This window comes from Syngnathus scovelli, chromosome 8, assembly GCF_024217435.2.
Source record: "Syngnathus scovelli strain Florida chromosome 8, RoL_Ssco_1.2, whole genome shotgun sequence".
In the NCBI taxonomy this organism is placed as follows: Eukaryota; Metazoa; Chordata; class Actinopteri; order Syngnathiformes; family Syngnathidae; genus Syngnathus; species Syngnathus scovelli.
In genome coordinates this window covers 10,931,061-11,075,239 of record NC_090854.1, presented here as the reverse complement: position 1 = coordinate 11,075,239, position 144,179 = coordinate 10,931,061, and the positions used below count along the sequence as shown (strand labels likewise).

Genomic DNA, 144,179 nt, shown 5'->3' with positions numbered 1-144,179 from the left:
ATTATGTGCACTGCCCTTACATGTCGGGGTGGGGGTGGAAAGAGCTACAGTTGAATGTTTTTTTTTTTTTTTTATGGTCACTTTATATAGCAGTTTTTCACCTTATAGCTGTTGGGTCTAAACATATCCTTTCCACCCTTGCATTTTCACAGACACCCCCCTGCTGGTTAGAAGCAGCAGTGATTCAGCTCTCGGCGCTCAGTCAACAGAGCTCGAATCCTCCCGCCACGAAGAGGCTTCTGTGATGGTAAGAAGTAGACCAAGCTTCTCCTCAAATCTAGACCCATCATTTGTGAGTCTATAGACAGAGTGAATCAGTTTGATGACTAAGGGTTGCTCTCAGATCTGCACGCGGATTTTGGAGGACCCGCATTATCTCAGACTATTAGATTTTGCACAATTATTATTTGTGATCATTTCACTTGTGAGTACTTGTTATGTTCGTGTCACAGCACGGTTGGACATAGCAAATCCCATGAGATGTCTTTTGAAAGCCTCTCCATGCCTGATTGGGCTCCTGAGTGGTGAGCCTCTTGAGATTTCTCACTGGACAAATATTCTTTTTTTTTTAACATTTAATCCCTGTAGAGAAAGTGTTCATGCGGTTCAAGTCGTTCTTAGAGGTGGTTCAAGTCTGATGTGACATATTTCTGACAACAAAGACAGTTATCTATATCTTTTTAAAATCGCAATTGTGTCACTTGAACCGTGTAAATCCAGCCAATGCTTTTTTCGGTTCCAACCCAAGTTGACGAACATGTAATCAAAGGACTTTAACCATCACGTCGTCATATCACGCCTCCATGTAATTCTAGACCAGAAAATAATCAGTGTCGTTCTTTCTCCAGAATTTTATGTGTGTGGTTAGCGAGAGGAAATAGATTTTTTGCCATCATAGAGGGTCATTCAGTGTGCCACGAAGCACAATAACCTTGATGACTGTGAAAGAGAGAGCTAAACGAGGGGAGGGCGCTCGGCTTGCACGTTGACTTGAATGGATTTTAGCTTATCCCTTCTTATAAAACAGCTCCAGCTCGGGGATGTCGGTGGACGGCCTGCATCAATTCTTGCTCTGCTGCCAAAGTCTCCCTGAGGAGAGATAAAAACATGTCTCCTTTCTGTTCTCTTGATTTGCAAGGCACGTTGTTTACATGTCGTATCCTTGCTCATGCTATTTTTTTTTATCCTGGCTATTGTCCGTCTGATCTAACAGGTTTAGATGGAGGTAATGGCCCTGTGTAATTGTTCAAAATTTCACTTGGCCTTTTGGTAAGAGCAGCGAGAGAAAGAAAATGTTTTTGCAATGAGTTTCTCTCTCTCTCTCTCTCTCTCTCTCTCTCTCTCTCTCTCTCTCTCTCTCTCTCTCTCTCTCTCTCTCTCTCTCTCTCTCTCTCTCTCTCTCTCTCTCTCTCTCTCTCTCTCTCTCTCTCTTCTATCTTGTTTTTCAAACTCTCTTTTTTATTTTTTTCTCGCTTAGTGTGTGGCACAGTGGCAGGCTAGTTACAATGCGTTAATCAGACTGAGACTATTTGCTCTTGCCTGGAATACTACTGGGGTTCGAAGGCTGTGCACTGCTTATTAAACGTCCATCACCTTGTTTAAAGTGTGTTTCTCTTTACATTTCTCTTTGTTTTTTCCTCCTTAATCTAGACAGTCAGTATGGCAATGAGAACTACATAAAAAGCTAGAAAAGGCCACCCACTGCAATATTTTGAAAAAAAAATAGTCATGTTAGTATCATCTGTCTTTTTAATGGACTTGTTTTGTGTTAGATTTAGAAGACAAAGTGCTTGCAACCCATTTCTCATGCACCATTTGGTTGGATTGCATTATTCATCCACCGTTGGTTCAAATATGTGAATAGCGACATCCTTTTTTTTTTCCCCCCCCATCTTAAATGCATACAAATTTTGTGCGTGGTATACCTCCAATGAATCATGCGGCACTTCTGTTCGTTGACATTTTACAAACTACTGTTTGGTTACATACTAAGTTATTGGCCCTCTGTAATTACCTCAGAGAGCCATTTCTCGATTAAATGAGACATACAATTATGCACTGATAGACTTTCCAATTAATACAGTGTTTTAATGGGCGCTAATATGATGAAGGTGTTGGGATAATGAATGTTACCTGCCACTCTGACAGTCATTAAGCTAATATGACGGCATTTGCATCTCGGCCGGGTTAATTGTTTTTCAACTCACCAAAGCCTGAGCATATGTAGTGGATGTGTAATCTGTCAATCACTGTCGGAGCTAGCATGTTCTCACCTCTTTTCATTGCTCATCTTTAGCCTCACCCTGATATCTGAAAAACCTATAGATGGGTAATATAACGATACTCAGGAGCATTCGTTATCCCCACGAAAACCATATTTGTAGCTTACTGAGTCGATCGTAAAACTTCTTTTCCTGTGTCTGTATGTTTCTGTTATACTGCCCCCTAGTGGCAAAGGAGCATACACTAAGCACAACATTGGAACCGATTACCTGACTTGAAATAGAATAAGCGGTGAAAAAATGGACGATGAAGAGACAAAATGAACAGTACTTGAGCAAACTTTCTTCATAACTATTTGTTAATGTATGTGCTTTGTATGATCTGTTTCCCCTCCATTTTTTTAAAGGTATGATTTTTCTCTCGTTTCTGTTCAGTGGACACTTTGTCACTACAGCGTGTTTGTGTGGTCTCTTGACAGGCAGCAAGTCCAGCTGTTGCGAGACCCCAAGTCAAATATGCTTTCAGTGACAGGTCAGTATGTGCACTGTGCCAGTCCTGCATGAGTGCGACTTCCACCTTCAAGTAAAATAACTTTATGACCACTTGCACCGTTATGATGCTCAGTAAAAAAAAGTCCACCTTTAAGAATCTCCCTGAAAATCAAAACCAAGTTTGACTTTAAACGAAAGCTCAAAGACATCAACATGGCCTTTTACTGTGTTATAAAAAGTGTGCCTATTTGTCAGTGTGCCATGTTTATGTTTTTATGTCCTACTTAGCCATCTTCATTTATCATCTAATATAGATCAAGGCCTTAAAAACAACAGTTAGTAGAAAGCCTTTCCATCATTAGCCCACTACAAAAGAGCAAAACAAGGTCACACACACACACACACACACACACGGCCAGATATTACCCATGGGAAGTATCCAGTATTCTCTCCTACAAACATTAAATTGGGTGGCTCTCATTAGTAATCCAGCATGTAAAGTTGCTTTGCAAGTATTAATAAAAACATCCTGTCCGTTCATCCATCCGTCCCTCCATCCTACCGAGGATGCTGTTAATTATTTAGCCATACTAAATATACATTTATAAATGTCTACGTGGTCATTTTCTTTATTCAGAAATTGCTGTGCTTATGTTCACTCTTACTTGCACTCAAACAAGACAAATCTCAGCATGAAGTAATGTAGAAGTGATTTAGTGGTTTTTGCGCGTGTCGGTGAAACGAGCCTTGAAATTGCAAAATATCAGAAACTATGGACCAGGACTACGGTTGTAAATATTAGAAGAGTAAAGGGTTCTTTAAATCAATGTTTATGTGTTTGTGTTTAAATCACTGATATGCTGCCAAAATGCTTGCTTGCATATTTGCGCATCACCTACTAGTAGTACACTAATAGCTTATCATAATTTAAATCACAGAACCAAGAAGAGAATGACATCACATTTGAATAAAAACGTCATTTTCACCTGGTGGATGAGATTTACTGCAAATTGTTTTTGGGAATGGCTTTGGTAGCGCCACATATTTCTGCCTGCGAGCTGTTTCTCGAAAAACAGGAGGTGAAGGTCTGGAGTGCCCTATAAAAACTGAATTTGAAGTGATTGCTCAGATTGGATATGTTATCACGTCCATTCATCATTCGAAAGAAACGGGCCGGCCTTTTGTAAACTATCTGGAGTTTGTGGATTCATCCAGGAGAATATTTGTGAGGTCAGAGTGATGGTTGATGGCTCACGAGATCCATTCAAGTTCAACCCAGAGCTGTTTGATGGGGTTGAGCTAAGCTAATCAGCTAGCTCGCTGTTTATTGAGGCATATAACAAAGTTTTGTCACCCGTGTTGACCTTTCAAGGGTCGTGTTCAATCAAGCCTTCAGCTATTATTTATTCGGGGATTTGCACCAAATCCTTTTCCACACAATGCATCTAAAAGTTGTCATCCTAAATAACCCAACAATTAGGCTGTCAAACATGCAAACGTGACAAAAGATGCATTGAAATGGCTCCGAACACCTGGGAATCCAGTGATACACCCATCACACAAGGTACAAAAATACAGCGTATTCATTCAAAATCTTTTTTTTTGTCTTTATTTTTGTATTTGCATACATTAACATTTTGCATAACATTAACATTTTTTTCCTCATTTGCATTCACTCCACTCCTGTATTGTGCGATGCACTTTGAAGGTCCGCTTGTGAAAATGTTGGAGTGCAAGAGGAGAATGATTCATTCAGTCCATTCGAAAACAGATGACAGGATGAAAATGCTTCGTTTTGTAATACGTTTCCTTTTGGCGTAATTTCTCCTCTGTGTGTCAGTCTTTCATATCAAGCATCAATGAAGTGGCAAGAGGGGAACACCTGCTCTTTTCATCTGTGTGTTTATATGTGTGCATGTGTGTGTGTGTGTGTGTGTGTGTGTGGAGGGGGGCTCTATTGTCCTTCTCCTTCCTCTCTCTTCTCATCCAATTTTTCCATCTTTTTCACAGTTCACGCCACTTGAGTTTTTTTTTGTGTCAAAAATCAAAAAGGAAATGTAAATGAATCCCAAGTACTTGATTCTGTGTTTTGGCGAGTGCCTAAGAAATCAGAGCAGAGTTGCAGGAAGGTTTTTTTTTTTTTCTTCTTCCCCTCGTTTATATTAATACTATTCATTAGCTTTAATTAATTCTGTGCTTCCTTCATTTCACTTTATCCAACTTACAGTGAGCACTCGCTTCAATTTTCCTTCCTCTGCTTTCTGTTTTTTTTGTCATTTTTGCGCTCATCGTTTTTATTCATTTTAGTGGCAATATAGTTCTCAATATGGGAAGGTTGGCAAGTTTAGTAAATTATTAGCTCTTTTGTTGCTAAATCTATCTATGTGGTAAACTATATTTAATCTTTATATTTTCGACTTTGTCATTTGGAGGTCTTCATCAACATGTAACTTGTAAGAGAAAAAAACACACATTAAGTTTTGCTTTGTGATTTTGTTTATGGTTTAAAATTGGTCACATTTTATTATGTCGTCGCTACGAAGGTTTCCATATATGCTGACTTAAAGATTAATTTTATTTCCCCTCCCTGGCCACATCCGTTTACTTCTCCACCTTCTACTTTCACCTTCACGTTCTTTAATGACGATCAGGCAGCACCGGCCTGATTTGTTTATACTGAATGTGGAGGAGAGACGAGATATAATGAGAACGCGTACCTTTCATGGCTTGCCCTTTGCCACCCGCCATGATCAACAATCGCCTCTCTGAAGTCTATCACCGTACATACCGCTTAGTTCGTTGGGTGCTTTCGCACGAGTGGACGGTGTTAAGAGAGAGCGAGACAAAAAAGAACAGATGGCATTGGAGACATAATTGAGGTTGTAGCTACACAGCACAAAACTAACTTGATACAAACTTCTTAAAACATACACAGAGGGTGTTGGGGGAAGGATTATTGGCTGCGCTCTCATAGATAAACTAATCAAACAAAAGACTTCAACGAGCACTCAAATTTAAACAGACACAGTACAAACTAGCTTCATATGTGAACAATCCAACTTCAAAACATTCTCACAGAAGACGAACAAGGAAGCGATAAGGAGAACCCAAATTGTTGGCTCACATCCACGCGCAATAAGTGGATGACTTTCAATAAAATAATCCCATTTTTTGAACACAAAGGGTTGTGTTCAGGGATTAATTTCACACATCATCCTCTAAAACAATGCCTCTATTTGTCAAAATGGTGTATCAGTCCAGCATAGATTTATTCATTCTTTCACGTTTGTATAAAAGAATTTTCTTCCTGCATATCACATTTCTAATGCTTCGATTTAAATTGAGAAGATGATTGTTAATATATATATATTTTCCATTTGTGTAGCCTAACCCGCACAGTGGAGATCCTGGGAGGGGACAGTCCTTTGGGAATCCACGTGGTTCCTTACTGCTCATCTCTCAGTGGACGGTGAGTTCGGTTCACACAAACCTAAATACCTCAGAAGAGCTTTTTTGAAGTACGTAAATGGCTCGACAATACACTTGTTACTCTGCTCCCAGGTCTCTCGGTTTGTATATCCGTGGAGTGGAGGAAGAAAGTCGCTCCAGTAAGGAAGGTTTGTTCCAGGAAGATGAGTGCATCGTCAAGATAAACAACACCAACCTCATGGACAAGACTTTTAGCCAGTGAGTTTCCTCCTACTTTTGTTTTTCAGGCCAAGGTAAAAAAAAAATAGCCATAACTTAATTGCTCGATAGACTTTCATGTTCCTAATGTCACCTCCTTCTTATCAGAGGGCTCATCTAACATGTAGCGACATCACAGAACAAAACAAAAGACGCTGCTGGCAGATGTCTGAGGAGTAATCCACGGAGAACACATTGTTTTTTTTTTCTGCTCATTCCGTTCAGAAGATTTGTTCAGGACTCATTTGAGACTTGATGTTTGTCAGTGTTTATTACACCGGCGAAGTAGCAGGCAAGCGGGCTAACATGGCGCCGTTTGGGGATGTAACCTAATTGTAGAACATTTACAAGACATACGCATGAATTTGCAAGAAATTATATGCTTTAATGATTACATTCCATTGATGTAAAAAGAAATTCATTTTATTTCTTTGAGATGCACCTGCATAATGTCTTTTTGCCCTTATTAATCTCTAATGATTGTGTGTGTTTTTAAGATTCTCTATTTTTGCCCTTTCCCAGAGCCCAAGAAATTTTCCGTCAAGCCATGCGCTCCCCGGTGGTGTCTTTGGAAGTACTTTCCTCATCCAACAGAGAGCGCTTTGAGAAGAGTCTGATAGGTCAACTGTTTAGCAGCAATGCCGGTCCTGACAGCAGTCCCCGAGTTCCCAAAACCAAAGAGCCGCCTCCGCCTGTCAAAGCCAAACCCGTGTTCAGGCCTCCTGAGAGCGCCATCGTGAGAGTGGCAGAAGATGCTGGCTCTCTGGAAGCCGCTGTGAGTCTCAAGCGCCCCCGCTCCAAGCTAAACTTATCATGTCCTCTGCAGGATTTGACTTTTTATTAAACTATTTAATACTGTCCTCTCTCCTGTTTGCGTAGAGATCCCAAGGTGGAAGCGAGAGCTCGCTTTCTGATAAAAGCCCTGCCCTGTCCAGTCTGATGGCCAGTAAGAAAGTAGGACGGAGATTAAGAATTGACCTTAAGAAAGGTAAGTCATGCCACACAACATAGATTTACTTTCATATTTGAGATCGTTTTCATCCATCAAGTCTCTATGCACTTTCAGGCCCCAAATATGATACAAACCAATGAAAAGGGAAATATAAATAACAGAGAGTGGCTTCTTCTGCCCCGCCACTGCATATTATAACCTTGGAATGTCTGTTGAGGACCCCTACTTGATTTCTTTTTTTTTTTAAATTGTCTATTTGTGACCAACCCTACCCTTGGTCTTTTCCCAAATCAAGACTTCCAAAAAGTACATTTTTGAGTATCTATAATATATGACTATAATGACAGCATCTCGCGTAGTATCTTAGAATGGGTAGCTGCTTTCTCTCTCACCCTTTTCCCCCCATTCCTAGCTCTCCTTTCTCTCTCCATCTTGACTTGTTCTCTTCAAGGTCTATTAAGTCTTTATTGATCTGTTCATTTCTGCTGATATGAATTCATAGCGGACCAAACTGCTGACTTGGCACTGCTAAAGAGACCGGACTAAATGAGGTCCATAAACTACACAACCAGTCTGTGTATTGGGCCCTGGCATTCATGTTTGAGTGCTTTCCCTACACATTGTGGGTGTGCGCGCACACGCATGCGCTTGCACGCATGCGAGCCTGCTTTTCACTGATTAGTATTTTAATCTTCCTCACTTCTCTTTCCAGAACATTCACTCTTCCACTGACTTACACCCCATTTCCGCTTTACTGTTCTATACTTCAACTCCCTCCCCATCGTGCCCCACACCTGAACTCTTTGCAGATACCAGGCAGTGTTTTAAAGGAATACACACACCGAGTTCTATCGTTTGTGCGGCACAAAGGGGCACAAAGCACAGTGTGGCGTTAGTTTGCTTCCAGCCAATGGCGAAGTGATTTTCGTACTCCCTAACACATGGAAAAGTTGGAGCAAGCTTGCTTAGTTACGTGCCCCAGACTGGCTAGCTGCTATTGTCATGTGAAGTTTACAGCGAAACAATGCATGTGTGTAATGCAGCTAAGTGAAAATTTTGTTAAGATACAAAATTCTTCAAGCATTCCTTCGTCAGCCCAAATTGAGTTCACAAATGCACGTATTAAACCGACGTGTGCAGTATGACAAAGGTAAAAAAAAAGACCCAGTCATGGAAGAGAAGACATTTCTGCAACTTGTGTTATTAGAGTTACAATTTTGTATAGATTTTTTTTGTATAGCATTTTCTGACAATAACAAATGTGTTCATGGGTTCAACAATGTCTTTTAGGTTCGGAGGGTCTTGGATTTACAGTGGTAACCAGAGATTCGTCAGTTCACGGGCCCGGTCCCATTCTTGTCAAAAACATTCTGCCACGTGGGGCGGCTGTCAAAGATGGACGCTTGCAATCAGGGGACCGCATATTAGAGGTAGGAATATTCATTGTTGTGCTGCCAGGTTATATAATATTTAATGGCTCCTTTGGCTGTAGGTGAACGGCGTGGACATAACAGGTGTCGGTCAGGAGGAACTGGTGTGCATGCTGCGAAGCACGCGGCACGGAGAGAGTGTGTGTCTTGTGGTTCTACGACAAGAGGACATGTTTCTGCCCCGCGAGATGGTAAGGTCCACTTAATGCTTTATTTGGAGACCGGATGACTTCCAATCAATCAATTTCATATCGTAATTTCAGTTATCCTCTTTCCATTGCTCGATACTTTGAGCCTTTTCTCAATGGCGGCATTGCTATAGGAATAATTTTTGATGGCATAAAAGTTGCCATGTGATTGTGTGGCACATAATGAGCACACTGTAAAGCCTCACGTTAAATTTGTTCCTTCATCACTGGTAATACCAATTAATAAAATGCACATTTGTTTATTCTCTTTCTGATTTTCAGTCTTGTCTTCTCTTCATATTCTTTTTCTTGGAAAATATTTTACCGTGACACCTGACATCAAATAAAGTACTTTTAATTTATATTTCGCTCGGGGATTCATTAAAATATTTGTGTGTTAACAGACAATACATACAAATTAAAACAATAATGAATCCTAGCATAGAATTGTTCAGCTTTGCTTCGTTGGCTCTGTGTTGTCCTGAGAGGGCAACGCCATTCAGTTAATGAGTCGACTTCAAAGCTAATTTTCACTTGTAAGAAAGTCATTAATTAATATTCCATTCACGCTTTATGTGACAGTTGGGAGATGACATTTTTTTTTTTTTTTTTTTGCACATTCAGAGAGTTTAAGTACCGTTACAGCCTTTTGCTCCTGGGGCATTGGGTGTTCAATTATTTCAGCAGCTCTTGTTTCTTCTGAGAAGGTATTTATTTGGCACTTGGCGCACTCAACTAATCTCGAGTTTAGTTTCTACAAATGAGAATGCAAATGTTATCTCGGAAAAATGGAATGCGGTTACTTGAATTGGCCAAAAAAAAAAAAAAAAAGACAAATCGATGAGGTTCCAGCTCCACGGCTCGGAATTGAAGAATGTGAAAAATGGATGGATTGACTCTCCATTACAGTTAATCGTGAGAACTGATTAATTATACGGTTGAACTGCAATTTCTCATAGAATAGCTTAGCTCAGCTTGAATATGTCAATAAAGTAGCAATGCGTGTGTGTGCGTGATTTGGACATGATTATTTAGTGACCGTGTACAATCTATACTGCAGACAAACAGGGCAAGGAATAGAGAATGTAACCATTATGCTTGACTAGATTGGTTGGGGCTCTGGCCAAGCAATGAGACTACCGGCACACAAAAATAGACCACGTCTGTATGTTTTGGAGCAATGTTCTAGTTTAAAGTTTGGAGGGACATTCTCAAAGTTGAGAGTTGTTGGTGATGAGGGAAAGAACTTTAGTTGTTTTTTTTTTTTAAGTTTAAGGTGTCACAAAATCAAATATATTTAGAATCAAATTCACTGTTCTAATTTTTTCACACACACACAAAGATTTTTTTTCTTCTACCTTTTCCGCCAAAAACCGGAAAGCGATAGAAACAGCAGTGTTTTTTTTTTCCCCAGGTAAAAGATTGCTCGATTCATTGCAAATAATCACATACCACAATGTTATGTGGGTTTTGAAAGAAAGATCTGTTAAAGTGCTCAAAAACGGCTGGAAACTAAAAAATACGAGAAACTCCGCTTTGTAAACATCCAGCAGTGAACGAGTTAATCGGGATTGCTATTTCATGGCAGGTTGGTTGTGTATGGGATATTGAGCCAGAAGAACCAAGATGAAATAATGGATCCATCTTGTCGATCTACCCCCCACTGCCAATGTTTCACTTCAGACCACCATCTGGTGTTGTTTGTTAACATCTGTGCTCAGTGTAGTACAAACACATTATTATAGTTCTACAGCAAAACACACTCTGGCACCAAGTCACCTCTAGCTAAGCATATAATCATGTTAATGAACAAAATGCACAGTCGGTACAGTAGAAACACACACATTGTATATCTAGTTACCAGTTCTGCATCACAATTAATACATTCGAAAAAAAAAAAAGAAGAATTCACCATTCAAGATGGCTACCAACTTTGAAAAAAAAATCACTAAGAGTGATCAGCGATATTGATTACACCAGATGGACCCTAAAGAATATCCTGTATGTATTAAAACAATATTGAGAAGCTCCTTCATTCTGCTCTCTCATACCGGACACCGTGTTTGTGTGTCACTTTTCACTGGTAATGTCGCCGTTGTGACCTCATGCCACTGTCCTTATACATTTCCCCATCTGTTATGCCCACAGAGACCTGGGCGTGCACACATACACACCAACACACTGACTCCAAGGCAGCTTTGTGTCTCTGTAGGATTTGCCATCCTCTCAAGGGAGGTCATCTGAGAATGTCTCTTCTCTTTGTTTTTTCATGCCTACCTGTTTTCTTTTTCGATTAGCATATTGATTGTAGACTGCATTGCAGAAATGTTGGCCAACATTAAATACACATTAGCTTCCACGAAATAAAATAAAAAGATATTCTAAGCATGAAGCGCCAAGCCAAAACAATACCGAATAGACATTACATATGCATCCTGTTTTATAATAATACATGTGAAATATCAAAAATAGTTACCGTAATTTCCGGACTATAAGCCACGACTTTTTCCCCAAATTTTGAACCCTGCGGCTTATAGTCCGGTGCGGCTTATAGTCCGGAAATTACGGTAACTCTTGTAAGAAAGCAAAGTGTGGGGAGTCTCTGCCCCCAGCAGCCTTTCGATATAGTATCCCTTCTTTGACGCTTGTTTCTTTAGGAAATAGGTGGCAATACCACAAAATAACACAAGTGCGAAAATAGAGCTGGTGCCGCAATAAAAATGTCCGTTGATAGTTTATTCAACTTTGTTCCGAATCTTCTAAAGTCTTTGTCTTTGCTGTCCGAGTTGAAGAGAAGCAGCGCAGCTTCCTCTGACATCTTATCACGGACTTGAGTGGGATAATGCGCTCTTGGGCTGAGCAGATCTGAACATCCATCCAAATGCTCCAGTGGGTGGGGATTAGATTTAAAAACATGTACAGCTAACACCAAGCACATGGACTAACACATGGAGCTCAACACACACAAAAGAAAAGCTAAGAAGACATGAGAATGTGATGCATCTCAAAGCACAACTAAAACGATAAATTATTTCATCTTCCTTTCTCGGACTATCTGCTGGTTTCCCCTTGAGGCAGAAAAACTTTTTGACTTCCCACCATTAAACTTCTCATTGGAGCCTTTACCCTTTGGCATTCAGGTAATCGTTGGAGAAGTGTGATGAGTGATTTGACAGCGAGGGCTTTAAGTTGAGTAGGCACAAATGGGAAAGTTATTTACCAAAGTCATGAGCCCGACACCTTGAAACTATTATCATCCAGGATTCATAATGTCTCAAGAAGATATGCAATAAGACCAGTGGCCATAAAATGATGTGGCTAAACTAAACTAAATAAATTGTACAATGCAAATTTCCTCTCGTACTACCCGTCTTTTTCCACATTTTCTCTCTGTATTTCCGCCTTTGCCTCATCTAAATGATTTGTGCGTGCGAGTCGGTCATGCTTAGTTTAATAAATCACAAGCACACCAATAGACAAGAGACCTGAGACCTGTTAATGGTACATAATCCAGTTGATCCGTCATCACGGTAAGCCATTTAAATGTTAAACGACCGGCATGGGGAGGTTCATTTGCAAACATCTTTTTCTATAATGAGATCCGTTTGATAGAGTACCTATAACAGCCCACAGAAAATCGCATCGGCATAAAGTACTTTTTCTTATTTGCGTTTTCCATTTGAGCCATCATACACAGTCATGATTAAACAACAATTGCCATGAGACATACTGTATATAACACCATCATGGATTCTATCTATATGGACTTATTGCAATAGTTGTATCATGCAATGAAAATATTATGCTGTATTATATTAATTTCATACACAAACCCGCTGATTAGTAGTTTTGCCTCTGTCTGTTTTTCTCTTAAAACCCACTGGAGAAGTCACTAGAGGTTATGCATTGTTCAACAAGAAGGTGGAATTAATCAGCTCGATAAACAATATATGATTTGAATACTTTTGTCAGATTCTATGAACATCTCACGGCCCATGGGAAGTCTCACCTGCTGCTGATATCTGTTGGTTTAAGTTCTGTATCCAAATCTGTCATTCTTCCAGAATTGTTTATTTCTGCAACATGATAAAGAATTGGGATTGTATCGTAATTAAGGATGTGGAAATAAAATACTGTAGTAGGAGTAACAGAAATGTTTTAGAGGTCTAAAAATGTTCCATTATCTGTCAGCAGTTCTTCCTGGTGTTTATCTTTTCTGTCTGGGCTTGTGTTGCCTCCTATCCTGTCTAGACACTGACTGTCAGTGTGATCAGGACACTGTGCAGGAAGGAACATTCTAGTAATCCCTGCACTGTATATCCATACAAAAAGAATATTACAATTTATTAGAGTTCATTCAACCTGAAATGTCTTGTAAATTTGACACGCTACAGAACAAATGGTGCTGACAAACCTCCCAAATTTGATTGATTAAAAGATATCGGCTAGCTTATAAAATAAGGTGTAAAAATTGTGAGTTATCTTTGTGGGCATGTCTGTTGAATGCCTGAAACCCAGCCCTGCTGAAAAATAAATACTACTTTCTTGAGCACCAGCACAATACTTTGTCTACTTTCTTAGGCCTTGATATCGCCACATATTTGAGCTGACACAATATATCCGGTTAACCCTTGCACATCATGGCGAGAGGCTACAACAGCTAGCTTGCAAGCTAACAGGCTAGCAGGGTTTCTCTCATTCGACGGGCAGGCAGCAAGATTGTTCGTGCCGTCACTTCACGGATTAGGAATTTAAATAATGACACTGAGCTGTTTTGTAAATTCAAGTATCTCGGAAAGATGCATTTACAGGGCATTGGCATAGCTAGCTAGCTAACTGCATGCTGTTGTGGTAGAAATAAGCTCTCGTCTCTTTATTTAGTGAGAGCTCCTACTTTGCTGATAAGAAGCATGTTAAATTTGCCGGTCTTATTCTCGGCTGCTTCATAGAAGATGCTCATGCCCCAGCTCTATTTCTAAGGCCGCCGCGTACACCCTGTAGCCCTGGAAACCGGTCCATCTAGCATCTTGTTGAACCTTTTAGCTGTCATCATGCATTCCATTTGCAATTGCTACATGGATCATGATGGATGCCTATTATGTCTGGGTTCACCTGAGGCAGAGGACTGACAGATTATCCCTGTACTGGTTGTAGCCGCAGGCGACTTGCAAATGGGAATGGTTCCGTTGCTTGGGAACATGTGCTTACTGTACAATGCTTTGATGATGAATGTTCTGCTCTGCTTTGCCGGGCTTTACAAAATGATTAGCATACGCGCTCAGTTGTAGCTTTAGGGGAACCTTGTTGATGAAAAGCAAACAGGAGACAGGGAGGAAAAGGCTTTTCCTGTAAGTGACAGGTTCATATTTGTTTAAGGGGGAAGTTGGCGTGGCTTAAAATCCTCAGTCCCCGATCAAAGCCACACCCCTCATTAACATAAGGAAATAACTTATCACTTAAATTTAAAAAAAAAAAAATTGTTAAAAAAAATAAGAAGGAAAAACTTATTTACGTTCATAACACTCCACCTTCTGTTCCCAATTGGTTGTTTTTCCTCGGGCGCGGTGACTTTTGCATGGCTTAAAATCCTCAGTCCCCGATCAAAGCCACACCCCTCATTAACATAAGGAAATAACTTATCACTTAAATTGAAAAAAAAAAAATGTTAAAAAAATAAGAAGAAAAAACTTAAAACTACATTTTACGTTCATGACACTCCACCTTCTGTTCCCAATTGGTTGTTTTTCCTCGGGCGCGGTGACTTTTACAAATTAAATTATTATTCGTTATTTTAATGGTAAATTGAAAAATGATTCAATTCGCCATTCCTTGTTTTCTCTTCTGCTTCAGAAAGATGAGGGGCCTCGCGACCATGGCTTAATTTTGGAGAATGGAAAGGAGCAGCTCATGTTCGAGGTGCCCCTCAATGACTCTGGCTCCGCAGGTTTGGGTGTCAGCCTCAAAGGAAACAAGTCGAGGGAGACAGGAGAGGACTTGGGAATTTTCATCAAATCTGTCATCCATGGAGGAGCTGCTTACAAGGTGAGCGACCTACAGTGGAAAAGGTCCCTCAAATTTCCAGTGACCCTAAATGAAAGCAGCATTACCTTTACTTTCCCATTGTAAAATGTGCTACTTGACCCAATTTTGAAGGGCATCCAATGAACATATTTGTGGTACAGGATGGACGTCTGCACGTCAATGATCAGCTGGTCGCCGTGAACGGAGAATCTCTGCTCGGACGCTCCAATCATGTGGCCATGGAGACACTCCGCCGCTCTATGTCGCATGAGGGAAATGTCAGAGGGACCATTCAGCTTGTGGTGATGAGAGCACTGAAGGTACGCAAACAGAGATGCAAGTCAACTTTGGCAATCTTTAATTCTAATATTTTTTTTTTCTCGAAGACTGTTTCCTGTACCCTTTCTTTGGCTCCCGTGGAATAAAGGAGACTTCTTTTTCACAGACTATTGACTTTGCCTCTTTCCACAGTGACTTTTCAGCGCTTTTAGCTCCATTTATACTTGACACGAGTCTCCCCGCTCTTTTTTTCTGCTCTTACCAGCTAACTGCAAAAGAGCATTTGCACCGGTTTTGTCCTTGCGCTTTTGTGAGTGCGTGCGTGTGACTTGGTGTTCATCTCTCAGCTGTATCTCTTTTCTCTATCAGTAAAAAAGGTTCTTTTCATCCTGGCTGCTATTCAGCAGATCCACTTTGCATCGCTCCGTAGAATCTATCAAGGGCCTTGTGCCACACTGAGCTTGACTCGAATGTAAATGGCTTTTTTTTTTTCATTTTGCATTGGCTGCTGGTAGTGGAACGGAAGTACAGATCATGGATGTTCAGTAAAAAAAAAAAAATCACCGCTTCAGACATTTCACTGTTTGTACTGTTGCTTGAAAATAAGAGTTCCTCAGCCCTTTAGTCACAGATATTATAAGAAATATGGGCTGCGCGTACTAAAAGCTATAAGACATTAGCATAACAATGTTCCAATCTGATTTGTGAGTGTAGATAAGAAACTGCGGAGATCCGCCTGTCGAAACAATAAAACGTATGAACCACTAAAATATAAAAAAACACAGCGGTGTCCACTCACGCGATGGATTTGTCGCTGAGCATGTGGCTTTCTTTTGCAAAATATTCTTCGCGCTGCCAGACAATATTGATGTGTTCAGGGAAGAAAAGCAATTTTTGGGAGTTTGTTTGAGGTCTTTCTTGAGAGACAGAAAACGCCACTCATGCATATGCATATATGTTAATTAATACACCGTTTCTGCTTACCAGACAAACTATGAATATATGCTAATTTAATTCCCAAAGAACTCTCATGAAAAAGACAGAAATATATTACAACATTGAAATGCCTGATTTGTTTTTCTCAGTATCTTAAAGAGGCCGAACTGTCTACGCAAGTGCAGTTATAACAGCTGTCATTGATATGACTTTCCCAACTTTTAGTACGCAGGCTCGTTATGATATTTTTCTTCTCGGAATAATGAACAATAGACTGTAAAATTGTTGTTGAGGTCACAATTCTGAATGTGTCATTTTTCAGGATCAACATGGTCTGTCATCCAGTCGCTCACTTGATAACTCCCCGATCCCGTCTCGGTTGATGAATCAAACCAACAGTCCCACAGGATTGGTTTACCCGACTAACTATCACGTCAACAGCGCACTCCACACATCTGATGGTGAGTAATCGTACAGTAAATTAAAAAAACAAATCACCAGTCCTTTCAACCCGCTTTGAATTATTGTAGCATTGCTTTATGTCCGACATTTCAATAAGAAAAGAAGAAGTAATGACAAGAGGAGGCTTTTATGGAAGCAATAGATTTTTCCATTCTTCTAATAGCATTGGCGTGACACGCGGGCTGTTTGTCAAGCTAGCTACAATGGCTACAAAGTTGATTTATTAACCTGATTGGCTTTTTATGGATATAACACAGAAAAAACATTTTCCCAACCACCTTGTACTTTTTCTTCAAATATGCTGTCTCATAAATTATTTCTCGTGTCAGGGTCAAAATATTCAATTACATTTTGATGATAGCTTAATCAGACCAGATACACTGTAAATGACTTTTAATTTCTAAATTAAATAAAAACCTGATGGCAACAAATTTCTCCTCAACTCAATTTTAGATTTTGGCCCTTTAAGGGAGAGCAATTCAGGCAAAAGTTCTGCCTGAGCAAAGTTATTTAGTTTGAGAAAATCATTTTGTGTTGTTGAAACAGCTGGCATTTCGTTTTCCAATAACTTCAGTCAAACAGAGGCACTGAGTTAATAATCAAAATCAAACAAATTAATGTTTTACGGATGAACTAAAAACGACTGGGACAGCTACTGTCATCTACTTGACAATTTTAATTAGCGATGACACCCTATCGCCTTTTTATTTCTCCCTCACTCTTTTTTCGTTGCTGTTTATCCTTCCTCTCGTGTTTGTCAAGCTTTTCCTGTGTTTTAGTTGAGGCAATGTTGACCTTCTTCACCTAATCTGTTTAGTATATGAGCGTGCATGAGTTTGCACAAACATAGTGTGTGCGAGGCTGTTTTTTTATTTTTTTTTAATTTGTGTCTCTGGAGTTTGCAGATGTGCGAGCGTTCGAGTAAGCACGCTCGTGCTCTGATTGTTAGCCGGAATCAAACTGTGTTATCTGTGTGTGTTTTGTGTGTTTACGCTGGATGTGGTAAACATGTCTGACCTTGCTCTTCAAATTCACCTCATCTACAGTGTCATTCACATGTAAATAATAGTGAGGACATTTTTCAAGTGTGTATATTTCGAGCTAAGCGTCACCGTGTGAATGACGCGTGAGCTACGAAAGCGAAAAGGAGAGAGGGTTCCAAATACAGAAGGTCAGACGCACAAAAAAAAAAAAAATGGGCATCTGCTACTGCTACCGGATGATTTATCTTTTAACAGAAAAAATGCCTTTTTCACATCAAAGAGTGGGAGGCAGTGAGAACAGATTTGTGTGTGTGCGCACGAGGTGAAAGAAGAATGTGTTTTTGACAGTGGAGACGATTAAGGTGCTGGCAGTGACGAGAAATGACTAACTTTGACGGGGAAAAATGGAAAATGGAGTGGAAGATGTGATGATTAATGGGAGATCTGAAAGGCGTAGTAACAAAAAAAATATTACATTGTAAGATGATAACCAAAGTTACAGTGCAGCTACATGGAAAGTATTTTATCAAACGTTGGCATACATCTAATTATTCTTTATGGAAACATTTTTACTTTTTTGTTTAAAATGGCTTAGAATCCAGCATCGTATTGTAAATCTATGGCACTCTGTGTTCCAAAGAGGAGAGCCTTTGTTATTTTTAAAAGGAACATTTGGGACAATTAGGATCTCAACCTTGCTGAGAATTGAGCAAAGAACTGCTAATTCACTCCGGAGGTTCTCCAGGGATCCTGTGTGCAGACAGAAGAAAACATACTTTTGGTATGATTTAGATTTAATGAAAGGTTTGTTGTGGTTGTGTAAGCCCTCGCAACTCAAAACATACAATAAAATAAAAGTGATTGTGTCATTAATAGCAATAAACAGACAATAAGCCAATTAGTCTGCAATGTAATGTATGGACAAAAAAAGGGCACTGGACATTGGCACTGTATATTTTTCAGGGTCCTATGCGAGTTATTCTCACATTGATGACGAGGCAGATCACAATGGACATGGTACCGAGGCAAGAAGCTCTGCTCAACCGTTCTCCTACCTACACGGAAGGTGAGTTGATCATTTCAGCGATTGAGACATTTTGTAGTTTTAAATAAATATTCTAAGAGTTTAAATGAATATGTTGATGATTCTGGTACCAGGAAAATGTCTCCGTCCCAGTACGACGCCAAGCAGCAGTTCCAGCATGTGAAGGCCTCCAAGAGCGTTGACTTGGGCACCGCTCCAAACCAGACACACACTGGTGGGCATTTTTTATATTTAGCTTTTCATGCATTTTCAGTCACTCCTGGGGTTGAATTAGCAATTCCAATTTAATATGATTATATGCCTTTTTTTAACTATTTAGATCCATTTCTAATATATTCATACAATGCATGAAACAACTGAAATGCATCACAATGAACATCATAACATAGATGTAAACAAATTTGAAAATTCATATCTCGGCAAATTCTTTTATGTTTTGCAGACGTGGATGTATCTATGCCACCATTCAGTGCATTTCAATGAAAATAATAAGCTCATTATATTAGCTTCAACCAATCTTTGGAAATGAAATGAGACATCTCAACTGCACCCGTATGCATATTTACACTTTATCTGCGTGAAACCAAAGTAGACGCACGGTGACTTGCCAAAAGTCTGGGGCTGCAGAAGCCGTCATAAAAATTAGCCACAAACTGATGTGGTCACCAATGCACAGTGCTAGAATTACGTTTTACGCTTGCTTTTGATTAGGAAAATATTTGCAGCGCGCAGCCATTTACTGTTTGGTTTTTGTGGTCTTGTGTGTATTTGGCAGAGAGCTACCCGTCGGTTGGTGTTGGCTTTTCATCTTTTTTTTTCCTTTTCATTTCTTCACCGCAAAGGGCAAAGAATAGCTCAAAAGTGCCTTTTTTAAAATAGGTGAAAAGTAACCCAAAGCTTGACTAGGGACAATTATGAAAGCTGTGGTGTCCAACAGAGGAGAAAAAGGCCAACACAGCTGGTTCAGTTTGAGTGGTGAAGAAACAACATGACTGAATAGCGAGGGGGATGATGGAAAGAGGCGAAAGTGAAGTGACGTCTTAGAGATGAAAGCCCCGACTGATATTTTCAAAGAGAAAAGTGAGTGCTAGTGATGAATGAGATGACTTGCTTGCGAGCTGTGATGCTGACTAAACATTCCGGGATGAAGATCAGATGGTCCCGATGGCAAGTTTGGCGGTGGGGTTGAGAAGAGGGACTTTGGCACATTTGGAAATTTCGTCATGATGAGTGGAAATTTTGAAGATCAAGTAGAGCCCAATTTGAAATGTGGCTTGGTGCGGATTGTATGTGTTTCATTATTATTGATAATTTTTTGTTTGTTTCAGGTACAGATGTGAGCCATGAAGGATCCCAGGTTGAAAACACTGCAGGTGAGGAAACCTTCTCCAAATGACTACTAAATGATTTTTTGCCCGCTCATAGTTTCAGCCCAAAATTACCTTCCTACACTGTGAACAGATTCCAGGCACAAACTTGAAACTTGAAAACTAAAAACAATCCTTTTCTCAAATCATTGTCTCTGCATTGAATTGAATGGAAATGCCTTTAATCCATTCCAGCCTTCAAACTTTTTTTAAAGAAGAATCACTTTGTTGATAAAAAATAAAATAAGAATAAGTGAATATAATATAAAGACATTTTATACAAAAATATATAATATAAAGAAATGTATATATTATAAAGAAACCTTTTGACATTTTTGGTGCAACTCTATGGACATGCGCTGCTTCTTCTGGCGTGCACGCCCAGGCCACCTGGGGGCAGTATAATCCCATCACTGCGCTCATATCTCAAATTTTGGCTCACAAGTCAAAACAAAAGAATCGAAAAATGGCTCTTATCTTAAAACTCCCAACTCCCATATCATATAAGGCATCACTATGAATAAAATAGTGAGTCAGCGTTTACTATGAATTTAGTTGATCTTATTACAAAGTCAGTCATTTATTGTGACTTCAAGTGCGTCAGCTTTTCTGGAAAATACCTTTTGAACGTTTTCCACATTCCACTTTTTTTCCTCAGCTTTAAAGTCGTCATTACGTTTCATTTAAAAGGTCCATAACCATTAAAAAAATGGGAGCTAGCACACAGGCATAATGTGCATTATGGCAAAATCATGGGCAGAATGCAACATGTGCTTTCTAGAAATGAAACGCTAATAAAAGAGAAATGACTTCTAACCGCTGGAAAAATTGAGGGCAAAACATGTTTCTTTTCGAACCCTTTCCCAGAATTGGTTTGGACCTACTTCTTTCATCCTGATGCACATTTTATATGCTCGAGTTTGGGAAGGACAATGCTTTCCGGATGCAGTATAGTATATATAAGTAGATTATCCCAATTATTGTTCACACCAAACTCGGTTCAGTCGCATTTCTGTCCCAACTCATTTCAGGACTTTTGAGGAGTACAGATTTGATAAAACAGTGGGCAGTGTTGGGTGAGCTCTTGGGAAAAACATCAGCGGCTGTGAAACCGTCATTTATGGGAATGCTGTTTTTTTCCTTTAACTTCCCGCCACGATTTTCCACCTCCACACCCAAAAAAGCAACACAAAATTTGATGATCATCCTTTCCATATGGCGTCCTGATGATGATGGAAATTCTTCATCATACGTTGGCACATAATCCACTCCACATTATATTGTAATTAAGCAGACTCAGAGATGAAGGTGTGACATAAATGGTAGTTCGTATTGCATTTGAATTCTCTCACATAATATTAGGCAGTATAGAAATTCAATACGGGGACGGTCGGGGAAATGCCTCGACTGATGCGCTACATATTCACACGCTCGACAAGAGATATTGCGTTACAATGATCCTAATGATTGCGCTAATCGTTTCGGAGAGATAAAGCATAAAATCAGCACTAATATTTTCTGGAGCAAAACTTTTTCAACTGCACTTGGTCTCTTTCCCGGAGCGACTTTAAATAGGACGGAACGGTCTGCTAAGCATATTGCTGATCGGACAAAAAAAAAAAAAAGCAAGCGGTTCTACTTGTGTTTCTTCTTTTACCGTGTTAATAAAAACAGCCCACAGCTTTGTGTGTGTGCGTAATGAGCACATGAATATGTGTAAAAATGGATTCATTTATGCACAAAAGTGGATTTTAAATGTGTGTCAGAACGTATTACCAGACGGTAGAATAAAACACTCGGCACAAGTCAATCCATTTTCTAATGACCTTTTTTGCAGAACTTCTATTTGGAGTAAAATACTTGTCAGCTTTTCGGTTTGCCTGTTTAATGTCGTCTTCTCCCCCAATTATTTCTTCCTCCATCCACCGCTAATGTCCTCACTCTCGTGCTCTCGCTTGCCCTCTCGCAGTCTTTTTCTCGCCGACAGCATTCCGGCTTAGAGGCTGACAATCAGGCAGAGGGGCTTAGGAGGAACAACGGCTCCCTGAAAATGTGTTTGTACGTGATGCTGAGGGAGACCATTGTCTGAATCTCTCCCTCGTGCAACTTTGACTTTGATGGCAGTCACATACTGCCAAGACTCTGCCAAAAAAAAAAGAAAAAGTGTCTTCAGAGACGTTTCTGCCTCTGCGATTGTTTATTGCTATCTGTTGCCTTCTTCTTCTTCTCCTCATTTTTTTTTACAGATTTGTCATTTTGTCCATTGTTTCCTTGTCTTGCTGGTTCTTGCTGACTTTACTTGGGATTCAAGCTCAAAGCCACCTACTTAGGCTTATATGGATTGATGTATTGATTTGTCAGTGAGCGAGCGAGAGAGAGTCTCTGTGGGTGTGTACACGTGTACATCACCGCACATTAGCTCTTCTCAACAGTCCTTGGACACGCAGTACAAATAGCTCAGTCTCTTCTCCTGTCTGTTTGCATCGGTAAACGTTTGCTCCGCCCTCGTAGCAATACGGCACACGGGGTTCAAGAGCTTTCTTGGCTGCTGCTTTGTATATACCCAATGCTCCTTGACCCCCATCTCCGTTTTCTCCAGTAAGCCAATAAAAGTGAGCAGTAATCAGTAGATGGTCAGCACTGTCCTTTTTTTGCTGGCCAACCCATTTGTCTCTATCAGCTTCCACTCGGTTATCAATGACATGCGGGTGGATCGTATATGTCATGGTGCTTGAAAGAGAACGGCAACAAGAGAGGGAGGCCATTTGTTTCTGTCCTCATTTGTCAGGAATTTGCCAGAAGATGACTTGGTTTATAAACAGCTGTGTCGGCGAAGGAGGAGAATTGCTTGTATAATTAAGACAGCAGTCCTTAACATCCATAAATATTGCGTCTGTATTTTTTATTTTTTTTTGGTTCTCCATTCCTTTGGTTCTCGGCCGGAGTGAGGTCAGCCTATCGTTGAAATATCATCGTCTATCTTAGCCCTACTTTTGCCACAACATGGATGTTCTTGAATATTTTTCTTAACTTACCGTAAGGAGGTTCTTGGATACGTTTAAACGTGTTTAATGGGATTTGCCATCGGGGACTAATAATAGTTGTTCACCCGGGGCAAATGAAACAAACTGCTCATTGCACTGTAATCTTTTTATTTTTTGCTGTGATTTAAGATGTGAATTATAGGAGATAAGATGTCATGTATAATGCATGTTTTGGAATTAGAGCTATCAGATCAAGGATCATCTTGATAAAAGGGATCATAAGCATCCAAACAAGCCTGATATCACTTCTACTAATATTTTATCGCTTAAGGCATGGATGATTCAAAGGAGCCCATGACTTTTAAGTTTTATCACTAAGTGGTACAGTCGGACCGGAGTTAAAAAAAGTACAAGCTAAAAGAAGTACAAGCTAGCTAGGTAGGTTCTCTTGCATTTAATATTGTCAGTTTTATTATCTCAGTGAACTCCGGATCAGAACCAAGGTGAGTTTTGGGATATGACTACAGTGTTTTTTTGAAATGGTTCAATGTGACATTTGTCTCAAGGATCTCAGGTCGCCTTGGCGTGGCCGCAACTGTCAGTTAGGACTTTCAAATCAGGCCCAACTCGTTTGTTTTGCTGCTGTACTGATACAGGAACAGCCTGAACAGGAAGAGGGAACAGTTGGGTGGAGACCGGTTTAAAACTAATAATAGCAAAATATGTTGAGTATGTTTAAAGTTCCAAAGCTCCGACTCAGACGAGTGGTAAGTGGCAAATTGACACGACTGTATTTCTTACTCGCTCACTGTTACATACCTCCGGAAAACATGTTCCAGGTATATTTTGCATTTGAATGTGGATTTAGACGTCTAGAACCAAGCTACATCTCTTTTTAAGAGACTGTATGGCGTGTTTAGATTTTCTCCAAGTGAGGAATGTTGGCAGGTCTGCTGGCTCTGTATTGTTGAGCTGCTCCTTAGCGTAATTTTGACTTTGGAAGTAGCCTATTGCCTCGATGCCAAGAAAATAGCTTCGGGATAGCTTGGCAAGCTATCTCATTGTGTTTTATTTTCAAGATGTCATGCTCCTCTTTACTCTTAAAATTCCTCACGCTCTTTGTTCTTGTCTTAGTGTCTGTTTTCCTCTGCCAGTATCGTTTTCTACCCTTTCCAACTAATCACTTGTTCTGTCATCTCTCTGACTGTTTCTTTCTTTCTCGCTCTCCCTCCAAAAGCGGCTTAATGCTATCATCTTACATTTGGACCGCAGTAATTACATTTATGACACAAATCCTGTTAGGAACAAATACTTTGTGTTTGGAGAGCAAGTGTGTTTGAGTGACAACATAACAAACCGCTTTGGGCTTTTGTGTAGGATATCTTCAACTGAAAGCTCGAGAATTGTTGATAAGAACGTGACACAACCTAGACTTCATTTATAAATTTGAGCTGAACTTCCAGCAAAATACTGTTGCTTCGTAACATTGTCGTTAAGTCATGATATAATAACAACAAGTTAATCGTTGATTGAGTATTTTCGACAAGGCAGCAGCAAATGGTCGTATTTTGTTACCGATTAATTTTCTGGTTATTGTCTGCGTTAAATTATAATTATAATGGGCATCTGGACATAATGTGTGGTGTGTTTATGGATGGGAGCATCACCAGTCACAGCCCCTGTCCATCTCTCCTGCCAGCAGCCAATGTACATTATGCATGCATGCATTCTGTGTGTGTGTGTGTGTGTCTGCGCCCGAGTGGGTGGGCCAAAATTGATGCTGCAGTCACGTCGTCATCAGCCTTCTAATCTCAGAACAAAATACACACATACAAAAACCGCAGGAGCAGTCATGTGTATAGGGAATCATTATCTTAAGTGATTCGGGTTTAGCCATCATGAATCAAAGTGGCATCGTATCGACAATCTCCAGCCATCTCGTGTGTTTGTGTGTGCGTAATGTTAACCTGTACAAATGTATTTGGAGCTGGCAACAGGCCGAGTCGAGCTCACCACTTTCCATCCACCCCCCCCTCCCCTTTTTGCTGTCTGTCACCATGTTCTCAAGAATAAACTTAATCTGCTCTACCTCCCTGATGTTATTCCTCCCTTCCATTTTGTCCAGAAATCACAATATAAACCATTTTATTAAGGAATTCTTTATTTAGTGAAAATTCACACTCCCGCCCAGTCACTGGAAAAAAAAAAAATAACACCCAGCATTAAATGCAACTTTTCTTTCTTTTTCGTCGTTCTGTTTTTTTTTTGAAACATGAACGTGTTAAAACTTTGCAATCCAGTCTGTTACACGCTTGGCATCACCTTTGCATTCTCCAGATGGTCCAACTTACACCTACAATCTCTTTGGCTACATTTCTTTGCAGTCGACTACAGTTCTGTTACGTTTCATTATTCCTTCTGCGGTTCCCCTTCCTCCCTCGGTAATATCTCTCAATGCGGTCATGATGGATAGCGAACCCGTTGGACTCGAGCAAACACATCCATCACCATCTCAACAATGCCACAGTAAACTCAATCACAGTTTTGGTTTCATGGCACAATTGCTCTCAAAAGGCCACACGTCCCACAGTCTTCTTGACTCCCGGTTAGCTTCTTCTGTTCTCCATCCATTTTTTTTCCTATTTTTAAAATGATGTATTTTAGCAAATAAAACACACGCCTTTGTGTTCTACTGTTCCCTTTTAGCTCCGCAAACCCCCGCAGGTCTCGGCCCGACTCTCGGCTTAAAAAAATCCTGCTCGCTGGAGAGTTTGCAGACGGCTATGTCCGAAGTCAACCGAAAGAATGAACTCCTACCTTTCCATCGCCCTCGTCCAAATATGGCCCGAGGAAGAGGTTGCAACGAGAGCTTCAGGGCGGCTATCGATAAGTCCTACGACGGGCCACCAGAAGACGACGACGGTGAGTGTCATTTCAAGTCACAAATATTTGTCTTGTTGACCGCTTCACAGGACTTGTCATTTGTTTTACAGCGTTCTCGTGATTAGCATGTGTCCCTCACAGTTCTGAGGTGTGGGAACCATACAAACGGCTCAAAGCAATTTCAAATCAACATTTTAGAGCAATGAACAATCATTTGCTTTTTTTTCATTTTTGCCCACAGGATTGATTTAGAAAAGATATGTTTCATGAATTTTGGAAGAATCCCAGACTACCACACTGCTGTCAACACAAACAGTATGAAGCAATGCAGCAGATTGCCCTTCAGTACATGATTCAATATTTAGCCGGGCTTTAGCTTTTAAATATTTATTCAGGGGGGTAAACGCTATCTGCTCGCTTTGTTTCACTGTGAGGTGTGGCTCAATTCCCAGTCGTGTTATTAGCAGCAAACTCTTATCAGTCACCAGCAGAGTAATGAGATGGCCTGTTTCAGATCACGACACTACACACAGGATGGGCCTAATAGGGCACGTCAACAGCGCGCACACGCACCGGCCATGTCTGTCATCATGCTTCTAATTGTTCAAAACTTTCCGAGCCCGCTGTTAATTGACAGAGAACAGTCCTTGAGCGTGCCCTCGCCATGAAGTCAAAATGTTTGCATAGCTATGGCAAATACTGTAGCCATGACAGATGGTTGGACATGCATGCTAATTATTTTTTTTTTGCTGCCAATTATGCGTGAGTATGCTGGAATGCATTAACAGGATTTTTTTTTTTTTTTTTTTTTTTAAGAAGATTGCTTTACTCAACCTATAGTTTTATGCATTCATTTGTCCTCATCAGGTTCGTGGGGGAGCAGTAGGTATTCCCAGCTGATTTTGGGTGAGAGGCAGGGTACATTTACACTCAGATTCACACGTGTGGACGTTAGGCAATCTGACCCTTATACATGCATGTTTTCAGAATTTGATGGAAGCGGGAGTCCGCGGAGAAATCCCTCACAAGCGCGGAAAGAACACGCAAACGCCACACAGGAAAGCCGGAACTCAGACCTCAACCCTAAGAACTGTGAGGCACATGCACTGCCACTTAAGCATTCCTTAACAGCCACAATAGTTTGGGATTGATTTAAAAGAAGGTTTAAATGCAGCAAATTTGAAATTAGATCACCAGCGCCTTTGAGTTGCTTTCTTCCACGCCATCCGATTCTCATTGTGTTTCTTATCCTCTGTTCTAGATGCATCAGAGCATAGTTCAGGACGGGAAACGCCGGCGAGTAGCTCTTCGCGCCAAGGCGTAGGGGATCCAGTGGAGGAGAAAACAAAAGCGGACAAGACAAAGAAAGTAAAAACCAAGATGAAGGATAAGAACAGAGGCAAAGGGAAAGAAAAAGAGAAGAAAAAAGCAGAGGAGTCTGAGGAAACTGAAAAGAAGTCCAAGAAAATAGGCTTTGGCCTGTTGAGGTGAGTCAAAAAAAATTTTTCCCCTAATATTTGCCAATGACGTGAGAGTGATGTATTCTTACATATCTCAGTGGATTTAAAGTAACAACCTGAAGCTTAATGAAACTGATTGTCACAGAGTAAAAAAAATGTCAGTCACAAACAAGCAGTAGTATCACAGCAAATAGATGAATCCACTTGCTCTACTACTAACAAAGCCCCATCGACATTTTATTTGTTTTGCCTTCTACGAGTCTCTGAAGTCATTTAGTCGGGGCCACAAAACACTTGAACGACATCAAGGTCGGTCACAGCAACAAGAGCGGATTTTTCTAAATCAATCCAAGCAAGTCTGAGCAATTTATTTCCCAGACCGCCTTTGGAATGCGTAGCCGGATTTTGAAAACGACCACTTGGAAAAAGTCGTTTTGGATTCATGCAATGTCAACCAAGGGCAGCGTCAGTCAGATAAGGCAACATGGATGGAATTCCGGCTGTATAACGTCTTTTTCAGTCAGTGCAAATAAACAAGCAGCGTATGTAATCACCCCCATCCGCCCGTATTCACACGTCCACGCAGCGAGCACTCACCCCCAGTGAAGCGCTATCACGTGTTCGGTAGCACACAAAGAGCACTCTAAGAGCCGTGCCCCAATTTCTTTTAAGAGGTGCTTAAAATTATCTGTTGGAGCTATTTGCTCTGATTAACTCCAACTCAAAGTGTGAGAGGGGCGAGTACAGTAGGTACATACAGAGTGTGAAGGGACTTAGTGTTTCGATGAACAATGCAGACTTTCTGCTTTCATTCTAACCTAGCAGATCTTTTTTTTCCTCATGATTGTTATCGAACTGAGATTCCACACGGCCTTTACACTGATACACATCTGTAGAAAAACAGCTCTAAAACACTTTTGCTTACAAAGCGGTCTTGTACAGTTTGTAGGTTACATTAATGGTGGAAAAAAGATCTTAAATAATTTATTTCGGTCTTATTTTTATGACAAAAATAGGGCATTTGAAACAGGGGTGTGTAGACTTTTTCTATCCATTTCATGGAAATACCGTACATCTTAAGGGAGTGACTCATTTCTGTTAGCAGCTGTTCACAGCTCCATATAAAAGATACATGACGTAAGACAGCTTTGTACATTTCTCAATAATGAATGAAATTCTGTTTTTTTTTTTCTTCTGCCAATGATAAGCTGTAGCAGTTGTCTTTGAAACTGCTCATTTGCTGATTTTGTGCCTGTTTGGCAACCTGAAAGTAATGTTGGTGCATCTAAAGGATAACAAGCTCAAACTTCACCAATTATTTTGTATTGCATTATGTTATTTTTTTTAAAATCTTGGTTCCCAATACATCCATTTAAGCATATTTATATGTAGACAGGGTTCTTTGTTTACGGTGCCGATGTTTCCGAGTAACTCAGAAATATCTGCTGTAATTATGTCATCTTGAAATATCGCGCTGGTATTTTGCATTCTCATATTCCACTTTTTAATTTGAATACCAACTTTCATCTTTTCTTGTGACCATTTTTTTTTTTTACTCTTGCTGTACACCGCGGTAGCGAGATAATCTTTGTACCATTCAGAACGTTCCTGGCTTTCTTTTCCCTCAAGCCTCGGCTCCCCCATCTGCATTTGATTGCATGTAATGGTTAGAGACTAAGAGGGCAAATTGGCCCTGCTCAAAGTTCCATCTAGGCCGAGATTTGCCGCTTTGGGATAAATGTATACCATAATGCTCCAAAGGTAGCCATATAGCCAGACGTATTCCTGATGGCTCTGATTTTTGCAGTGATTATATTAATTATATTCCCTGGTCACACTTTTTGCTTTTACCTGCAATTACATTCTCAGGAAAAAAAAAACCCAAATACAGAGCATGTTTTTTTTTCTTTTTGGACAAACTTTGCAAAGTGTCGATAAAATAAAACCCACATCAACAGAAAGCCTTTAATGCAATCCCATTTTAATTCACATTACCTCATTAAAATGAAAGTGGACAGCTGGCTCTGTCAATGAGACTGCTGCCATCTGCCAATCAGATATGCCAGTCACTTGTGTGTCTGTGTGTGCGTGTGTGTGTGTGTGTGTGTGTGTGTGCATGCAAGATTGTCTATGAGTTCAATATTTCACAAAAAGAGACACGCAAACCTAAAATGGTAAAAATATATTTGCAAGAAGATGCCGACCAAAGATAATGAATATTCCCTTTGCGACTGGTCACCAAGTCAGATGGTCGTCACATCGTTGGCTGGCGGTCGTCGTGAATCATCGGCGTGCGTATGCGGTGCGCGTACCCCGCTAATGCTCCGCAGCTGTGCGTGCACTTCCTTCTTTCGCTCCTTCCTCGCGCTCTTCTCTCGCCAGCTGGTCCAAATGTGACACCTCTGGTAGACTTAAAATGTTCCATCGATGAGGCTATTATCCTCGCTCAACAGTGGGAGCCATTCAGGCTGCTCCATTGTGGGGTTGAGGAGAACGCGACGTACATTGCGGCTCAGTGGTCGTATGGGTTTACACATTTACTTTCTTGCAAGTTAGACTTACTGTAGGAAAAAAAAAAAGTCTTCCATTCGATTAATTGGGAACAAACAGCGGAATCCAAATCCAACCTGATTGATTTCGATTATTTCCCAATACAAAATGAGTGAAAGGATAGTTATGAATCTTTGTTGCTGAGTTAATTCGACTAGAAAAGGACATTCATTTTTTTGTCATGGCTTAAAAGAGACCTTATACCCACAAGCATTATTACATTTCTAAAATATGCAACCTTTCTCTGTGTGTAGTAGCCGCCTCTTAATTTATTATGCACAAACTACTCTGTCTTCTGACCAGACTTGCCTTTTGTTTTCTAATTAGAGAGAACATACTCAAAATGGGTGGGTAGACACCCTAGCTGCCAATCAAACAATGTGACAGGAAGTCATTGGCGTGTCACTGACTAGTGTCATGCCTGCCAATCAGTGAGTGTGTGTGTGTTTGTGCACATGTGTGTTTGTTTGTCTGTCACGGTTGCACAATGTCAGTCAGCGATTTCCTCAAGGGTCGGCAAGCTGTGATGGCAGAGGGAGGGGGAGAGAAAATGTGTGCAAATGTTCTACTCGCATTAGCTATTACGAACTCGAAAACATAAACGATGAAAACATAGTTAGCGTATTTGATGTATGAAGTTCTTCGTTTTAGAGTGTAATGGAAATTGAAGCATTACTACTGCTCGGTGTAAGTTTACAAAGATTACAACCCTGTTTCTGATTAGGAATGGATTTTATGCTGTTTCTCAATACTGTGCGCTCACATTTCTTGCCTTCAGTAAGCTGAGATTCCGTGTCTGCTAGGTCAACAAAAATCTATCAAGGTTTGGCAAATTCCCCGTCTTACTAGTTGGTAATCCCCATCTGTGCTCCAAGAGACTGTGGGGGATTTATAAATGGGTTTTTACTGCATTCCCAGCACCATCAGACGTAAATATTACCCTAATGCACGATCATGTAAATTAAGAAAATGTTCCCGCCTATGGCGATGTAAGTGAATCTAAAATAACGTTGAAATTACGGACGGGCGGTCTTTCCGGCGATACGCTCTGATGCCATATACAGTAAATTCCTCGAGACATTTGGAATTATTACAGTTCTCACATACTATAATGCGGTTCAATTATAGAAACACCTTGGAGGGACCTGTTATGGAACAGAGTGATGAACTGATCCTTTCTACTGCGTTTGGTGCTTCTATCAATGCGAAATTGAAAACGTGTATAATGCACATACCGGCACTTTATTGCTTATGAACAATTCAACCATTAAAATTAGTCTAGCAAATGCTTATTTTTTTTTTTTTTCTTCTTCTCATCACAACAAAGTCACAGCCAGAAAATGACTTTTGCCGCTCTCAAGCAACCTTCTCTTACACAGATGGCAGCCTTAATAACGTGTACATAATTGTGATTAAATCATCCTCACATGCAAATGAGTGGTGGTAAAGAATGTAGTGCGAGGTCATGAATATTCACAAGTCATCCTTCTGTTCCCACTAATGACAGAGCAGGAGCTTTTACCGTCCATCCAACTGGCTGCCAGTCAGTCTTTGCTGATGCTGTTGTGTTTAATCGGCAGTCTTAGTGACGATAATGCGGGTCACTGTAGTCACACTGCAGGAATGCACAAGGTTACAGTTCCATTTTGGCACTGATCAATCGTCAATGCATTTCGGTGACAGGGACTCTCCACGCTTTGCTTTACAGCGGCAAACACATATAGTTAAATATTATTGTAAATAAAAAATCTATATTGTTTTGTCTCCATTTATGTTAGTGTCATGTGCCTTTCAGGATTTTTAACCAAGATTGTATTTTTTTTTTTTTTTTTTAAGTTGATCAAACTTGGATGCGGCAAAATGTACAGATGATATGCTTGACTCACAACTTTTTTTTATTTTTTACACTGAAACTGTCACATGACTTTAAGCCCAGATCCCCTTAGTAATACACTGTTTATTTTCCGCCTCCCTATTATTATTCCCATTTCTGTGAAATGCTCAGATTTGGAAAGAAAAAAGAGGACAAGAAAGAGGCCAAGGCTGCTTTGCAGCGGCAGAAGACAGACACTCTGAATGACCTGGACTTTGAAAGGATGAAAGATGAGCGTGAGAGGTTGGAATAGTTTATTTTTCCCATTGTTGTTTTCTCTTGAATGCCAAAAAAGGCTTTTGCTGTAAACACTGTAATTAGCCATTATTAATCTTGCATTGATTTTTTTTTTTTTTTTACTGTTTCATGCTATTCACATCTGAGCCTTGGGCCAATAGAAATCAGAATTGTTTTTAATATATTTTCTCAATCATGCTAATGGACTCTTGTACTTATGTTTTCTTCAGTTTCTCTTTATACTCGTCTGTTCCCAATAGTCCAAATGTTTCAACAAAATTTGTTCTTTGCCTTTGTCAGAATTGAGGCTGGACATGAGCACCACTCCAAAGACCAACAAGTTGCAGGTGGTGGATCCATATATGAAAACGTGGAGGATGATGACACCGATCCCAATTATGCCCGAATACAACCCTTTAAGGACCGTGCTGTGATTTCCCCGCCACTGCCACTGTTTCAGTCCTCTCCACAGAATACAGTCCAACAAGGTCATACCAGGACCCCTCCTCCTTCTCCCCAAGGTCCATCAACCGTTTCTGGTCAAGCCAATCAGAGTTATCACCCAGGAGCCATACCCGAAGACCCGTTTGATAGGCTTTATGCAAAGGTCAACAAACCTAAAGGACCTGGGACTAACACAACTCCCGTGTTTGCATCTTCTTCCACTGACAGGTAAGGACTCAAACGACTGCGAGTCTCAGATGAACGGCGCTCCGTGGGGGGGTGAGCGTTGTCATCTTGAAGGATGGAGTTTGGTCCCAGACGACGGCGATATGGGAATGCCACTGGATGTACAATCTCATCTCAATATCGTTCTCTCTTTGTGCATAGAAATTGCTTTCAATGATGACAAGCCTCGTTTTTCAAGTCACGGAAATGTCATCCCACACCGGCGTACTCCAGTCAGGCACCTGCTTATCAGCCCTTGGGGGGTACTAAAAACTCCAAATAAGAATCGCTAGCAACAGTAGATTCTGCTAATACCGTGGATATAAAAAGTCGACACTCCCCTGTTCAAATTTCAGGTCTTTGTGATTATCTTTACAAAAAAAAAAAAACAAGAGCAGTGATTGAAAACGACCCGCAGTAATATGTTGTATTGTTTGCTCCCAACTGCCTCTGAATTTAATATTGCAAAGGCCACAAAGTTTAATGCAGACTCATTTGGTAAACATGGAATTACAAATAAATTGTAGAAAAATAAACATCCGCAATTGCACTTGATTTGAGACTCCAGGAGGTAAAAGGGAAGCAAGCGGGTGGTGAGAATGTCAACGGGAATTCAACAAGCAAAGTATGTTGCTTTGAGAACGCTTTAAATTGGAGGCTGAGGGTTTTTTTTGTAACCATTACGCACATTTCTGTCTTGTTCACACACACGGTCAGGTGGAACTGACAGACAGCGTCAATTTTCTGAAGTGACTGCAAAGCCTTGGTTTAGAGCTCCCTACAGTCTTGAGTGGCTACCCCTCCCACCTCCACCTAACCACCACCACCACCACCAAAGCATCCCAAGTGCACTCAGGTTACCATAACAACAACAACCACCTCTGGCCCTTGACCAATTAGAATGCAATCACTCTGCAGCGGAGTGATCTTGAGAGACGGCGTTATCATAGCGCGTGAGCAAGACGGATCAATAGCAAATTATTGTCAAGAACTACGAAGCACAATAAAAATGAAATAAAAACTATCTTTATTGTCAAGGGCTATAAGGCACAATAAAACATGAAATAAAAACCATGTATAGCGATAGCGGCGTGTCAGTTGCCAACTTATAGCTTGACCTTCCATTAACATAAACATTCAATGCCAGCACTTTAATAATAATTGTCCTGGAATAAAAATAGCCCCTCTTTTGTTAGTCTTATAATTTGCACTGCTAGTTTCAACCAATCAAAACTGAATGGACAATTTGTAACATAGGTTAAAAAAAAAACGGGAACTGAATTGTCAAGGAAACGCTCCTACAAATTCTATTCGATAATGTGATTTGCTTCCAATTGAGGAAAAACAATTAGAAATGAGAAACTTTTGATAATCATAACTTCCTGTGATCCAATGGCTTTATTGCATATTAAGATGCATGAGAACCTCGAGATACTTTTTTCATTGAAAAATGTCAGCGGTAAGGAGGTTCAAGGACCATGGTGAGTATGAGCAAGAAGAGGGATTTGAAGTGTCTTGAAAGTAGAAGGAGGCCAAATGGAAGGTCAAGTAGGATTAGGAATAAAGAGAAGGGAAGTTAAAAGAAAAGAAAATAGGGAGAGGGTGAAACAGAAAAAATAGTTATGGAGACGAAGGAGATAGATGGAGTGTTTTCCGCTCAAGGAACAAATTAAGTGCTGGAGAAAAAGGGGGATTTAGTCCTAAAACCACAAAAAAGCGACAGTGGATGAGAGAATAAGACGGAAAAGATTGAACAGTGAGTGAGAAAGATTTTGAAGAGATGGAAGGGGCGGTGCCTGTTTAGAATTTTGAAATGGATAAAAAAAAAAAAATCTTGGAGCAACAGTAGCAATTTGGGGATTTTGGGGTCATTGAGTGTTTGGGGTCCAAACGGGAAAAGTAGACTGCAAAGAGCCATTTGGAAGTAGAGAAAAAAAGAAGGGGTTGGACTAAATTGAGATGCTGGGTGCAAAAAACGTATAGAGGAATAAAAGCGAGGAATGAGAAGAGGTGGGAGGGCGATGGGCAGTGGTTGTAAAACGGCCCGGCTTGTGTGTTTTCCTGGACTCAAAGTGAATGATTCAGCCCGGCTAATAAGGAAAGCTCTCAAGAGGCACTCGGCTGCCATCCTTGCCTCCCCCTTTGCTCTCCTTCCTTCAATGAAGCCTTTCTGGGCCTCTCTTCACCCTGTTGCATGCACTCTCCTATTTGCACAAGTAGTCCATGATGAAAAATACATTTCATGCAAAGGACATCCGCCCGCAATTGAATGTAGGGTTTTATATTGTACTTGGACTTGTAGAAGGACTCGTCGCTCGTTTTAAAGAGGCACAGATGCACTCATGGGCAAATGCATAGGAAGACGTATATATATTTTCAAAGTAGTCTCAACGTTTATTGATTTTAATGTATTTGGATTTGATACCAATAAGGAATTGTGGAAATTGAGGTTAAAAAAAAAAAAATTCCGTCTGTGCAAATGGTGCAAAATCATATTCAAACATTGATATTGGTATTGAGCAAATTAGCCTTCTGCCGAGTCGAAGGGGAAAGCACACAATATGCCAGCCACTCTACCACCTGCATGTCGACATAATTTTATGGCATATTATTTTCAATCTGTTGAAGAAATCACCCCCCCACCGTGAAAACGGGATGTCGGCCTTTTCCACCACCGAGCGGAGCATTACGACAGCCAGTCCGATTGATGTCATGGCGGTCGACAGAAGCGTAATTACTCTCCGTGCTTATGCCGTGCTGCAAAAGGAGCGGTGTCATATCCTCTCAGCTGCATTTTAAAAACACGTGTCGCTTCTTGTTAACCTGAAGAGCAAAGTGATCCTCGGCACAATCTGGGAGAGTACAAGTCGCAACCTCGTAACACAATCACAGTGTCTGGGAGTGTCTTTGTCTCTTCCACACATTTCCTTTCCTTCCATAACTTTCCACCTGCTGTCGTTGGTCATCTATTGTTGTCAAACTTCATTAGTGGAGATGTCAGCTAATTAGTGCAAAACACAAGATAGGGAGATTAGGCGGGCAAAAATGATGAAGGCCGAGATGAGGGAGGCAGATGAGAAGGAGTCGGGGGCAGAGGCGATGGAGATAAGCAGATGAAAAGATTAACAAAGGTGGGAGGGAATGAAGAGATGGATTGTCTAAAAATTATGGATGATACCCGATGGACTCATTTACTTTCTTTTTTGTTTGCCTTATATATTGTGTGTGTTCACCACCTACCAGAAATCAGAATGAGAGAGCGACTGAGTGACACAGATACAGCGAGAGTGCGATAACACATTGATCGTCTTGGTTGTTGTCGTCTAGTTCATCCTTTTACGACACGGAGCTTAATGATCTTCTACTACTAGACATCAGGGACAGCACACAGACTACAACTCCCTCTTGTAAAGTGTCTTCTCTCAGAAATTGACTTGCCTGGTGTGGCAAAAAAAGAAAGACATCCAAAACAGTATATACCTTATACACGAGGATTATTTTTTTTCCGATGGAGACCCATCACAAATTAGTATCATAATATACGCAATTTTCTAAACTAGCGCAGCATCTGATATCTTTCAGAATATTAATGTTATTATAATATTTTTTTCGTCCACCAGACATTAGATTTTAAATAAATAATGATGTCTGATGTGTTTAAATCCGCGAGTGATTTGGGATTTAGACGATCTCTTGACCTGATATTATACAGTGCATCAATATTCATCATTTACGATTGATCTAAACTATCGCTCTCTTCAAAAGATTTTGAAATGTATCATGAGAGGGTGCCTTCTTATTTATCATCAACCCTGTAAATATTTATAGTTCTTGATGACACTTTTCTTATTAAAGATTATACTGCAGATGTAACCCATCTGGGATTTATATCACTTCTGAGCTTTGACTCCTGTTCATCAGCCATACCCTTGAAAGTTTCTGCGCCTTACCTTCAACGGCATTCATACTCCTCTTGCACTTGTTATTCTTACAAGAGTTTCCTCTGTGTTTGCAGCAATATGGACCGAATCCAGCAGCTAAGAAAAGAATACCAACAGGCAAAGAGAGAAGGGATGGTGCCCTCGTATGAAGAACTTGACCCTCGACGTCTAGGCCATGAAATGGACAGGGTAGGCACCAGTTCTTTATTATTTCTACAAAAATTAGCATTGCATGTTAGCCTTTATCGCAAATCAAAATCTGTGGCTAAATAAATCAGATTATACAGGATCGTGCCATGGAATAACATCACAGATCCGGTTTTGCTAGCTTGGTCATCCAGCTGTTCCCGCTCCAATCACAAGATCATTGTTGCATCTTCACAGCTCCACCTCTGTGTTTGACTCAAACGAGTCTCTAGAATAACAGTACATTATCAAAGTGCTAATGAGAAATCACCTCCCACAATGCTGTCAGGTGTCATTTAGCAATGGCTTATTTTGCTTGGCAAATGTAAATACTTCTGTCATAAGGACACACACAGTTTTTATGGATAGGATTGTTATTTCACCATATCGCTTGCTCATTTACATTCTAATTTAATTTGCACGCTCTTGCATTTCAAAAACTCATATTTATCAAAGAGAGACTCCCTTTTTGAGACTAAAATGATGAAAAACACTTGCCGTGTTAAAAATGCATTCTTCATTTGGGGAAAATGGTATATTCAAACTTCTCAATGAGACGATGAGTTTTATTTTACAATGTACTTAGATCATTTAAATGCCGCATGTGACAATGCTGTCACACTGCTGTGCCTGCCTTACTTTAATTTAGTTCTCAAAGTAATTTGGTTTGGTTGCAGCGAGGGCGACCTCCTTCCTCTTGGAATCAATAGCCACGCTCGACCCCAGATTAGAAAATCTTGTTATTGTTTATAAATCAGGTGGGGAGACCAATTACAATGTCTCATTTTCACCTTTAAGATAACCCATTCATTTCCCCTAATGGCAGGTCTAATTTGTCTCCCTTTTTTTTTCCTTAGTTAGTTTGATCATCTTTGTTAGACTGCTGTTGAGGAACTAATCGAAGCTTACTTTTAGACTATTGCTTTTTGTAAAGTTTCGACTTTTCCTACTTTTTCCCCCAACTACAAAAAAAGAACTTTTTATCGCTTATAAAAAGCAAATCATCTGTTCTTGCGTAAAATTTACAGGGACAATCATTAACAATGACAATTGGCTTTTTCATTGACTTACCATCTGTCCAACTCTTAGGACATGGCACAATGTCACCCTTGTGCTATTATAAGACGACCTTGTATTATATCCTGTTTATTAAGACGGAATTCTTAGTAGGAATCGTAGACAGTCATGGATTTCCGTTTGGAATGACTGTCTGCGTTTTTTAGATTGTTTCTCTTCCCGTTCAAGGTTTCAGTTTTCTTAACGGTATCTCCCTCGTCACTTCACTGTTGTGTGATTCACAAATTAAGAAAATGCATATTAGGAATAGTGATCAAACCAATATTCCACAGTGAAAATATATCTTATTCCCCCACTTTAGATTTTTTTTCTTGCCTCCTTAATGGTTTGACAGAGTTGCTAAAAACTATGCTCCCGCCCTTACTGCTCTCCATAAAAGTGTGTGTATCAGTGTGTGTATTTAAGATTAGCCTAGCTGTAGGTCATGAGGTTATAATCCCCGAGTCAGACAAGATGGGATCAGTGCCGACCCAGCGGACCCAGACACATTCACATGTCTGTGGGACTAACATAGACACTCATACGCCGACGCCTACCGTTGAGATATATATCCTTTCCCTGTCCTAGTCAATAATAGAGATGCACTTGTGTCTGGACATTAATTGTTCATCTGTCGCCCACCCACCCCCGTGCATTTCTTCATGTGTCCCCCTAGACCAAGCGCCATCTCTCTCGCACACACAAACTGCGCCATGAGGTAATCTACAGCAAGGTTCCATAGTTATGACTGACTGAAGCAATTAGCGGATGACTCATTGTTGGATATCTCGAGCCATTAACACTTAAATCATTCACATCAACTGTCTCGTAATACAAAGTGTTAATGCGTGTATGTGTGTGCGATTGAAGCTGCAGTAGTGGTTTCCACAAGGGGATAAAAAAATAAAAATCACTCAAAGCCAAATTACAGCTTCTATATAATTTGGCTGGAGAACAGTAGAAGTTGCAAAATTGACCGGTTGATGGAAATCCCCTTAGACCCACACGCATTAACCAAGAGGAAAAAAATGTGCAAGAATGACATCAATCTGACTTATTGAATGCACACATCTGCCCTCGACGGGCTCGAGTTGCCAAAACAGGTGGCTCATTGCATAGGCATCTGCAAAAGTAGTTTAACTAGGCTCAAGTTTGGCTTTAATACGATGCGACATCGCCCTTCTCTGTTAATTAAAGTGGCTAATGAAAGTTTACATCCCTTTTTTAAAATACTGCATTTTTGTAATGTCATGAAACATGGTGTCAGCAAAAGATGCCAAAATTACCAAATGTCTTGAAATGATGGCGACCGCAGGACTGCGCCACTCTTCTGATGCTATTGAGGCTTTAAGGGGAAACAAATGAAGAGTTTCAAATGTCAGTAATTTTTGGCATAGCTTTAGATGAGATGGAAATGTGAAAATGATTACAAATGCCACACTTCAGCGAGATGACAATCCAAAGCAATCCAACCAAATTAACTCCAAGCTGCTTCACTTATGAGGTTGAAAGGTTCCGAATGACCTGGCTACGGGTCAGACACAAAATCAATTAAAAATCTTTTGCTTGACCTCAGGAATGCTTTGCATTATTGACATCAGTCACAATTTTACTCAATTGAAATGGTAAGGGGTTGTTCCTTGAGCCACCTCGATGCAAAGTTTTGTGGGAACTGCTTAACTTGGTTTTTGGTTATTTAGCTATTTAGCCATTAAGCTATTAGGGTTATTTTAATTAAGTTAATCTTGTCTCAAACAGAACTAAAACTGTTTGGCATAATGTCAAGTGTCATGACATTTTCATCCGAGTTTTTTTATGATACCACCTTAAAAAAAATATATATTTGTAGAAAATCATCTAGGCAGAAATCTATAGAGCCAAATGGTTAGCATGTGGAAAGTCAGGGGTTCAAGTTGGAGGGCCAATCTGAGAAGAGGAGTTGGATTGTGTTATTACAGAGGAATGTTAATATGATTAGCGGATGACTCCGACCTCGCCGTCTGGCCCTGGTGCCTCGCTGGTCTGACTGCTGAGCCTTCACAAAGCAGGGTGAAAGTTTGAAAACATGCAGCCGACATATTTGAACAACCAATAGTTTTACGCTGCACGCTGAAAAGTATGTCAGCAGACACAAACGCACGTCTGCCAGGCGAGCAGAATGAGTCAACATGTCATGATTTATCACTTTTAAACATGTATGACTCCCCCTAATTAGGTTTTATAAAGTTTGGGTCAAAACTGCTCTGCGGTTGGGTGACCCATGACTATTTGACTGATTGTCGGGCCTTGATCCCATATTCAGCAGACACGATTCATCATTTGCTGACATAATAAACTGAAGAAACATTCTTTCCGGGATTGGATTATTTGTAATGTGGTCTGCTGTCTTTGATAATTAGGAATTAAATATGGTGCACATAGTAAGAAATGTTCTATCATTATACTAGAATTGTAAAATAATCATAATAATAAATTATTAATTAAGCTTAGTCCTACTTAAATTGTTTGAGTCCCTGTAAAATGAAAATAAATATAATAAAAAATGAGCTTTCAGGCTTTGACAAATTTTAATATTCAAATATAAGCGTTGTATCCTATAAATATTAATGTATGTATACATTTATATGTAGATTGTTGGTTCGGCTACCTTGAGTGTATTAAAAAGCGTCCAAACATTTTGCTGTGATTGTTCAGTAGAGTCTGTAATGAATCCATCAACCACTATTAAAGCAAATATTCCATGAAAGTAATCATATATTATAAATATATTGGACAGAGAAAACTCATCCCTGATTCCAGACATCAGGAGTCTCATGTCAACTTTGATTGAGAACATTTGTTTCCCACCGCGAACTCAACGAAGATGTCACAATCTCGACAGAGAATTAAAGCCAAGTCCCTCTCACCTTCTCTTTCACACTCATGCCCAGCCCTCCCCTTCCCCTCTCCCTCACTTGTATTCCACGTCCGTCCATCTGTGGGTTCAGCCGAACTGAAATCTCACAGGGTTTTTCATTGGCTGAGCTCCACACTAAGAGGGGAGCTAATTGGCCAGCTGGGGCCCAGCCGGTGGCATAGCAGGGCACTGGCCAACAGACTGGTCAAGTGGCATGACACTGGTCAGGCTGGCACTTCCGCCAAACGTTTGGCGCTAGTTTTTTGGAGAGGTTCAATTGTAATCCAGAACTGTGTCTTGATATTCAATGTCATCATTAGATATATTTTGTTCAACAATAGTGACAGATAATCTTGGCCAAGTCGAAGTACTTCATGTGGAAGCATCTGTAATTTGATCTGACGAAGTTTTTTATGTTTTGGCTTTTCCCTCAATTTCTATCTCCTTTAAGACTTGGCAATCCTTACATTGGCACATTTTCTCAACTATAGTGGAGCCTTGACGTTGGACCATCCATCCAGCGAGCCATTATCCATACCACTTATTCTTATTATGCATGGGGCTTGGAGCGTTCCCAGCTGAACCCCCCCCCCCCACACACACACACACACACACACACACACCACCACCACCACTTTATTCCAAGCATGGCACATGGCGTGTGTGCCAAAAATGTGAAAACTCTTTAGCGATTGTCCCTAATTATTTGGTTTTGTGGTGACCGAACCATTATAACTGCTAAGTAGGAACTGCCATCATATTCAGGATAAAGGTGAAGCTGGAGAATTACGAGACCACAGATCCATTTAGAACGTTTCAAATGCTCATCTTGGCGAAGGTCCTCAATCGACCGTTTGCTGTTCTACTTTTGCAATGTTTTTGTTTTCTTTCTTTGGTGGTGTTGAGTCTCCACGGTCAATCTTTCCTTCTCACTTTTTTTTTTCTTTCTCACTCTGTGTAATATCGCTCTACCTCTACCATTTCATTAAGTAGCAGAGTGAGTTAATCTAGAGGAAATGAGAGGTGGAGGTTGGTCACCGTGGATTAGTCTGGTCCCAGACTTCAAGCACTCCTTTCCCACTCTGGAGATAATCATAGCCAGGTTAGCCAGGAAATTAAGTGACTGACTTTCAGAGACTTTCTAATCCCCACCATGCTCTCCTCTTACATTTCTGGTCAATTCCCACAACACTCCTTTTTTTGTCTGTTCTTCTTCATGGAGCCTGGACTGGATGATAGATAGAAATTCCTCATACCTTTCAGCCAAGTCAGTCCACAGACAAATTGAAAATTATTCAGAAAAAAAACTATAACCCACTGTGAGAACAAATGTTTCTGTTTTTTTTTTTTTGCACTCTGTTTAACTAACTCCATAAATAACTCCTCTTTTGGCCTTCTGGCATTTGTTCTTGGATATCCAGATGAGTCCGGCTGTGAACTTCTTTCACATAGCAAACAAAAAGCTCCCTGTAGTTGACCTTGTGCCCTCTTAAAAGGCATGTCAATGAGCACAAAAGAAAATGTTGCCCCCATTTTCCACACTTCTTGTCCATTGATGTGCACTCATGGATCCGTTCAAACTTTGCATAAATGCTCGCTTTGTTTTCAAATCTTTTATAGCATCGTTGTTGAACCTCACACATGAATATTTACTGCTAACTTTGTTCTGGGTTGATTAGTGACCTGCCCCAGATATCCAATATATAACCTTTTGTCCAATAGAAGCTCAACTGAAGTCAACAAGAGCACCCCAAAAAAAACCAATATAACGCAATAGGTCAGGAATATGAAGAAAACGTAGTGTAAAAACAAAAAGACAGAGAGAAACAGAATTGGACACCATGACACCACCAGGCGGTAGTCAATCATCTGAAGAGGTAAGAGAGGATGGAGTATTGCTTCCATCATATTATATCTCCATCTCTCCTGTCAAAGTCGACACCTGCTACCCTTCTCCGCATGCATAAGAGAAAAAAAAAAATCAGTCTTATATCCAGGCTCTCTCCATGGCCATGAATTCTTTTGTGTCAATTACTTTGAAAGTGAGAGGTGGTGGTTGCACCTTCTCATATATGCTATAATACTTCCTGCCCAAGAGATAGCGAAAATGATTCCTACAATCCCCCAAATAAAAACGCAACGGTGCTGACAGTACTTTTCAACCTGAGGCTTCCATTTCTGCTGCCTCAGCCCTCCCTTCCGTCATTCCTATATCTCTTAATTGTCCGCCCTTAAACTTCTACCTCACCCACACTTCCCACTTCTGCTCCCCCCAGTCTTGCTTGGAATTCACCTCTTTTTGTTCCCCCTAATCCTCAAAGGGGAACTTTTTGAAGTGGGGGGGAGTTTGGGGTGAGACAGAGGGACAGACAAATTCAGGGGTGCCCATTGCTTAGTGGGTGGTAGAGTAACAGGGATGTACTATCTGGGTGGCAGGAAGGAAGCTTAGAGAAAAGTAAATTATCTTTCTTCACTTTTAAGCGCCCCCCTTTCCGCTGATCCCTCTCTCTGTAGCGCCATATATTCCCGCATCACCTCTGACTCGCTTTCTCTTTCTCCGCTTATCCACTACCCACCTTGCGTTTTCAAGGACACGCTCAGCTGTTGAGAATGTGGGAAAAATCTTAAACTTATGTGTTAGCATCGAGATATACAGTTCATATCTGTGTGTGTGTGTTAGCGCTGGTGTGTTGTGTTCATTTTTCAACAGGATTTGCAGCAGAGACTAATCCTATCTCCCGTGCTATCACCTTACCTTCCTTCTTACGACCATTTATTTTCTCCCCCACTGCACATGCCTGCTCCGCATTTTTTGTCATTCTTTACTTGAACCAATATTTCAGAAATATTTGTTTTTTATACAGTAGAAAAAAAAAAAAAAAAAAAAAAACGGCTTCATTTTGGATACTATCGGTACAATTCAATTCAATGCTGTTGTTTCAGAATCAGTATGCCTATTTTTTGGGGAGCGAAGACAAGAAAACAGGTCAAAACTACTACATAACTTACTACAATGGGACTTTTTATAACTTAGTTAGGTCCATAAATATTGGGACATTGACACAATTCTCCTAAACTCACCACCACCACCACAATTAATTTAGAATGAAAAGATTTGCTTTAACTGCAGCCTTTTGGCATTTCCTTAATAACGAGTTACCGGTGAGACACTTTGCATCAAATAATAATAATTGTATTCACCGGAGATTCATCCGGCTGCATGCTTTGAGAGGAATTGACCTTCGGTAGTCTTAATTGTACCACAAGTTAAACTGCTGTGACATTTAAGTGCGCTCCAGTCTTAACTCCTGGCCATCTATTCGAGAGCGTCGCTGACATTTCCATCGGGAGACATTTGTGAGCGAACGTGCCTGCTGTGCATTGTTAACGATTCCGAAAAAAATATCACACAATTCCACTCGTATTAGATGTTCATCTTTTCGCTCGGCCTCTGCTACATTTGTCTGAGATGCAGATTTTTTGTTGTGCACCATCCTCCCTCCATTTGGACTGCCACACCCTGCTGTCTCTCTAAGTGAGATTTTACAGTCCAATAGTGCAAAGTGACCTTAATGGTGTATGTCTGCCGAGATTTCATGGGCTTGTTGATCAATAGCAGTGACTCAGCAATCACTTTGCCAGGTGCTGAGACTTCTGCTTTCAAAACTTCACTCTACAGCCCACGGCCTTCACTTTGCCGTGCAAACATACACAAAAACACCTCGCAGGCCGACACTTCTTTTGAGTGCTCTCAGATACTTTAGATCACAACGCTACAAGCAATGTGACAACAGTCTTTCCAATCTACAAGGAAGAAAATCAAATACCTTTAAATCTTCAAAAGATTGAAGATACACCACACGCTCATTGAATGCTAACATTAACCCAAAATGTGTCCACTGTCATCGGCAATCGTTTGCCTTATGGTGTTTCTTGTCCATCCATAGTTGACACACGAGCTGCTTGCAAAGGAAAATCAAAACTACCCACGAGGGGACTGATTCAAAGTCAGAAGACGAGCCGCAAATAAAATGGAGGCTAGCCAGCCGCTACGTGGATAAATAGCGAGGCTGTACATTGGGCGATAAGAGTAGATTTGTGCCTGAGGACCACTGTATATGATTGGGCACATGAGGAACATATAGATTCTAATTAAGCGTCTGCGTTGAGGATGGCTGTTTTGTAGCACTCGGAGGACCACGGTATTTCACTTAAGTAGTGCAAGATTGGAGGGAGAGAGAAGAGGGCCACAAGTGTTCTAATTGAGATGCTCCATCCATGTCAGTCTTGAAGAGTCTGTTGAAAGAAGAAAAAATGCAGCTTTCTTGATGATTCCTTCCGTGCTCACTCGGCTGTGAAATGTCACCGGACCATTTAGCCTACCCGTGCTACGTTTCAGCCGCAGTCATCTGTGACAAAAAGGAAGAGCGGCAAGGAACACAATTGCATGTGAACAAAAGTATTGGAACACCTGTGGAGATGTATGGGAAATTTGTGGCCGATATCAGGGGCTAAAAATAAGCCGATGTTTGATATCAGCGATTTGAAAAGGAGTTTCCAAAATATATTGTTTCTGTTTTTCCATAGCATTCATGGCTACCGCGATAGATGCCAGGTAGAGTTGGGCCTCTGTGACACTCCCTCGGTGGCCTTGTTAGTGTTGGTAATATTTAATGAGCTTATAAAATCCACATCTGTTGCTTCGCTACCTACTTCATCAACTCACACGTGAACGTTCATTACATGCGCCTGTGTGTTCTTGTTTACTCTGCCTTTCCTTTGGCATTAAACAACCATCTGGGCTTCTTTTTTTTTCCCCCCATACAGTTTTTCTCTTTGACTGTAAAGCAGCACATAAGAATGTGACGATGGGAGAAATCACCGCCACACACATACACGTCCTGCTGTTGATTGCCAGCACTCGTGTTGTAGTTTTGTTTCACATTTTTATAGAGCCAGAGGATTTTAGTTTTTCAGCATGAACACAAAATTGGCAGCTCTTGGACCATGAGAAAGATTTTTTTTTTAATGATTTTGAAGCCTCATTTAGTTTTTTTTTTGGGTTATCATTCAAATTTGCTGCGTCAAATTCAGAAGCCATTATCTTCATGATATGCTGACTTTAAAGCCACACGAATGTTTAGTCCCCAATCCTTCAGATTCCTTTTCAGGCTTAGCCATGTCCCGCTTGAGAATAGTACTTTCCCGTTATCCCTCCGGCTTTTGGTAATGCATATAACCCAATTGAAGTACTTTCAGCAGTATTCTTAATTACTTGCTTTTAGAGACCAATATTTTAAGCCTTCCTGTTTGCCCTCTGGCATTATTTACGAATGAGACGTTAAATCATTTGGAGTAAACTGAGACAAATTCATGGACGTATTCAAAGTTAATCACCGCAGTAGTTATCTAGTCCAGTCTGACTTGGTTAAATCCAGATCCTATTGTAATCGAAAATCAATGAACAGTTTGATACAAATGCAATGTCACAGAGAAACCGGTGTTAGTGTTTCTATGGGATACGCAGCATATTAGCTACTTTAGCTACTTTATCCTTTCGATCACACCTTTTCTCTTTTGCCTCCAACACCTGCCATCTAAGTTGTTTTCACTTTTTCTCTCCCGATCCCGCGCCTTCATCATTCTCACCCCTTAATCATCAGCCTCACCTTTTTTCTCGAATGTTGTCATCAGCCAACCTTTCCCGTGTTCTCGCCCCTTGAGCAATCTTGTTTAAATCATATTGTTAATGTTCCCATCACCTCGCCGCGCTGTCTTCAGCCAATTCTCTCCCTTCTTTTTATAATCCCGCTCTCATGTCTTTCCTCCCACCGCCTCCTCGCTCAGTGGCTTCATTATACCCCTTCGATGTATTTCAACCGCTCGGGCTCATTTACTTCTCATTCACGCAATCTCTCTTTTCTTCTTTCTTCTCCAACTAATACCCTTTCATTCATTCACTCCACATATCTGTTCCCCGCTAATATCCCACGTCTGTCTACCTGAGATATTAGAGCTATAAAGACAGGTGTTCAAAAGAAAGCGGGGCCCGCAAATGTGCTTTATATCCCTCCTGGAATCGTTCCCTTGAATACAGAGCGGAGAGGATGTGTGTGATATCTCACGCTCAGACCTTTTTATGTTGACAATATTACCGCCAGTCGAAGGGAAAGGAACCTAGCTTTCTATCAAACCTTCAGCCCTTTGTCTTCTTCCTCGCTTATGACACGTGCGAGCACTTCACCTATCCCTTTGTTGTGTTTTCTCGGATTTGATGCTAATGTTATTTTTTATTCAAACAAGCTCCGCACTCACATTTTGGTTTTTGCGTGGCACGAGATCTACCGGGAAGGAGAATATGTACTTTTGAGGGAGGTATTGTTAGATTGCGGTCCAATCACCTTATGTGATGTGTCACATCTCACACTTGTTGTATTTGCACTTTTCCATATGATCTCTACTGAGAGTACCTTTTAGGTTCTGTGATGTCTTCGGTTTAGTTGGGAGTCTTTCGGGAATACTGCAAAATCCCAACTGAATAGACCGGGATAATCGTATACACCTTCCGAGTATTGAGCTAGCAAAACAGAATACGTTGTGGATGCATTTTTTTCCCCCGTTTAGTTGGAGATAAACATGACTTAAAAACCATGTGTGAGCCAGAGTGAAACATTCACAAGTAAACCCTATCGAGGAAGGAAACCCTATCCACCTTCTCGGTAGGCTCAAACTCCAAATCCCTAATAACTAGCCTTTGTCAATCCTAAATTACATCCTTATCACTCAGTCACACTCACAAACTGAAATATACAAACTAATGAGTGTCATTTACACACTTCGACACACATTTTCTGCCATTTAAATACTTAGGTTAGCAATTTACATTTTTTTCGAAGGGGGGGGGGGGTAAGGGTTGAACAACTGTCAGTGTGGAACTGCTGAAGGAAGGATAAGAGCATGCAAGGAGCAGCATGAGGCAAGCAGACTGTGGAATAGTTTTATTTAAACAGAAAAAAGCCACAGAAGCAAGAGTGAAAGTCGGGAAACAACGGGATCAGACATACTGAGTCACCAAATCACTGTAAGCCCATTCCAAAGACAATCCGCAAGTTAGAAGGGCAGGCAGGGAAACGACATAGAGAGCAGGGTTCTCCTAAAAGAAGTGAGGTTTTTTTTTTAATATGTTAAAAAATTGATCAATGAAGTTTGACTTCTTTGTCCATTTCAGGTCCCAGGCAGAGGGAAAGATCATCGAATTGCACCACAGTATGATGAGGTGGAGCGTCAGTATGCCTCACTACCAAGGTACTCATCTTGTTTTCTTTTCTTTTTGTTTTTTTATTTTCCATCCAAATACCCACATCTCCAGTGTATTTTCCACCCATTCAGAGGTTGGAAAAGGTTAAAAAAAAAAAAAGTACTATCTAACTCCTCAGGCTCTACTCCCAATTTGCCCTATGCACAATCAATGCAGTCTTTGTCTTGCTACAATATTTTTTTTGTCTTAAATGTTCATTAGTTCTTAGTTTAGGGTAGTTGTTTACCCTTATGTTTTTTTTTGGCATTTCACATGACATTTCTATTCAATTAATCATGTGCTCAACAAGACCCTTGGCTACCCCCAACGTTTAATACATACCAAGTCAATTTGGACTGTGTTAAGCTTTCCACTTTTTGGCAATGGTTTGGGAAGGGCTTTTTGTTTTCAAGCGTGACTTTGACCCAGTGTAAAAATTCAAATCTATGTAGCCATAGATGGATATTGTTGGCTAAGAAGCCCTGACCTCAACCCATCAAACACTGTGTGATGAAATTGGAAAGTCAGGCCCTCACAAATGAATAGCAGAAAATTATGCGGTGAGCCAGATCTGACATTGGCCGTGTTTTCGACATCTGTCCTTTATGTGTATTAAATTAATCATCCGATTTATCGGAATTGTGCACTGCCGAGTCAGCAGCACCCTAAAAAAGTCCCTATCAGTCGGGTGGTAGCTTCCATTTTGTTGTTTTGTGATAGAGTACGCTTGTGAAATGGCAAAGGTCAAAGTTGCAGTGAAAGATTGGTCGAACACTTGTTGGGTACAAGTGATGGCCCACAGCTGCTTTTCCACCGTTTACACGTGTTCCTCCTAATGGGAAACACAGTTGTAGACATTCTATATTCTCTGTGCATCATCAGTCACTCTGCCTTGTCGAGTCTCAATTTTCAAGGCAGGTCTCTTGCTACTTCAAAGCCTCACTTTCAACATGTGCATCATTACCTTTACTTTCTGCATTTGTTCCCTTAATTAATTCGCCCTTGTCACGTCACTCTCCCATCATTTTATCCCCCCCTAGGCCTGCCAAGTAAACATTTTGTGTAATTGTAACTCTTGTCTAAAGATAAACGTAACTGTATAACGGGATAGCGGTTACAACTTTCATACCTGCAAAGACTCAAGTCAAGTCTTGTAACATGATGGAGTAAGAATACTTTGTTACGGTGTTATTTATATCTGGAAACTTTCACATTTACTCTTATGACATTTCCTGCTTATACTTTTATTGCAAGACATTTCCCTTAACTACTTCTGTTAACTTGTGTTGACTTTTACTGCTGTCAATGAAGAAACCAGGCAGATAACCTCTTTGACACATGCCCCCTCACCCGCCTTACTCCATTTCTCTGCAGTAAGACAAGCTGCAAGCAGTTACGGAACAAATTCTAAAGTGTTGAAAATAGGGGTGTACTGCTCTGTTTATGTAATGTTTTTATTGCTAATATATTACGTGGCACATGTTCGGTATGGACCGTTGCTATTCTTAGATGAGTTAATACAGCCAGTGTAGGGCCAGCTACTTAAAAATGTCTGAGCTAAGCTGATTGTTATTTTATATTAAATAAAGCTTCAATTCACTGAAGCTAAAATGAACCGACATTAAATGAGGTAGCCATGCCTTCTTGGGTCATTTTTAAACATTGAATCTTTTTATAATTTTACAATGTCATCGTGGTGGTAATTCACACCAGTTGGCGTATTTAAAGGAATTGTTTTCATGCAATTGCATTATGAAAGATCTTTCCCATAGAATGAAGTGCGTCAAGTGATATTGAAAATTCCTCATTCAGCCAGTTAGGTTAAATTAAATCATATTAATCCAGTGGATTAAAATGTCACTCTTCTTTTAATTTTCTTGAGCTTGTTTTGGCAGAACATGAGCAGGTTAATGTGCTAGCTAATTTTGCTCATGAGCAATAGGCAATATGCATATTTTTAACTATAGCAGTAATCTAAAGTAAATACATAAACATAAAATTAGATTAAATAAATGCAGAATCAAAACTCCAACTACTCACTTTATGAAGTAAATTAACTTTTATATGATTTACTTGTAATGCAAAAAAATACTCTTGATATCTGAGTATATTTTTTGTCAGGAACTTTAGGTACTTATTTTCTGTTAAAATCAGGTAGTGCATACCAGTTTGGTGTTTGCTTATAAGCATGGGAGAAAGAAAGTCCATTCATGATTGATTGATTGATCAATTTTATTTTGAGCTTAAAAACAGAAAAAGATATTAGTAAAATATAATAAGAAAAAGAAAACAGGACATGGGAAAAGTAATGAGTATAAGAACATTTTGGTGTGGTTCCCATCTCTGTTAAAAATGCTGAGAGATGGCTTTTTCACACCTCTTCCATGCATGTGTGTTTGTGCATGTCTGTGCAAGAGAGGGAGGCAGTGTGTCTGTGCTGGTGATGACTTTAGCAGATGGGGCCGAGAGCAGTGATGATAGTTAGGGGGTCTAGCTGTCGCTTTGAAAAGCCTCGAGAAATTGGACACGCACACGCTCACACGTATAGGGCACTGTCTCACTCTCGTGCTTTAGCGACTAGAAAGGCACTTGGTGGCGCGTTGACCTCCACCAAGGTGGAAAGATTTTGAGCGCAAAGAATTTCCGGCAAGGAACTTTTTCAGTGTGCTCTATTTAGCGCCTTTGTAATGATAATAAATTCTTCCTTGCTTGGAGCAACTCCGCAAAGTTATGTGAAGTCACGGCTAGTATCGTGTGCTGATAGTGTGGTGGGCTGTGAATGAGACATTTCCATTTGTATTATGGACTGGGAGAGTTGACAGATCCTTTGAGAAGAAACAGCAACAGGAGAAAATATATTCGGTCTCCATTTATAGTCCATTAAGCACCAAAATTTAGAGGAGAGTCACTATGCAGTTTTGTCTTACAAATTAAAGTGTTTTTTTTAGAGTTCACAATTAGTTAGCTAGCTCAAGTTAGCCACACTTATTTTAATGCTATCGAACAACAAAAAACATTTTTTTTTTAAAATCAAAATTATACCAAATCTGCCTTTTTCAATAGATACAAAAGGAGAAGTGAGGAAACCCATCCCAATATTGTCCTTATCACTGCCATTTTCTTGGTGCTACCACTCCGCCATTTCCACTCCTCCACATCGCACCTTCTAGCTGTTTTTTCTACCAGTTTCTCACACGTATCCACTTTTATCTCACAGTGCTACATTATACTGGAACAATAGTCCCCTGTTGAGAACCACTTTTTAGCCATCAAAGTGAAATCAACATGTGGTGAGTCTACCTGAAAATTAGAGCTTTAAAGTCATGTCGCAGCTATGCTGGCTTATATTAAGGTGAACAAGATCTTGGTCATTGCCATGGCAACCTTGTTTCCCCTACTTTAGTGCTTCGTAATATTGGTGGGCTAGCTCAGACAAATATTACATTGTGTCTGGGTTTTTTTGTTTTTTGCTAGCTTTGGTGATATTTTTAAATTTCAAGGTTGTGTGCAGTGCTTATGAAAACTTTGCCACTCCCTCAAAAATGACCGAGCTTCCTGACCAGCTTCCTGACCCTCTATCACCGTTGCATGATGTCGCCGCATATGTAATCATCTCAATGGGGTAAGCTGCAACGGTTGTGAACGTGCACTTGGATTGTTTCTAAAGCTCGCCTCAAACATGGGTCCCCTCTGATGTGCCAATTGCCTCGGAACACGGGAACAAAGTGACTTTAAATTCGAGATATAATATAATAGGTTTTATTCCAGGCAAGCCCATGATGACGTTTTAACGTTTATAGCTGTATTGATTGATTTAGTCATTTTTGTTTGCGTTGCTTTGAGTTGTGTATGACTTTCAAAGCACAGCAACTTTTTTATTATTAGATTACGATTGCTATCAACAACTCCGGTTGATGGCAATCTGTTGTTTGAAATGCAGGTTTGGCCCAATTAGATTAGCCAAACACCCTGTCCCATTTTTCCTTGTTATCACTCTTATTGGATTTAACTCGGCAGTCAGACATGTCGTTCAGGTCTCCGGGAAGGCTGTCATTTCCTCATTAGAATGATAATTTGATTGTTACTCATGAGAAGCGCATGCTGTTTTGTGCATCTCTTTCCCCTGCTTGTCTCTCTTCGGTGTGTCTTCCCATTATTTACCTCTATTTTTGTCTTTTTTTTTCCCATTGCAAAATCGCATTCTCTTCAATCCTTTCTCATGCTCTTGAAGTTCTGGATATAAAAAAAAAAGTAGGGGGCTATTCTTTGCCTCTGTTTAGTGGAGAAAGGAAACGGAATGTCCCTCACTCTTGCTGCCTCTCTCAATCTCTCTTGACAAGACCTCCCAACCAGGCCTGAGATTTTCCCAGACCACTTTACAACTGCTACATAAGCAACCCCATTGTGCACTGATTTTTTTTGGGTGTGTTCTGACTCTGGACTCATCAAGAGACCTTTTTGTTTGTTAGCCATGTAGGATATGCTAAAAAGACCCTCCCTTGACACTATCTTAATGCCTCATATGTGTTTTTGCTCGGTTGGCTCAAACTGGGCAGTATAGAACTACCCATTCCAGTTTTAATCAGAATCGATAATCTTGGCTCTGAATTCGGCAAACACTATCAACACTTTTGTGGTCTGTTTACATATGTCAACGTCTCGCCTGGCAATGAGCTAATGAGCTCACCTCATTGGGCTCAACCTCTGCATTGACTCTTCTTCATGTACCAAATTAGTAGCGGTGCTATTTTGCGGTTTTGTAGTTTCGCAAGCAATCTTTATCAAGTCATCACGCTCTGAGCGAAATATCCCAGCTTGAAACCATTACATGTCGCGGAGACTGTATTGGCTCAATATGTGAAATAATTGAGGCAGTTTCATTAAACATGGTACAAGTAATGAATCTCATGATGTTTCAGGAAGTCACCAACTAAACTAAGTGGTTAGGTATGATACGTTCAAGCCTAAATGCACTCGATTAAACTCATTGGACTGGTCTACATTGATAGGACTTAGCAAGTCCGATTATTTCACGGCTGTTACACACAATATTTGATAAGTTTATTTTCCATTTACCACGAGTCACGTCTTAGTGCCCAATTGTGTCAATTATCTCAATGAGTGTCACTGCCTGTGGTGAAAAAAGGCCACAGCACGCTTGTTTATTATTTTGTTTGTTTATTATTTGAGTTGAGTGACCACTAAACGGCTTGAAACAATTCATTTATGAAAGCAAGTTGTCATGGTACTTTTGTCATCCCCGTATATCTTCCTTATCTAATATATAACGGGTATGACATTTCATGATATTCATAGCATGACATTTGCATGAAAATAACTGGTTTCGAGGCTACTTGTTTAGCTCCAGCTGTGACTTTTTTCTCTAAATAATGAAACCTTATGATGTGCGCAATTAAGGACATTTTTTTTCTCTCCACATGCCAACTTCCTGTCGCTCAAATACAAATCTCTGTAACAGAACCAGATGTGATGACTGTAATTTCGCAATGTTATTCTTATTAAACTGTCCATTTAATTGATCTGAATGACTTAGATACCCTTCGTATTTTTTTGGGAGAGGTCGTAGCTTCACCAATCGGTTTCCGACTGGAATTGCTGTATTATGATGTTTTGTGAACCGGCACTCCAAATCTCCATTGTTCTGCCCTCTTCTGTGTTTCCGAGGCAACGGTCCCCTACCATCTGGAAGGTCCTCATTCCCGCTTTCTCGCTCTTTCCTATAATAGGTTGGTCCCCTGTCCTTCTCTTTTTTCTTTGCTTTATTGAATATATTTTGTATTCATTCTCTGCGGACTGTACTCTTTTTGCAGTTTTCCCCTCGCGTTCAACCTCAGACACTCGCACGCGCACACGGGTGAACCCGATACCAGCATGTATGTCTGCTTATGCGCACGCTCGTCCATTCACTGGAGAATGTAATCATGTTAGTTTCCTGGACAGGCCACTTTGTGATTCATTATTTCTTGGTGAATTAATCATATTTGAAAGACCTTTATTGACAAAGACAGGTAGAAGGCCCTTCAAGTGTTTTTTTTCTCTCTTTTTTCCATTTAAACTTCAATTGGCCGTCTGAGCATGTTGACCTTCAATATGGCCGAGATTTTTTATTTTTTTACTTTTGTTCATCCTTTCCCCCAGCTGTATTTGCTCAATATTTTCAGTGTTTTTTTCATCTCATTTTCCGTTTGTGTATTTCCGCTCCAGATTGAAATTGAAAACAATATTCCATATAAATGTTTTGTTTTCATTTCCTGGTTTTTGTTTCCCTACTCTATGGAGTTCATGTGCCTGGCACGATTTCCATATTCCTTCTCTTTGACCATATGTCGATAAACCCGTTGTTGTTTTGTCATCTCAACTCAGATTGCATTGGCCTAAGCATCAATAGCACACTTGTGGCTCTTGCAGGTCAAGAAAAACTAAAGTTCATATAAGCCCCAATTATGCTGCCTTCTAAATTATTTTATGTTTGGCAACAAATACCATTGCTTTACAAGTCACCAAGAACCTAGGAGGCCCACAGAAAGTAGTGAAGTGATTTTATTTTTTAAACTACATGCATCAACTAATTGGTGTCACGCTAGGCCCACAAATAAATGCAAAAACACACACACAAAAACAATTTGACATTGCCCATCTGTCTGATACACCCACTTCCTCTTGGGACTCATTTGGGAAATTTCACCTGCCAGAGGCCAGCTAAATTTGAGTCCGGGATTTCTCTAAAAATGGCCTGTGACACCAAAATGACTGTCTTCCTGTTCAATGCAGTTGGAGGGGAAACTTTCCACGTATTGCTGCAGTGAGTTTTGGGATTGGTGTTCAGCGCCTCTAAAATATACACAATTTTGGGGCCTCTCCCAAAAGTCGATTAAATTGTCAAGTAAATAATATTAATCAAAAGTAATTCCAATAGGGAGGTTTGCTTCACCTGTTGCTTTGGCCGTAATGAAGAGACATTAAATTTACAGTATGGATACCAACAGCATATAATAACGAAACACCGTCTTAATAGATGGGAACTTGTTAAATTAATTGGTGACCCCACCTAAACCAAATGTTTGTTAGCATTAGCTCACATTTTGTTCTTTATTTCTTTGCAATTGGTAATGTTCCTAATTCCTTTTTGATAATATCCTTTGACCCTTATAAGTGTTAGTTAGGAGCTAATGGAGTATCGCGTGACTTGGCGGGGTCAAGGATCAAGGTAGGTTTAAGGGCCTCCAGCACCAAAGTACCAACACAAACCTCCCTGGCAGCTGAACTAACAAGAAACCATCTCTGACGCTCAGTCACACAAACACACTCGGTGTGCAATCACTTAGCCATAAGTAGCAAAATAGCTTAATGTCTTATTTGGCTTCTGCCTATCTCTGCTGCTTCAGGTGTCACCTGTAATGTTTTTTCATTCGAAGAGATTAGGTTTTGTCACAACTGGCACATACGGTCCAAGATTCCTAATTCCATACCTGGCCAGGGTTTTCACACGGCGGCTTAGCGTGGTTTAGTTTAGTCAACAAAGGCAACTGCCAATCATACTGGAAGCCGCTTCCACGCCATGTTGCCTGCCCAGTACGTCTGGAGAAAAAAAAACTTTGAATTATACTTTAAATTGCATTCTCTATGCGCATACTTTTTCTTTACTACCATCACAGAACACGCCGCAAAGGGATTTATGTTATACTAAATGCAGCAGTGATGAGCAGAAGATAACGGAAAGTAGATTTTTATCGCCATGTTATTTGGACTGTGCTGCCTCTGGGATTAAAACACTAGAGTGCCGCATTAGGAAAGTGAACTGCTGTGACAAAATGTCACATGAGCCATATTTATTACAAGAAATAAAATTAGAACAGCAAAAGTGTGCATTGTTTCATTTTTTTGTAGTCTTACTCTTTGGCTCATTCTCACTCACTTTTCTTACACTCCAACCTACAGACTCATCTTTCTCCTATTCTTTACTCTTTTTTGCAACGTTGTGTTATTGCTGTTGTTTTTTTAATCAACTCCTTCTATTTTCTTTTGTGTCTGCTTTTCTTAAACATATGTGTGTTTGGGAAGATTGATGTTTGTGCATTTGTGGAAGCACTCATGTGTTTACATGGGGTAACAGCTGCGTATAGCACTTTTACAAGACTAAGTGAAAGTATGTGTGTGAATATGAGAGAGGGACGGGTGGTGAGGTTATATAACAACTCCCGTGTTTACTCTCAAATCCATCGCAAACCTGAAATCCCCGAAAAGTAGAAAGTCTCACGTTACCGCAAAACACTGTCTGAGTCCACGGCTTAGCGATCTATCTTACCAATTTTCCCTTCGACCAATGTTTTCCCTACCTTCAAAGGTAGTTTTGGTACGTTTTCCTAAAATGCCAATAGATTTCTTCCAAACGTTTCAAAATTCTCAATTGTAGTACACAGGCTGACCTGTGAGAGGCACAATTGTGCCACCAGTCATAAAAACCGCCGTCTAATACAGAGAACAAGTAATTGGCTAGACTAAATGTTAGCTTATCTCATTGCTACGCTTCTCTTCAATTTTCTTGCGGCGAATGATGTGCGAAACTCATGAAGAATGAAGGAAGCACTGTGTCTTTCTAGATTGTAAAAACTCTCGTAATTCTAGATGTTGTCTATAACTTCCCACACGCACGCCGTTCACAGATTATTTTAGGTTAGAGGATGTAACTTGCAAAGTTCAATTAGTGGTTTCTTTATATGCATGAACGCTGCTGTTTTATTTACGTCTCATACTGCAGTCATTGTGTGTATGTGCTTGAATGCGGGCATGTGTGTGTAAATAGCAGCCGGTAATGGCTTCCACTCTCATTATTACCCCATAATCCCCAGCTGCTGTGCAGTCCTGACTGGGTTCCTGGGGGGAGAATTCCAAACTTGCCACTGGATTTACAATTGATTCCCCACAGATTCTAACTGGATTTCCACCCCATTACCAATATGGCCCCCTCATAAGACTGAAACAACTACTTAGGTTTTAGGATTATTGAGTCTTTTTGGGAAATTCTATAAATTATTGAAGAAACATGCAAGCAACTTGTCAAAAGTATGGTCGACATGTCTGCGCAGAGGCCTTGATTTCCTCTGGGCATCAATATCGATTAATAGGCCCAGGTTCATCTCCTCTTAACGTCCCATAATGAGATATGATCTAATAAACAAAAACACGTGCAGTATTCCAATTTGATATTTGACCCTGCATGGGTTGGAATGCAACAAGATAGTTTCCCAAAAAAAAGAACTTACCCACGTTTTAAATGATAAGTTGGTGTTGTCCTCATCGCTCATTTGTCACGTTCCCTTTTCCAGACGAGGTCCATTGGATCCAGCTGAATACACCGCGCATCCTTGGTCAGGTCATTACATGGGTGTTCCCCAGGCTCCGCAAGGTTACCACAAGGCCCCGTCCTACCCTAACCCCAACATGCAGTCCCCTCCATCATTCTCCAACTACCCCCCCAGCCAGCCTTACTCACGGTCGGGGGACCCTCGGGGAGTTGACTCTGGTTTTTACCCCCATCCAAGGTAATTGAATGCAACAGTTTAGTCTTAGTTCATGTTCCTTAACTCATACGAGGTGTGTCAGAAAAGTTCCAGGACTGCTGTCACAAAAGATATGTTTTCTATTCAAACTACAAACTTTCCCAGCCTTCTCCAATATGCCCTTTATTCTTAATGGACGTTCAGGATGTTGTGAGATGTTGAAGCAAAGGATCTCTTGAAAGACGTGACGGATCATCATGTAGCCCTGTGGCAACAACTCACAGTGAACGATGCCCCTCACCATGGAAGAATTTCATCAACAGTTGTCTGTCTCGTGAAGTCTTCTACTGAAGGCTCTGACTTTTGCTCTCTGAGTCGTACCTGAAGATCCATGACTCGTCACCGATGATGATGATTCCCCCCCCGAGCCAAGTCTGCTCTCACGGGTCTCGTCAGTCACTCTAACGATTGCTTGACAACCTGTTACAGAGGATACGAATGGCGTGTCGGAAAAAAGTTCACTGCAGAGATCTCGTATATATAGTCCAGAATGATTACAGGAAAGGAAAAAACGAATGGTTGAAAGATATCATTTGTGACAGCAGTCCTGAAACATTTCTGACATACCTTCTTACATGCAAGTTGTGAATTTTTCCTACTAGCGCCGTCCACGGCGTTCTCTTAACAGCGTTTGTTCACTGCTTGTTTTGTGCCCTCAGTTCCCAGCAGAGAGGACCCTTGCGACAGGATGTGCCCCCATCACCCACCCCGCCGCTTCGGGGACTGCGGTACGACACAATGAACCGTGGAACTGCTGCAGGAGGAGGTTACAGGTAAGTTCATGTTGAGGTTGAACATGCCCTTAAGGTATGAATTTAACATTCAATACATGGTTTTCAGTCTTGGTGTATTTTCAGCATTAATCTTCAAACCTCTATAATGTATTTCGAAAGAAATTCTAAAATTCACTCTATGAGGTCTTCAATGTCAGGGTAGTGTATCTTGCCTGAGCATAGTACAGTTTTCAAATGATTGAATTTGTTCAGGCAGTCTGACATCTCCATAATTTTCCAATGTGCAAGTGTAGCAGCATTTATTTTATTTTTTTTGTTCTTTGTCTTAGTTGAACTGGAGCTGTATTAAATTACCGCAATGCGAGCACAACTTAGAAATTCATATTTTCGGCTAAGCTATAAGCGCTTCTATTCATTTCAAGTACCTCGTATTTTGAATACTACTGATTTGGAGCGCTACTGCCTTGGGTTACATTTATGTAAATTCTATGTAAATGATATTACTCCCCAACACATCAATGAAGCCACAGAATTTCATCTCAGCATTTCTAGTCTTACGTAAGGGAAAACTCTTTCTACAGACACCTTGCGGATCCCAGTCCAGAACAGTATGGCTACACTTCGGAAAGTGGACGACAACAACATCAACACCAAACTAACCCGAGACAAAAGAACGCCATGACTGCAGCTGTCTAGATTAGATTCAATTCCAAAGAGGAAAATCAGAAAATACAAATAGTCTTTTAATACAATGCTGGATTGGGCGCTTCAACGAGAAGCAGAAATCAAAGCCCATCGTGGCGGAATTCACATTTCTGTCACAATCAAACGCAATCTGCTGTTTGAAGCACGCCGCCAAGCGAGACAAAGGAGGTTAATTGTAAGCCACAAAACACAATATCGCGTTGTTTGAAGTCGTGTTAATTGCCTCCCTTAACAAACCGCATCCACTAACTCAACTGTCACTATACAACCATGTCTGCTCTCACAGGAGGGAAATATCAGTCAGTCTGCTGGTTGGACCACCATTGTTTTTTTTTTTTTTTATGCAACGTCAGGATCAGAATTTAATTGGGTCTACTTTCCGGCTAAATAGTGGCACACTTACCAACATTCTCATCTGTAGTTTTGCGCATGAATACATTTACCAGAAATGCAAAGTCTGAAACTTTGTGCACTTACGAATGATGTCACTGACATAACATTTTACCACATTCGAATCAAAGTTTTAACCACTTTGTTTTATGTGAAGATGAGATAATTATTAGTTCAGTTTAATTTAGTTTCTTTGATTGTTTTTTTTGTACTTGTGAATGTACGAAAACCTTGAGTGACTTAAAGTTACGCGTAACACACAAACTGATTGAGCGCCAGTATTTCTTTTTGAAGACAAAATAATGACAAAGTAAGGATGTACCACTGTTGCAAACAGGCCAAAACCACTGTTGTGTTCAAAGCATACGATAACGTGAGATTAAATAAATGTGGCCGTTTTTTCCGCCAATGTAATGAATGCGCAAACCAAAGAAGCATTTACCCGACCGAGTGTGGTGATTGTAGTGCCTAAACAACACAGTAGAAAAAAAAAGAAAATCAGGGGCGGGAGGGAACTGGAACTTTTTTTTTTTTCCTCATATCAGTCCACGTCCTCTTTAGCCTGGTGATGTGTTCAAGTGCGCACAGGAACTGAGCTGGAGTGTCCACTTAATGTTGGCACACCATTTAACCACTTGCTAAAAAAAAATCTTTTCACAGATCCAAGCGTTCAAACCTGTGTTAATATCTTTTCTAGATGAGCAGTATTAATGTCCGTGGGTAATACATGTGCAAAAAAAAAAAAAAAAAACATTTCAAAATCAGCTACATTGTTTTTCATGAAACTCCACTGAAGCATTTCATTTCGGCAGTAATGTCGCTTGTCAATTTTGGGTACGAATAAATTAAAGGGCTAAAAAATGAAATTGTTTTCGAGCAGCCTAAGGATGAGAAAGAATGTGGCTAGAAGATGTACCCAGAAGGGTTTGCGTGAGAGTTTGGAATAAAACATGGAAATGGAGTGGGAGGAATACATTTTTAGCGCCAAGGTTAATCATAGTTCTCTTCTCGACAGGTATTACTGAAAAAGCTATTGCGGTATGACTGTGAGCGTGGTGAATGTACGAGTGTTAGAGAAAATGATCCGATAGTGCATTACAGAAGAGGATCTCCACTTCACTGAGATGCCAATGTGACATGCAGTCACTTTACTATCATTACAAGTCTGCGTGTAGTCCAAATGGTCACCGACCAAGTCTGTCAGAAAATTTCCAGGACTGGTGTCACAAAAGTTAGAGTGGTGCCTTGAGATAGAACTGTATGTCAAATCATCTTTCCCCTTTGAAATGAATGGAAATGCCATCAATTCGTTCTAGCCGCCTCCCCAAAAGACACACAAATTATGTTTATGTTTTAAATAATAAAAATTAGCCTCTAACAAATTTGCCACGTTTCATTTCAATATACATCGTGCTGCTCATTTTTAGTATCATCATCTTGGCCACCTGATGATTTATTTGCTACCCTTCAGATTTGTTTGCAAGTTAATGCAATCAGTCAGAACAATGGCTTGTATCTCAAAAGTCGAGTCATCGATATCCAAAAGCGCTCACTCAATCGTTTGTAACACCAGTCCTGGAACTTTTCGTTCACATCTTGTACTATATGTAATGCGTCATTTATATATTTTTTTAACACATTTCATGAATGTTTGTGTTAGTATGAAGTCTCATATTGTTTCACAAATGTTTTAAGCACGTTTTACACGAGTGAACAAGCCGACCTTTTGTGAAAAGTGTGCACTTTCTCATGGTTTAACATTCTGTATGCATGCTCTGTACTTATTTTTTTAATAGTTATAATCTGAAGGTACATACCAGGAGTCCTTTTTAAAAACTTCTGGTGCTCACCAAGACCAGTGTATGAAGGAACAAATTTAATAATAACATTTTTATAAAGTATATCGTTTGTAAAATGATGAACGCAAGTATCATAATTGTCATTGTCTGAATTGTCCGAGCACATTTTATATCCATGTATATAACATTTGTTTTGCATTAAAAACATTTAAACAACACGTTAGGGCAGAGATGTCTTTATATAAAGTTGTCCTTTTTATCCACTTCAACCTCCGCTCTGCTCATCTGTTAAGGTTAATTAAGTGTGAGTCAGGAGAGAACAGATTTTCCTACAGCGTTGCATATTCTACAAGGTGAGTCCAATTTTAGTCCGTTAAGCAGCTGATAAGGTGGCTCTTTATGAAGAGCGATAGATGTTGGCCCCAAATTAACGTGCAACTAATTATCAATTAGAAAAAGGAGATCCGGTGATTTGATTGCAACCTAAATTTGAAAGTTTTTTTTTAAGGCTGCCACCGCCCTGCTTGGGTTATGTGCCTGGTTTTAATAAGCATTTTGCTGCAGCTTCCCCCGTTATCAGGCGCTAAAGGAGCAGGACTTGGACAGCAATCAGTGAAGTTAGTCGTAATGAGACACAGAGGCCAAGGGAATTTTTTTTATCAGTCAAGACTTAATTAGCACATCCCACACCTTTTGACCAATGGGGACAGAAAGTAAAATACATTAAACTTGCCTCACTGTAAATTGTGTGCGACTTCAACAGTGATTATAATAGACAATAATTAAATGTGTCAGTGTTTTAAACATGTCAAACGTTAATTCTCTAGCTGAGCCAATTTATGGCTGGGATGACAGCTTCATTGGCACGATGCTTGTTGATGACCGATATTTCTCTGACTCTGTTGGTTCATAGCTGGGTGAGTTTGTGGAAAAACTCAATGGCCCTTGGCCTTGTGTGTTACTTTATATTCAATTTTAAAACACATTCTGCCAAATGAAACGTTACATTACAACCTGGCCTGCGGGGACGCACTGCGGTAGCGTGGGTGCAATGTTCCGAGTTAACAGCTTGTCAATTTGCCTAGGAAATATTCTTGGGAGAAATATTGCAGCGCTACTGATGACGGGGCTACCAGAATAAAAGTAATCAAAGTTAGTAATACTGAAATGCCTTGTTATATGAGTTTAATACATTTTGTGAGCATCCTTATAACTCAAAACACTGAAATCCTGTTTCTTCATTGATGCTATTTTTAATGCTTGTCTATGGCGTTTCACATTGTGTTAGCATTAAGCTAGTAGATTTATAAAGTCGATCTTATGTGGTAGTTTCAATAGCATGTTCAGTTCGACACTAAATTTCATGGCATTAAAAAGCTTAATGTATGTCTTTCGAAGGTTTGCGAACAAATTCTTCACACCACCCCCGCCCCACTTTGCACAAATAATTCACACAGTCCTCAATATTCTGACGCACACACCGCCTTGTGCTTCATTAAGAGCTTCTTTCAATTAATCCTGATTAAAATACAGCATTTAGCTAATAATAGCAGTCATGTAATGGGAGTCGAAGTGAGCGAACATTATCTGTAGTGACCGTAACCGCTTGGATTTGCTGACTATGCGGCCTCGCGACGCCTGAAACGTACATCATTGGACTACTGGCGCACTGCATGAAATAGCCACTGACTACGTAATTGCTCTATCCTAAGGCAGGACAGGATTGGCATGCTTTAATTATTCATTTCATTTAATAAGCTTAGTAGACAAGGAAATTTGTATTTCCCTTCATACATGTCTGCCAGTGTGTGAATGAGTCTACTTGGCGGGGTTTTCCCTTAAAGTCGCTATTATTAGCTTGACAACCTGCTTTTTGTCCTTTTTGTGTCTGCTGATTGTTGTGATTGTAAACACAGTACTTGAAGACTGCCAGACCAGCCTAAATAATCTTCAATTACTGTGACTTCCAAAATTGACAGTGCTTGTTCATTTATTTATCTGTTTATTTTTGCCAAAGGAGTTCTGTCAACATGCACTCAGTTGTGTGTGGAAAATACACATCACTGTGTAATGAAGAAAACCTGTTTTGCCATTAGGCCCATTTAGATAGTCACTTGAGTTGTTGATGATTCACAAAACTTTCTCCTAAGACGCTCAACCTTTTGATCATTTTTATTTTCTTACACTGTCCTTTCTGCTTCAAGTTGGTTGGTGAACGTGTGAGCCGGCTTTTTGCATTTTTAAAAGAACGTATTTTAGGAATTAAGGGTCTAAAGAAAGTAGTAGTAGATGAGAGATGTCAATTGGATGTCCTCGAATACACACTGGATGTCCCGAGAAAAGTTCAGTAGGCACTGTGCCAAGTGTGACAGCAATGGAAGGGAAGTTGTCCAGTGATGTAGTAGTATAGTAGCAATCAGCCCGTAACAGCTGCTTGCCCAGGAGGGGGTCTGTTTGGGGGGAGTTCCACACACACAGTAACCTCTGCTTTTTCAATTTGGACTTTTGGATTGATGATGAAACCCAGAAGACAGATGAGCAGAAGCGTTCAACAATGAAATTCTTTCCAGAAAGAGGAGGTGAAGCGAGGCTCTTGGGAGGCCACGTCGATGAAGAGCGTGCTTTGAGAAAAGTTTCAACTTCCAGTGAGGTTTTTGGCACAGGAATGTAATTTGTAGGCTTAAAAAAAACAAAAAGAAGATGGTTTCCCTTTTAAAAGTGACAGACCAGAAACAAAGTCGAGGAATTTGTGGGACCATGGGCCATGATTTGGCTGGCTCGGAGGGAAAGATTACTTTGCAAGAATGTTTTTTTCCCCAAATTGTTGCCGTGCCTGGCAATGGTGTCATATTCCATTAGTGTTGTATGAACAGTGGAAAACGATGAACTCAGTCTTTCCCATTCAAAGTCATCAGTCTCGGAATGGAACCGACCTACCTCATTGTGCCATAATTTGGGCTCATCTTTTTGTTAAGGTGGTGTTTTCAAATGCTGCCCAGACAACAAGCCAAAGAAATGCAGAATTGTCAAAAGACAAGTGAAATAGTCCAAAACCACATTCTGAATTTTGGCTTGTTTTACTGCCGCTTTTCCACTTTTGGTGGGAGGCACACGATGGCTGCCAGGAAACTTAGCCAGATGCCAAAAGATCAGTTTAGTTTTCTCCCATTTGTTTTCTGTAAAAAAGGTGTTCAATTAACTTTGAGCCTTAATGGGATGTTTGACTTTATTCTTTTTTGTGGCAGAACAGGAAGTGATAAAAAAATCACTGGCAAAGCAAAGTGTTGATTGCAGGAAATTCCCAAGCCTTCATGTATTTGTGTGTGTGCGCATGTGTGTGTGCCATACCCAATCTTCACATCCTGACTGGGTCATGGATAGTGTATTAAGAGCACCCGGTACATCATGTACTATAAGTGTGTGTAAAAATCACATTTCCTCTTGCCCCTGTGCACTGTATCGACTTGTTTAAACTCCAGTGGCAGCTGCTTCCCCCTTTCCTGCCCGACACACACACACTCGTGCACACACAGGCCAGGTCAGCTGTGACCATCCGGCATCTTGCTCGTTTAAAAAAAAAAAAGAAAAATGCTCTCATACAGTGTCCTTGGATCATCTTGGAATGTTAGGGTGACAGGAAGTATTTTGGCATCCGTGTCTCGAGTGTTTTTAAATAGGCAAAAATATTTCACGATAAAATATATTTTCAAATGTTCCGTTAAATGAAGTGAACCCAAAGAAGTTTGCTAGACCTCAGGACAGCCACTCCAAACCTCCAGATGGCCACTTCAGCGCTGCCCACTGTTGAATCACGACTCATAAGCTGATCTTCTCATGGCAAGATGGCAAAGCGAAGTTGGAGAGTGATTCTTTGCAAAAATCCATTTGATCCCCTGGAAGGCTTGAATGGAGCAGGACAGGCAGAGCTGAGAGCTGCGGCTGTTTATCAGGTCAGAACCTACCACATGTCCCCCCCCTGTTGCTCTCTATTTGTTGATTTTTCTTTCTTTCCGAAGCTATTTATTCCTTCATCTAGATTTCTCTATAATACCCGTCCATCCGCATTTCCAGCAATGTCGGCCAACAAAAGTTGCATCCGTAATTCAAATATGGCCGTCGAATGCGTCTGCGTTACATCCTGCATGTTTTGCGGCCATGTGACCCACGCTCGGATTGCTGTCCAAGACACGAGCGAGCGCGGGATGAAAGGAAGCATGAAATGTGGATAAAGCAGTTTAAAAGGATAACCAGTACGACTGGAGGAGGATTAGCTGCAGTTTTGGACACGGCCAACTGGGTCGCTTCCAAGACATGCATGCGACTGCCTTGTTTTTTAAAGGGCAGGACGTTTTTAGTTTTTAATTCCCAACAACAGAATGTGGTAACATTTTCATCATATCATTTTTGAACGAAAACATGTCCATTCCGTCCAATAGATGCGTGTCACCCATAGGACTTCTTTTGACTTCATCTACTCGTCTAATGATTCCCGACTCTGTTTCCTAGAGTTAACAGATTGTCCCGGTTGAAATGAGGTGAATCTTAATGAACGTCATTAGTCCTCTGGTAGACAGATGTGGCTTTTATATATAAGCGTTTGCTGCCTTTAATCACATTTTGTCAATCATTGTGATGCTTGTCATTCCAGGAAAGTACGCGGAAATGTCAATTAAGAAGAAGATGACTGCAAGCACGGCCTACATTCTCTTTATTATTTCAGGAATACAGAAAAGAGCACGCTTCCAGGTATTACCTTGACCACAAATCACACTTTTATTTCTTCTGATGAAGTGAAAAAATTTTACGTACAAGATATTTTTTGATCATTTCAATTTAGTTGTCATAGAGATCATGTGTTGGTGCTCTTAAGCCATTGAACTTAAAAGTTAAATACAACTGAGTATATGTTAGCACAATTTGAGAATCACATGATTTTTATTTGAAATATCACCTGTAGCTTTATCGTTGACATCAGTTGGAGACGAAATAAAGTTTGACTAGCGAACGGATTGCAATCGAATTCCAAGGCAGGCATTCTCATGAAGATTGTTAGTTTGAAGCGAGGTCATCATTTTGTTGACAGACATGTCGACATAATCACTGTGTGCTTGCTTTTGAATTAAAAGATTTCTCATGGATTTTAAGCAGAAACTTTGAGTAAGTCTCGTTGCATGGGCCACAGCACGTTTGAAGAAGACTTCTGTGTAGGCTGCCACTTTTTCTCACAAACTTTATCCTTTTTTTCCATATGTGCCTTAACTTCGTCACTCAGGATGATAACCTACAATATCACAGAACCCCAAAATAGATCCGCCATTCATTTTATTTCAGACTTAGATTTTTCACGAACAGTATTATTTCCTTTCAACACCGAGATCTTTTTACTTAATAGTCAACAAGGATGTAATGAATGTTTGGAAAGGATTTCTATTGGAAATGTCATAGAAACAATCAAAGTGTGACAATATCTGTGTAATTACATTTTCATTGAAAGCTTAGTGAGGATTCCGTCACTATTTCACTGAAAAGGTGCTCTGTGTAGACATGCACGCACACACAAAGTCAGACATAATCCAGAAATGGCAAGAGAGTGAGGACATAAACAAGCCTGACAGGTACGCTAACACAAGCTTGCTTGAGTTATACCGAAATGTATTTTCCCTTCATATGTCATCCAGTTGTCACACTTATTTTGTATCTCAACTGCTGGAACAGTACAGGAGATTTGTAAAGACTCGATAGAAGTGAGGCACTGATAAGTTTTATTTAAATTTCACCTCGGAAATAATAGTAGCAAAAGAACATTTTGTCGCTTTTCTTCCAGATAGGGAAATATAAAACTTTATTACCTGTCCATAGATTTCATTTAACAGATCAGTAACTTTTTAATCTTACTACAAATTGAGGGTGACTCCCCCCCCCCCCTCCCCTGAACAGATCATTGAAGCTTCTCACTCGTTTTGAACATCCAAAAATGTCTCCTCTCTGCTTCTGTTGGCTGCCTTTATGAGGATGAGAGAAGCTGTTCCATGTGTCCAATTATACGAGCTTATTTTTCATACACGCTCACATTTCAGAGGGGGGGGGGGGGGGGGGGTCGTGCAGTGATGTGTATTTAATGGATCTTTTCAACAGGAGATCTGCTCTGCGTTGCGCCATAAAACCGACCCTCACACATACACGTACAGTATACACGTATACCTCCCCCGAGAGTTGAGTTGTTATCCAGACACCCTGACGCAGACATTTCACCCCCACTAAGACACACAAACAGTGCGAGTGCATTGCTACAGAACTCGCATATCAAAACATAAAGCGTGAGAAATGAATTTCACCTGGTGCGGATTGAGTTTCATCCTTTAGCCGTGAGAGAATTTAAGTGAGGTACTGACGATCGGTCCAAATTTGAGCCGAACTCAAAAGATATGAGTTAGTTGAATGGCAACAGGTGGATACACTGATTTATTAAGTCTACCTCTGTCTTAGAATTTTGTTTGTGGAGTACAAATTAAGAAGCAAAATGTACCAGTTTTTATCCATCTCAGAGGGCGGCCATTTTGCCTTCTACCAATTGAAAATGACATCATAGTTTCTAATTGTTCAGCTCACAAATATCATGTGACCAGAAAAATGGCCGTTATCTCCATTCATTGATTCAAATGGTCCTAAAAAATTCAAAGGCTTGTGGATGAGACTAGTGATTATTATTATATTTTGCTATTTTGTCTTACTATAATGTTCATACCATCGGGACTGCCATTTGACATTCAAGTTTTATTTTTGTTTCTAATTCATTTTAAAACAGAGGAATACAAAACAATTCATAGTGTACACATTAACTTGAGTTGCAGAAAGGGTACCCCAAAAGAGTTTGGAAATATTTGACATTGTCATTTGCAAAATATGCACATCTATCCTCCAATGCAAAAAAAATAAAAAAATAAAGCACAAATAGAAACCACACACCGCAAGGAACTCTCACACGTCATTTTTTTTAAGATGTAACCACAGAGGGAGTTTCCCTTCTTGTGCTCCAAATGGGGCTGGCTGCATTCCACACACATGCTGACTTCTGTTGTGCCCTTCACACTAATCACTTTCCACTCCTGCCACACAAACTGCATTTTTTTTTTTTTTGCCTGCACCCTTCATCTGGTCCACTCGCACTCCTCCTCTGCCTCGCGGTCATACCCACACGCTTGTGTAGGCCGACTGCCTATTTGCGTTCACAGGCTGGATGAAGGCTTCCAGATTGTTGTGTTTTGACAAAGTTCAGCCTAGAGACAGACGGGATGACAAACCGAAAGGAAAGTGAGCAAACGTGCGTCTCGTGCGCGGCTCTTGACACAAAGTGACATTTCGTGAGGCCTCGCACACACGCGTTTTCACGTGTGTGCACTCACCTGCAGTTAGCACACATCCTGCTGGACGCTTTTCCGTCACTAATTATGCTGCTGAAATGTCAAGGCCATTAAAGTTGCCTATTTGACTTCATAGAGATGCGGAGTGTAAATAAATACTTGGGTCCAGTTTATTTTGACAGTTCCCCAGCTTGCTTCTTTCGTTTAAACCCAATTCAAAGGCTGATTTATTCACGTTGGGTTTCATTCTTGTCTCTCCATCTTTCTTGTTGTTTTGGCTTTAGCCCCCCCACAGCAATCTCTGTATGACCTTTAAATTTGTTATATCACCTTTCTTCTTTGCACTCCCAAAAAAAAAACCAATTGGCTTTGTTGTGTTTCATTTTAGGCAGTGAGTGACTGACTCACTTTGCATCAGTTTGATCCCGCCTACACACGCTTTGCATATCAAGTCAAAAGTGCAAAAGTTAGAAGATTTGAAAAAGCCACCCACCAAGAACATTTCATTTTAGTTGCTGTAGATAGATTTTTTTTTTTTTAAATTTAAATAGCTTCATTACATAATCTTCCACGGAGCAAATTTGCTATGATTGACGATTCACTTTGGTGTACTATATGTATTGTTCACTGGATAACAGTCCACTTCAACAATTTTAGTGTATGAATAGTCCAAGATAGTGTCGGATGGATTCAGAAACGACAGATTCCAAATCCTCTTAGCGGCTTCATTCAGCTCAGTGTCCTTGACTTGCTGAGATCAACAGAATCGAGTCTGTATTCAGTGATCACAACTTGTACAGATCGCTGCTGACTCAGCACAACGCATCAATTCACCTCCCTGACTTCCTTCACCAAATTCATTCGTCACTCTGAGTTACTACCACTGACAGTGAACCTTCTCTGTCTGCGACTTCAAGCGGTGTAAACAGACAAGGATCGGGGAGGGGAGGGGGCGGGGGCAGATACTGGATTGTCTGCGCGCATTGTACACTGTCCGACTCGCTGACCCGTGCAACCTTGCAGACCGGCGAGGAAATACGGCCCGCGATCACACACAAACGCAAGCGTTTACTCGCTTAAACGCCGCCTTTGCTGTCACACTCGGAATCCTCCCATTTCCTCTTTCCTGTAGCTGCTCAGCCAGCCGTGTGTGACAGAAACGCTGTGAGAATCGATGGCAGTGGCCTACACACACACACACACACACACACATCCAAAAATGCCAAGCTTGCAAATACATGCACGCTAGCATTCCTGGAGTTATGGGTCAACCCTTCCTGAGTGACCCACCGGCGTTTGCGTGTCTGTGTGTGTCTTCCCACCGTAGGTAATGGTGCGTGTCCAGCCAGGTGATAATAAGCTAGGAGTCGCCTATGTGTGTGTTTGTCCAGACAGGTCATGGACTGTTACTCTTGACTGAACCTCCTGTTCCTCCTCAGATCACCTGTGGAGGCTCTGTCTCGCGTGGAGCTTGGTTCCCACCACTGTTGCGGGAGTTGGTATGTTTTTGACCTCATCACTGGTATTTACTTGAATGGCGAGGCACCTCAGTTGCTCAGAATGTTGTTGGGACTCTTAACTATTATAATAGCTGACTGGACAAAAGTGAACTCCATAAAAATGAGTTGCTCTGGTTACACATTCCCTCAGGGTCACCTTATTATTGTGCATGAACTTTTCAAACAGATCCTCCTCTGTTCTTCATGTTAGTTCCTCACAGAGGACATCAAAGTATCTTCACTTGGTTTGATCGCGAAGAGATCGATGAGGTCGTTTCCTACTATGGAACCAAACTGTGTGTGTATGTGGACTCAATGGTGTAAATGATGATGATGATATTTTAACAAGCATCCAGCTCCCGTTGGGTCGCGTGTCGGATGAGAGGAAAGCAACTCGTCAAGCAGCCGCAGAACAAACAAAAGCTGCAAGTTAACACGAGCGAGGATGCGCGGGGTCGCACGCTCGTGTTGTGTTGCAGATTACACGTCGTATGTATGTGTTTTGCACGTGTGTTAATAAATGAGGGAGGGCAACAAAGGTTGAGCGAGGTGCTTGCTCCTCAGCTGGTTTTGCCGTTTCTTAGCAACCCCATGAATGAATAATAAGCATAAACACACACAGAGACATATTAATGAGCTATTCTTCTCCGCTAGTCCACTTAATCTCTCTCAGCTGTTTCTACTCTGCACGCAGATCCATTTCACGGCAAGCGTTGGTTTGCTTTCGGCCAAAAACAAATCATTTTATTTCTAATGACCTGGATAAGAGGAAGGCGCCTGATCGTTTTCAATGTAAATACTCTTTGCGTTCAAAGTAAATATGGCACCAAGATGGAGGTTATATGCAATGTCATAATTCAGCACTTGAGTCCATAGCGTGACCCATGGACTGGTGAAATAGGCTCGGTCTCTTCGCTACCAAAAGTTTCATATGTCGATTTAAGCACCGAGCACAAAAAGCAGACTTGAGTGATTGACATCACTTGACAATCCGTCAATGTCTTGGCGCTCGTGCACAAATGCGCCTGCGTGCGTTTTGTGCACATGAGCCCAGACAGCTGACATATTTCTTTCACTGGAAGAGGGATAGAAAATAGAGCTTCATGAATGGCATGTTGTGACTAATTGAATGATGCAGCTAGCCCTCGGTGTTTGCTCGCCGCCTCTTCTGCATTTCACAGGCCGACCCCGAAAAATGCTGAAATTTCTTCCTCCTGAAAAGTGTGCGTAATGTTTGTAATGGGGCGTCAACTTTGGCATTGTATGTTGAAGAGGTGTAAAAAAAAAAAAAAAAAAAACTGTCACTCACAAATGTGTGTCCTTGCGCAAGAAGAAAAGACACAAAAGATGTGAGCAGATCATTACAATACAGTGAGGAAGGAGAACAGAGGCTGTGAATGGGAGTGAGCGAAAGCGAGTGCAACACACCATTTAAAACAATTAGTCTGCTATTTAAAAAGCCTTTCTTTGCACCCTTTTGATACTGAAATGACTGATGATTGGTGAAATTATCCGTGCAGGGTTTTTAAAGACACGTGCACTTTTTTCCCAGTCACCTGTGAATGTCTTCTTCCTCTCCCATTTGTCTGTCTTTTTACATTTTTTTTCTATCGATCCATCCACAGTACCGATCTGTCTATGACCCATCTAGCTTTCTGTCCATCCGTCCGTCCGGCCTTCCGTCCATCCGTCCGTCCGGCCTTCCGTCCATCCATCCATCCATCCATCCATCCATCCATCCATCCATCCATCCATCCATCCATCCATCCATCCATCCATCCATCCATCCATCCATCCATCCATCCATCCATCCATCCATCCATCCATCCATCCATCCATCCATCCATCCATCCAACAATAGTAACACTAATTCAGTGCTGACAAAAATATTAATATCATAGAATTGACTTCACAAGTGAATGCAGTTTTTACAGATTACACGCAGGGGGGGTGGGTGGTGGGGGGGGGGTAAATGGAGATCCCAATTTGGAGCAGGTGGTGAAGACGTTGTCCGGATGTTTTGCTTTCCTCAAATATGACTCAGGCAAATGGCATCACGGGTGGGGAGAGTTTCTATTTATTTGACTTGCGTTGATCCTACGGCTGCATCTGGGATAGTGTGCAGCCAAATAAAAGTGTAATAGGGGTCACACAGATTGTAGAGACCGATAGATAAGGCCACTTTTTCCCTTGCGGCTATCGTGTGTGTGTGTGTGCACATACTTATGCGTCACAAGCCATTAGTCTTGATGGAATGGGACAATAGTCGTAGGGTGGGGGGGTCAACATGGGAGAGCCCACATTTGGGAGCAGAAATGCTAACCACCTTCACTAAAACTTTCAGTTTGTATAGAAGAGAAAATAAGAAGTGACTCATGTTACATAACAACAATATGAATGTATTTCTATATTTTTTTATGTTCACACTGGCGGTGTCGCCTCTGCGGTGTTAAGTCATTTGTAAACAAGCCAAGCCGCGCTCTGCTTTCAGCTGACTTTTTATGGCATCGTGGTGCAATCTCCCAGTCAAAGAGGCTTCTGTGACCATGACGCGAGCTTATTGACTGACTTCATGACTGACTGTGACTACTCAACACTCACTGCAGAGGCCGTTCTTCAACGACCGTTTGTGCATTGTCTCCTTTTTTTTTTTTTTTTTACAGCGTCATAAAGCACTGAAGTGAGAGAAAGCCTCTAAAAGAAGTGAATTGCATGTGTGTGTGTGATTGGAAGGGGATACATTAAAGCTTTTGTTTTTCATTGTGCGCCCTGTTTTAAGGCTATCTGGAGTTGTAAAGAGGAAAGCAAAGGAAGTCAGATGGGAGAGAAAAAATCAAGTTGAGTTAGTGCAGTCTTGTTGAGCCCCTTTGTTAACTGCTTTGCTGGTACTAAACACTTCATTAATTATTGGACAATGTAAACTAATGAGGACTACAGATGGTGCCTTGAGTTCTCCTTTGAGGATGCTAATCAGCTGTCACATTTTGCTGGTTATTTTTTTAGTCACGGTGCACGGTGGTTAATGTAAAGCCTTTAGTACTCTTCCTAATGGGGGATCTTTTGTCTTAAAGGGATTTTTAAAATATTAGTGAACAGCTTTTGGAAAACTATGACCTCAATGATAAGCCTCCAGTTGGATTATAAACTAAGCATATAAGCATAATTGTGTCACTCAAACCGTGCGGGGTAACTACTGCCGAATATGAACAAACAGGCGTTGGATATTTACAACATTTTTGCTTGTTTATTCTTCTTTCAAAGCTCTTTTCTTTTGAATCAAAGTGGGTGTATTATCAGTCTTTTTTTTTTTTTTGCCCTGTAGTAAATGTCAGGGAGGGAATAATTTGGCCAGACTGTCATCGACAATGATGTTATTCAGCCCAAAGCCATTACTTGTCTTCATTAATCTTGGAGTTAATACAATTCCAAACAGAGCAATAACGTTGATGTTCATTTCTTTGTTGTTGTGTCTGAAGCCTGTCACACATATTAGATGATCTTTGTTTCTTTGACCTAGATTTCATTCTGATAGATGAATGATGAAACATAATCAGTCATGTCCAAACGGTGACCTGACACCAAGTGTGCCCTTTCCCATCCTGTGCGTGCATGTGTGTGTTCATTTTATGCAGTCAGTAACACTGCTCATCGTATGTACATTGATGTGCTCAGTCAGGATTGTATGACAGCACGTCTGCGTGCCATCGAGCAACTCTTTGATTGTGTTAGTGTGTGTGTGTGTAAGTGTGTGTATGTGTGTTAAAACACTTAGTAGGTCTGGGAAATGAAACAGCTGTAGTCCCCCTCTCCCCCCCTTTCAGACATTGTCCATATGACAATGCTTCTCAATCAATTAGCATCCACTAGAATGTGTGTGAGTGTGTGTGCCTGTGTGTTTGTGTGTGTTTGTGTGTTGGGGAGGATGGAGGTGGATGCGGTCAACCATCTCATTGAAGAAGCAGCTCCAAATCAAATTGTTTACCCAGTGCGGTCAACCCTCATTTCGCTTCCTCATCATTCTTTGCTTTGGATACACACATACAGACGATCACACACACACACGCTCATCATGGCTTATCCAATCACAAGTGCAGCTTTAAGTACATGAGTTCACCTCAGGTTTCAGAATGCATTTCCACAAGAGCCTCTTGTGACCACTTGTGATTGGGTCTCACCCCTCAGCTCTGCATACTGATGGACAAACAGACATGATGTACATTATTTCTATCTTACGGAGGCCCTTGTGGACCAGACAGTAAAACAGACTGTTTATCTTAAGTGAAGTCTCTAAATTATCTCGAGGTTTTAGCTACTCAGATTGGCCAGTCTTGGGTGTTTTCCACTTTTGAGATTAATTTTGATGTATTCATGTCCACAAATGCAGTCTTTGTGGCAATCCCGTTCCTTGATAATCCCGCCATGTTTTTATGGTTCACGAAAAAAGCCTGTGGAGCCTCAAAACTTGACTCAGGGTCACGTTTTCTGTTAAAGGTGCTCGGGTGTGAGTCGCCAACTGTAATTTTTTCTCGATGGTCAACTTCGGTCACACGGCTCTTAGAGTGTGTGTCTGTTTGTCTCTTTGTGTTCTTCATACGAATGGCTAGTGACCCGTGCCTGTCCACGTAGCTGTTACAGTTGAGCAACGTGCTCATAAACACGTCTGACTTTTTTTTGTTCCTATACAATACATGCAACTGTTCCTATTTCAAGAAGATAATGAACTGTGAGAACCACCAGTGTGTGTGTGTATCCAATTTACAAAAGTACAGTTAGTCGCAATTCCTGAAGTTAGCTCACTTGTGTCAAAAGGAGAGATGGAATGGGTCGTTGACTTCCTGGTGGACTGTTACAAGACTGAGGGGAAGAGCGCAACAGAAGGCCAAGCAGGGTGGGTGCAAAGGGAACAGATGAATTTGAAATGGGCTCTTCTCTCGCTCAGAGCTGTCGCATCAAGTCACACAGTGACTGGTGACACTCGAACCCAGCTGTCACGCCAAAGCCACGCTACTGTACATGATCGCAAGAGGGACAAACATTCATTTTATTATGCTCCTTGTTTCTGTGTTGCGGTGGATTCAAGTTGCTCATTAGTGTTTATTTTTGTTAGCCATCTTGATGGTCAGTAGTGACATTAATGAATTAATTAACAGTCTTTTGGTGTTTCAGTTGGTCAGAGCTGCATAACCACTCTGCAGTCACCACACCATACAAATCTTAAGCAATAAACGCTTCTGCTGCAAAGGTTACTTCTTAGTTTTTATCTTAAATGGCACAGTAGGTGCGTTCAAAAGCATTTCCAATCAACATGTGATGCTTCCAGTTGTTCGATTGTCGTGTGTTCAGTAAACGTTGTGTCCCACTGTTCTTTTGAAAGCCTTAAAGGTTGCAAAATTGGGAAATTGACCAAAGAGTCTTGCCAAAGCGAAGTACTGGAAAATGGACTGGCTGCTGTGGTACAATATCCGGCTAGCAGGGCTAAGTGGCTTTTTATCTCTTGTCTTAGCTAATGTGCTCTGCGCACACCAAGATGGATGGGATTCACCTCAGGATAAGCAGCGACAAGTTGTGGACATTTGTGTCCGAAACATGCTTTAACAAGAATAGTGCAAGTGTAGCTTAGTGTGTTTTCTGTCCATCGATGGAGTTTGGTCCACAAACTTTTCTAGTGTCAGTGGGGCAGCATGCATAGAAATAGAAAGAACTTTGTTTGCCGTGGCTGTTTACATTCAGTAGCTCTTCAAGCCAGCTTGGTCTTTGGTTGGATTTACACTGTATGCCTCAAGTGACAGAAATTAGATTTTTAATTTTTTTTGTCTCGAGGTGCATAGATGAGATATGTGGCATGGCAGTGTAAATAGAAAAAGAAATGTAGATTCAGATACGTACCTTTAGATGGAAAAATTGAGTAATTTGGAAAACGATTAGTTGTCGATTAATCGTTGCACTTCTATTAGGTGTTAACAAAATTGCGCTTATCTGTCAAATTTATTTTTTTTGATTGACAATAAACGATCAACATATATGATTAATATTGCCATTAATCCATGTTCATAAAGATTTTTATTGACATGCAGACCGCTTGACCAGCGTGTCCCATAAATTCAATCAAAATATTCAATGTCAATAAAAAATACATTTTCAGATACTAAATCTTGATAAGTTTTGCAGTGACTCAGCCTAAGCAAGCCACGCCCAAGACTCAATGTGGCACAGGCACCGTAACACTCAAGTCTTCATGCTGTTCAAATTGCTTGCCATTCAAAAAGACATTTGAGCGCAAATGTGATACGTCCTCCACCAGTACGCTAACATTTCACTTTGACATCTTTGCCGTCCCCCCACTGAGGACCGCTAAGCCGCTGATTGCAGCCGCTGTGCATCCAGCTGAGTCAAACATCCACAGAGCACGTCCTTATCTCTAGCCACACAGAGGGGAAGTGAGAGGGTGCCGCCGGTTTCGGTAAGAATGAGAGGGTCATAAAAGAGATTGGAGAAGGAGGGATTTGAAAAAGTTGTTGCAAAATGACAAAAAAGAGTGGTAGAGAGCCCCATAAATCGGACCTTGAAAAGACAGAACGCCCCACAATAAGTTATTAGGAAGACCTTTTTTGCACACAGTCTGTTGGTATCTTTGTGTCGGCCTGTGTGAGATATTTGTCTCTCTCACCTTGGTGTCCTTGCTAATAGCCGAGTGGAGTCCCCGCTGGCTCCGCAGGCTGCACTGTGATTATCAACACCTAGTTGTGCAATTGCACACTTGGCGCCTTCATCTATGTACAAACCCGTGGAAAGAAAAATGGATGACACACATGCTGGGCTCTTGAATTTATAGTTTAATCAGTGCATTTTTTTTATGTTTAACACATAGGTGCCTATTTTTACGCATCCATTATGTCTCTGCTTGTTTGCTTACACATTCAGCTAAGTGAGAATGTGTGTGATGAAATCCGCCTGAGTAAATCTTTACATATCTTTATCGACGCACGCCTGTATGCACTGAGGGTTTGAGGTACAATTGACCCAACTTTTTACTTTAACTTGTCAACCGTTTGGCAGATAGTGTTTTAAAGAGGAAGTCAACCCAAAAATGTTCTTTACACTGACATGTTGTATGTGCCCCCACCAGTGTAAATATAGCCTTCTGGTTAATATTACATTTGTGGAATATGAGTTAAGCAGCAAAATTCACCTTTTTCGTCCATTTCAGGGGGCGGCCATTTTGCCATTTGCTGTCCTGACTGAAAATGACATCGCAGTTGGCGGTCTCAGGTCACAACCAATCACGACAGTTTCAGAGAACTGGCGTGATTGGTTATAAAATGAGACCTGACAACTGTGATGTCATTTTCATGTCCACTTCTGTGGCTTTCTGTGACTCTTCCAGTCTCTGTCGCAACCTGCTTGCTGATGACACTCTCAGCTTAGCGGCCACTTGCCTGCACGTCTGGTTTGAAGTTAAACAATTATAAGGTGTGAACCAGGAAATGTATCGGTCCATTCATGGATCAAACACACCGTTCAGTTTCCTGTTAGAGGACAGCAAGTTATGTTAAAAGTGCTGAAACATTAAGTTGGACATTCAAAAGTTTAGACAAGGTCAAATTAAGTTCACATGTATAAATTGCAGTGCATTTTAGGTTCTTCCTGAAATGCCAGCTGAAAGCTGACGTTCCCTGTGTGTGTGCGTGCGTGTGTGTGTCTCTTGCTTCCTGCATTAAATGACGACGCCGGCGCAGACCGTGCTTGCTGTTGACAAACTCATTTTACTGTGGCTTCCCGTAAGGTCTCCTCAGTAATAAAACTTATTGATGAGGCCACAGGGAGTGTGTGTGTGTGTGTGTGCGTGTTTGTATTACTGTCCGTCGACACTGCTTGTGTTGCTACAGATAAATAGGAGCTGTCCACTTACGGTCATCCACTATTCTCTTGTCTGTGTTATCCTGTGGTGTGGAGTGTTTGAAGAGATCTGCTCGGAAAACACTCAATGTAAACATTCAACCTGCTCACTATAATAATAGATCAGCAACTGTTTGTATAACGTATGTGAGCAAATCCTGCATGCTTTATTTACTCCTGAAAAAAATCGTCGTGGAATGACTAGCAAAGTAAATTTCGCGTCACCTGCAACAACAAACACGTATTGTTCCTGTTGGACTTTGAAGCTACCACAATACTCGCACAAATTATGACCTTTCACCAAAGTCCTCCAGCACATGTGGCGAAGCAGCCCCGGACGAAATAAAACCACCGCAAAGTCCTCGGAGCGTCAAGGTGTCAACACACACTCACACACAGCTTCCGAGCCTCCGACTTTTCACTCCGCCACGCTTCTTTTAACCGCGGCGCATATACAAACATTTGGAGTGAGACGCAGATGCGCACGAGTGAGGAGAACATGACAGACGTGGAGCTGCCGGCCCCTCTGAGATCACAACATTCTCCATGTATTATTAACCTCAAAGATGGATGGAGGAAGGGAAGCGGTGGCAGAGTGGTGATCGGGAAGATCCGGAGAAATCTCAGAGGGCCCGCTAACGTTTCAGCCTGATTACTTTGGACGGACTAACATTACTCAAGCTGAACCCCAAAATATGTGCGCTGTGTAAACATTTGAACAAAGTGTACAACTTAATAGGCTACTTCATTTTTTGCTTGTAAATTGGGTCCTGATATTGGATTGATTACCCAGAACTTTTATTACTAGCTGGAACTTTCACACATGGGATGGGGCAACCCGTGACTTTTAAAATTTCTAATAAATTCGTCCTTTAGCACAGTTAAAGATTCTTGGTTCCCAGGAATCCTAAGTCAATTTGAAAGAGCTATAAATAAATGTCTCATGATGTTAATATCCAGCAGCACTGACGATGAAGAAATTGGGTTGAGGAGTTATGCCCCGGGAAGGCAAGAATTACTTTAAGCTTTTCCGTTTTTTCCTGATCTCCTGCGTCTTTGTAACTCTTGGAACACTCATCCTGAGAGAGTTTGGGAGTGTTGAGGATCAGGGCTCCTCCATTCAAAGTTAAAGCGGTCCACTTCAGGAAAATTTATGACCAATTGCATAAAACTTTTGCAAGTAGGTCAATTTTCTGCTAATTACCGCAAATGCTTTTTGTACTAAATCTTACCAAATTCTCATGAGATCCAAATACAAGCTGGCTTCTATTATGTATGCCGTGTCACATTGTGAATGATGACGTGAGACCATTAGGGTCACGTCAAGTGACAAAAAAAAAAATGTGATTCCAATTTACTTTGCATTTTTAGTCTTTGTTCTTCGTATACTGTAGACAAATGTGTATCGTAACTAATTAATCAAAGCAAGTTATGAAGTAAGCAAGTTGTGAAGATAAACTGGAAGGCAGTTCAGGAGGAGGGGGGTTCAAATGTTTTTTAATCTGATGAGGGGGGTCTGTGAGGTTAGAGACTGTCCGAGGTGCCCGCACTGTAATCCGATACACGCGTGCGCACGCACCCCTGACTCGGGCTGAGGGAGAGCTCCGGCTGGATGTCACTAAGCCGGCGCAGCTCGGAGGGGAAGGTACGCGCTTCCCCAACCAGAGAGGGAGAGAGAGAAAGAGAGAGAGAGAGAGCAGAGGCGGAGAAAGAGAGAAGAGGAGGAGGGAGCTCAGAGGAAGAGCGTGCTAGCTGTCAGTTCGGAGGAGGACGGCGAAGAGCCTCCACCGCGTTGGTTTTCTCGCCGTCAGCTTTTACGCACGCGTTGACACTACCGCGCGCCTCTTTCCAACAACTCCCTTTTTAAACCCAAACACCGTCACTTGGACTGACTTGGACACCAATTTGGAATACAGATGATAATGTTGATTTAAAGCACGTGTGGTGTGTTTTGAAATAAAGGAACGGATCGAGGCGCATGACCAAGGAGAGTTTATTCTTCTTCCTTTGAGCACCTTTTGATAAACTTGGCAATGGACACGGATATGTCTCAATCCAGTAGTGAATTTGCATTTGCCTTAAATTGATGACGAGATCCCTAAGCGCACTATAATTGAAGCTATCCCCCCTCCCCAAAATGGATTTTGGACACTTTGAACAGATCATCTCCCGAGAGAGAAGACGCACGGCCACTCACTGACACAACTTCAACCGCTAAGCGGCACTTGTGTGTGGATTCTTTGGACGATTCAACCCGATCTGTGGAATAGAAGACGAGAGTAAATCTTGGGGACTGTCACCGTTTGGTTTGAGTCCAAAAGATGGATTCGTCAACATGGTTCTGCGTGTGTGCCCTCACACTTCTACCAACTCTGATCGTCACATCGGAGAAAGCAGGTAAACTTGACACTGGCATATAATGTATCCAATTAGTTTGTTTTTTTGTGTGTGTGGGGGTTGGTATTTATATTATTTATTAATGCTACACAAAACAATAAAATTATATTTCTCTAGCTATAGGCTACATTGTTTATTTGCTTGGAATTTTGACTTTAATTTAAATGATAAAAAAGATTATTGTGGTTGGACGTAGTTTCCTGCCACTAACCCAAGTTGTGTGTGTGTGTGTGCTGGGAAGTTGGAAACGTGATGTGATCGCGCAAACGAATGCTTCTTTGTTAATTAGTAACTAAAAAGACAGGGCAGGACTGATTACATTGTTTTTTCTATTTTAGAATGGGGGCTACCTGTGATTGGATCTTGTAGGTTTAAGTGTCCCACACAGATCATGTCAACAAAAAAGAGGAAGTTTAAGACCATGTAGGCGTCAGTACAAAGCATTTTCGATCCATTTGTGATGCCAGACAGAATTCAAATTGTTTTAATCAATCTCAGTTTTTCTTATCTCAGTCTTATTGTAGATCTCATTCCATCTTATCAGCATTCGAAATGATGCGTTTGGTTGCTAATAGGATGTCTATTGATTGTTGTAGTCTTGAATGTCCACAGTGACTCTTCATCACCATCTGCTCTCCGGAGGGTTCGTTACGAAAAATCCAAAACAAACAAACCTGTGTTATTCCTCTAAGAACTACGATTGGTGTCGCTTATTATTGAAATTTAATTATGTGGCGTTGGTTTGCGGTTACTTGATTGTTTATTTGACCTGCTGCTGCTGCATGGGAGGAAGCGATCGCCTCCTCTTCGAGCTGCACTGTCCGCCTTCGCCTCACTTCAGAGCGGGAGTACTTTCTCCTCCTCTTCCCTGGAGCACCGGTAACAAGTGTCCACATCGGATAATGTGGACACTCGTTATATTAAGCGTGGGCAGGGAATGCGAAAGAAATAAAATATCGTGCGCATTAGTGTTCCAAACCGCATTTACGCACGGAGAGAGGCTCGCTCGCTTTCTCTCTTTAATCAGATCTAACGCAAACGTGCACAATTACTGCAATAGTTGTAATAATATTTGTTTTATTATCAACAGTCACCAAACTGATAAATAACATTTTAATGAAAGTTAAAACTATCAAGTGTATTGCCTTTTCTCCTTTAGGTTTTAAGGCTCGATTAAGATTGCAATCCAGTTATATGAATCTGTTCGAACTCCGAATTGTCATTATTACTCGTGCAGAGCGGTGTGATTGTTGGATTTGTGTGGACAAAGGTCCTATTCAGGTGCCCATTATTGATCCCACAGGCGCTTTTCCACCTGAGACAAAAAGGTTCCCATAGGATCTGGCTGGCTTAGATACAGTAGCTGGTCTAAAATTCCCTCTGAAGTTCGACTTCTCCTAACCCTCGAGAATGAGCCCTTGTAATGGCCATGCAGTTGTAAGCTTTACTGTGCAAACTGTCGTTAATTCCTCCATAACCCACAGCGCATATTGCATGGCTGTGTCTCTGTGGCTCCAGCCTCTCAAATGCAGAATAATAAAATACAGCAGTGCAGAGTGAGTTGAAAACATACATTGCCCCGTTAATATTATGTTTATTTATATTAATGTTTGTGAGCTTTGTTTAACCTCAGCCTAAAACTGTTGTTTCGCGAATGCGCATAACAGTTTCATCATGACTTGATAGATGCAAAATTACACATCATCACGATCGTGATCATTTTGGTGTGTGCTGTGTTTAGCCAAATAGCAAACTCTACTTTTGACCCACAAGCCACTATTCACGGTTCGCTAACTTGACAGATATAATCATGTTTAACGTCTCTCCCGATTTATTTGATTTATTGTGAGAGCCTCTGCTTTTATAATGTACACATATCCCTATCTCGAAAATTGTAAGTCTCCTCGCTTAAACCAAATTTCTGCTGTAGTACCAAGACTGGCCCATGAGGGGCAGCAATGTGCAACAGAGCATCGAGGCTCCTGGTAGAGTCATAGTAAAAGAAGAAATCGAAGATACGCTAACTTTTCTTTTATTCTGTTAATTACGTTATGGTGGCCAACTGTTGGCCTACTCGGTGAATAACTTCTAAGGCACATTATACAAACACTCAGCTCAGCCAGTTACTCTTCTGTTGGTGTCCTGCATCGGTGCAAGCTCCAGGTCACTTCCTAATTGGCTATTATTCCGTTTCCTGTCACAATCACGGAGTCCGTGGCTCGGCTGACCTCAGTGTCAACCAAACACACAAGGATTTGCGTTGGTAAATGATTAAACAGGCCTAACATTTACAATTGTTGGCGCTGACCATTTTCTCGAGCAGATTGGGGAGAAAAATATGACTTTACGCACCCCACACCACAGGATAATTGCTCAGAATAAGCTTTTAGAGATCGTAAAAAAAAAAAAAAAACTGTCCCTTTTGTCATTTTATGTGTAGCCCAATTTAGATGATAGGCCAAGTAGCTTAACACTGGCACAACCAGATAATATGACGAACCATTGTTATGGACCTTTGGTCATCCACCTCTGATAATCATTGCAGCAGCAGTGAGGTTGTTTTTATGGATGTGTGAGGCAGTTTCTGGGGAGTGCATTCATTTATTTATTTATTTTGGTCCGCTTTACTTGTTCCGCCAAGCGCATGTATCATGCGGATATCTTGGCATTAGCTTTCTCATTTCTGGCTGCCGTTTCCACTTTCTTCCTCACGCATCCTCTGGGTCACATCTGAATGAATGACCCCCAGGGCTGTTTGACTTTAAAGGTTTCATAGTAGCTTGTGTTTCTGAGTCGGAATTTAACAACTTTTTTTTTTTTTTTTCCTTGGAATCTGCCTCAGTCTCCAGATTTTTACCAGCTCATCCACTGGGACAAACTCACTCACATGCATGTTGCAGCCTCCTCAGCAGTAAACTTGAACAAATGTCTTAGCTCGGCTGTCTCCTGAGATGAGATGAGTAGCAGAAGGTATTGTTGAGATGCGTGTACGTGCATATCTATAGTGAGAGGGAAGGGCTGGAAGTGCAGCATGAGGAAGTAACCGAGACAGAAAGAGGCCGACGCAAGCTGCCAAGAGAAGTGAACGAAACGGAAGAAAGATTTCTTAGCTTTGCCGTTTGATCCTGTTTCTTCATTCCGTTTGATCACGGCTGCGCCTGGAAGCGAGATAAACGGCCGTAATTGGCCACTCAAGACTGGCTGTCTGCCTCTATAGCGTCTCTGCCCAAATATGCTTGATGATGAAACACGCTGGAGGTGATGCGGAGTGAATGTAGGGAGCTCTCTGAGGGGTGAAGTGCCTACAGGTATGCTAGTGGAACAACAGCTTCTGATGCCAGCTTCTTCTGGCTTGAGAGAGTTGCGGCGCATGGAATGAAAAGCCTTGAAAGTATTTTGGAAAAACATAAACAAGAGTCAGGCAAAGTGAGTTGATTAATCTCGCAAATTATTCCTTCTGCACGTTCTGAATCGTGGCTGCTTTAAAAGTCATTATGTGGAGATGTCACAATATTAGGTACACTGACAACATGTAATTATATCAAATGAAAAAGATCGAAGTCAGACTTTTTATACAATGAACAAAATGTTTATTACCCCTGTTGTAACACTGGGTCCCTCTCAGAAGTCTTTCTCATACTTTGGTTAGTTTAGCTACTAATAAACAGTTCATACAATGATCCACGCCACATGTATTTATAGCTCACATTGAAAAAAAAAAACACTTTAGCACAGCTTGCTTTTCCTCAGCTTTTACCCCATGTTGAACACATCCCGGCCCACTGTTTCCCTGCGGGACCTGCTTGTATTAATTAAATGTTACATCGGTCCAGGTTAAAATGCTGTATGTGCAACAATCAGCCATCAATAACACAAACCATCCATGTCGTTATTTCTCACAAAGAATCGACTTACTGACATGGTCAATCATTATCTTGAAATTCTCTAGATATAATTAAGTTCTATTTATTAAAGTTGTTGTTTTCAGTAAATCTACTTAAACTGTGAGTGAAGTAGTGCATGCTAGTCAAGGATGACACATTGGCAACAAACTCATAAATCCCAGTAGCCTACTTGGAAGAGTACTGCAAATATTTTTTCCCCCATTGTGTGTGATTGTTTTTGTGTCTCATTTATTAAACACACACTGACAGATACGATAAATGATTTAAAGATTCCTAGAACTTGAAAGTACAATGCGAATTCTGCCAAAAAATCCTGTCAAACATGCCAAAACTGTGAAAAAAAGAGGGCAAGTCGAGGGAAAGCGAGAGAAGGAAAGTGCAACGGAGGGAGCAAGTAAAAGCGAGATGCTTTCAAAAAGAAACTAGAGAACGGCAGCCTCGAGAGCAAGCGAGGAGGGCACAGGTGAAATAAGAGCGAAGGGGCAGAGAGTGAAGAGATAGTTGAGTGGAGCCACGTGTGCAGTAAACAGTTCACTTTCAGTCATCTGCTACCTCCAAAGCACACATTTAGAATCTGGAACAATCAGCAGACTTAAGAGGAGTACACAGATATCGCTAATCGAGCCAGTCAAACTACAAGATCACCGACTGGATATCTCTAAAAGATTATATTGAGCGCCGATACTCTGGTGTCGGGTGTGTTGAATGATTTTGACAATCTCGGAAAAAAACAAAATGAAATATGTACCGTCACAAATCCTTTTGTCTGTGTGTGTTATGAGGACAACAGTTAGCTTAGCAGCAGGCTAGGCTAACAGCCGTATCTTGCTTTACAAGCGACGGGCCACATTGGCATGAATATTATTGCTGCAAACCAACATTTATTTTTGCCCCTAATGCTTTTGTGTGAGAATAAAAGTTGGTAGAGGCAGAATTCCCGGTAGTGGATCTCATTGTGTGCCTGTGCATAAATAAGCCAGGCTGCTCCACAGCTACCAACAACCTGTTGTGGTTGCTGCGAGCAAACAAGCATTGAGCCATTTAACCTTCAGTACATTTTCGCTCGTCTGCCTCCCGCCCTCACTTCATTTGTTAAACAGAGAGCACAATTAGCGTGTCCACTAGGATGTTCTAATTACAGTTATCATGTCATTAGCACACTGTTGCTATTCCAGTGTCTTCGTCAGACATCTTTAATGACCAGAGTAGCTAAACTGGGACGGGAGCTCTGTGTGTGTCTTTGTGTATTTGTAAACACATGTTTTCATTTTCTGAACCTCCTGTATACAAAAAAAAAGCATTTGTGTGTGTATTTACTCGTGTGTGAGTCCTCTGCAGTCCCTCTAGATCAGTGCCGTGCGAGGCCACAGGTTGTTTTCCTTTCTCTCGCTCCCGTCACACCGAATCATCCTGTTGTTTTCCTTCGTTCACGGCCCTCCACCTCTCCTTTAATAGCACTTTGTGTCTCTTTCTCCACACCTCAGCGCGTTCCCTTGCTCCGATTAGGAAACCTCAATAACCTTCTTTTTTCGACCCGCTCTGCTACGGTGCGGGAATCTCTTTAGTGTTCTAGCTTCTCATTTTTCTTTTATACTCCCTTGCACTGTAATCTGCCCCCCCTCTTCATTCCCCCAAGCCTGGAAATGGGACAAAACAGTGAAAACCTATTATTGCTACTTATGCAGTTTGCAAGTTTTTAACATCTTAACCGATTTTTGAAACGTGAGCGACCCCACACATGATGAGAAAGGAATGGCGCCCTAGGCCTTCACCAAACAGTTCTCACAAAGTTGAAAGCATACAACATGTTTTAGTAAGATTCCTGATTGATGAATTAAGATTAAGGTTGTTTCTTTTTCACTCTCGAACCCAAACCAGTTAAGTTTCTAGTAATCCAGTACATCCTGTATACACTACCTGTTTATGTGTTGGTGTTCAGCTTGCCTTTTCTGTCCAGTGAGCTTTTCAGAGCTGCTGACTTTCTTTTTTCATATGATGAGAGACAGATGCTCTGGCATTGCTCACTCGTTCTTCCTTCGTGTTCTGCCTTTCTTCTCTCTTCTCATTCCTGAGGTGTCTCAGGTTTGGATCACTAAAATCTAACTTGGATGTGTCCAATGTAGACATTACAGTCTGTTATTTGCTCCACTTCTCATATTTCCGTAGTCGCACGGTCTGACTTTTTTAAAGAAAAAATTATACAAGCTATGTGTCTGCTTTAAGACACTTTAAGGTAACAATGCCAGGAGCAATCACAATGCTGAGACAATCCACTGAAGATGCAAAAAAAACAAAAACAAATGTTGCCATAAAATCTACTTTGTGAATTGAATGCCAACGGTACCTCATCAAAATTGACTGATCAGGTCGTGGTTTGAAACAAACCACACACACATACACACTGACATACAAGACTCTGGCCAATGGAAATTTTCAATCGCAGAAGAGCTAACTGATGAATAGCGTGGAAAAAAAGATCTCCAAGAGGAAATATTAATCTGTTTATAAAGCTTCTGAGCAAAGTTGGAAAATGAGCATTCATCATCATGAAGGGATGTGTGTTTTTGTGTATATTCAGGTTTTTCTCTGGATGAATTCAAGGTGTGTCGAGTATGTGTAAAAGCTGCTGAATAGGTGCTATCGGGCAGAAATGCAAAATGTGTCAGAGGGACATAAATAATGCAGCAACCTGTCTTATATCCCTGCTAGACTGCTTAGCACCATTTACCGCTAGTTATGCTGCGTAAGTGTATATGTGTGTATGGGTGTGTGTGTGTGCCTGCGGTTGGTTGGAATTCAATGATGTCCAAACCAGAATATGATGGCCGATGTTCCGCGGTTGTGTTAGTGCCTTTATTGTAACTATGTGGTCTCAATACAGCTTCTCCCAGAGGATCACACACGTTGTTGTGGTTCAGTCATAAAAAGTAGTCGGGAAATACAGAACTTTGGAACTTTGGTTTACCAACGACCGGATGACTAGCTAGCTAGTAATGCTAGCTAGCAGGCTCAAGAAAAAGCCACAAGTCTCAGCTTAGTTAGTCACTCAGGGGGACGGTGAAAGTTTGCCTAAGGGTCCACTTTCGGCCACCGTGAGAGATCTTTGGGGTCTAATGTTTCTCTGTGAATCCCCATCGGCAACACTAACTTGTTAACGTTGACCGTATCGACAGCTAGCTCAAAATGGCGGTCACAACTTGCCACACATATTGCGACCAATGCAGGATGTACCCCATTTGTAACCAAAGTCAGCTGGAATAGGCTCCAGCTAGCTCACCCAAGCGCGATAGAAAATAGATGAGTTCTGCTTACGCATTTAATGGACCTCATTTAGGAAGGGTGCTTGAGTCCCATTTATTTTGACAATTTTATCCCATTCATATACCATTATAGGATTTAAATGACTGTGGTCCACCGCTGTGCTCCTACTTTTCTCGTAAATCTGCTGTTTTAGAACTTTTAAGTCCAAGTGGCATTCATGGAACATCTATTTTCTTGTAAATTGCAGGCGTAGGCCAGCTGGTCCTTATTAGCATAAGTAAATGTCCCTCCAATGCCTCTATAAGGGCACAAAGTTGGAGCCTGTGCACATTAATGCGAGCACATAAACTGAACGATAGATGGGATATCGGTAAATGAGAAAGAAATTTATTTGACATTTGAATGAATGAACTTTAGGTTTTTTTTAACAATATAAAAAAAAGTAGAAACGTAATTCACAACCGAAAGTAAGAAAAGTAGAAATGAAAATATTAATAATAATAAAACAACAATAACATTGTGGTCAGGTAGAGGTTTGGCAGGTTGACGTTTGTGGTTGAAGCTTCAGTTCCCTTCTGCGCACCTCCAAACAAACACTCAACTCTCACTTGTTCCTCTTAGAGGATTTATTTATTTTCTTAAGCAGAATAATACGCAGTCCATTGTGCTAATGCAGTGGCGCTGTCTAAATTTTTTATACGACTTTTAATATGACATGATCATCAAAAGTTCAAAACCTGTTCAGTTCTGATCTTGCTTGGTATGTTTGATCTTTTTTTTCCCCCTTGTCTGGCTCACTCTTTGAGAGCTTTGGCACAATTTCTCTCATTGTGTCACTTTTACCTGCTTTATAATTCTTGACGTGAACTCTTAACTCAGCATCTTTTATGTTCTCACGAACAGACACGCTGGCAGGTCACCCTGCGCTTGTGTGGAATGCAAATCAGTAGCTCTGTGGATGTGCTTCGGATAACTGCATGCATATGCACTCACAAAATCGGCTTTTAGAATTGAGGCAGAATTTTTTTTTTGTCATTAGATTGTGCAGGTACTACCTAATGTTGTGATCAGTGAGTGCTGTTTGACAGGAGGTGATTGGCTACTGCTGCTTTGAGGTTTCCGGATGGTTTAACACGAATCCAAATGGTGCCGGGATGAGATAAGCCCGGCAGGGTTTCACTGGCCTTGTAACTCTACTCCTGTGTTGCCATATGTCACCAGGGAGATTGGAAACAGATAGGACAAGGGCAAGCGCCACGAGTTGACTCTAAAAGTTTCATCGAGGAGCATGAAAAATGGAAACGGGAAGGGGGGGGGGGGCACATAGAGGTGATCGGTGATTGTTTACAGACAGCTGGAGGTAGACACCAGTTCGAGTATCAATCACTGAAACAGCAGCATGCTGAGCTGTGACCTCGTTTTCCTCTTATTACTCGAGAGTCTGTGCATATAGTGGTCTACAGCTGATGTAGTGGTTTTTTTCTTGTTACAGTTATGCAGAGAGAAAGGAGGTATAATAATAAAAAAAAAATATATATATATATATATATATATATATATAGTGCACATTTTTATTTGCAATATATTGCAAATAAAAATATTATATATATATATATATATATATATATATATATATATATATATATATATATATATATATATATATATATATATATACTATATATTTTTTTTAAATTAGGGTAGTATCCCCACAATAAATAGCCTGTTTACTGTAGTTGTTTATTTTAACCAGGATGAGACCCAGAGCAAAGCAGAACGGCTGTCCCACAAATGCATTTTCAGAAATAGAGGTTTAAAACAATCCACACGTTGTTCTTTGATTTCACACATAATAGGTGAGCAGCACTTCAGAGACCCTCATTTGCATACAACCCATTAAAATTCAATTTTCCATAATATGTCCCCTTTAACAAACATTACACTCCTACCCCGCATGATGCGTCACATGCCTCTTTATTAGTCTTTGAGGCAAGAGAGTCCGCCGAGTGCATTAAGCGGGCCGATCATCCTTCTACACAATAGCCAGCAAAGTTCCAATCGAGTCCAGTTGTGTGTAGCAGGCATGTTATGTCATCGCCTGTCACCCAAATGTGTGACTTATGATGGGAGTTGTGCCAGACCACTGAATGAGATCCATTGAGTTTGAGCTGACACACACACGTATGGCTGCTGACACCAAGGACCTGTTCGCTGAGACTAACTGGCATCTGGATGCTCCAGTCATTGTGTTTGTGTGTGTGTTGGGGGGGGGGCAATGAATGGGTGTCTTTGTATATCATGATGTTGCGTCGATCTTTGACATCACATCCACTTACACGCTCACTTCTTTGTTGTCCATATCCTGTGTCTGCAAACACTGGCCTTATCTTCACTCCTTATCTGCTTTGTACACAGCGTCTTATCAGCATTTGGGAAAAGTAGCACTCAATGCAATACCGCTAGTTTTTCTTGAGAAAATATTTTTTGCCATTTGTCTGTTTGCTATCAGTGACACACGGCCTGCAAACTCATTTTATTAAAACTGGAAATAAATTAAAAATAGCCACAGATGCTTCTAATTAACCGGAAGGTAAACAAGTCGGTTGTTTGGGTCAACTTTTTGATATGAAGATTGTCTTGAAGTATATGTAATCCCATGTGCTTGTCTTTTGCCCTCGCAGAACTTGAGTCATGTGGTGGCTATCTGGATGCCACCGTCGCGGGCTACATCACCACGCCCGGCTACCCGCTGGAGTATCCCCCCCATCAGAATTGCCGCTGGGTCATCACGGCGCCAGAACCTTCTCAGCGCATTGTGATCAACTTCAACCCGCACTTTGAGATTGAGAAACTGGACTGCAGGTAGGAACAAGGAGATGTTCTCGCAGCATTCAAAAGAAAAGTGTATTCTATTAGTTATTGCAAAAAGAATTATCTTTTTTTTTCTCCACACAAATTGACGATGCAACAACTTTCATCACTTTGTATGAGAACGGCTGGGTGGATTTGGTCAGCCCACTCTCCTCCTGTTTCCTTGGCTTAAGCTTGCCCACAAGAATCACTTTGGGACCTCCCAGAGTCCCTCATCTCTTAATATCATAGCCTAATTACCACATATTTACAATTCCAGGATGCTTTTTTTCACACTTTGAACAGATTAACCTAGTCAGGAGACAATTTTCCGTCTATCGCCGTTTTTGGCTTGAGTCAAACTGGGAGAAATGCAAGTATGGCGCCATTAAATTGAAATCCACGATGCGGCGACAATACAGACATGAGGGCAAACAGGCATGCTGGGAAATAATGAAGCCATGCTGTTAAAGAAGTAGGTGATTGATTAAGCAACCTGCAGTCAAACCAGCTGTGGAGGGAAATGAATTGTACTCACAAAAGATTTTTTTGTAAAACTGTGCAGTTATTAGGCACCTTTCAAAACTAATTACAGTTGGAGCACACAACTAGTGACAGCTTGCACAAAGCAAAACCTCACTTACTTTGATTATTTGACTTATATGTTTTGAGTTATGTAGGTTTTGGTTAAAATTTGTGTTTATTGATGTGCCTCATACACGGAATGTCAAGTATGAAATCTGAAAGACCACAGAAAAAAAATACACCAAATTTGAACAATTGAAAAAAAAAATGCAGCTTCAAAATCATGAAAAAAAACAAGCCGCTGTCCCTGCTCTCAAATTCTGCGGTTATATTTGTTGAATGCACTGATGTGGCAGTGGAAAAAAAACATTTGACACTAAATCTCCACTATTAAGTACTACATATTTCTCAGTCTTTGCATATTTTCAGCTTGTGTATTTGGGATCTCTAAATTCAACAACTGCCGCCGGTCTTGCCTTGCAAAAACGATGTATTTGAATATCGAAGCGGAACTGTATGTTCAAAGCATAGGGGCCACAAATTCAGTACTCATACACTTTGTCTTTTCAACCACACAGCGTGCCCCATTGACATCAATAATAGATCAGGAGAATTCCCTCTCTCAGATTTGCTAAAATCATGCTGACATTTCCGCTGTAGAATCACGGCATCAATATTTTACCTGGCTGTTTTTTGAAAGCACAAGACTGAAAAGGAATTGTTGTGCTTTTCCTCCACTTTCATTCTGGAAGTACGTATATACAAAAAAAAAAACAACGCTACTTTCCCTTCATTTTGCCCCCTGCCAGTCACTTCTTTTGAGAGTCCAGCACTTTAGTTTGTCACTTTCCCAGCAGGGGACCGTCTAATTGAAGTGCAGCTAGTGTAAAATCAAGACAATTTAATTTTTTTTTTTGGTTTCACGAAGCATGTCTCCTCTCGTTAGACTCCCATTATCACTCCTCTTCAGTAACCACATACTGTACATCACAAACAACCATCTCAATTTGTCAACTTGCATTCCATATTACATAATAATTAATAATCCATATCAGGATGTAAGATGATGATCGTATCATCTCAAGTCTAATAGACTCAATGGGATGGAGCTATTTAGGTCCGCCGGCACCCGACGCCAGCGTATGTATGTGCAGAGGGAGGCTGAAATTGATCTGTTAAGTCCACAGGGTAAAGATGCCAAGAACAGAGAGAAGACTCGTCTATCATCTCGCACGCACACACGTATCATGCGCCAATCAGCCAAGGGTTGTTTCATTATATAACAATGCCAAAGTAATCAGATTTATTACGCTCCCGATTGTGATTTAAAATACTAATCTGTAATCTATAACGCATTACATTATGCAGAGCTGCCGGTCGGCGACTGGGCCGGTCAAATCGATGACGGGCCGGTCAGTGAGTGGAAACAATGATTTCATTAAGATTCTGCCACAGTGGTCATTTCATTGAAGGAGGAAGTAAAAGGGCGGTGTATGCTTCGATGTATAAAAAAAGACTTGCATGGAAGCCAAGATTAGAGACAAATCATGACTATGTGTAACTTCCCTTTTTCCCGCCAATCACATGAGATGCACCACAGGGCCTCATCATGGATGTCAAGTCTTTGGCACCCACACAAACCCACACGCATTAAGCCATTAGTTCTGCCAAAGAGGTCCGTTTCCAAGCCAAAATGCCAGGACCATTTTTTTGTGCCACTCTCAAGGATGTATTGTAAAAATCCACTTTCAATCCGAGCGCCCCCGCTAACACGCCACATGAGGCTTTGCGTAATCAATTCATGTAACACAATGACAAAGTGCACTTTGAAAATATGCAGCAGGTGGTCATCTATGAAGATGTCCCATTTGGAGCAGGTCCACATTTGGACACTTTGGCCTTGACTGGGGCGGAGTGCCATTCTCGTTACAATGGCTGGAAACTATTTTTACCCTTGTAAGCCTTCCGTTCCGTGATGCACAATGCAGTCTGTTCTTAAGAATCACAGGGAAACATTAGTAATATCGTTTCTGTCATCCGTCCCCCCCCCCCCCCCCCCCCCCACCGATAACTGGCATAAGTGTATAAAAGGTCTTTGCAAAACAACTGGGAAAAGGGTGGGAGGGGCTGCTTGCGTGTATAAATAAGATTTCTTCTGCCAACAAAGTGATATTAAATTCTTCATGAGGTGACCCCCGAGACAGTTAAGGTTAAAGAGTCGCCCCGGCGTCATATTTTGAGCGGCTATGTTGCCTTTCAACACAGCAGCTGGTTGTCTACTTCACATTTTCCTCTTGGCTCGCCGCACAGCTCCGTCTGCGAAAGCCGGATCTCTCCTTGGCGTCTTTGGAAAGAGTATGTGTGCACGCACGCGCATTGACTGCTTAGGGAAAACTGCAGCGTCAGGGTCTGTTGAGGGCAGGCGCAAATCTTCCTGACAGCCTCTCTCTCTCTCTTCCTCCCTCTCGGTTCTCTCCTTCTCCTCCCCGGGATTCATCTGACCCCTGGTCCCCCTCCAGCCTCATTGCCGCCATCAAACTGACCCCATCTATCATCTTCCATCTGATCAGGCACCTTCTTCGGCTAGCACATTTCTCTCTTCATCACCTCGTCCTCCTCATTGCCCCCAAGTGAATCACCCCACGAGTCTTTCCTTCCTCCTTTCGCAGAAAAACAGGAAGCATGACAAATGCGGCATACTTAGACTTTTCTCTCTCTCTTTGCTCATCTTGCATTTCCCACCTCCTTCTGACTCATCTTTACCATATGTGACAAAAGTGGTGTCCTTTTCTTATATTGCGCATCCTCCTTGACCTTCTCCTCCTCCTCCTCGGCTATCTAGAATGCTGATCTTAGACAAGCCGCACGTGCGCATAAACGGCGAGCCGTGAGACTCAGACACTCCCCGAGGCCCTAAAGGCCTGTCTGATCCATAACTCTAATGTGTGTGCTCGTTTGTGTGTTTGTGTTTCTGTGCTCCTGTAATTTTGATGGACAATCCCGATCAATATACGTTCAAGCCATAATGAGGCATTGATTAATTGTCCAGGAGGTTACAGTTGGACAAAGTCGGAGAGACACACACACACACACTCATAGACTTGGACAAATTTGTAATTGGGTGGTGTACTCAACAAATTGAAAATGAAATTAGAATGATTTTTGCATGATATAGTTGACCTGTGATGAACCTGGTTACATTTCCCTTTCTTAAAAATATCAAGACTAAAAAAAGTTTGATGAACCTGGTTACATTTCCCTTTCTTAAAAATATCAAGACTAAAAAAAGTTTGTCATGCGAAAGTGAATGCTTATACTCATACTAAAGTTACATATAGTTTCAATTTTACAACTTTGACTTTTCTAGGGTCACTATTTGCAAAAGCACGACTAGATAGATTCTTTAGGCATTTTTTTTTTATACACAATGTAAATTTTTCTCATCCTGTATTTTCTGTTTCCAGATTTGCGTTCATAAATATTTAACAGCTTTATCATTCATGATTGTCAGCTCCATCAATTGTCAGATTGGAGAGGAAATTTATCTCTTAGTCTTCATCCTCCACCACAGGATAATCAATCAGGAAACATCTGACAGTCGAGCTTTTGGGAGGGAAATGTTCAAATTTGTCCCGATTATCCATACGTGTGTACCCTTTCATGGTGTCTCATAAGAAAATGTAAACGTTCCGTCTTTGTCGTAATCTACAGCATCCCGCAGGTCCTTGTTGCTGTAGCCTGACAGAAATGCTTTGGAAACGTGTTTGGCTTTTTTTTTTCTCATCATTTCCACCCTACAAGCAAGCAAAATCCTTTTTTTACACCCCTTGATAAGCAGCGAATTTCAAGGAAAACGTGTGAAACAAATTCCCGCTTCTCGTCATTCCCTTCGGCAAGTCTGTGCAACAAACCCGTCGGCTCTGTGGAATATTCACCCCCTTTTTTTTTTCTTTTTTGGTTTGGCAAGTGCAAGGAGAGAGCGATGATGGGATTTCAACAGCATGTTAGAAGCTGTGTTCTTTCCACACTGAATGGATTGAAGGAAACCTCCAGCTCATCTATGGATGATGCATGCATGCCACGGGCACTGTGTGTGTTTACCGTGTGCTTACTTAAATGTGGATGTTGAGCCAAACAGGGGGGTCTTGGGGGGGGTCACCTGTGACTGTCAGTCCAACATTAGCGAATGCAGTGTCAGGTTCTCTGTGAGCACATCCACACTCTGATGGCGGAATCCGTAAACATTTTCTCTTCATTCTAACCTGAGGTCATGATTTCAAAGAGCGGCCTTTGTCTTTTGCGTATACCAGGAAGTCTTGGGTGGAAGGAAGGGTGTGTTTTTTTCTGTTGTGTCCTCGCTTTGATGTCATGGGAGCAGCAACAGTTTTTATGAGACGCTTCCAAGACAGGACAGAACATCAGATCATTAAAACTGCACCATGTCTCCAATTTTCATCTGCAATTATGGATCCAAAAAGATTACATGGCAACACTTGAAATGAAGAAAAGTAATGAACTGACTGGATACTGTAAATCTACAATAATTACCCTAGCATACAGTACAATATAGTATATATTTTTTGTCAAATATAGCATTTGCAGAAGGAGTTGCAATTAGACACACGTCTATACTTTCAAGTACGTCATTGCGGTGATTTGTGCGTGCTCACACAGGCCATTATACTGGAATTCATTTAAAGTGACGTATACACACGGCCAGTATAACTGATGAACTTTCTCGACAATTCCCTACTTTTCACGAGAAACCACAGCGCTCACTCAGTGTGCCTGCTGAAAATAAGTATGGGAGGACGTCTTAATTATAAGTTCCACTATGGTGCGCAGGAGGCCGTATCCCACACTTTAATTGCTGCAATTCTCCTTTTTAGGCAATTTGGGGGAGAAACAGTCCAAAAATGCTGGGTTCTTACATTTTAATCCTACTTCTCGCACTTGACTCTCCCACACAGTGAGTCTTGACTGACTGACATGTTGGAGGAGCCCACGGAGAACAAAGTGAGCCAAGCACACATAAGATTTACTTGGTGGTTTGCTGTTTACCCTTTTATAAGAAGTCAGTTTTCCAATCCCTTTAAGGAGAAGATACCCCCAGACACACACACTCGCGCACACACACTTTACAGTGTCTCACCAGTGTAGTATTCCACAGGCAGTTGGCACCTTAAATGATTGGAGTGTGGGAGTCCCGTAACCTTTGCCACAGGCGGAGCTAGGACTTTTTTTCCTTGTGGGGGCCACAAAAAAAAACACTGTTAAAAAAACAGTTTTTTTAAAACCTCCCAAATTTTAAAAAAAATACTGATTAGACAATCATTAGATGTTATCTACGAGGAATGGGAGAACATTTAAAAAACACTTTTACAGGAGGACTGGGGTCCAAGCATTTTTAGGGGGTTCAGTGGCCCCACAGCCACCCCGCTAGCTCTGCCATGTATAAAATGTAAAAACTAAATACAAAAGTGTCCTGCTCAAGTGTTACTGCAATGCATGCTTGCAAGTAGTATCGATTCATCCATCCCCTGTGTATAATGGCAAAAAAGCAGACATTCTTTGTGGGTTCCTACATTGGAGAGATGTAAAAAACTCAATAGAAGAGCAATTAACATGACTGTGGTCGGAACTGATCGATAAAGTAGCTAAAGATGTGCAAATAGACTCCAGATGTACTTATTAGGTCTTTAAGTCTCTTGGTGAAAATGGAATTAACTCACATTCAAACTTGACGTCATCTGTGGCAGGCAAACCGCTAGAAAGAATTTTGCTGGCAGGACGCTATTTTGAAAGCAAGCAGGTGACCGGCTGGTTGTTGTCCAGACACAGAGGCAGCACTCCTGCTGTGCGTCTCCGAGCACGGAGGCCAACATTTGTGCTCAGAAGACATCAAAGAAATGGAATAAAAATAGATTTTTTTTTCTCCCCCACCAACCACGCTTTCCAATAAAGGTGACTAACAATACATGTACTTAGGGATGACTCAAATTAGACTTAATGATAATGTAGAAATCATTGGGAAACAATGACAAATAAATCAATTTAGGTATTAAAATAGAGAGAATAAAGAAATAACACAGCCCTCAGTTTATTCTGTATAGCACTTCCAACATGTGTCCTGTGGTGTTTATTATGGAATGCTTGAATTATATATCTTCCCCTGCAGCTGTAATAACACAACCCGGTTCTGCTGACAGTGAATATCACATTCAAATACATTTATGCTTCTTTTTTTCCCCTCTCTCTTTTTTTTTTTTAACTCCTCCATGAATTCAACGGAGATGCTGCACTGAGGTCACTGATGTTATCGATCCAATCAATTCCATCTGTTTCTATTGATCTGAAACTCCGCCTATTACTGCAGTATCTCAAAATCCATATTTTTTTTGTCCTTTCCAGGTATGACTATGTCGAGATCCACGACGGCAACTCCGAAACGGCCGACTTATTGGGAAAGCATTGCAGCAACATCGCCCCAGCACCAATCATATCATCCGGACCCGCCCTTCACATCAAGTTTGTGTCTGACTATGCCCACCAGGGGGCCGGCTTCTCGCTGCGCTACGAAATTTTCAAAACCGGTAAGAAGATGTCACGGTTGACACTTGATGATGATAAATATTTTTAAACTCAATACAGGTTGTTAGGCCATCATTGGGACATGTGGATTCTGAATTTCACTTAATTGACCTTTCTGGAAGTGCTAATCAATCGAACTTTAGTATAAGTGCAACTCATGGGTGGCTGTGTAATGCATGGAAGGTCTACCTAATTTGGGCTTGAAGAATGTGTCTTAAGTTGAATCTGTTTGGTATTTACGATTGCATGTCCTCAAGTGTGTGGTCAACACCAAATTTGGGAGAGCCACAGACTCAAGAATCGCGGTGGTTGCGGGCACAAATAAATTAAAAGAGCAACTGGTTGAGTTGAGTCTAAAATGCCCTCTGGCACCTACTACAGGTCAGTCTTGGTACTACAATATACATCTGGTTGGGAGGGAAGACAAGCAAGCCATTGTGTGAGCAGTGTTGTTATCTCAAGTACATCAGGCACTATGAGAGTTAGTAGAGCACGGTGATTATCTTTCTCGTGTGGGGTCTCGCACAAGTTAAGATGTTGAAAATCCCGATGGGTGTCGCTCGCTTTACTACAAGTAAATATGATACAGAAAGCAAGGACCAGACTCAAATCTCCACGGTCAGGTGTGAACATTCCTGCGTAACTCAACCCCAAGTTTTTGTTTGGATTATTTAACTCCCTCAAGAGGGGGCTTATCCCCGTTATCCTTCCCAATAGAATGTGTAGCGCACTTTTGAAAGCAAGCTAGCCATGACTGTATCACTACTAGGAGAGTCAGCATGCTTCATTAGGTGACCAGACCAAATTTGTCCCTCGGATCTCATGCTAGATCGTAAGCAGGTAAAGAGCGACTCAGCAGGGGACCCTTGAGACCCCTTTTAGACTGCCCATGTGAGACCGCTCTGCCCTCAATGGCCCCGTGTCTGTCTGAGCATTACATCTTATTGTGTGTTGGTGATAAAGATCCCCGTCACGCTGTTGTGGGTCAGCCAAAGCAAGACCAATTGAGATGAAGGGCAAGGGAGACACACAAGAGGGGCACATAGTGTCTTCAGCCATCGTGTTGCGTTCATCCTGAAAGCGTTCTTCGCATGCCTGTTTAATTGAGTCCTGAGCCTTGAGAGACACTGTCACACACAGGGCGGGCTGAGGTTACTAAGACAACACGTGTGCTGGTCTACATGGATGTGTCTCACTTTCGGCTGAGTGTCTGAGTTCACACTTGGAGTCTCACACGACAATGCTGCTCTTGTTAACTGGAGAAGTGAAGATCACATTGTGTAGAACTTTGGATCGTTTTCATGACACATGCTCCTGTGGAAATTTGCTGGTGCTCATATGTGCAAGTTTGCAATTTTACACAAGACTCCTTGAAGTCAAAACAGATAAAATATGGTGTTATTTTGGCCGATTGTCTGCATGAATTACAACAGTAGAGCTGCGCAACAGATGTATCCACAGTATGGCGCTTATTCAGTTCAGGCCAGGTGGGCAGACAGTCTAACACAACTATTGTCACTATTTTTAGAATTGATTACTATATCGATTATTCCATCAATTAATCAAAATCACCCTAGAAAGATTGATGCTCACTGGTTTCCAAAGTAAAAGCAGTTGAGATCTGCTTTCACGATAAACTAGAAATCAGAGAATTATTACCATTGGATGTATGCTCGCTCGTGTTGCGTCTGTGTGTACCTGGCAAAGAGGGAACATTTTGAACATTCAATCTGCTGGAACATCGTTAACAAGATCTTGTTATCCTGCAAGGTGAAACTCAACGTCTGCTCCTGTGGGTGACTGTATTTTATGTACGTGTCAGGATGAAAGTGTGTGTTTGTGCGTGTGTTTGTGTGAGCGTGCGTCATTCACGCCTAACACAGCCTCATTATGATATGGCTCAATATGCTCTTCCTACGTATTTGTCCTCCAAACTTACTGCTATTTTTACCAACTTCCCCTCTTAGTTATAATCATCTATGTTTATTTTCAATATTTGCTGCCTGGTAACGTCTAAATATTATTTACAATGTCAAACTATTGAATTTTCTGTCAGTGTGCCCGTTTTAGCGGTTACTTTAAAATATCTACTTGATACAGCATTACCATATTAAAACATGTATTTGATCTAGCGTTAGTGCAGGGGTGTCAAACTCATTTTTTTTCACGGGCCGCATTGCTTCTTTCGGGGGCCATTATGACTGTCAACCCAAATAAATGGATGAGCACCTCATATTATATACAGTAAAAGCTACAAAACAAACTGACAAATAACTAGTTTTCAAATCAAACAAGTAAAAACTGGTCAAACATTTAAAAGAAGAAGATATTAAAAGTGAAGACAATTTGCAATTCTAGTAATGACACACAGATTTGATGCACAATTTGACTTCTTGGGACACATAAAATGATGTGGCGGGCCGTATCTGGCCCCCAGGCCTTGAGTTTGACACCTTTGCGTTAGTGGATAGTGTTAGAATCTAGCATCGTTCTCCTAAAAATATTCTCCCATTGTCGGAAGTGTGTCACAGAGCCATGCCGCTGTGTGTATTAATGACTTTTCCCCCCTGCTTGGAGTCCTTCATCCCTAAGAGAGGATGGTTTTAGAGAGGGTCTCTGTCCTAATCCCTGTCTGTGTTAGGGGAGATTGTCTCGCTACGTCTTTATGTACTGACAAGCAGACCTTCACTGTCTGAGTAGCAGTCTAGTCAGAGTGGAAAGGGCTTTTTGGCAGATGTTAAAAAAAAAAATAATTGTTGCCCATTTTGCCCTCCCTCTACACACCTCCGCAAAATACTTGGTGTGTATGCATAACACCGCCTTACCAAAGAGAAAAGATCACAAAAGGTGGAAATGCTCAAACACAAAAAAGTAAACAAATCCAACAACAAACTGTTTGTGTTTACACTTCTGTTACTATGGTAGCTGTAGAAAAATTACAACCAATACACAAGCAGCCCTGCTGGGCCAGCCAATCAAATCCTGCTGTCTAGGCAGTGCGCCCCCGGCTGTTATTGTGACCCAGAATTGGCCAGACACATACACACGCGTGCACACACACACACACACATACATGCATACATACATACAGTATATGAATGCCCAGATGTAGGATGAGCCATCGCACACAGTCATGTCTGCACGACATGCTCGCTCACACGTTCGACCCATTATTGTTAAGTAATTTACTGTACATTATGACACGCATGCATTGTTTTTCTTTTTCCGTAAATGGATCACAACACGTCATGTCTCAATCCAATACAGTATGGCAATATTATTAAATTTAATCCAGTCATTTGAATTATTGGACACTGTACCAACTTTAGAACAACAACAAGCTGCTCAAGTTTTATGTTCATTGTGTGAACAACATGTATTCTGGCTGAGTCTGTCAATCATGGTCACGTTCTTGAACATCTTGAAGCAAAAATTAACTTCTGTGTGTGCTGTTACCCCAAAAGTTGATAAATAATCTTTTAATGGTTGCAGTGTGGTTTTGAATATCATAATATTAAATTATGTCACATAAATGAAAGCTTGGGAGACAACTGTCTGCTGTCCTCCGGGGATCCAAAATCTACCCAGCAACACAACTCACTGAGCAACAACAACAATCTTGAATCAGACAAAGCAGGGTAAACAAAATGTACCTAAACAATGACTAATGAATATTTTTGCCGCTTCAGTACATTATGGTACGTTATTATGATTTTCAAAGCGCCAAGGTGAAAATGTGGGTTAAGAGGGCATGAAAGGAACATATCACATGTGAAAGGAGGGCAGAAGTGTTTATGTGATGTGCATGAACTTGAAGTAATGCGGAGGGGAGTGGGGGGCAAAATTGCTGCTGGCAACCAAACTGGTCAGCCGATCGCACACACACGCACATGCTTACGGTTACGCCGACCCACATTATTGAGTGGGTGAGGTGGGTGGCGAGCGAGCGAGTAGGTGTGTGTGTCTGATGTCATTACACGTGTGAGAAGGTCACGAGCGAAACAGATTGGGAAGTAGGACAGAAGAAGTGACATGTCACTCAATCATAATTGTTTATTTACAGATATTTATTTACTTTATAGGTAAATGTGTTTGGTGAAGGACTTTTGGTTACTCCGCCTTAAGTTTCAAATGCACATGAGCTCAACTTTTTAAATGCATTTAAAAGTGAGAGAGTAGATACTTTCTAAAATGTCTTACTTACTTTCCCTTCATTTCCTTGTGGAAGCATGTAAGCGTAGACAGGCACCCAAACAGACTGGAGGCAAATGGGTTACTTTAAGAGGCTTAGACACTGCCGTGTGTGTGTGTTTGGGTGGACAACTGGACATGGTTGAGTAAACTAGAATAATGATGTCACTACACCATGCCAATTGTGTGTGACGGAACGCTGATGGAGGGAATATTACAGTACAGGATTTATTAAAAGGCCTTTTTTTTTTTTTAATCCTGAGACAATGTGTGTGTTTGTTTATCGCTGTGATTATTTTGTCCTAATATACGTTTTTGTCTTCATTCAAGGTTCGGACTGTTCCAGAAACTTCACAAGTCCCTCGGGTCTCATCGAGTCTCCAGGTTTCCCTGACAAATACCCCCACAACTTGGAGTGCTCCTTCATCATCGTCGTACCCCCCAGCATGGATGTGAGCCTCACTTTCCTCACCTTTGACCTGGAGAACGACCCCTTGCCTGGAGCAGAGGTAGACTGCAAATACGACTGGCTGGAAGTTTGGGACGGGCTTCCTGGAGGTGAGGCACATGGTGATCATATTGAAGGAAAATGTTTGCACATCCTCCTCATAGTTTTGGACTTCCTGTGTGGAAGTTTGCATGTCGGCTCCAGCTCACCTGCAATTCTAACAAGAACAAGCGTCATCAAAAAAGGATGGATGAATGGTTTAAGGGTTTAGCACATTAAAGTGCTAATGACGTTCCGGCCCGTTTCACACCGGCTCGCCATTTAGTGAAGTGAAATGAAGAGTGTTTCTCCCTGCCTACATCTGTATTGATTTACTTGGAATGCCAACTATTTTAGAAGCTACGCGTTGGTTGATAAAAGCTGAGCTTCCAGGCAAAATGTTGGCACCTACCCTGGAGAAACCGCATATGTTTTCATGGGGAAAATAAAGTGAGAGTTGTTGAGTAGAGGGAGAGAGGGAAAAAAGATTCAGAGGTGAGGGGGTTAGGATATTTCTGTTCTTGCTGCTGGAATTACTGGAGAGAGTTGAGAGGGACAAATCCTTAGCACAGAAAGTCTGGATGGAGTTTCAAGAGATGGAAGAGGAAAAGAGGAATGAGGGCGCAGTGGAAAGGCTTAAGCAGAAGTGAAAAAACAAAGGAGATGTTAAGATGAATGAGTGGAGGACAGAAGACCTCTGGTTTACCTCCAGAAGAAAATAGGAAGGTAAGGCAATAAGATTAAAAAAAAAAAATCTGTCTAACAAAAAAAAATTGGTGCAATATTCTGTAAAAGGCGAATACAGCACAGAAAGTCTCTATTTAGTTTTTTGTTGTTTTTTGTAAGGTAAAAACTTGAGTGTGAGGAAAAATATGACATCAGGTGAAAGGAAGACAATTGCAAGAGAAGAAACAAAGTTTGGGAAAGGAAAGTGAAATGAATTTGGAGGATGTTTAACGGGAAGGAAATCCAACAGAAGAGATCAAGAGGTGAAGGACTTTTAGTTTTAGTGCTTCCAGGGGACACGAGAGGCAGGAAGAGATAAAGACAATGTGATAAAGTGAGCATGCTTGAGCTACATGACTCACGTGTTCAAATCAGCATTGTCAAGTTAATTTACATTTACATACTGTAGGCCTACATTGCAAAAATATTTTCATCTGGTTGCCATTAAAGCTTTACTGTTCTTACGATAATTTACAATTTTTTTTTCTCAACACTATCAGTAGAAGAGTTATTACTATTGTTTGCTCAAGAGGCCTATTTCAAATATCCACCCATTCCAAAAGAGAAAAAAATCAATAGCACTGATCGATTGCTGGCTGTTTTCTCATCTCCTACCTCCTCCACAAGCTTCAACATGCGTGTGCGTCTGTGTGCGAGGAGCATTCAACGCGTATCAATGTGCTATCCTTGCTCGGATCCCTTCACACAAATGCACGCACACACATACACATGCACACGTGCACCGCAGGGCCTGAGATCAGGTTCATCTGTTTGTGTTGACATATACAAGTTGCTGTTTCAGGGAAGACGACAGTAGATGCATCACTTAGGTCCTTGAATGTATACACACACGCACACACACACACACACACACACACACACACACACACACACATGTGCGCGATTAAAGTGTACAGTCAGTGTGAAACCACGTTCAGACTACCTTGCAGGGGATGAATGATCGGAAGGGAGGTGGTGACAGGGAAAGGTGTGGCCCTGACTATATTTCAGCAGAGGACGGAATTAGAGAGGTTGGCTGGGATGCAATCCAAGAAGGAAAGGATGTTGATAAATGAAAAGAATGATATATAGATGGTGCAAATAGAAGAACTACTATAACTTTCTCAAAAAGTCAAGATAATGATTTGAATGGGAGATATTTGGAGATGCTTTTTATTTTAGTGTTAGCTTAATAAAGTACTAATTATAACCTATTTGCTTCTTTTGAATAGTTACAAGAAGTATCTGAACTGTCCACCACTTTCTCCCAAATCTATACAAACTGATACAAATTGATTTAAAGCGTTAACTCTTCAACTCGGTTTCTAAATTGTGTTTTACAAATGAGTTAGCTTGTAGAAGCTAGTTAGTGTTAGCTGTGACTATACCACTTAAACTGGATTCAGGCTGACTTTGGGCTATTCTTTCTACTCCGCAGTGGGCCCACTAATTGGTCGGTATTGCGGGACCATGGTACCACCAGAGATCCAATCATCGACTGGGATTCTCTCCCTTTCCTTTCACACCGACATGGCTGTGGCAAAGGACGGCTTCTCAGCGCGCTACAACATGACGCACAAGGAAGTCAGTGAAAGTAAGTTGATGATGATTTGGTTATTGTTAACCATTAGATTTGCATACTAAATATCTGCTTTTCGCACAGCGTTTCATTGCAGTAATGCTTTCGGCATGGAATCTGGAAAGATCACCGATGAGCAGATCACAGCTTCGTCAAGTTTTTACGACGAAAACTGGCTGCCGCATCAGGCCAGACTCAACTATAACAACAATGCCTGGACGCCCAATGAGGACAGCAATAGAGAGTACATACAGGTAATGTACTGATTCCGAAAAGTTACAATGGCACAAGTCCAGCCATATTCCCCAATTGCAGAATCCCACCCCTATCAAAATGGAAATCTCAACTGAAAAGAGATTGCACTGTTATTTTAGCAGCATATTTGCCCTTGTGCTAGCAGGTCACACCTAATATCTCTTCTATTGCTATAATTCTATCAGCAGGACGGACAGAGCGAGAGTGGGTGGGTGGGCTGTTATTAAGGTTTAGCAGCTCCATACCTCAGTAAGGCATTGTTTACTGTGTTCCATCACAGTGCCAACTTTGTGCCAGCCACTTGCCAAGCCTGAGTTATGAGCTTGTCTGGTTCATGGGAGGGGAAAAGGAGTGTGAGGTTCACGCACCGCTCAGACAGAAATGGATTCGGCGCAGCCAAAGAGGCCCTCCTTCGTGACACCCCTTCCGTAAACAATACATTATCTTGTATGTCACCTTCCCTCAGCCTCCCAAAGTCAAGGCAGCCTAAGTCGACTTTATGTTGGATGATTTACAAGATCTTTATTCATTGCTAAAGCAATTTCAACGATATTCCCCCTTTTTGATATCCACGCAAGCTAGCACAAGGGTATTGTTTGTCTTTTGAATTTAAAAGAAAGAAAAATGAAAACCCAGCAGATAAGGATATTACAATTTGTAAGTCATTCAACTTCCAAGGCCCAATGAGCAATGTATTTGTTTGTCCCGATTTTTGTTGTTGTTATTTAGTTTGTTTTCTATCTACACTTGTACAGGAATGGTATCTCCAATTTAGGCAATTAAATGGCTGTATAGTTTTTTGACAGAGGAAATCCCAAGGAGATCCGTCCAGCCGTGCATCTTGAATTAATTGATTTCTGACAAACTAGTGGAGCGTGTCTGCTCTTAAATAACAAAGAAATGAATAAGCAAATCACAAACATTCGCTCACCATATCCCCTGATTAAAGTTTCACAACAACAAACCTATTCATGCATGCGCGCCTTAGGCTGCCTGTAGTCTCATTTCAATGGACGAACTTCTTTACATCATTAAATTTTATATAGGAGCTAAAGAGACCCAAGAAGCAGATTTAAATCTTTGCTCTCTGCTGCCAATTCATGAGATTGTCTGTCTTAATGGATAAGACCTTTACTTTTATTACGGCCGTATCAAAACAATAATAGATGTGAACTATAAGTAATAGCTTTGCAGTAGCAAATGTCACGACTCCACCCTGGCTGACTTCTTTTACATGAAACTCAGGAAAGGACTGCAGCCAAGAAGTAGCATGAGCTCAAGGACCCATTAGTGTGCCTTTCCTTCCCGTCTTACTGCCCAGGGAGAAAACTCTTTACTGCTCTTCTTGCGGATACCTTTGTCAGAAACGCAAACACAATGTCAACATTACTGCTCTTTCCATATGTTGAGTGTATGTTACTGATTCATTCATTGGTCTCTAATGGTTTGTGACAGTTGGCTGGAAATGTAACTTTTACTGGAGGCCACCTCCGGTCTTGTCCTTCTGTCTGTCTCCGCTGCTGACCACTCGTGTTGTTCTGAGGCCGCTGCGTTCCACAGAGAGCCTCAGCTGTTTCCCCGTGTTAACACCCAGCCGTGTGTAGCCGCGTGGGTTTGTGTCCCGCTGTGTCGGTGTGTATGCGAGTGGCCAAACGGCTCCTGTCTTGACAAGCAGCTGTCATAAATGCCGCCATGCCTGTCCTGTATACTTGAATCTTGCACCTTATGTGTGTGTGGAAAGTGACCAGGAAAAAATAAAACACACACAAATTTGCTGACTTCAATAAGCAGTGTGAAAGGAGCTTCATAACCTTCTGCTCTATTCGATTGTTATTCTATTGCTCTCGCATTGTGGTCCAGTGTGCGGCTCGGTGCAGATTGATGATGTGAGTGCCGGTGGCTGCGTTATTCCAACACTTGTGTGATTGATGAGGGAAGCTTCACTTAGCATCCGTCTCTTGCTCTTATTTGGTCTTCACCTCCTTCGCTTTCTCTTCCTGCCTCTGCCTCACTCCTCACCTCTTCTCACCCCCTCTTATGTGTTCTTCTCCTCAGTTCAGGACTATCGATTAGGTGTCTTGGTGGATCTCTGTCTGGGCCTAAGTGAGCAAGTGTGTGTGCGTGTGTGTGTGTGGTGGGTGTAGTCTAAAACACCTGTCTTCCTGACAGGTAACAAACGGAGCATTTTGCCTCCCCTGGTGAGGCGTCTTGTACCCCGGTGGGCCGCGTAATATACACGTCACCCATTCTGACTGCGCTTATGTTTCCAACATCTCTTGTGTTGTTGTTTGTCGTGTTATGATTACCCTAATATACATATAAATGTGTATAGAAGGTTAATGAGAACTGTATAAAATAGTTTAGGAAGACGATTGAGAGCCATTTTGAGGCTTTACTTGTGAAACCAAGCTAGCCAATCCTAGCTACAGCTCATACATAAAGTGTTTGGACAAAGAGCGGACGCAAGGTCAAAAATGCAGTTCGGGAAAAATGCCACATATATTAACGCAGCGCCCGCATGCAGCATAGCATTCACAATCAGGCTGGAGAGGTGATTATATAGCTATTGTATGGCAGGAAATTAAAATGAGCCCCTGGTCATCACTATCGATCTGCCCGAGGAGAGGAGGAAGAAAGGCAGAAAGGGAGATGAGGAGCATAAAATAGAATGAGGAAGGTGAGAAATGGTTGCTGAATAGTTGATGTCTGTATTTGCATGTTTATGTCTGTCTTCAGGCAGTTTTAACACTTCAAGACATTAATTGCAAAGGCCCGTTGACAGATTAAGGATTCCGAGTCACAGAGTTGAATTTCAATTAGGTTAAATATAGATTGGAGCAGATGAAGCCGCAAGACTTTTTAATGTTCACTTCACCTTTCTTTCGATGAGGCCAAGTTTTATCGGGCCATGTTTTCATTTATTTGTTTGTTTGTGTGCAACCGCTTGTCAGATTTCTAAATGTACTGCGGGTCTGTTTATTATAATGGGTAGTTTGTCTTCCACTGATGTTCACGGTTATAAATTTTGTTGAACATTAACATAAATGTGCCGCGTATGTAAGTTGTAATGTCAAACCGGGTTTAATGTGGAAAATTCCACCTTCTCATCTGTGTAAAATCTTCCGCCGGCAGATTGTAATTTGTCATAGTCAGTAACGCAATAGCCTGATGCAAATGTCTTTTTTTTTTTTTTTTTTCCCCCCGATATATGCTAACAGGTGGACCTCTACACACTGAAAGTGATCACAGGCATCGCCATGCAGGGCGCCATTTCCAAGGAGACGCAAAAGTCATACTACGTGACCACTTTCAAACTGGAGGTCAGCACCAATGGCGAGGACTGGATGGTTTACAGACACGGCAAGAATCATAAGGTAAGGTCACAGCCCACCCACCAGCACTCGAAAAAAAAAAGCAACTACAAATAGTGTGGATGATCTTGGGTGACACACAGGCTATGACATGGGCATGTGCGCTAATGGCTGAAAGGAAATATGAGATGGAATATTCAGCCGCAAGCCAGAAAATCCAACCTGTCTGTCTGCGATTACAGCCGTCGTCATTCATTTGGCTTAATTTAGGTTTTAATTTTTTTTTTTTTTTTTACGACCAAGCACACGTCTCCAAACTCCTAATGATACCTTACATCATTGCATACTGTGACCACACGGTACAATCTGCTTTTCCCATCACATCTGGTTACTGTTACTGACTTGTAAAAAAAAAAAAAGGTCAAATTATCGTCAGCCAAAAAGAAAGCTCTCCACTTCTTTCTCCAAGGTGTTAAAGCATTTGAGTTAGACTACAGTCTTGGGATGCTGTGAAGAACACAAGCAGATGCAGATCTTAAACTCAGTGCCACCGCCGTTAAATGGAAAAAGCATTCCTACGCCTGTCCAGCGGTTGTGGCTGTTTTTACCATCACAGACGTTCTTCCCATGCTAGCGGTCCACACGTTGTGTCCTGCGGTCTAACACCATGTCTAACGCTCGGCTGTAAACCCTTCAGGGACACTCAGGCAAAGCCGCTCACTCACAGGAACAAACTCTTAAGGGAGGAAACAAGAGAAACCATGAGAGCATGTTTGATTTTTTTTTTTTTTTTTTTGAGTGAGTTGCAGAGCCTAAAATGTTTTCTTTCAGCCAAGGAATTGATGAAGACTATTTTCCCTTTACTTCTTTTTAATGTTGCTTAAAAAATAGCGAAAGAGAAAAATCAAATGAGGCTTTGCAGAGTGAATTTTTCATAGATGAAGAAATGCGGGTGAGTCAACGTCTAAATGGAAAGAAGCAAGTTTGATGATGATGTTTTGTGGTTGGTTGCGGCACCCATAATCCTGCTTGATTCCGCCATAACCATGGAAAGCTGTTTCACAGCTGAATGCTGACAGCGACACAGATGGGGTGAGCCTGTGTTACTCATGTTTTGCCTGAGTTAAGTCTTTTGGGGGGGGGGGGGGGGGGGGGGGGGGGGGGGGGCTTACATGGTGATAATATCCAGCCCTTGTCTTGTACATACACGCTGACAAACAGACCCGAACGCTTATTGCATCCTTCGACTCGTCAGGGGACATTTTTTGGTTAATAATGGTGCTTCAGAGAAAAAAAAGCGCGAGGGACTCGGTCTAAGGACACCACAACTAAAACAAAAATGGCCGACCAGTGCCAAGTTTTAATTTAGACTCTTAGATCTAATTCAGCGTTCCTTTACTATGACATATTGGCATATTTGTAACAGTTGTGGTTTAGTCAAGGATTGTTTTGTAACATTCCAAAATGTGAAGACAAAAAAAAAGATTTCTTGGCCATTGTCATTTAAATGTTCCGCTCAGGGTCATTGCATACTTCTTTTATTTGTTCGATTCTACTGTTCCCACCGGTTTTAATGCTTCAGTCGTATTGATGAAGTCATAAAAGATGAAGCAAGACTGTTGGACCAGGCTAACAAGAGAGAACCCGCTGACAATTTATCTGTTGATGAAATCTTTGTATCAGCCGGCGCCCGATGGCTCCTCTTGGCTGACATACCTCACGTGGCGAAGCAACAGCATTCTAAATGGCCAATGCGCCTAGAATCCATAAATCATTAAACAGCAGTGGTCAAAAAAAAAAAATCTATTCCTAAAGTCTGGCTCCCATTACACCACACTCAGATGGAAGCATTTAGTTCAAGAATGTACCTTTTATATGAATGACAGATGAGAAAATAAGTGTTTTGCTATATGCCTTAGAGATTCAAGTTCCTAATAATGTGACCACATACCACACGTTCTCATTCATTCACTCCTATCATTTTCTCCATCCATCTGGGCCTCACTTTTGCCCACTCATGCACGCCCTTCAAATCTTCATTTGCATTACCCCCCCCCCCCCCCCCCCCCCAACACCCTTTCTTGTACACTTCTGCGCTTTTCCATTACCTTAACTCTGCTAATAGACAATAGGGCAACTTTATGCCGCTCGAATAAATGCCGGCGCGTTAATCTCAGTGAATTGTTGCGTTTTATGGGCAAGAGGCATAAAAGAAGGTCAACCTATTATGAACATTAGCTGATTCTGCTCTTACTAAGAAGCACTTATCCCAATTGCAATTGTTTATTACAGGCATAGGAATAAAATCACATAAGCATATCCAAAGACGAATGAATGTTAACATCTGGGAGAGAGCCCATAGGGGAGCCGCAACTGTCAACATGCAAACGTGATTTGTGTGATCGGTAAATGGATTTGATAATGTCATTCGAGGTCTAATGTGAGCCAGATGAGACATATGGAAAATAGTGAGACTTATAGGAGAACGTAAGGGTGGACAGAGCTCAAGTAGTGGCTCGGAAACCCCGGGGTAGAAAGTTTCCTGGGAACAAGTGAGTGAAGGAAAGCGGCAGAAGGCTGGAGAGAAGTACACAAGTGTAGGGGGGGGGGGGGGAGCAAAATGAGGTTGGAATGGATGGATGGGAGTGCAAACGGCGCCAGGGAGCAGAAGGGGAATAATGAGAATAGCAGACGAGGGTGTTGCCTGCACAGATGTCTCTAGATAGATCCGCTGGCCGGGATGGAGGTGAGGAGAGGGGGAAGAAAATAAAAGGACAAGTGCGAGTACAAGGAGAGGAAAGGCTGAGAGTTGAGGAGAAATCAAAACAGGAGGCTGAGGTCGAAACAGGCGTGATAAATGAAGACGCTCTGTGAGGAAATGGAGAGGAAAAGGACGAATGGGGAAATTATCAGGTAGTCATGTATCATAAAACCAAACACACACACAGGAAGACTGGCCGGCCCCACAATGCATGCGTGTGTGAAGAGATGCGAGGGGACGGAAGATGTTTTACTATTTTATAACTGTCCACACGCATACTCACAAAAGACGCACATCATAGACTTTTGAATAATTCAGCGCGTCTGCACCGGTCCTTACCGGCTGACTGAAGGAGGACCCGCGGGCTCACCGCGTCACACACGCATACACACCAGCCGACACACCTGTTCTCTAGTTAGGTCCGCTGGTTGTATTCCTACTCATGCTCTGCATGGCCGCTAATGTGCTAGGTGACGAGGATCGTCGCCAACCATTTTGAAAGCCACACGTAGAAATTTATTTTCTGGGTCCGTGTTAGTTGAGAAAAAAAATTACTCACTGCATTGTTTACAGACATTTGTAGCAATGTTCTACTTTTGTGTTAACATTGTTTACATACTAGATGTCAATAATTTGTATTTTAAGTTGTTCCAATTTAAATTACTGTTACTACCATTGCTAGTATACTTTGTTACGCTAAATCTACCAACACTACTAAATGTGAACCAGTGATTTGAAAAGCCCAAAACAGATTGACATGATAGTACAAAGAAGATCAAGTCTGACTGGACCCCTAAAAAAAATCTGACATAAACACTGCAGTCAAGAAAATGCTACAAATAGAAGAGAATTGACTCTTTGGAATAAACTAATCCCATTTCATGTTGTAAATGTAGGTCAGAGCTCTGATGAAGTTTGTTTAGGTTGGTAGAAAAGGATTTGCGGGCCTTGAACGGCCACGACGGATATCAATGGCCTTCATGCAGTATGTTGACTGTAATTATGATTTTACTACTGTGTAAGCGTGAGACTGAGGTTCATTCCAACTTGTATATAAAATTGGGGTTATATCACTGCCGGAAAGATCTGAACGGAACGATGTTGTGATCGTTGGTATCAGCCAGCCGTGTCTTTTTAACAAGAGCCCATTAACAAACCTTCGCAAAACGCACACAGTCCATTAGCTGATTGCTGCCCAAGCATTTTCGAGATTGTTAACAGTAAATTGAGGCGTTTAAGACCTCGAGGGGGGGGACTACATATCACCTGACACCTCCTGCGTTGGATGCTCACTTGCGTAGCCAAAACACATTTGTTATGCATAAATAATCATGGTGGGATCACGTAGTTGTCTTCAGTACTTTTTTAAAGTTTGGTTAGTTTTTCTAAGTGTTATAGAGCAGATTTTGCTGTTTTTATTTTTCAAAAATACTTTTGGTTATTTGTATTAGTTTGAGTTTTTTAATATATGTCTTATTTGTAAAGTGCAAGATTTAAAAAATATATATAGATTTTGTAACTAGGAAATGAAGACAGAGCATGGCTCAGAAACCCAACGAAAGTAATCAGGCATTTTTCCCAATAATGTAATTTCACAGCCAAAGAAATCTCAGGCTTAATCTCACAAATTTAAAATCTATGACAGTTTGGACTAACCAGAGGTCAGAATGCCAATCTAGTATTAAATCTTGAGGAAGTTCATAACTGCTTTATTAAGCACAAAAAAAAAATTAACAGCTCAACACAAGGTCACTGTGTTCCATTTGCACAGTAGCCTTCCACTAAAGGGATTTGCCTTGACTTAGGGCTTGTAAAACAACATTTGTCACAGTGGAACCCGCTCCACATTTGCAGCTCTGTTTGGTGACCCCGAACAAAGCTCTGTGTGTATTTGTGTACACGAGCGTACCGAGGAAATGTTTCATCGGCCACCGAGGGAAATCAGAAAGCCACCAGCAGCCCAAAATCCTCAGAGTCGGACTTTATAATTATACTTTTGCTACTACAGTGACACACTCACGCACGCTTGTAATTACAATCCCATTACGTCTTTTGGGGCCTCTTGGCATTTTTCCATCATTTAAACTGGTATCCAGGCCATTATGGGGCACCGGTTCACCGAGTCTCGTAACCTTCCCGTTCGGTCCTGGGTTCAATCCCCCAGTGCCTTGATGGCTCCCGTGTAATTCAGAGGGCTTCTTTATTTTTTTCCACCCCTGAAGGCTTCTGTTGTTTCATTCTTTAGGACCAGGGAGTAATGATGAATCTGCACACACCAAACACTCAAAACAAAATGTCTATAAATGAGTACCCAAGTAAGTCGTTACAAGGCCTTTGGCTCGGGCGAACGGCTTTTATTGCACGCTCGCCGTCTTGTTTCCGACGCGGCTGTAACGGAAGAGCGAGACGGCGAAGAGAAACAGCTGTAGTGAAACAACGGGAGGTACTTGTAGTCGAGATGAACATGTTATCATGACAGGGAGACGGAGTGAAGATGTCAAAGTAAAAGCCAGAAATAGGCGGAGAATAGCAAATGAGAAGCCCAGCTGTGTTTTCCTGAACCGAGCCCAACGCAGATGACAGCCATAAACGCGTATGACGCTGTCAGACGGAGACAGCAATATTAAGTCGGGATGTCAGATGATGAGAAGAACACTTTTAGAAATGTGAGCCCGCATCCAGCGTGTCTTTTATCAGCTCGCGTGTGCGAGTGTGTTTTTGTGTGTGCGCTTGGCAGGGGGTTCGCCTCCGAGGGCACGGACAGTGTGTGTTTCTCTGGAGTGTGTTTAGAAGACAGTTGAGACTGATTGACGCTGTGTGTGAGTGGAAAAAAAAAATTGTGTTTTTCTTTTTGTGTGTGTTTAACCAAGAGGATGCTTTCTCGCATAGTTACACTCTTGATTTATGACACACAATGTTGCCGTCTTCAAGTTAACCTTTGCACTCAAGTTGCTCTTTGTGAAAACGGAACATTATGTACGGTCCGATTCTGTACGTGTTTGTAACGAGAGAGGATTTATTTATCAAGCTTGTCGTGGTGAGCGGACCACCGTGAACCATAAATACGTGCTGCCGTGATTAACTGTAGTCTTTATTTTTGCTCCCGTTAGTAAAACACACCAGTGAGATGACTTTGTGTATGCAAGGGTTCAACAAACAAGAACATTCAGGGTTTTTTTTTTTTGGTTTTTTTTACCACATTAACAAAATAATTGAGTGAACAAAAATCACTGTAAAGTGCGTTGGTTTTTTTAAACAGTATAGTTTTGAATAGACAACAATTTTGAGAGAGCAATGCTGTGTGATATAAAAAAAACAAAAACAGGATGTAACAGTGTTTTTGAGGGAATGCTATTATTTTTTCCACACGTGTAATGCGTTAGTCATACACAATAATATTCCCCATATTTACATTTTTTGCAGCTCTTCAAATAAAACAGATTGATTCGAAATGGAGTCTCAAAATTATGACACACATATGATTTATTGAGGGAAGCGCCACAGAGGTGCTTGCAGTACTTTTTTTTTTATGTTTGCTCAAAGACTCTCCGGCATCACTGGAGCTACAAAAGTTGACATTTGTGTAAATTAAATGAAAATCAAGGCTCAGTCCCAAGAAGTGCGTCAGACAAGGTGATGACTTCTCAGCAGTACCTCTGCCAAGAAGTTCAAATATGTCTCATCAAGACCTTTGGGGCCTTATGTTACTTTTAGCGGATGAATATATAAATGTATTATTTGTGCCATTCCCTATCTCCGTAGGTTTTCCATGCAAATACCGACGCCACAGAGGTGGTTCTCAATCGGATCCCGCAGCCCGTCCTGGCCCGCTTTGTGCGAATCCGACCTCAGACATGGAAGAACGGCATCGCGCTGCGCTTCGAGCTTTACGGCTGTCAGATTACTGGTAAGAAAGACGAAGCATCTTTTTCTGGCGAGCTTAACTGAGCTTTTCCGGCCCATCTCCTCAAGGGGCTCCTGTAAAAACATGCTGGGAGTTTTATAGGGGTGATATACTGGCGTTAACGTTAGGTCACAAGGTGGGTCGGTGCAAGAACAACTCCCTCGGAAAACATTTCCTGTGAAAACTATGAGTATCAATCTTTTTTATTCCTCTGCTTTCATATCGTCAATTTGCCCGTCCGTCCGTCCATTCACCCAAAGTTTATTTTCATACTTTCCCGCTTGCCGTCATTTATTTCTCTCCTTTTCATAAGCAACACACCCACTCTTTCAAACTCATACCCGCCCTTCTTCCTATCCCTCCCTATCAGCCCCCTCCCGAGTCAGTCCTAATAGAATAATACTAGATTCTGATGTGTGGGTGATTACATCAGAGAGTAACGGGCTCTCGGCTTTCATCTGCAGCCCTGGCAAACAAACGGGATTTCAACCAGCATAATCAGCTCAATACTATAAATAGATAAAACTTAATTAGAGAGTCTGTGTTTGTGTGTTTTACAAATGGTAAAGGGGCAGGTTTCAATCAGTGTGTGTGTGTGTGTTTCTTTCACTGTATCATTATTAGGTTAGGTCCTCTCGCTGCTGCCATTGTAGTGGCCATTGAGAGCGACAGATAAGCTCTTATCTAGGGCGGGTTATTTCGCCACCCACACAAGCTGTAATCACACTCGAACAATATGATACTGCTTGCATGTGCGTGTGTTGTTTTATTTCAGTACCTGAACTTGTAATGCATCCCCCTGCTTTAGTCATTACACTTGACTGAGGCCATGAAAAAGATGGCCACTCATCACTCCCAAAAAGAAAGAATGAAAAGGAGGAAAAAAACTGCAGTCAAGCAACATTAGATGTACCGTGCTTGAATTATTTTAATATTTTCGATCCAGGCAGTCCCTTCTTGCCCCGCCCACGGTGCTGGCAGTCTCTGGTGTGAATTATCTCCAATCCATCAAGTGTCTGACTAAATCATTCATTTTATGAGAAAAAGCTGCTATGCAAAATCATTTGAGGGCGGACTAAGCTCACCAAAAGTTGGAATATATCGTTTTAATGAGCACAGCAAATGTCTTATAGCAAAGCAGCGACGCAGTATCTTTTGTTTGATGCCGACATATTGACAAACATGCACACAGCCTATCACAGTGCCCGTGGGGACGCGATAATGCCCTATGCAGGCCTATAAAGGCGCACATAAAGCAGTCAAACAGTGACATGCCATTAACTTAAATCACACTTTTATGTCTCTCGCTCTCCTTTTTTCTCACTTTCTTTCCATCCCGTCTCCATGGCGCTGCTCACTTTTTCTTCCCGCTCATGCGCTGTGTCCTATCTATCGCCTCCACTCTCAGCCTCTGCACCCGCTCTCGTATTTTTCCTTTGCCCTCTCTCATTTTCTCGCCACATCTCTGCTCTTAAATCTTCGCCCGTTACAGCCTCATCCAAGTGCCCCCCCTGACACCCCCTCCCCCCTCGCTCCGTCTTTAATCTCGTTTTATGTCGGCCCCTGCAGCATCTATCAGTCATTTGTTTATAGCACCCTTATCACTCTGCTTGCTGGTTTTCATGTGCTTGTTTGGAGACATGGTGGCGTGTCTGCAACTGTGTCCATTTTGTGGATCAGTTCACCTTGTCACTGGGACCTCCATGTATGGTGGAAATAAAAAAAATAAAAAATAAAAAAAGTACACCTCTATCCAAAAGGCCAGGTTTTAGTGGTATTAACAAAAATAAGAGCAAGATAAATAAATAAAGATGCTTTTGATTGAACCCAAATAATGTTCGGATGTTTTAGGAGGCTTTTCCAATACTTATTTATTTATTTTAAAAATTTCCCAAACACATATATAGCTTCAATTAAAGATTGAAATTTTTGGCCATAATTCACTCACATTTAAGGGGAGTTCTATCAATATATAAGAGGGTGTGCACACTTGTGCAACCACATTATTTTGGTTGTTTATTTTTAACTCAACTTCTCAAAAAGAATAGAGTTGTGCAGGTTACAGTTTACATTAATCCTCAGTAAAGTTTTCAAATTGTCATAAAAACTATTTAAACTGGGATGTGTATACTTTTTAGATCTATTTTTTGTCTTTTTGTAAATCATGCATTCGCTGGCTATTTTTGTCATCTCCGGAGATCACATTCTCATTAGGTCTAATTGTGAGCTGCAGCTGCTCCAACAAATGAAAGAGTATAAAAAAAACAACTTGGAAAATAAACAATATGTTAATTGAATTTTCTCCTTTGGTTTGCATTGCCCTATAGAGGGAGCTTAACCACTGCGTCGCTCGCCGTTGTTGTTTATTGTCAATTCATTATTTACTGCGGCGAGGTGCGGTTGCAAACATCACAGCATTAAACATTCATCTCCACCAAGACCCGAAGAATGTCACCATCAATCATCGTCAGCCTTCACTGTCAATATCCTCCCTCTTTCTATCCTTCTCTTCTTCTCAGTCCTTCTCTCCCATCCCTCTTTTGACTTCTAATTTTCTTTTCGCATTTGCTTCCCGTTAAATTTGTTTGACCTTTTTGGCTTATTTTTTTCCTTCACGTTCCTTGTCCTTAAGCTCCTCTGTTAATTTCTCTCCTCCTTCTGGTCCTTTCTTCCATACATTATTCAATCACCGCCTTCATTTAAAACAAAGTTCAATTTTTTGGCACTCCTCCTTTTTTGTTTTCATTAATATTTATGAATGTAAGGTTCTGATTCTCGTTTGGCTCAAACACATTTGTCAGTCTAATAAATCACATGGCTTTGATCGCACCACACTTTTTATTTTGTTCTTCCATTTGGGATTCAATGCGCCGCAAAGACTCTCGTGGCTCGGCTGAAGTTTTGCATCGACTTTGTAGCGGCATGAAGGCAAAATGCTCTGACGGTTTGATGGAAAGCCTTTCAGAGGAGCGGCAAAGTGGAACATTAGTTTAAAAAGAAAAATCACGCTAGAATTTTCCCTCCGAGATCAAGCCTGCGCCCATCTGTCAGCTCCATCGATACCTCCTGGCCCTTAGAAGGCTGGGCGGCGCTGGATCCCATCCAAGCTGACATTGGATGCGATACCGGCTGCATCCAGAACATTTTGTTAGGCATTATAGGAGAACAAAGCCAATAAGGATCAAAACCAACCCGAGTTGAATTAGAAAAGGAAATAATATGCACCAAAGCTCTTTTCGTTGGGGAAAAAGCCAAATTCCATTTCCCAACAGGTAGTGAAGAACCAACTATGTAGTCAGTCTGAATGATCACATAATATGACCGCTAAATATGACATTAATTGAGATCTCACCTCCTCCAATCAGACGCTCCCTGCTCAGAGCTGCAAGGCATGTTGTCTGGACTGCTGGCGGACTCGCAAATCTCTGCGTCCTCCATGAGGGATATCCATGGCTCCATGGGCGCAGCCCGGCTGGTGGCCAGTCGCTCAGGATGGTTTCCCAACCCGACGCAGCCCATCGCTGGAGAGGAGTGGCTGCAGGTACTTTGATGTCTTCATATGGATGGATGGATGGATGGATGGATGGATGGATGGATGGATGGATGGATGGATGGATGGTAGTTGCAATATTGTTTGTGTCGCAGGTGGACCTCGGCGTGCCCAAGATGGTGCGTGGCCTCATCACGCAGGGTGCGAGGGGGCTCGAGGGCAGCACCAGTGCCGAGAACCGAGCTTTTGTCAGGAAGTACAAATTGGCTCACAGTATGACCGGAAAGGAGTGGACGTTCATTACGGACAGCAAGACAGGCTTTGTAAAGGTAAAGATTCATCCTGGACTGTTAGTCGCCTTCATCTTCTGTAATCTTTAAGCACTCTTGTAGACTGATCATCTTTAAACAGGATTATTGGTCTTTCACAACAATAATCCTGCCGAACGTCGGCGGACAAACCTGCTCAACTGATTTTCCTCACAGCTAATAAGCGATTTGCGAGAACGTTGAAATCCTGAAAGCCATATAATTCTTGGAAAATGATATTTATTACCGCCTTAATAATTCAATTTAATCACGGTGCTCCACATTGAGTCTTGCACACTCTTTCTCTCTCTCGTTGTGTTTTGGTTTGTCTTTCATCCTCTCGTTCACTCATCCGCCGCTCGGCTCTCATGGGTGTAATTAAAAATTGTCTGTCCTGCATCACCACCACTCAACACTGCTGGCAGTCGGAGGCGCTGTGAGACAAGGCCCTTTAAACTCTCCTCGCTAAGGAGACTCCGCCTTTAAGAACTGTAATCGTACCACCGAATGTCTGTCTTTTCTGCTATTTTTCTCTCATCTGCTCGTCTTTTTAAACGAGGAACCTTGAAAATCCATCGTGTGTTTTTCATTTGGGATATGGAGAGGACAGAAGATAGAGTTTAGTTCATCACGCTTACATTATGGGTGATGTGCTGCTGTCTTGCCACTTTGATTGACAATCAAACGACTGAGTCTCTCTGTTGTTATTTATATGGCTCATGTCACGCTGTGCCGGGAATCAATAGTCATCCGTAGGATCACGTGACTTAAGGTCTACAGCATTTTATGTTTGAGTTCTGCTGACAGTTTTACCTGCTCCCTCCAAAATAACTGAATCTATACACAAGCTCTCTGATAGCAAATAGCAGAAGGAGCCCGACTGGAACAGTCAAGCAAGCATCTGTCATTTGCTGAGGCAGATTTTCTTGTTGACTGAGCAGCAGAAGTGTTTATCCACATTTGCCTGCAAAAAATAAATGCCCAAAAAGGATCATTTACATTGTGACTCATCATGATGACAAGGACAAGACACATATTGACCTCTCGTTATTCTTCTTCCTTTCTGGCAGTTTTTTGATGGCAACAGCCACTACGATACGCCAGAAGTGCGACGCTTTGATGAGATAATAACTCAGTACATCCGAGTTTTTCCCGAGAGGTGGTCACCTGCTGGGATCGGCATGAGGATGGAGGTCCTCGGTTGTGACCTGCCAGGTAAGAGCAACAATATCGGGCGCAGCCTACACTAACATAACGTCTATTTTCTACATAGACATACAGCTGAATGTTTAAATATTTGAATATATGCTTGCATTTAGTATATTTATTGTTTATTTTCCAGTGTATGTATTTGCTAGGTATTAAGCTCTGTGAGTGTGTGTGTGTTGATCTTTTACAAGCTTTTACTTTCCACTCGTGAGATTGCGTGTTACGTTAATCGTGGTTTTCTATAGGCATTTGCAACATGTCTGGACACGGATTAACATGTCTAGGTCATGGGGGCTTCTACCAGTCAATGCCATCTGTGTACAGTATCTCTGTTGTTGTGTACTTTAACATGTACAGTACAAGAACTGGATTGATGGATTCCTTCAACTCTCCAACTTTACTACAAATATACAGCATATGTCATGAAATTGCAGTCCTCGTCTCAACAGAACAGGAAGTAACAAAAAAATAAAAGGACAAGGACTTCCCCGTGTCTGTAATGGATAAAAGCAATATGTCGCAAAGGGCACATTAAAAATGCAAGTGTAATGCTCGCCCTCCTTTCGCCTTCATGGATTTGTGGCTGTTGGTGCCGCAGTCATAATGTGACATGTGACAGGTGAAGGGAAGCGAGGGATGTGGAGTGGCCTGTTGGCTGTAACTGATGGCAGAAAGGAAGCCACTTGGAGTGCAGAAGACCTTAAGGGAAGCGTATATCCTAAATGTGTCAGGACTGGCCAGCTGCCTGATAGTGATGGGAACAGAAGAGAAGAGAGGGGACATCCAGTTTTTATGCTTGCTTGAGGTGTTTTACATTGGCAGTGCTTCCAATGATACAAAAATGAATTGGAACTGTTGTCAGATGCAGATAAAAAATCTGGATAATCAATCAGGTGTTAGTTACCACTCAGTCATTGAAAAGATATTTTGGTTCTGTGAGAACAGTCTGACGGAGGTTCATAACCCCATCACACACCTTTACGGCAGATTTTGTGAGCCAGCTGGCCTTCTTACTCAACATCGAAAGCGATGTCGTTACTTTTGATATCGTAAATGTTTGTTCTGCATGAATGAACCAAACTCCCCGCAGGAACACTCTAACATCTTGCAGATGAATCGTCTCTCCAGGTGAGTGGAATCAAACGGGGGACTAACTCCATATTTTTTCTCAGTTTCACTTCATTTGCTGCAAGGAGTTATAGGCTGACACCTTTTTCTGCAGACATTACAACCGAGAGCGCCGTATAAATTGATCTCTTGACTATTGCAGTTGTTTAATAGCCTTTCTGGGTCTGCCTGCCAGATGTTTGCCTTCTGGATGTGATCATAGCCGTAGACATGATAACAGCGACAGCGCTCACATTTTCACAGCATAGAAATTGCTCCTGTTACAGCATTGTTTGGCAAATTGGGCTTTCACTTTTCTTTGTCACTTTTTATTGTCTTCAAACTACGCTACACTAGGTGATGCGAGAAGAAGAGAAGTGGAAACCCATGACCATTTTTTAGTGTTAACAATAGTAATATATAACAATAATATATGTGTCTGTGTGTGTACATATATATTTGTGTATGTATAGTATATGTAAGTATATTTGGATGTATATATATGTAAATAACATCAAGTTTTTTATAAGTACTCTAATTGTGTATGACATCTAAAAGGCTTTGCTGCGTCATACCATATAAGTTTGCAAACACACACAAGCACACATAATCATTCATGACAGATATCGTATTTTGTCATTCCAGGTTTCCAGTTAAATTCATAAATTAGCGCTGTATGTGTGTGCTTGTCCACCATCACTGATAGCTTTCACATGTGAGACATGGCTCCATTCCAGATTTCTTCATGCGATGACTGGAATGTAGCCTCAGCTCTGGCCGCACTCAGTTACGACTACTCGATGTCTCTCACTCTTTGCTTCTTACCGATTCAACTTTAAAAATACTAGTTTTCTAATAATAGTAGTTAACAGTAATTATATCCATGTCTTGCGTTGCCCACTATGAATGTAAGGAAACTATCTGTAGGCACGTGCTAGGTGGTGCTGCATAATCATCCGCCTCCAGCAGATTCCATTAAGTCCAAGATGTGAGCTGCTGTATAGCAACAGGTATAAACACACAGGGAATGGAAACTAATGTCAGTGTAGGAGGTCGAGTCATGAAGTGTGTGTGGCTTCGCCCGCTCCATCTCCCAGCCGCCCTCCCGTTGCATTCCCTCTTCATCACAAGGCCGTAATCACTCCCATCTCTGCCAAGGCTCCTGTAACACCCCCACCGCTCCCCACTGCACGCACACGCAAACCGCAACCTCCACACCTTCCCTTCACTCCCGACCTCATTACTCGTAAAGACTTTCTTCACGCTACTGTATGGAGCACATGTTTAAGCTTCGTCCTTTCAATTTTGTTCCAGCAATATGTCGATTATGTGGTCATTAATTTGGTATTAGTGATGTAAAAAAAAAAATAAAAAAATTCGATCAGTAGGAATCATGGTCTTGGAAGTTTTGCACAGTAGGTTAAGCCATGTCCTTGTTGAAATGTGATTGACAGGCGGTGTAAAAGCCACCCTTGGTCAATAGCATACTTAGCGTAATGGTTTCTGCAACACTTAAACTCATTTCCTGCGGTTCGCTGTGATTGTTAGCCATTCACTGGCAGAAGCGTCTTATTATCTCTTGATTGTGAGCAAGGCACTTAAGGCGACGATTACAAGCGCGCACTTTTGTGCTACACAATAGGCCAACGAACAGTTCAGTGTTACTGGTTGGTTGTACTCGCAAAGTCTTTCCTTGGAGCATTGTAGGGCATGTCAGTGTTTTTCTTTTTTTTATTAATACCTACTGATGGATTTCTGAGTATTATCTTTGTAGTTTTAATGGATTCCATCCATTAACACACTTATACTTATCTATTGAAAAGTCCAGACAGACTGCTTTACGTATTTTAATTCAGCGTCGCCAAAGAATTACCCACTGGTTTTAATCAAGCTTTCAGAATCCTAATTCATCGTCATACCTAGCCTAAAACTTTAAGCTATAACATATTTGTCGCCTTTTTTGGTTCTTAAAGGTGCCTTTAAGAGTCCTAATTTTACCAAGCATGGTCGTCTGTCATTGAATCATTAAAAAAAAGGAAATCCCCACATGCACTATGTCACTAACAATTACACTATTCACAGTATTCTCTCTTTGTCAGACACACACACACACACACACACACACACACACACACACACACACACACACACACACACACTGAATGGGTAGTCATTATTTAAGCAGACAGAGGTAGATTTATACCGAGAGCTCTTTCCATAATTGAACAGTTCTCGTCTCTCTGTTTCCGCCTCAGGCTGCTTCGTCAGCAGCTTTCGGATGAGGCCTGAAGCTGTGTGTGTGTGGTTGTGAGGAAGCAACACCTGTTTCTAACTTTAAGTTGCATGACTTCTGCTTGACTCACAGGTTGATTGCCATAAACAATTGAAAAATGTGTCATAATTCTCTTTAGACCAGCATCGTTGTGCAACCTGATTGTGAGAAAGGGTGATGGAAAAACACAGTAGTACTCAGGAACAAAAAATCAAGCCGATGAAATGGAGCCGGAGAACGGAGTTGACAAACGCTGCGTGTGGTCATTAATTTGCAAGGTGGCACTGAGAAACGTGAATAGGTTATGTCTTTCATGTCTTCATGTCTGTCTGCCCTTCCCTGCGCTCACTTCCTCTTCCCCCCTCCTCAACGGGGGTAATTACAGAGGTAAAGGGCACCAAATTAAAAGCGCTTAATGTCAGCTGCCGGGAGCTACTTATCCTGTGTTAATATCTGATCCGGTGTCGTAACGACGTACTTGTTCCTGCCATATATGTGTGTGTGTTAGTCTGAATATTTTGTTGAACTAAAACTCAGCCCACTGTGGGTACACAGTCTGTAATAAGCACACATCAGACTTCCCAGATCTTCTTGGCTCAGTCATCCCAGCCTATGGCTGAAATAAAACTGGAGAGTGAAAGACAGAAGATAAGGGATAGTACTTTCCTGAGAATAACTTGGTGAAAAGGACCAGATAAACATGCAGACATTTACAGCAGTGTGTATGTGACTGTGAAAGGAGGGGGGTGCAGGTTAAACATTCGGCGGGTGTTTAGAGAAGCTCAACTATGGAAAAGTGGTTATCACGGTCAGTTTACTGACAAAGCCCACAGCTGATGTGTTGGTGTTTGCACCACTCTTTGATTTATCACACGAGCGGCCGACACCAAGGTCGCTGTGAGTGCGCCATCTATCATGTGTGTGTGTATGTGTGTCAGCCCTACAGTGAAGAGCGTGGTGATAAAATTTCAGTCTTGTTCCGTCAAACAAAATGGATACTTTTTTTTTTTTTGCAGAATATACTTGTATGCGCTTTAGATTAAACCTCAGCATTACATCAATTGGTGCTCGAAATGGTTAAATGCATTTGTGTGATTTTACGTCTGTTTTCCTCGTTGGCAGAAACAACCACCGTGCCTGACACAGCGACCCCCACGCTGCCCAGGGTGGAACAGTCCACTGCAGCAATGAGACCTGGTAAACAAACACACGCACACACACACATACACACACACACACACACACACACTTAAGGTCGATCTGCTGATGTCATTGTGCACCACTGGCTTTCTGGGCTTTGAAGTCTGCTGGAATCAAAAGCCGCCGATGAGGCTCTATGTGAGTGAAAATCGGATCTCACAGCCACCAGACCTCACATCCTCTTTCAAACACAAACACACACACACACACACACACACACACACACACACACACACACACACACACACACAAAAACCTGCGATGAATATGATGGCGAGTGGCTTCGCTGGCAAGTCATCTTTTTGGATAATGACATTTTATTGCATTTAAAAGCGCATACATTTTATTTCCTACATTTTATTCCATTTCCTCCGTTGCCCTCTTTCTTTCCGTTTTAGTGAAATATTCATGCTTGTCCCATTTTATTGAAATGTGTTAATATATTCTTTTGAGCGCTGCGTGCCTATAAAACCGGGATGTCTGTTTTAACTCTTTATGGGAACTCTTGTGTCAACCTTTTGAACTTTGACAAGTTTTGCATTCTATTTATCTTAATATGTAATATTTTCTGGGGGTTTATTCCATCTATCTATTTCTGTTACATTTCGAAATCGTTATTATATCGTTTTTTGTCTTCTGCTAATCGTTTGAGGATTACGATCATATGTTGGGAAGGGACATGCGACGTCAATTTGGAACATACGCTTAAATTACCAAATATGATTCCCTTCCAGCTACCGCATTTTAGCTAAGGCAGATGTCAGGACATAAATACAGAAAAGAACATGTGTTTGTTGAAAGTGGCGCAACATGTTGTTAAAGATTTGTTTGTGTTTTTGTGTGTGTCGTAGCCACCACGCCGTCGCTGTGGGCCGTATGTGATTTTGAACAGAGCCTGTGCGGCTGGTCCGCCGATCCGCAATCAGGCGTCAGCTGGTCCTTGCACATGGCCGGGAGCAGCGCCGCCGGTCATAGCCAGCATGAAACCAGGCAGGATCTGACACTGGGGTCAGAGAGTGAGTACTTCCACGTGTGGCAATTGCTTTTTCCGCAACGTTCACCGCAGATATTTCCGTGTACCAAAGGGGTGACCTCGAGGATACCTGACTGAGTAATCCAGATTTCCGATCAATATTCTTTGCCTCGAAGCTTTGTAGTGTTGTTCGAAACACGCTAGAATCAATGACATGATATGCAAGCTCAAAAGAGCAATGTTTTATTTTACACTCTATTGATTTTCCAGCTAAAATTTGCCTGCAAAGTGAGCATCCCCTTTAAGAAAGGAAAATAAAATAACATTTATCATATCAAATCAGGCCCAGATTTCACATATGTGAGATTATTTCAATAAACTGAATTTAAATGAACTTTTCAACAAGCTTGTTTTGCTTATTGTCCCAATCTACAAATACAAATTAATTCCAACTGCTCAAGGAAAAAGTGCCGCAGGAGCCATTAAAAAAGAAAAAAAAAATCGTCTTGATCCAAAAACTCAATCTATTTCATCTTTTCATCACCCGACCCATTGTTTTGTAAATTACCCGCCTCGGTTCAGTAGAAGTTGAGAAACACTGATCCACTGACTGCTATTTATTGACTTGAGTCACAGATTTTCAGGATACTGTCATCGAGTGCAGCATCACTTCATTCATCCTTCTCTCGTCCATCAGCGTTCTCTCATATCTTCTTGCAAACTTTTCCTCTTTCTGTCACTTGAGCTTCTCACATGTGTTCATCTTTATTAAGACAGCCCGAGGTATCCTCCATTGTTTTATCCATCAACCACACGCTTGCTGCATCGCTCAGCCCATCTATTCACACACACACATGCAATACTTACTGTATTCTCTTACACACACACACACAAACACACAAACGGGGCCAGCAGCAGTCAGATAAATCAGATGATGGCTCTGACAGAAGTGCAGCCTTAGCTCTGCAGCACTCCCCGAGGCGTCTTGCAGACACAAACACACATATTTAACCACTCAAGGTGGGTCGGCCCACATATTGAGCACTCGAGAGGCCCCGCCCACACACAGACATGACCTTGCTGTATAGCGAGGCTTTCTGTTTGTGTATCAAAACTAAACACTTGAAGGTTGAGTGCGCAGCTCCTACGTGAATAAACAAGGCCGCACGTACGTGTTGAAGCCTTTCCGTGAACGCGGGCTTGTGAGAAATGGATGTAATGGATAGAGGGAGCGAAAGTTTCCCGTTAGACAGCAACATGACATTAAGTCGTGTTCTACAGCCACAAGTGCGCGGCGGCGGCCCCCCTTTCTGCGAGCTGTCTCCCTGCGCGGATCAAAACCCCGCACTTGTCACCCAAAGCTCTTTAAAAGAGAAAAGCCCGACCTGAACACAACCGAGCCCAGAGAAAGGATTCTTTTGATCTCTGATAGTCCGTGACTGAATTTTATACCCCGGTGAGATTTTCATAGAAAGAAACTCTCCACGGTAGACATGCCTGTAATTGAAAAGCAAAGGAAAGGAGTTTATAAAAGCAGCAATAAGAAAGCCACTCACTGCCACTGACTAGGATATTAATTTGAAACACCTCATACATTTGCTTTGAATTGCTTTTCCGTCCAATAGGTGCCGGCTCTCTCTGGGAAGTCTTATCTCGCCTTTTCAGACCTGAACACTATTTTGCCCTGTAATTGTCTCACCATGTATTAATTATAGCAAAGTTTACACGAGTGACTCCAAGTCTGATTACTCGCATCTGTCTACTCGTGGATGTGACCTTGAGATGAATTTTAAAAAATGTAGTCTCTACAAATTGTGGGAAATAAAGTGCTCAAGTGGGATATAATTGAATGTGCTGCATGCATCACTTATTTTGGAAATTTGAAGAAAAGAACGCAGTGTTCCCCTCCAAAATATTGATAATGGAAATAAGAATATCTCGGTCACTATCTCCTGGGAAAACATTTTGAATCCAACTTTTTTTTAACCTTTATGATGACTTATTCAGGGATCACCTGTAATGCAGTGGATTTCGAAAGTCTACACACCCCTGTTTACTATACAATTTGAGCAGTTACATTCGCAGTTATAAAACAGTGTCCACACTTTTCCCTTCCCTCTCAAAAAGATTTCATTCTATTCAGTTTGAGTCCTCTTGGAGTCATTTTTTAATGTCACAAAAACGGGGTATTTGGACAAGGGTGACTTTTATATAGTATTTTTATACTCTATATCACACCATTCAAATCAAATCTTCCCATCGCACAAATACAGCACCCACCAATCATCTCAAATACAAACGAGATATTTATCATTTCACTCATACACAACAACTGACAGTTGTTCCCATCTAGAAATGAGCCGCTCATCTACAAACGATGTGAACATGCAAACTCGCGTAAGCACTAACGCACTCCCTCCGAGCGTCTCCGCCTAGTTCGCCCGTGGAGACTTGTTAATTAATTCTCTTCCTTTGTATGTTGGCCAAGATCAAAAGCAGAGAGAGGAGGAAAAAGCAACTTTTTTCCCCTCCTAAATGTACTTAATGAGCAACTGTAATTTAGGTCTCTTGTTTAATGCCTCCAAGTAAAGAAACAGAGTTAACTCAGCCCAAATACATTATTCATTAGCCGTGATATGTTGTTGCTGCCCGAGCGGATGGATGGATGGATGGATGGATGGATGGATGGATGGATGGATGGATGGATGGATGGACGGACGGACGGACGGACGGACAGACGGACAGACGGACGGACAGACGGACGGACAGAACTAAAGTACATTTGTCTGCATTCATTATAAGAAACGTGTGCGTGTGTTTGTTTGTCTACTGTGAGTGTGTGCTCATTTGTGTGTCTGCGGCCATTAGTGGCCATGATGAAATGGTGGTTTCATTTGCGGCTCGGCCTCGTACAGCATAAGGATGGTGGTAATGTCCTCAGCCAAGTAACCACTTCCAGCTGTGATACAGTCACTCGGGCCTTTTTTCCCCAGTGAAATAAATTGCTTCAACCTATTCTGCAACCGGCCAGAAACATATTTTTGATTCTATTTAAAAAACATATATTGAAGCTATCTTTTGCTTTGCTACAGATTTCTCAGGAAACTACCTCCACCTGGACGCCGGGGCCCACACCCAACGCAAGCGAGCGAGGCTCCTGAGCCCCGAGGTGGCCCCCGAGCAAGGCCCGCTCTGCCTGCTCTTTTACTATCAGCTGCAAGGGGAGGCGCTCGGGAGCCTGAGGGTCCTTTTGAGGGACAACGAACAGGAGGAGACACTTCTGTGGTCTTTGAAGGGAGATCAGGGTGCTCAATGGCGAGAGGGCCGCACCATTCTGCCACAAAGCCCCAGGGAGTATCAGGTGAGTTGAACACTTCCAATTATGAGGAAAGAAATGCCACAAAAAGTATGCTTGGTGAAATAAGGACATTTTTTGTAAAAGGCAGAATGTTTGATATAGCTCAGGATCTCATTAAAACCTGACATTCAGGTAGGATATAACAGTAATCCAAATGATCTCATCTTCTCGATATGTATTTTTTCTCTGGTGCAGGTGGTGTTTGAAGGTTTCTTTGAGCATCCAACCAGAGGCCACATCCGAATAGATAACATCCACATGAGCAACACCATCGACCTGGAGCAGTGCACACGTAAGTCTTGAAACCTTTCGGACATGCCGAGATTGTTTCCATTTGTTTTGATCACAAACTAATAAGCCAAGGGTTGCCTCTCGCCTGGGAGTTAATGTGAGCGAGTGGAAATAAGGAAAGCTCATTATTATCTTTTGCATTTACAGACATTAAGAAGGCAAAATAAAAATGAAACTAGGCCACAAACTGCCGTCGGCCATGATTCTGATTTATCTTTTATTACACATCGCTCTCCTTTAGTTTTCTACAGCATCATTCCACCCTGTAATTTTTCGATTCCCCTTCTTTCTTCTCCTGGTCTCTCATGTTCCCTTTCCGCTCCGTCTGGGTCATCAACAGCCTTTCAAACGACAAATGAAAAGCGCCTGCGAGCAACATTTTGAGAGACAGACTCTGTGTGTACGTGTGTGTGTGTGTGTGTGTCTCACAAACACACGCAAATTTAACTACTTTGTTTGAAACCGAGAAGTCTGAAGATATTTTTTTCCCTCTTACTTTCTCCTATCATTTGAACACTTTCAATTTGTATCGTCACGCTCGTCTACCTCCTCATGATCAATTCAAGATGCCCCCTAACGTTTTATGTAATGACGTGCCGCAACCTTTTACAAGCACACGGAGACACATTTTGAGTCATTTAATAGTTACCGTTGATTTTTTTTTTTTTTTCTCCACAGAGACCTCCCACCCGTTGACTCCTGACATTACAAGTAAGTTTATTTCCGATTTCCTCTGCCAAATTTCTGCTTCCTGCTTGTTGCTAAGCTCAGTTTCAGCCCCTGTATTACCTTGTCTGTGGACATTGGATATCTTATCAAGAAATATTTTTCATGCACACAGAAGCGGATGGGGAAAAAAAATCAGTTCCTTTGACTGAATTACAGAATGACAAAATTAACTTTAAAAATGTCCACATTACATTTAATGTAAAATTGACTGCAATGTCCCCGCATGTCTCCTCCCTGCACGCTGGATTGTGTGTCAGGTTTTCTATGCACCTCGGTTACAAAGCTTCCAAATGTATTTTGAGTCTTCCGTTCGCTCTGATATGAATGGTTTTAATCTCTCAGCGGTGTGTGAGATGATTGTGAAAGGAATATCGGCGGTGTTTTTAAACGGAGTGATGGGACGCGGTCCACTTGGATAGGCCACCAGGAAAACTATTATTCTCTCGCTCGCTCTCGCTCTCTCTATTATTAGATTTTTTTTAATTCCACTCTCAGCCATAAATTCAATAATACATTCAGTGATATGCTTGACAACAGTTTTCTTAGCTAGCAGACGTACCAATATTTGCTCTGTGGAAAATGGATGAATGGAACTGTTGCATAATCACATCCAATTTTCACTCATTGTTGATGCTAATGCAGCTACATTAAGCCGCAATGGTTGTAAATATTGTCGAAAAGTCTTCTTCATCCAAGGGTGACTCACATACACGCACATGATGTCAGCAAATATAGTACACAGCGTGACAGAAAAAAAAAATAAAAAGATCAACTTTTGACCTTACTGAGGAACGTCAAGATCTGTTTTCCACATGCCAATGTGTAAACTCAGCAGGAGTTTCTTGAAAAGAAACAAACAAAACGTCATTAGTGTTTTTATGTGCTGCCTTTGGTGACAAAAGATGAGAGGCATTGTTTGACTGCTGTCAGCACATTTTTGTTTTTTGTGTGTTCCCCACCCCCCCATTCCTATAAATAGTCAAAACAAAGGAGCAGCTACAATCAATTGACGGTTCCCTCGGATGGCCTATTCAGTCTCATCAACTCTTAATCAGATTATAAGACGTTAAAAGTGCTCTCAAAAATGTACTCCAATATATTCTTTGCGTTGTATATGAATATACATCAGCAAAAGCGTGATGGACATTCAGTGAACGACTTAAAGAACAATTTTGCAGTACGTTCTATGTGCTTGATTGACAACTTGATTCATGTAACGTATTCATCAAATCTCAATTGCCTTAGCATTCGTTATGGTCGTGCAAGATTAGCAACCACCAGCTCATAAGAGAAAAATGTGTTTCAGAAATACATTTCCCGGTGTCAAACAATGAAGGTGTTCATTTGTACAGCACTAGTTTTCACTTGTCTTCATTACTGGGATGCAGCTTAAGCAACTCTCCTTGACAGACGATTTAAGACAAATGCTTGGATACAAAGTGGAGCTCTTCTTCAGCTGCTTTGCACCTTTCGCCCCCCCTTCATCTTTTGCTCTCATTTCTTCCCTAAGCAAAATTTTTGCTAATGCCACTATATAACGCTAAGTCACCAAGCTGAACGCATGGCACAAGCATTTTCACGTCAGTGTGCAGCAATGCTTTGCACCATCCAAAGCTATTACATGCCAAAGGAAAAGGTTAGAGCAAACACTGATACTAATACGAGATACAACTGAATTCAAACTTGCATGCAATGTAGCATCCAACCCGATGGCCGCTTTAAGGTCAAGGTCATACTTGAACGGAAAAATCTACCTCATGCAACTGCCCCACCATCTTGCTTTGTCTCACATTATTTTATCCTCACACTAAAATAAAAACTAATTATAGCATACATTTTTAACAGCACAACAAAAGGCATGTCATTGTTGCCGAGCATCACATACAAAAGTTTTACTGATGGTCAATGAGGCCTACAGTAGTCTGCATGCCTGCCTTCCCCCATCCCTGACCCAACCAGTAATGTGTCCTCCTGCCCCCCAGGGGGTGCCATATCTGGGATGGAGCCCACTGTAGACACAGTGGCGGTGCAGACCTTTGCTGCCCACTGGTACTACCTGTTAGCGGGAGGAGGCGCCCTCCTTCTGCTGCTTACTGTAATTGCGCTGGTGGTATTGTGCTGCCGTCGGCACCGCTGGGGGTCCACCAAGACCGGCGCTAGCCACCATCATTCGGTGATGTACCACAACAGTCAACATCTAAACCATCCAAACTGCTTCTACAACCAAAACTCCAGCTGTAATCTCAAGCAAAACCCGCCTCAACCGCAAAGCGGGCCAGCTCGGGAGACCATGTTGGTCGTCGGACAGGACAAAGACGACTGCTCCGATTCCCACTGTTGAAATCTGGACTGCCTGGGAAATATTCTGAAGAGACATTTCACTTCATAAAGACAACTTCTTGCCGTAACGGAAGGATCAGGATGCTTGAGAGGAATTGTCAGACTTGGTGTGACTTTTAATGACCACTTGTGACATCCAGCAAGAGCGTCTTTTGACCATCCAGGCCTGAGTTGCTGGAATGGAGCACACCACGGGACACATTTTGATCTCACCGCTCTTGTTTTTCTTCCGCGGTGGAATTCAGAGTAGGATACGTCTGTCTGCTCCACTCTCATCTGTCGCATGGACCCTGCCTGACACTTAATAACCTGTCCAGGCTTCATGTAATACATGGAAGTACACCTTTTTTTTTTCATGGGGATGACAAGAAGCTGGCATTTGTGTCCACCAACATTTGAGAGACAAAAGAAAGAAAGGGATGAAGTTAAGAAAAAGAATCAGAGGAGCAGTGAATGTTGACAATGTTGTTCATTTGGTCTGTCACTGTCGTGTCCACGTGTTTCATTTGTTCGTTTGTTCAAAGTTTTTTATCGTCATTCAGATGACGAAATCACCTCTTGTATGATGTCTTTGTGTTATCACTTTTATATATTTATTATTTTGTGTTCAAGCGAGCGATTCGCTCATTCTGTCACATATTGTTCCCATTTTCCTCAATTTGTCGATGTTATTGTGCCTTTTCCGCAATTTACTTATTTTAGGCCTCCGATTGGCTAAAATAGTTTCAGCACCTGTTGCTTTGGTTCGGTTTTGTGACTTTTCTTATTTTTTAAATATAGCACTGGTATGAACTACAATTAGCAGGTGGGCGGGGCATGTAAACGTGGACAAACAGTTGTCCAAAACATATGCACGACGAACACATTACAGCACACGAAAAAACACAGCCTAGATATGCGTTTTTAAATATGATTTTAAAAAAAAAATCTATTGATGTCTAAAAAGTTGTGCCTCGGTGTTTATTGACGGTTTGCCTGAATCTTGTTGCCGGCTGATTTACCGCCTGTTGTCTGCATCTTTGTATGACGGTTGAATCACAAAAAGAGAATTCAACTTTGACTGTGTGAGGCTGCAGTTAAAAATGTACACATTGTTGTCGGTGTTAGCTTGATTGATCGGTCGGTGAAGGGCAAAACGTTTTGCTTTGTATTCATTAGATGAGACTAAGCCTTCACTGTGACCTTTGTACTCACAAAGTCGTTAAGCTATTATCTTATAACTTTGTGGAAGGTTTTTTTTTTTTTACTTCTTATTTATTCATCAAGTTAGCTTTTTGCGAGTGATTTGATCCCACTTGCTAGCAAATGCATCAATGCTTTATAATGATCAGCTAACTTTGTTTTTGAAAGGATGACAACCGTTTAGCTTTCAGTGTAGGATGCAAAAAAAAAAAAAAAGGTTGAATTAGCTGAAGTCGGTTGCTGAGTTTTTTTTTTTTTTTATTGAAACATTTTGAATGTCCATTCATGTTGTGTTGTGTGTTTTAGCAAATTTTTCAATCACATTTTTGCTCAGGTGCTCACTGATAGATTCCACACTTTCATCATATTTTTCCGTTGATTTGGATTCGTTTTATTTAAAAATCCAAATGCAGTCACGGCAGTGTTATTTTCATTGAGTGATCACGAATCTTTGCAATTCTGTTCTCATGTGCCTATGATGAATAGTACTAGAATGTCCATCATCTATCGCGCCTTAGCTAGCCTAGCTTAGCCTAGCTAGAGCTTTAGTTGATGTCAAAGGCTGAAACAGCTAATGTCTGTCCTTCATTCGCCTTTTACATCCTATACATGTATTTTTAAACTTTGTTGTATTGTAATTTATTGGATACGGCGATAGTTGTTTCGACGGTTTTACGGATGTTCCCAGCTGCCACCCCGCGTTGTGTTTTCTCCCCACATCATTATGTTCATGCTCAAATCCCATGGCCTTTTTATTAAACCCTCCTTGTTCTTATTCTGCTCCTTCCTCCTGTGCTGCAAATCCTTGCCGTATAAAACACAGGAGAGAAAATGAGAGGCAAAAATCTCTCCGCGACGAAGGGCCCATTAAGAGAAGATGGCTTTTCCTCCAAAGAATGGGCCCAGAGATGGAGGGAGATGAAAGCAGAAGAGAAACTGCTCTTTGTGCTTTCTAAAGATAGACTTTCTTTCTATTTTTTTATGGAGACAGAGAAGCAGGTTAAGGTTTGGACTGACTGAAGGAAGGAGCTGAAGGAAGCGAGCGGCTTGTTTGAAACACAAAAGCCCATAAAAAGGCTGCCCGCAAAGGACACACAATGTCCTCACTCACACTCCAGCGACACACCGCAGCTATTAAATCGCTCTCATTAAATCAAAATTTTACACAGTGTCACATTCTCCGGATCCTTCTTCGGCCAGTCTATCTCATAAAAATGCTGTTTTGTGCTTGACTCAACATGCATTTGACTTTTGTGGATTTTTCTGCCATGTTAGCCGGCATCCTTTCAGATTGCTGCATCGATCCGCCGATGATTTACACATAATATGGCCTTCGAGCAGCTCCGATCAATAATGCTCTGAAATTCAAATGGAGGAATGATATATGGTCCATATTTATGTTGCCTTAGCCGTGCAGTTTTCGCTTTCATGCGTTTAACTTTTTTGCAAGGTTTAGCAAATGCCATGCCATTTTTCGGTGCTTTTCCAATCAATCTTTCATTTTTCTTCAAACACACCAAAGTGCTTTAGTATTTCTCATTTAGTAATGGAGCTGATTGCCATTATTTAAAAAATAAAACAAAACAGCAGTAAGCATTTGCGGCCTTTCAAGTAGCTGAATTCTTTTCCTTTTCCTGCAAGCCCGCTATGATGTCAAAAGGCCATTAGCTGGATACAAGTTCTCATCTTATTCTATTATTCTGTCTTGACTAATTGGAGCTGCAGGGAGGTTTAATCTCCTTCCACGGCACTGCGTGGAGTGCGCTCAGGGTGGAAGGAAGCCTGAGGGCTTTTAAAAGCCATCATTAGCCCGCATTCAACACTCGCCCAAAGCGTGTCCGAACAGTTTTTTTCAATTTGATAGTAACACTACTACTCTAACTCTCAATTATATTAGCGAGTCCTTCCTGAAGTTCGTATGTGAACAATGCACAAATAAATATATTCTGTCCAATTCAGCCAAGTGGGAAAATGTAATACAACATTGTGTTTAATTTTTACACATTGCTTCCATGTTATTGTAATTAGTTAAAGTGTCTCTTTCGTTTTGTATGAACAAACCGTAACATGTCATGACTTCATGAGAATATATGAGAAGTTGATTTTTTTTTTGAAGATCCTGACAAAGACATGAGTTAAGATGATGAATGAAAAGAGGAGATTGATTGGAAGTCCCACGGGGTAAATAATGCAGCGGTGGGCGCACACTTGAGCGAAGCCATTCATCAACGAGCGTGCGTGCGCTTCTCTTTACTGCTCTGCTCTTTCCTCCCGCAGTTAACAAGACTTTATTAACGTCTTTTTGATTTCCTGCTTGGCATAAATCAATTTTCATTCTCCCACTTGAAGAAAAGCCACCGAAATGCGAATTTCCACACATTATAAATGATAGATGAACGTTTGAGGTCGTACGTTTTCCGCCTCCAGCCAAACTTTTGTTTACTTAATGACACTTGTGAGCTCAATTTTTACCTATCAATGTAACTTTTTTTTTTGAGTATTGTCTTAAAAGATGAAATGACCTTAACTTGCCGTATCGATGGAAAGGAAGCTATATATTTTATTTATTTTTTACCTCATAATATCTTCAGCGTATCTTTTTTTGGCTTGTCAATGAGTGATTACCAGCCGCACGTCTGTAACACTTTGGTTGTATTTGACTTTCTTTCAAACTGAAGTACAAGTGAGCTTTAAAGCTGCCTCACAAATGCGCTTGTGTTGAGATTTATGTCTGTGTGAAAATAATAAAAGTCATATTTTTCTATTCAAGAGTTTTCTGTGCCTGGCTTTTCCCGCTGTGTTGTTGTTTGTTTTGAGAATGGAGAGTGGCGCTTATCACACAGCGGAACTCGTTTGCTCTATTTTGTTTAGAAATGGTGGCTGCTATTTTTCCCGTGACACACTGAGCACATTCTACCAAATATAATCTTCTTTCATTGCATTCTTACAATCACATCTATATTGATTATATAGACTGACTTTCCACTGCTTTACTAAATAATAGGACCGTTTTCTTCTGTGTTTCATACAGATCCAAGGCCTATAGATTTTGGAAAAGATCCCGACGTCAACAAGCCCGCTGCGAATGAAGGTGAGCTTTTCAAGTACGCAATTCTCCACCTGCGGCCATACAAGATGTTTGAAGTCAAAGCCGGAGAGCGGAGCGTGCCGACGCCCGCCTGTGGCTCTGCCTTCGGTCCTCGAGAAAGAAAATCGAGAAAAGACTTGGCAGACAGATTGACAGAAAATGAATTTGAGAGTGTGACAGAGCACAGAGAGTTTGTGTTTCATGACAGGCACATCCGACTCTCACTCACAGCTACTGTGCCTATCTGTCAACCATATGGAACAATTTTCTACACAATTTTCTTTGTGCTAAATTTGGCACCAAATGACAAAATGTGTGCGTAAATGTACAAACGTGGTTGCCAAAAAATGGACTTACTTTGTGCATTGAGGTACAAAAAAAGCTTTTTTTAAATGTGTTCAGGCAGATCAGATATACTTTACGTCTTACTAGTGAAGCAAATCTGCAAGGGTGCCCGTTCATTTCTGCTTGCCGCTTTAATGAATTATTGTTGTGATTTCTAATTGTGCACAACTGTCATTCATCTCTAAGTGCTTTTCAACATCTTCTATTAAACACTGTTATGGCTTCTTCATTGCATATACATTTATTAAGCAGATGAGCATAAATGCTTTTTCCTACCAGAGAGCACCTCGATGCTACTTCATTTTAAGTTTATTAATCAGTACTGCAACCAAAACAATCCCTTCAACAGTTTGTCTTCAGGAAGCAGCATTTGATTCTCACAGTGAATTAAATCTGCTCTTCAACCGAAACATTCACCGCTGTCAATTTTAATACATTTGAATAAATGAATGTCCATTGAGTGGCATTCAGCAATGTCTGATTTCCTTTGTTCTCCTGCAGAATATTTATTTCCCGGGTGGCCATCCTCCTTCTCCACCCCGGCCTCGGCCAACGCCGACCCCTCGTCTGTCACGCTGGTGTCCGAAAGGGACAAGGACAACACCTGGCTGTACACCCTGGACCCCATCCTGCTCACCATTATCGTGATGAGCTCTCTGGGCGTCGTGCTGGGCGCCGTGTGCGCCGGACTGCTGCTCTACTGCACGTGTTCGTACGGCGGCCTGTCGTCGCGCTCCTCCACCACGCTGGAGAACTACAACTTTGAGCTGTATGATGGCATCAAGCACAAAGTCAAGATCAACCAGCAGAGGTGCTGCTCGGAGGCCTGAGCAAACAGACCTCCCCCCCGCCCCCGGATGAAGAAATGTGACAAAGAAGCACTGTGTGTTTTATCTTCGCTTGGATATGTGTGTGTGCCAGGAAGAACTGCGATTCACCTTAAACGCTCTGGGGGTGTCTACGGTCCCACATCTCCTCTGCCTGTAGGAGAGGGCCTGCTTGCTTTCTGATGAATGAATGAAGGAATAAAAATGTCTGACTATCTTTGAATAATCACCCACTGGAAAGACGCGAGGAAGGAAATGGACACGAGCACCTGCGACAGGTGACGTGACGTACCAAATGGACAAAAGAGGCGGCATGCTGAAAGCTAAAGAGTCACCTTTGAACTCTGTCAACACCTTTCAACGTGGGTATATTGAAATCAACACATATCAAGCGAATGCCTTTCTTCTAAAGAACTTTAACACGACTTTATAGGGAAGTTTTTTTTTTGTTCACTTTCCAGTCTGAGTTCTATGTTTTAAAAAGTCCATTAGCTTGCCGTAGGCTTGTTTATTTCCTTCCGCCCTCGGTGTGCGCGTTGTGAAACCAGTGGCATAGAAGAGTAATGGTGACTGTTTTTGTTCAGTTTCAGGCTAGGAGGGAAAGGTTGCGTTTGTAAAGCATTTTTAGACTTTATTTAGCATTGTGTTGGAATTTCTTTGGTCTTAACTTGGCACATTTTTCTTGGCATTAAATGGAAACAGATCTGAAGTCTAAAATCAAACACGATGTTACGGAGTTGTGTTTTAGATTCTATAGTTTGTCTATATACTATATATACAGTATATGTATATTTTTGTTTTTCAGACTGTATTATGACACTGTGTGAACTAAATGTCAAATGATGGTTTTTATTGCAACCTATGGATTGCCAAAGAGCTGCGTGTCCGTCCGTGCAGGGGGTTGTTAGAGACCCCCGGGAAGCAAAGAAGCGTCCGAAAGGAATATGAGGAAGACAAAAGGAAGCTTTCTTGGACACACAATCGAGCCTTAAGCTAATTGCAGGAAACGCTGTATCGGAGGACAGCCATTATAGAGGGCCAGTGCTGGGTGGGGCGGGGCAGATGGACAAGAGGACGCTCACTCATTGCGAGACAGACAGACAGAGAGATGATGTCATGTTTACATGCAGGAGAAGAAATCTTTGCAACTAATTGGCCTCTTGGAAGTATGGTTTGGCTATGTTTCTTTAGTCACAAAGGCCCTTTTAGTGAAACCATAAGCAAAATGTGGCCTGTGTCATAAATGAATTTTTTTTCAGGGTTTTGGTTAATTAAAAGATATTTACACATTATATCAACTTTTTTTTACCCCTTTTATCAAATGAAATGCGTCATTTTTTTCATTTTCAATGATGAAATGAAACATTTTAATATATATTTAATTTAAAAAAAAAACATCCCATCAAATTCCGGTCTTGAGAACCAAAGTTTGTCCACCCCTGCGCTAAACCGTCCAATTCTGTGCATTGAAACACATCCAATTAAGATAGCCGTGGAGGGTACATATGCAAAGATGAGGAGGAGGACGTTTGTTTGAACGCAGCAAGCCATGTTTGAGACGAAAATTCTTTTAGCTTGTCCTTTGGGTATATGCTAATGAACTATCGGAACGCTAAAGTGTCTCCATTGTCTTTGTCTCATGCATGCAGAAGGATGGAACAAGTGTGTTTATTGGACTGCTTTCCAAGTGCCTTGGAGCATACGTTATCTCTCTCCATGACTAATGATGGAATACGTACTATATGTGGAGAGCAACAGTTTTCTCTCTGGGATGCCAGAAAGTATTACCTCCTTTGTCTCCATGGACACACACGGCACTGGCCAGATAACGCAAACTTGTTGTTTGTAGAATTTGTACAGAGAAATGTCTTTTGTAATGTTATTATTATTTAATAAAGGCTAATCGCCTCCAGATGTGTTGTGTGGATTTGTGCATGAGTCGAAGCACGAGTGAAAGTTATCTTTAGCAGGGCACGTTTAGACCAGTGTGTGCCGCGGCACACTGGTGTGCCGTGGGAAATTGTCCAACATTAAATACCGAGCGCATTGTAAACAGGATCGCCAAACCATAGGTCAGTTAGCGCAAGGCCTGGTCAGCCACTTGCTAATCGTGCATGCGTGGCAAATCGGAGAATTTTGAGATTTCATGTTGTGGCATCGCAGTTTATGTGTGTGTTGCTGTTAGTGTTGGCTCATAAGTGAACGATTCGTTCAAAGGAACGATTTTGATTTCAGTGAACGAGAGTGAACGAATCACTTTAGGAAGTGATTCGAATCACTTCCTAAAGTGATTCGTTCTTTTTTCAGTTCATATGACTTCAACCAGGAGGTGCCAGTAATGCGCATTGAAGCTGGTGCCACCTCGCCGTAAAACAAAACGAAGAAGAAAATGACGTAACTTCCCGTTCACGAACGAGTCGTGAATTGCGTATCCCGTTCACAACGAACGAATCTGTGAGTGAACGAATCAGTGAGTGAGTGATTTGCATTACCAGTTCATCGCGAGAACGGATCAGTGAGGAAACGACTCCCGACTTTCCCGTTCGCGAACTAGTCAATGGGTCAACTGCCTTCCTTCCCGTGCATCAACGGATCAGTCAGTGAACGTGTTGCGTCTCCCTCCTGGCGTGAACTATGTAAGCCAGAATGTCGATTTACGATTTGCAAGGAAAGAACTACTCACTGAATCACCACTTTTATGCGCGTTTTCTCCAAGCTAACGGCTATCTTTAGTGCATGAAGGGATGCGCCGTTATGCAACAACGGGCTTCTCTTTGGGTAATCTTGATTTTATAACACTTATAGTAGTTTTTAAATAACGTGTATGAATATACACGCCTAAATATTGTTATCCGATATATCTACTGCAATTTCACATTGGATTGCTGGTTTGAAATGTACTTTTATTATTATTATTATTATTATTATTATTATTATAATAAACATTAAAACCTGTTAAAGCTTGTCTGGTGTTTTATTCCTTGTTTTTATTTTTTGGGGCATGAAAATACAAAACGTTGTGTAATATGTGTTGGTGTCCCATACAATAAAGAGCAAGTAGTCAAATACACATTCTTGACACGTACAAAAAATGCATAAAGTTATTAGGTAAACCTGAAAATGGTGGTGTACCTAATGGAGTGTCCAAGTGACATCACAGATCAAACAGCCAATCAGAAAGTGGGGGTGAGGGCAGGTGTGGCACTTTTCACTTTCAGTTAAGCTTTGACCATGATATTTCCCTAATAAAGTGGCCTGTTATTAGGTGCACTCGAAAATGGCGGTGTACCTAATTGAGTGTCCGTGTGACGTCACAGATCAAACAGCCAATCAGAAAGTGGGGGTGAGGGCGGGTGTGGCACTTTTCACTTAAACCAGGGGTGTCCACCTCCAGTCCTCAAGGGGCCGCGTTCCAATATGTTTTCCAAGTGACCCTCGTTAAGCGCACCTGCGTGAAAAGTTTTAGCTTCTTTCACGTTCAGCAGGAGCTAAAACTTTTCCCGCAGGTGCACTTAACGAGGGAATCACACGGACACTTCATTAGGTACACCGCCATTTTAAAGTGTACCTAATAAGAGGCCACTTTATTAGGGAAATATCATGGTCAAAGGTGTCAAGCTCTAGTCCTCGGGGCCGCGTTCCAACATGGTTTCCAAGTGACCCTCGTTAAGCGCACCTGCGTGAAAAGTTTTAGCCACTTTCACGTTCTGCAGGAGCTAAAAGTTTTCCCGCAGGTGCACTTAACGAGGGAATCACACAGACACTCCATTAGGTACACCACCATTTTCAAGTGTACCTAATAACAGGCCACTTTATTAGGGAAATATCATGGTCAAAGGTCACAGGTGTCAAGCTCTAGTCCTCGGGGCCGCGTTCCAACATGTTTTCCAAGTGACCCTCGTTAAGCGCACCTGCGTGAAAAGTTTTAGCCACTTTCACGTTCTGCAGGAGCTAAAAGTTTTCCCGCAGGTGCACTTAACGAGGGAATCACACAGACACTCCATTAGGTACACCACCATTTTCAAGTGTACCTAATAACAGGCCACTTTATTAGGGAAATATCATGGTCAAAGGTCACAGGTGTCAAGCTCTAGTCCTCGGGGCCGCGTTCCAACATGTTTTCCAAGTGACCCTCGTTAAGCGCACCTGCGTGAAAAGTTTTAGCCACTTTCACGTTCTGCAGGAGCTAAAAGTTTTCCCGCAGGTGCACTTAACGAGGGAATCACACAGACACTCCATTAGGTACACCACCATTTTCAAGTGTACCTAATAACAGGCCACTTTATTAGGGAAATATCATGGTCAAAGGTCACAGGTGTCAAGCTCTAGTCCTTGGGGCCGCGTTCCAACATGTTTTCCAAGTGACCCTCGTTAAGCGCACCTGCGTGAAAAGTTTTAGCCACTTTCACGTTCTGCAGGAGCTAAAAGTTTTCCCGCAGGTGCACTTAACGAGGGAATCATACGGACACTTCATTAGGTACACCGCCATTTTCAAGTGTACCTAATAACAACAGTCCACTTTATTAGGGAAATATCATGGTCAAAGGTCACAGGTGTCAAGCTCTAGTCCCCTGGGCCGCGTTCCAACATATTTTCCAAGTGACCCTCGTTAAGCGCACCTGCGTGAAAAGTTTTAGCCACTTTCACGTTCTGCAGGAGTTAAAAGTTTTCCCGCAGGTGCACTTAACAAGGTAATCACACAGACACTCCATTAGGTACACCACCATTTTCAAGTGTACCTAATAACAGGCCACTTTATTAGGGAAATATCATGGTCAAAGGTCACAGGTGTCAAGCTCTAGTCCTTGGGGCCGCGTTCCAACATGTTTTCCAAGTGACCCTCGTTAAGCGCACCTGCGTGAAAAGTTTTAGCCACTTTCACGTTCTGCAGGAGCTAAAAGTTTTCCCGCAGGTGCACTTAACGAGGTAATCACACAGACACTCCATTAGGTACACTACCATTTTCAAGTGTACCTAATAACAGGCCACTTTATTAGGGAAATATCATGGTTAAAGGTCACAGGTGTCAAGCTCTAGTCCTCGGGGCCGCGTTCCAACATGTTTTCCAAGTGACCCTCGTTAAGCGCACCTGCGTGAAAAGTTTTAGCCACTTTCACGTTCTGCAGGAGCTAAAAGTTTTCCCGCAGGTGCACTTAACGAGGTAATCACACAGACACTCCATTAGGTACACCGCCATTCTCAAGTGTACCTAATAACAGGCCACTTTATTAGGGAAATATCATGGTCAAAGGTCACAGGTGTCAAGCTCTAGTCCTCGGGGCCGCGTTCCAACATGTTTTCCAAGTGACCCTCGTTAAGCGCACCTGCGGGAAAACTTTTAGCCACTTTCACGTTCTGCAGGAGCTAAAAGTTTTCCCGCAGGTGCACTTAACGAGGTAATCACACAGACACTCCATTAGGTACACCACCATTTTCAAGTGTACCTAATAACAGGCCACTTTATTAGGGAAATATCATGGTCAAAGGTCACAGGTGTCAAGCTCTAGTCCTCGGGGCCGCGTTCCAACATGTTTTCCTAGTGACCCTCGTTAAGCACACCTGCGTGAAAAGTTTTAGCCACTTTCACGTTCTGCAGGAGCTAAAAGTTTTCCCGCAGGTGCACTTAACGAGGTAATCACACAGACACTCCATTAGGTACATCGCCATTTTCAAGTGTACCTAATAACAGGCCACTTTATTAGGGAGATACACGAGGTGAATCTTAGAAAACATGTTGGAATGCGGCCCCAAGGACTAGACCTTGACACCTGTGACCTTTGACCATAATATTTCCCCAATAAAGTGGCCTGTTATTAGGTACACTTGAAAATGGCGGTGTACCTAATGGAGTGTCCAAGTGACGTCACAGCTCAAACAGCCAATCAGGAGGTGGGGTGAGGGTGGGTGTGGCACTTTTCACTTTCACTTAAGCTTTTTCCCTATTGGCCTGTGATGCACATCACTAGTACAAAACAGTGCATTCGACCAAAGTGTGTCGTGTCGAAACAGCCGACTGGTTAGTGATACGGGCACTTCCTTGGTAAGATCTTGGTTCGATCCCAGGTGTGAGAAAGTGCTTTTATTGTGCAATTAACCCTTTATATATTTATTTATTCTTTTCTTTTTTTTACCTCGTGTAATGTACCTATTGAAGTGTCCATGAGGTGTACCTACACGTGTTGTCATATAAAGCAGTGAACCAAATGTCTGATTTTTATGTTTTAATTGGCGAATATAAAAACAAGGAATAAAACACCAGACAAGTTTTAACATAAATGTTTATTAAAATAATAATAATAATAAAAGTAAATTTCAAACCAGCAATCCAATGTGAAATTGCAGTAGATACATTGGATAATAATATTTAGGCGTATATATGTTATTTAAAAACTACTATAAGTGTTATAAAATTAAGATTACCCAAAGAGAAGCCCGTTGTTGCGTAACGGCGCATCCCTTCATGCAATAAAGATAGCCGTTAGCTTGGAGAAAACGTGCATAAAAGAAGTGGTGTTTCAGTGAGTGGTTCTTTCTTTCCTTGGCAGATCGTAAATCTACATTCTGGCTTACATAGTTCACGCCAGGAGGGAGACGCAACACATTCACTGACTGATCCGTTGATGCACGGGAAGGAAGGCAGTTGACCCATTAACTCG

General features: G+C 41.4%; 2 protein-coding genes across 8 annotated transcripts in view; both read left to right on the top strand.

Annotated features, from left to right (window-relative positions):
- The window catches only part of pard3bb (par-3 family cell polarity regulator beta b), a 100,174-nt gene extending 38,651 nt beyond the window's left edge, over positions 1-61,523 (top strand). For 4 of the 6 annotated variants that reach the window (XM_049727370.2, XM_049727369.2, XM_049727368.1 and 1 more), the window contains 25 exons: positions 153-247; positions 2,702-2,754; positions 6,100-6,183; positions 6,276-6,401; positions 6,924-7,176; positions 7,281-7,389; positions 8,644-8,783; positions 8,846-8,974; positions 14,822-15,013; positions 15,154-15,312; positions 16,530-16,668; positions 18,616-18,718; positions 18,811-18,911; positions 20,026-20,070; positions 25,755-25,970; positions 26,799-26,837; positions 26,919-27,023; positions 27,193-27,418; positions 31,947-32,057; positions 32,352-32,723; positions 36,736-36,850; positions 48,028-48,104; positions 57,444-57,659; positions 58,337-58,450; positions 58,993-61,523. In XM_049727370.2, the coding sequence (XP_049583327.1) occupies positions 153-247; positions 2,702-2,754; positions 6,100-6,183; positions 6,276-6,401; positions 6,924-7,176; positions 7,281-7,389; positions 8,644-8,783; positions 8,846-8,974; positions 14,822-15,013; positions 15,154-15,312; positions 16,530-16,668; positions 18,616-18,718; positions 18,811-18,911; positions 20,026-20,070; positions 25,755-25,970; positions 26,799-26,837; positions 26,919-27,023; positions 27,193-27,418; positions 31,947-32,057; positions 32,352-32,723; positions 36,736-36,850; positions 48,028-48,104; positions 57,444-57,659; positions 58,337-58,450; positions 58,993-59,107 (3,434 nt within the window). In that variant the 3' untranslated portion in view covers positions 59,108-61,523. Of the gene's footprint in view, positions 1-152; positions 248-2,701; positions 2,755-6,099; positions 6,184-6,275; positions 6,402-6,923; positions 7,177-7,280; positions 7,390-8,643; positions 8,784-8,845; positions 8,975-14,821; positions 15,014-15,153; positions 15,313-16,529; positions 16,669-18,615; positions 18,719-18,810; positions 18,912-20,025; positions 20,071-25,754; positions 25,971-26,798; positions 26,838-26,918; positions 27,024-27,192; positions 27,419-31,946; positions 32,058-32,351; positions 32,724-36,735; positions 36,851-48,027; positions 48,105-57,443; positions 57,660-58,336; positions 58,455-58,992 lie in introns of those variants that run through there. The other 2 variants (XM_049727371.1, XM_049727373.1) reach the window with 2 other exon arrangements.
- An 18,149-nt stretch (positions 61,524-79,672) lies between these two features.
- On the top strand, positions 79,673-139,435 carry LOC125973318 (neuropilin-2). 2 transcript variants are annotated; one of them, XM_049727378.2, is made up of 18 exons: positions 79,674-80,458; positions 90,306-90,486; positions 97,411-97,592; positions 102,112-102,339; positions 104,433-104,588; positions 104,658-104,827; positions 108,047-108,202; positions 114,663-114,807; positions 118,170-118,345; positions 118,450-118,623; positions 119,673-119,817; positions 124,313-124,387; positions 125,242-125,406; positions 128,456-128,724; positions 128,917-129,013; positions 129,691-129,723; positions 136,295-136,354; positions 137,198-139,435. In XM_049727378.2, exons 1-18 carry the CDS (start codon positions 80,383-80,385, stop codon positions 137,524-137,526), a joined length of 2,817 nt encoding a protein of 938 aa, XP_049583335.1. In that variant the 5' UTR covers positions 79,674-80,382; the 3' UTR covers positions 137,527-139,435. The 2 variants fall into 2 exon arrangements, with proteins under 2 accessions (XP_049583336.1, XP_049583335.1); XM_049727379.2 differs by lacking the exons at positions 136,295-136,354; positions 137,198-139,435 and adding an exon at positions 131,724-135,203 and having other exon boundaries at positions 79,673-80,458.
- The last annotated feature ends 4,744 nt before the right edge of the window (positions 139,436-144,179 follow it).

Excerpts from the sequence above, each read along its gene's own strand:
- LOC125973318 (XM_049727378.2), top strand. The coding sequence starts at position 80,383 with ATGGATTCGTCAACATGGTTCTGCGTGTGTGCCCTCACACTTCTACCA. Across the intron at positions 80,459-90,305 it reads CGTCACATCGGAGAAAGCAG|AACTTGAGTCATGTGGTGGC; the intron begins GTAAACTTGACA and ends TTGCCCTCGCAG. Across the intron at positions 125,407-128,455 it reads TCTGACACTGGGGTCAGAGA|ATTTCTCAGGAAACTACCTC; the intron begins GTGAGTACTTCC and ends GCTTTGCTACAG.